The sequence below is a fragment of the Hippocampus zosterae genome, chromosome 10, assembly GCF_025434085.1.
Source record: "Hippocampus zosterae strain Florida chromosome 10, ASM2543408v3, whole genome shotgun sequence".
Lineage (NCBI taxonomy): Eukaryota > Metazoa > Chordata > Actinopteri > Syngnathiformes > Syngnathidae > Hippocampus > Hippocampus zosterae.
The window spans coordinates 17,857,283-17,999,451 of record NC_067460.1 but is presented as its reverse complement, the minus strand read 5'-3'; the positions used below and the strand labels follow the sequence as shown (position 1 = coordinate 17,999,451).

Below are 142,169 nucleotides of genomic sequence, written 5' to 3'. Positions count from 1 at the left end.
CATGCCGAAGTAATAGAGGATGAGGAAGACGATGGTGCAGCCCGTCGACTCCAGCCCTTCCTGGATGATGTACAGCTCGCCGTGCTCCCGGTCGCAGGCGATGTTCTCGGCGCCTGCCACCGAGCGGATGATGAAAGCCACCGAGTAGACGTTGTAGCACATGGAGAGGAAGATGATGGGCCTTTCCGGGTACTGGAAGCGGTGCGGCTCAAGGAGGAAGGTGAGCACGGTGAAAGCGGTGGACACGAAGCATAGGATGGACCACACCGTCATCCAAATGAAGGCAAAGTTTTTATCTCGCCTGGACCAAAACACGTCCATGGCGGGCGAGCAGCGAGGCGCGCACGACTGACTCTTCTCGACGAACTGGAACTTGTCAGGATTCTCGCAGGAGCCCGCGCCGCCCCCCGAGCGGCCGTTGCTGGGGGCTCCCTGCCGAGGGCGAGGGGGCACGGGGAGCATGCCCTCACCTTTCTTGCCCTCCGTTCTGGTCTCGTTCTCTGGGGCTTCCATGCACAGGGCGTTGGGGTCGTTTCTGGTGGGCAGCTTGGAGCAGTCGAGCGAGTCGGGCCAGGTGTAGCTGAACTTCTTCATGATGGGGGCGCACCTCTCCCTCGCCTGCTCGCACATGGGTCGGCAGGCAGGAATGGAGGTGGACACCTTGTCCGTGCACATGGGTGCGTAGAGTGAGCACAGGAAGAAGCGGAGGTGCACGTCACAGCCGTAAGCCACCAGAGGGGCAAACTCGTTCAGCTTGATGGCAGCTTCTTTTTGATCGTCGTGGTCCATGAAGTTCGGCATGCGCGTCAGGTTGTAGCCGATGCCCTCGCACATGGGGATGGTGATGGGCTCGCACTTGGCCGGTCTTCCTCGCTCGAGCTCGTACGAGCCGATCTCGAAGCTGGAGCCGGAAATCACCAGCAGGCACCACAGGAGAATCGCCACCTTCAGCGGACAACCATCCATGCTCATCGCGGAGGTCAAAAATCAAGCTCGTTTTTGAAGATACATTCAGATATGAACGTGGCTGGAAGAGTATTCGAGGCTCCCGCTCCGATCTCCACTATTCCCCCATGCCGAGAGCTGCTGTCAGTCCGTTCGAACGAGACTTAAAATCATAGAGTCTTTCAAACGTTGCCCCGAATATAAGTCCGTGATCTTACAAAAAAAGAAGCGAAATTAGTGTTTTTTTGTTTAAAAGAGGAGGCGGCGTGGAGGGGGTCCTTCACATGACCGACCGTCAGCTCGGCAGCGCGAGGGGGAGACGAAGGACGAGCGGTCCTTGCTTCGGTGGCTTGTGCTGCCGCTTCCAGTCTCCCGCACACTGAGACCCGGAGAGCAGCGGTGTGGGGCTTGTGCCTGTCGGGGAGGGGGGAGAAGGGCAAGAGAGTTGGGTAGAGGAGGGGGCGTGAGTCCCTGCGTGCGTCTCACGTTTCAGTCGAGGCACCCCACGCGGGGGAAGACTGCGCAGATGGCGGACGACGCTGAAATAGTTCTGGTGTGACAAAACTGTACACTCGCTCAATTAATCATCCAGGTGCCTATTTACTGTTTATCTATCTATCTATCTATCTATCTATCTATCTATCTATCTATCTATCTATCTATCTATCTATCTATCTATCTATCTATCTATCTATCTATCTATCTATCTATCTATCTATCTATCTATCTATCTATCTATCTATCTATCTATCTATCTATCTATCTATCTATCTATCTATCTATCTGTCTGTCTGTCTGTCTGTCTGTCTATCTATCTATCTATCTATCTATCTGTCTATCTGTCTGTCTGTCTGTCTGTCTGTCTGTCTGTCTGTCTGTCTGTCTGTCTGTCTGTCTGTCTGTCTGTCTGTCTGTCTGTCTGTCAATGGCGTGTGCAACTGTGTATAATTTTGTAACGGCGTGCAACTGTTTGTGTGTCGGGAAATTAAATGTGTTACTGCATGTTCGGTAGATATACTGTAGTTAAATATAGGTAGTTTGAAATTGTGGTTAATGTTCCTTATATTCGGGCCACAAAATCTACACACAGGGGTACGAGTACACCGTTTAAATGTTCTATCTTTCGTTTAATTTTAAGCCGGATGATAATGGTGTTTTAAAAAGTGACATGAATTGCACAAAGTACAAATGGTAGTCTCATAGTACAAGGTGAAACAAGCGGGGATGATGAAGAGTAGAGGACGATTGTTTCCATCTAGTGGTTGAATATGCAGAGCATGCATATGTCACAGCTGTTGCAAAGAGCATTTGATCTTTCCTCAAACAGAGCTGGAACTTTAGGATTTTGGCCGCCTGCCCTGAATTGACTGTTAAGTTCAGATTGTCTCTATTAGAGCTCTTGACTGTTTGAGACAGTTTGTGCAAGACCTGAGATACAAATAACTTGTTGAGTCTATACACTGTAATAAATAGCTTGTATTTTGGGGGGACAAAACAGTCATTTAAGTTAGAAATCACAGACATTTATGGATATCATATTCATTAGCACAATAAAGCAAACAAGTCGTTTGCCCCCAAACATTTGCTGAATTGTTTTTTACCTTCGGGGTTGGGTAGAGTTGAATTTGTGGGCAAATTTGTATTTTTAACATTGTTCTTTAAAGACACACATTGTCTCTCAGAGATCAATGAGTACTAAATGACTGTTAAAAAAAGTAAACATTCATTCTACATTCATTTTTATAAGTTTAACTTAAATGCGAGTTTGCCAGCCGTGCGGTTAAAAGGAAGTGGTGAACACAAAGACTACTACAGTGTAGAAAACTGCTTTTTGAAATCCCTTTCCAAGTGTCATTGATTGTATAATGGTATGAGACTATTTTGAAGAGGATCAGAGTGAATTAATCTTCTAATATGAAAACTGGTCTCGAGTGTTCAGATAACAATTTGAAGGTGTGATTTTCATCAGATATTGCATCAGTTTGAGGCCAAAAAAAAAAACACTTCGAGACAACTCTGATGTAGTCGAATCTGAAGTGTATCCGCAATTTTGAGATGATATCTTTTTGTAAGTGCTGGTGCCGAGCCACTTTGAAAATCAATTGAAACGGCTTTGGCTGAATTTCCACCACAGCTCTGCAACTTTTTAAGAGTGCCTGTCATAGATAAGAGGACATCTGAAAGGGTCAGGAGACACCTGAGAGCACGCTTAAAAGGGCTCACATTGTTATCGGGGCGGAATCACATGGCTGTTGATGGGACTAATTCGTTCCGAGTTGTGATTGTGAGCGCAAATGGTTGTCCGTCGACGTGTGCCCTGCGATTGGCTGGCAACCAGTTCGGTGTGTACACTGCCTACTGCCCCAAGACAGCTGGGTTAGGCTCCAGCATGCCCGCGATCCTTGACGGGATAAAGCGGCTCGGATAATGGATGGATTGATGGATGGATGCAAAGGTCTGCACTGTTGTGCATGTGCGGACTTATAAACGAACGGACTACCGATGGTTTGTCCTTTTTTGCTCATGAGTGCAAACAACTTCAAAGTCAGCTCCAATTCCACATTACCCTGCTCAGGAATATAGAAAAATGCGTCAAGAAATGGAGTGATGTATGGATATGCTGGAAAATTGTTGTGGGTACACCAAATTCCAACAGTCCTGTCATCAATATGCCGTCCAAATTCTACTTTCTGGTTCCCTTTGTTTTCAGGCTTGCATGTCTAGTGCCAAGCTAAGCTAACCGTTGTAAGGTCATTTGACCACAGAAATGAGAATGGCATTGATTTTGTGCGTTTGAGCATATTTCCCCAAACAAAAATAATCTTTGAATACGTAGTGATACCCCGAATGAACAACCGCGTTATTCTCTGTGTTCCAGAGGTAATAATCATAAAAAAAAAAAAATAAAAACACTAACTTTGTGCTGCTGATTAGTTAGAGAGACACAAGGTCTGACCGCACCACTTTCAGAACACGGAGGTCCAATGTGATTTTCCTCCATTTAATTGTGTTATTTCTCATGGACCTTAACAATAAATGGGCACAAGAAAAACAAATAGCAACTAAATATTTAGCATTCAGCCTTCTTTCTGGCTTGATTTTGTCTTTGCAAAGTCAAATCTATATTACTATCCAGCGGAGGTAATAGTATGGTTGAATTTATACATCTTGGTTTTCTCTCGCTTAGAATCCGGCCACATGTAAAGCCTTTGTATGCTTTGTAAATAACCGCCTTCCACAATGAAGAGGCATCTTTAATTTCACACATTCAACAGACGAGCTGATGGAGTGTCGGCCTTGTAATTACTACCTCTTACTTATTGCTTATCATGTATCAGGAACAAAGCTATAAACATCTCATGGAAAACAATGCATTAAAATACGATCTCAGAGACGACGGCTGTCTGAGATTGTTTTGGATGTAATGAGAGACACCTCACACTCAAAGCAGTTCATCACAACCAGCGTAGTGCCTGCAGTGAACTGGTGAGGCATGGATCACACATTTCGGTCTTTGCTCATGTTGTGTTGTGCTAATCTGTAAATTATGCGGTGCCACGGGAGCGTATAAATCAGCAGCTGTTTATTCTAATAATGACTGGGCCGATAGAGTTTGGTGAAGTCTTTCAACTCCATTCGAATCTGCAATCAGCAGCAAAGGAAGGACCTTGTTTCACTTTCACGCTTATCTCATTTTGTTGCACTATTTGGTGAATGGGAGCAATTCATTCCCTGTGTCCATCTGTGTTCTCCATCCAAAAAAATAACACAATGGAAAGCTTGTGTTGAGTCATTTAAACGTGACTAAGTTAGTGACATAATGACCACATTGGTACTTGTCTCAAATGGATACTGGTGCCAGAAATAGTAGAGCTTGTCGAACTGAGAAAAAATGTGAAATATGAGTTATTATGATTTCTTAAACATCTGGAAACTAAATAAATTCAAAACATCATTGGAAATCAAAGTGACATGTTGATTATTTGTCAGTAAATGTTAATTGCTTGTGCCGTGCCAGAGCTCACTTCGTGTGTGAATGTGTTTTTATAGAGTATTAACATATGGGGCAGTGGTGCCCAGGTCCGGTCCTCGAAAGCCCTGTCCAGCCTGTTTTAGAGGTTTCTCTCCTCCAATATATCTGATTTAAATGATCAGATAATTCATCAGGGGCATGATCAGGGAATTCATTTAGTTGTTTTCTCTTATGAGAGCAAGTGGAAGCAGGTAAATGTTAACCAGAAAGAGGCCGGAGGATTGAGCCTTGTGGTACTCCTCATGTAATTTTGGTCTTCTCAGATTTTAACCATTCAGGGACAGCGGTTACTACAGTGGACAGCTTATCGTGTTATCAGGTTACAGGGTGCATGAAAGGGTTAAAGTTACTTGTTATCAGTACGATGCAGTTCAGCGCTACGCCGGTACAAACTACAACGAAAATAATAGAGCGCAAGTGGGCATAGGGTGGGTTGTAACTGCACATGTTTCATACAGCTGAAATTGATGCTGTCACAAACTGTTTTAATTAGAGCGGGATAATCATGAGTACCAGAAACACATAAGGAGCAATACAAACACTTAATTGTTGGTTCTATCCAACTGTATCATTCTGATGGTTACAACTCGAGTGTTAGTTAATTCAGAGACAGAGCATGAAATGCCATCATCAAAGGTGCTATAAATTCAGACACTGGCCTCGGTTTAGTGAGAGAGCACTTTACCTTTTCACCAACCTGATGGTCAAAGGTATCAGGTAAACCAAATGTTTGGCTGAGTGGTTCTCTGTTTTCCCCCCTCCCAGTACTTCTAAATGACCTTATTTAATACAACTTTACCCTGAGCGGCGCCATCTTTTGACGGCAGGATGTTTATTCATACTTGGGCATCTGAAAACTCAAAGTCGACACTCACTCTAGTTCAGCTATTCACTGTAAATTAGTCCTGGATGTTGGGTGCCGATAAGAGAAATGCATTCCTCTGAGTTTGCCCCAAAATAAATGAGGTCTGCTGGTGCATGTCCTACATTTTTAAAAAAATAGGATGTAGTTGATCAAAGGTCATAAGGCTGATTCGATCATTGCGTGATGCAACATATCATCTAAAGGTATTCTTGTGTATATTTGAAGCAGTTCACATCTCTCCTTTGTTTTTGGATGTCTCTGAGTACCGTAAATGTACTCGTCTCTTACATGTCCTTTGGGAGCAGTGCCGTTGAAAGCAATATGGTTGCATGGTCATGTATCCATACTGGAGAGAGGGACGGGGGTTGTTTTGAATGGCTGAAGATTTGTGCTGAGGGGCATATAGGTCAGATAACATGGAGGGATTCAAAGAGTTTTATTGAAAGAGAGCCGAGACGATGAAAGTTGAAATTCTTGCATGACAGAAAATAAAGTTTCGTTTAACTGAGAGCTAAGAAAATGTTCTTTTTTCACTCTTTCAGAATGGAAATCCTCTACGGGTGTCGTGCAAATTTAAATTGTGGGAATGATTGTATTTCGCTGTATGATGACTGCGAATGATGACGATTGGAATAAGATGGGGAGGGGCGGGGGGGGGGGTGAATTCACCATTTGTTGGTTTTGTTGTTTGGACACTGTGCCCTGATATAAGAACGTACTACGTGTTTTGAAAAAAAACCCTAACATATTTGACTTTATTGCGTAGGGCTCAGTGCATGCAATTTTTAAACTTGCGAGGTTCGGTACATCCAACAAAATGTAGAATCACTGTACTTTGGCATGACAGCTTGCATGTTGGTCCTCCACAAGCCAAGCAACACAACTGTAGAGTCTTGAGTCCAACCCCGTGAATCTCACACTGGCTACTAAATCAATCGCATGTCATACCCATGAATAGCAGGCCAATAAGATCAATTAACCCTGAAATCGGGGCCCTTCTACAGCTCTACACCACATCCTGGGAATGGCCCCTAATCTGTGGGAGACATGAGACGACACAGTCACATAGAACCCCTATCAATCTATAGCTGCATAACTTCACCCTGCACTCACGTACACAAACAGCTTAGTGCCTATTTATACATCACATCCTGGCAACGCACATGAGAAAACAAGCCCCCCCTGCGGTATCAGCGTATCCACTGTTGTCTGGCCCTCACCGATCTGTCCCCGTCTGATGTCGGAGAGGGCAGGAACATAAGATAGCTGCTTCGGATAGCTGAAAGATGGCTGCTTTAGATAGCTGGAGATACCAAAACAACTTGATTATGCATTTGGTGGCAGGCAGCAGTTGTCCATATTGCAGATGTTATGTTCCCTGCTGCTATTCCTGTGTGTGTAGTTTTGCTTGCCTGTGAGTGTGGCGTTATTATCGAGATGAGATAGGGACAATGGAGTCTAATGACAGTATGTTTACAGTCTGCGTTGAGTGGTTGGTACTTCCAAAAAAAAAAATTACGATTTTTGTTTGGAATGGGATTATGCTGGTGCTAATTCAACACCCAGGGTGTAAATTTCAACACAAGCAAAGTGTCAATGCACAGTCACACTACCTGGTGTTAAAGTAACATTTACAAAAGTGTGAAATGTTCAACACCCAATAGGATTTGACAGTAAGAAAATGTAGTGTTGACAGTGCAGTAATAATGACACATCTGAGTGTTTAAATGAACACTATTGAGTGTTCTTGCCAACTCTGTACAATGTGGGGAAAAAATAACCCATACCTCATTTCCTTGAATAAAACACATTGCAAGATTTTTAAAAAAAAGCCAAAACAATTTTCTTTTATTAAATCCATGACAGACAGCTCATTTAAAACAGCAGTGGACCATAATGTATGGCGGGTTTTTTTCATCCTGAAGTGAAAACTGACAATAATGCCAACAAAAATATCAGGTCAGACACACCAAATTCAACACACCTGATTCAAATGATCAGCTCATCAGCAAGCTGTGTGGAGGCCTGCAACAATCATGAACAATTGAATCGGGTGTGTTGGAGTGGGGTGGGATTGAAAACAGGCAGGATATGGCTCTCGAGGAACAGGAATTCCCTACCCCTGATAATGGTAACACTAAACTTTACATCAGGGATGCCCAACCATTCGATCGCAATCGACCGGTAGCCTGCAGACTGGTCCCAAGTCGATCGCGAGGGGTGTAGAGGGAAAAGCATGCAAGTTGTGATCCAAGGTTTCACTGTATTACAAAGCCAAGCAAGTCCTTGGTTGAGTTGGTGCCTCGTGTTAATGTGTTAAAAAGTCAAATAAGAAAGAAAATAAATCTTCCCTGTAAATGAAACAGTGAAGGAGTCAAATAAAATCATTTGGTGAGAGAAAAGAATGACTCTGTTTTAAGGCATTGCCTCAGCAAGTTGGCACTGACAATTTTAGCCCCCTTGGTTCAAGGAGGGGGCCCCCCACCAACATGGGGTCATGTTACGACAAGACATCTGTGAAGTTCTGTCTCTCTCTCTCTCTCTCTCTCTCTCTCATGGTTCCCTGTCTTGTTAGCACAGTTACTTTTTGCTTTATAATTATTCGGGGCACTGTACAGCGTTATCATACCATTCTACAAACTCAAAATATTAGGAATAGCGCTCAGGAGTATAAAGGAGTACTGTTTTTCACCACAGCAAACGACATCCAATCAATATGATTCAATGAATACTTTTTGGGTTAGCATCAATTAAAACTGAACATTATTGTCTATGTTGAGGCAGAAGATTTGACACAGCTGTTGTATTGGATATCATTACATGAAGTAGTGGTCACTTTATATTTCCCAAATGTAGGAAAACATTCAGCATCAGAATTTAAAACCATCTATCTGCCAATCAAGACGTACCTGGAGCTGTCATGATTTGGTTTGGGATCAACAGGTGGCACTGTAGGGCTCCCCCTGCAGTTGCACACCTGTTGGTCATTGTGTAATTATTAGTTGTATAAAAGGACTCCTGCCCGAACACTCAGTGTCGGGTCATTGTTGCTGTTTGCTCCTGGCTACTGTCATGATTCAGTTTGGGACCAACAGGTGGCACTGTAGGGCTCCCCCTGCAGCTGCACACCTGTTGGTCATTAGGTAATTAGTGCTTTAAAAGGACTCCCAGCCCAACCACTCATGGTCGGGTCATTGTTGTGTTTTGCTACTGTCACGTATGTTTGTTGCTGCTTGTTCCGGTCAAGTTTGTTTCGGTTATGTTTCTGTTATTGAGTTTTTAGCTTCTGCCATGGTTTTGTTTGTTACTTTGGATTCGTTTTGTTCTTGGGACTTTGTTTTGGATTTAGTTTCCTGTTTTAATACAATTCATCAAGTACAACCTGCTCATCCCTCCTGCCTGCTTTTTGGGGTCCACCACCACCTTGCAAAAGTGACAGAAGCGCGGTAATGCAGCAGCAATATGACGTAAAGCGCATAAGCGATTCTGCCAAACAAAATGGCTACTATGGAACAAAATATGCCGTGTGGAGCAGACAGTCAGAGTCCTGCCCTCAACCCGATTGAGAAGCTGCGGCATGCTTCCAGGACTTGCTGAAATTCTACCTTACTGCAATACTTCTATGACAGTGTCAATTAAAACTGAGCGTCATCTTTGTAAAGGCAGGAATTGTATTGATCTCAAAAGATTGGAAAGGAAACCTGTGTTTCTGAGTCTAATCTGAGTTGTTTTTTTGTTTGTTTTTAACGGAAGGTATTTTAAGATGTTTATTTTAGGGGATATCAAGGAAGCTAAAGACACGAAAGCTTGGATGCGTTCACCATACTCTAAACTTGCTAAGGTTTCTTCAGATTCTAATCTGTAGAACACAAAGTGATGGTACCTGTCTCATGCTGTCCCAGTTGACACCATTGAGTATTGTTGATCAATTGCCTTCCTCCTTTTCTCCATTCCTGTGATATCGCTTGTATTATTAACACTACCGGCCTCCAGCACGGCACCAGGAAGCTATAGCCTGCAGGCGTGTTAAAATCAGCGAGAGAACAGCGATCTTGGGCATACCCCCCACCCCCAGCCCTCAACTCACACACACAATCACACTTAGACTCAAGCCAAAAATGCCAGTCTTCAACTCTTGTTGAGCTTCAAATCAATTTGTTGCTCCCCTCTCACTTTGCGCCAGCGTTTCATCTAATGATTCTACTTTAATCTGGCTAATCTGCACAACCAGTTTCTCAGGGACTCTGTTGGGAAATGGAATATGTGCTTGCCAAGCAGTCATTCTTCTTTTTTTTTTTTTTTTTAATATGTTGACTCATTTCGCAACACAGCCAAATGTGTAGATCTTTCCAGGAGGAGTATGAAGGTCTATCACCGTCAGCGTAATGATGGCGCAAATATCTCCAACCATTTGCCACATCCCTGAATACAAACTGGCAGCCCAACATCATCGGAACTACCCCCCACCTCCCACCCCGTCGCTTCCACTCCCTCCAATCCATTTGTCATGTTTTCAAGTGTTTTACGATTTCGATGATCTACTGTCAGCTGTAGAGAAGTGGAGATAGGGAGCGTGTGAGTGAATGGCACAGAGAGTGACACATGTTACGCAGGGTTGAGTGAAGGAGAACACATGCTGTCCTTCGAGAGATCTTACAAAGAAGTGCATGTGAAGCAAAAGCTGCCAAGGTCCATGCATACAATGAGAGGAGATATTTTCAGGGTGAGAGTAGTTAGACGACAAGTGGAGATATATCAACTATCTTTGACCCTCCGTTGCCCTCTAACAAACACTCCCCACCTCGATCTGCCCACCCTGTAAGCACCCACACTGTAAGTCTGATAAGTCCTATTTATAAGCTGTGGATGGATGAGCAAATCAGGTGGAGAGAGTCCCAATTGGAAGGGTGAACGCATGTGTTAATGTGTGTTTACGTCTATCTTTGTGGAGACCCTTTCGATTTGTCAGCCCCACAAAAAAACGTCATGCCATTGTGAAGTTGTCCCAAATATCCCGTCCAGTACAAACGGCCAGTGCGGGTAACAAAGCAACAGATGGCGCTATAATCCTCAATGCTAATTTTATCCACTCAATTTAAAGTGATCAAGCTAATGTAGATTTCCCGCGTTTCCCCGAACAATAGACAAAATTTAATCAGGTGTAACAAAAAAAATCAAGTACTTTGTTTTCATTATGCAGTTTTTCCAACCACATGCTCACCTTGCGAACGACACACTTCAACTTCCTATGCCATACAATACATTGGAGGGCTTGTGATGGATTAACTTGAAGGATGCGACTCCTAAAACTGGAATAGAAAATCTGAATTGTATGACTTTGTGTACAACTTTCTGGCTACGGATTTTGGATAACACACACAGTATTAGCTTCATTGCCAATAGGTTTGAATGTGAGTGTTGAAGGGACACTTGATTGGGCCGAACCTTGGCACTTATATAAGAGGTCGATATGTAAAAAAATATCTCAACAATCAAATTCATCACCTTGAAAACGTTGAGTGATTTAAAGTGGCTAATATATTGAAATAAGATAACAATTACAGTTTACGAAAATAATCTCGGCTGCTCATTTCCACATTTTTCTACAAATCAGCCATTGAGAGGCTTATCCTTGTGATATTTTCGGATGTCGAAGTGGGCATAAGTAGAGATGTTCACAAACATTTTGATGGCCATACTTGTAAATTATTAGTGATGTACAGTATGTACAATATTTTTGTTGACCAAATTCACAAGCACGCTAAATTAGACTTGCCCCTCCACAAAAATGGCGATGCGCCTGTTTTCACGCCGAGCGCAGTCTTCCTTTTGTGGCCAAATTGTCAGGTGCATCCGGGGTGCGGCAACTCTATGCGCTGTTACGCCCAATGATGTGAATCGTGGTCCCAAACACGGTAGACTAGACTTGCCCTGGCATGAAAATGAAGATGCGCCAATTTTTATGCTGAACACATGAGCATCTGCCAAAAGTAGAGCCTGAGGTGTAAAATGACAAAAAGCTAAATGCGCAAACACGTTCTGGTCCCCTGTGGCTCGTAGGAAACAGTAGTAAAGGTGTTACACTAAAGCTCAGCAAACACTAGACAGTTGATAGGTTCATCTATCATGAGACAAGATTCTCATTCATTCCAAGTACACTCTTTCATGCTTGTCTCTCTTTATTATTGTAAGTGAACAAGGGAGCCCTTGGAAATTTATCCAGTGTCTTGTTTCTGAATAAAAAAAAGACTACAAACTAAGCAAAAAGAGCATGAAGGTCATTGTGGTTTGAAACGTTAAAAAACCTCAGGCCTCACGAAGAGGCCTGAATGTGCAACCAAGGCCAACGGGTCATGATGAGGCCTGTTTCAGTCCTGGCTCCCTTTTGACACTGCAAAAACACAGATCCATCAGAGGGCCCATTTACAAAAGCCTGCATTCCTACACATTGTTCCTCTTTCAGTAATTTCCTGGCTTACACTTACAGAATACTTTTGCTGTCGTGATTTTGAAATGATACTCCAATACTTTTAGAATATCGTTTTTTTTAAATGCAATGTTAGAAAAATGTTCAGACTGGTGGGCTTGTAGGGGGCCTGATTTACTAAGCTCCCCAATAGGGTGCGCTAAGTTCACAAACATACTTCTATCTATCTATAGATAAATAGATAGCCATAAATAGCCATTTCTTGATTGTTAAAAAAAATACTCGGCACGGTATTTGTTTTTAATGTCACCTGCGTGACTCGTCTCCTTCCCAACTGTAAATCCGTCCCCGTTTTGGAAATGTTCACTGCACATCCACGTGTGTCAGCCTGTTCTTGTGCACAGAGGGGCCTGGACAAAACTTGCAGGGTACACGTTTTGTAAAAATTGTGGAATAACGTGCCAGTGTGCAGCTTGTTTGCAGCTTCTTGCAAATGTTTGCGATGCGTTATGGCATTCTTTTTCTTTGTGTTCTGCTCATTGTCCAATGTGTCCATTGTCCAGCAGTTAATTGCGTCTCATTGGCTTCATGTGTTGAAAATGTTGCCATTAAAGTGAAATATATCAATACAGAGGTGGATTTTTCAGCTCTTATGTGTCTTTCCAAGGTAAACGAATTTATGACTGCCAATCAATATACACACGTACAGTTGAATAAGCCATCCTTTAACTTTTGCTCACCTTGTGGTGCTCCTTTGATTAGATAAATCATCTTCTCTTTGCGCATCTTTGTTCATCTGCTTTGGGGTGCAGAATTTCTGTACACACAATCGTAACACAATCATGATAAATTAATTGAGAGTAAAACTATAATTACAGTATTATATTGGTGAAAACTTTATGAATCATTTTGAGTGAGAGAATTGGGGACTTCTGGTAACTTCAGGCAGTTCCCTGTGATTGCCTAAGTATGTCCCTGATTTAAGGTCACGCTTGAAGTCTGAAGTTGTGTGGGACTTTCGAATTTCCCCAAACTCCTAATCAAACTTTAAGACCTCAGCGGTTTCTAAATTGTGCCTTTCGAATATTATTGCTGTTTTTCTGGTTGTGTTTTGAATGAAACTTAGGACTTGCAGTCAACTTTATGTTAAAAGACTTCTTTGTCTTGGTCCTAAAGGCTGTAGCCAGAAGTCCGTGTGTTTCTCTCAAAAAAATTACAAAAATCATAAAAAGCCTAGGTTCATAAATGAGTGTCCCTCAAAGCCTCTTTCTTTTTCTCTCTCTTACTCTGCTTTCACCTCTCGTCCCGCCAGCCACACAGTCTCCAACCTTTTCCTGCCCGGGCCAGCAGCAATGGGGGCTTTCTCTTGTTTCCTGGTGCTGGTAGTGCTGGATAAACACACAAGCCGCCTCTCATATAAAGGCTCAATTCTTCTCCATCATGTTTAAATATGGATACAAAGAGAAACTTGTATGATAATTTCTGGCATGTGGTAGCAGGGGTTGCCTTTTCAGGGGGGAGGAGTGTGTGTATAAGGGGTTGGGGGCACTGGACAGACAGACACGGGCCTTGTTCTGATTCTTTTCTGAGATTTCAAGGTTTCCTTTTCTAAAACAGCGGGCCAATTTCATTTGACAAAGTGACTGCCCCGAAAATGTGAGATGTGAGAAATGATTGGCTGCCTTAAGTTGCATGCTGGCATTTCAAGCCATGGCAGCATAAAGCACCACTGTCACGGAACTCGGTGGCACGAAAAACACACGGAGCAGCCGGGGGATTGAACCAAAATACTTCCTTGAAGGAGATGGCTTCTCTGCAACGCATAGGGCATGCCGTTGGACTTTGATTTAAAGAGGCAGTCATGGAAAAGGAGACAGAATCTGGCTCCTGGCTTGGAACATGCCAGAGGTGTCACAGATAGCCTGGATGATACGGATGGCCCGCAGATATCCGGGAGATCACTTTACTGTCCTGTTGCCATCGGGCAATACAAGTGCACACAGGACATGATGTCACGTTCCTTGGAGGCTTCAAAGGCCTCAAAAGGCTCCAGTAACAAAGAGAGTTGCCGCTGTGTTTTAAATATATAATGTAGTTCCAGATATATTCAAATTCTGATGTTCTAGGGAGGAGCTGGATTAATAACAATGTATTAATTAGAACTAGATTATTTTAATTGACAGTTGACCTTGAGGAGCAGCAAGCATAGTGGGTAGTGATTAGCATCTGCCTCACTGTCAAGAAGTTCAGTCCAGTGAGTGTAAAGCGACCTTGGCAAGTTGCAACATGACCAACAGATAGATTTAACCAAGGAGAACCCACGGTGTCAAATATGGCACCTATAAATTCTGCTACTCAAATGCCACCCTTAAATCCCAAAGGGTCAGATTTGGCCCGAATCCTAAATTAGGATTCATTCATTCATTCATTCATTCATTCATCTTCCGAACCACTTGATCCTCACTAGGGTCGCGGGGGGTGCTGGAGCCTATCCCAGCTGTCCGCCGGGCAGTAGGCGGGGGACACCCTGAATCGGTTGCCAGCCAATCGCAGGGCACACAGAGACGAACAACCAACCACGCTCACACTCACACCTAGGGACAATTTAGAGCGTTCAATCAGCCTGCCATGCATGTTTTTGGAATGTGGGAGGAAACCGGAGCACCCGGAGAAAACCCACGCAGACCCGGGGAGAACATGCAAACTCCACACAGGGAGGCCGGAGCTGGAATCGAACCCGGCACCTCCGCACTGTGAAGCCGACGTGCTAACCACTAGCCTACCGGGCCGCCTTAAATTAGGATTAAAGCATTGAATATTTTTTGGGGCGCGTGGGGGGGAACATATTATGGTGTTCAGTGAACATGTAGCAGTCATACAATACAATACAATACAATACATGCTGATTTATATAGCGCTTTCACGACAGCGGCAGCTGTAACAAAGCGCTTAACAAAACAGTTAACAAAGTATAATAGTATAATTCATCATTTTCCAAAGAAGAAAATGATTTTGGGGTTCTCCAGGGTTAATACATCCATCCATCCAGTGCACCGTAATTTCACATTTGTCAAACGTACTGTACGTCAATAAAAGTTCCGGAAACGATTATCAGCGAGAGGAGACCCTGCTTTGATTGCTGCTTCATTCACGTTTACGTTTCGATCAGACTAATGTAGGTGATGTTAGTTTCTGTTCCCAGGTGAGGTGAAAAAGATGCACGGATGTCAACTTTACGTGCTCGTGCAAACTTTCTGCGCATTGTAGTCAAACCAAGGCTTCACTCCTGGTTCTATCAGGCCAACAATAAATTTCAATTCACAAGGGGCAATATAAAACTTAATCCATCAGGCTGCTCCTTTTTGCCTAAGGGAGAGCTGTGATGACTGGCGGCTCACAGCAAAAGCAATAAAGCAGCTCATTCTTCGGTCTGACAGCGCATGGAGCGCACATTCACCGAGCGCCAGCAGACACAGCCTGCTTCACTTTTCTCGGGTGAAGACGTATAAAAATGATGTTTCTTTTGTACTTTACTCAGCTTGCCTTGCCTTCAAGGATGTGGAAAAACACCACGTTACATTAAAAGCCGGACTCTGTTTTCTACTCTGCCTCGCTGCAGTGGAAATGCATTCATTGTAGTAGGAATGCGGCGTTCATCCCTCAAAAGAGTCTTGTAGGAGAGCAGAAGCACAACCCGACATAGACATTGATTGCTGATTTGAAGCACCTGCGCACCCAGGTGAGCGGAGTGGCTAAAAAGGTGGGCGTGGCTGACAGAGCGCCACAGCCAAGAAGTGAATAGAAAAACAATGAGGCGCGTACAGGTAAAGGCATCTTTGTACTCCTTTGTGACATCACGCAATTGACGCATTGTGTTTGGCAGTACAGTACCTCTGCGTTCCCTCTCAAACACGTCGCGGCATCCGTGCGGGCAGTGACCACGCGAGTATAAAGAAGCCTGAAAACAATGCTGCTGAATTGTCACCACGTTAAGATCATTGAAGTCGGTGTCGGGTCATTGTTGCTTTTTGCTGCTGTCGTGTTTGTTTGTGGCTGTTGGTATGCTACTGTTATGTTTGTTTTGGTCATGTTTTTGTTATGGAGAGTTTTTTTAGTTTCTGCCATGGTTTTCGTTTGTGACTTTGGATTTGTTTTGGATTTAGTTTTCTGTGTTTTATCAATACACTTCTTCAAGTACACCGTGCTCCTCCCTCCTGCCTGCTTTTTGGGGTCCACCACCACCTTGCTACGTGACAGTATTATTGACTGGCCTCAAGAGTGGACACGGAATTGCCGTCAGCAGAGAGCAGACCTTCACTAAGGTCTGAAAACCTGCGTGATGTATCTGGTCATGTGTGAATCCGGATTTTGACAACAGTAGATGAAGTGAAAAATTGAATGGTTTCTTTTTACTTGCCAGACTTTAGGTGTGAATGGGATTGACTGGTGACCAGTCCTGGGTGTAGTCTGGCATTTGCCTGAAGTCAGCTCGAAAAGATAACTGCTATCTGTGGCCCTTAACAGGATAAGTGGGTTGAGAAAAAAAAGACGTCTGGTAATGATTAGAATGTGATTGTAATGAAGATTCCCAAACTAAGTTTTGTATTATAAGATGACAGAAGGGAATACTGTGATTGAAGAACAGGAAATGAACAATTACTTTTAATCTGTACGCTGCATTTGGTGGAGGATCAGATAAGAAAACTGGTGAATGGCATAGACGGACGGGCGCTGCCATTTTTGATTGGCAGTGAGTGAATGTGACTTGCATGTCTGTGGTGACCTTGCATCACTCTTTTCGTGATTGTGAAACAAATACACTCTTGTCAACACCCGCAGAGCCTTGCAAAACAAACTAACAAACTGAACATGCGCTGACATGGTGTCGCTACACTAAATATCGAGCTGGGGGTAAAGTTCAACAACACAGTCATGCCTTTTGCCCTTCGGTGTGTGTGTGTGCGTGTGTGCACGCGTCTTCATCTTGCATCTAAGGTGAGATTAGAAGCTTGTAGGGTTTGTTGAAGTGAGATAGAGAGCCCCTATGCCAAACTGCACCAGAAAACTGACATGAGACATAATAAAGATGTAAAACTCTGATGCGGAAGTTTCCGGCCTGTAATTGTGACGGCTAACAATCCCCTCAGTACTGTAGGCATGACAGAACAACCTTGAAGGAATTCGACATGTGGTCAGTTTATATCTATATTTTTTGTGCTGTGATGCCGTGTCAACATTGTTTGAAAAAGTTCAAGTCTACAATTGCCCAACAACACATTTTTCGAAAAAAAAAAAAAAAAAAGACACTAAGCCAGCATTTATACTTTGTTACTTCTCACGATTGCATTTGTGACATGCTACGTTGATTCCTGTTTGAAAAGCTACTGAGTTTCAATCCGAAGTAAAGAAACAATGTTATGAGTGTACAGAAGATTAATTCAGTTCGTAGAAGGACATTTAACTTGAAGTTTGGCCCAGTTTCACTCCCAAAGACATTTTTAAACGTCTTTTCAGACTTGGTCCAGAATTAGCTGGTACACAATTTACGACTTGAAGTAATTTTTTTTTCAATGCATTATTTGTTAGTAATACTATTTCTTTTTGGCCAGTTTTGTCATCTTTCGTCCTTTGTTCCATGAAATACACGTTAATGCTCAGTAGTGCACATGGCACTTTGATGTATTTGCCTGGTAGGCTGTCAAATGTGATAATTTTTTATGGGCTTATGTGCAGGCCGAAACAAGTAGACTTCAATGTATCATTTTAATATAACATTTATATAACATTTATATTTATAAACCAAATTTAGACTATCAGGGCACATATAAAGTACTTTTAAAGTCCAATATCAATATTTCCACCTAAATAATGATCGTCAATACCTTTGAAGCCTCCGGCATGCATACACGTTTGTGGAGGCCATACAGGTTAATGGTCCACGTTTCAAGTTGTCTTGAGGAAAGCCGTTCAAATGAGGTCCGTGATTTACGCAAATATATCAATTTAGCACCCGTTAATAGCAAACAGATGTATTTGTTGTTTCTCAGCTTCTTTAATTTCTTCAGTCCTACAAGCCAGTGTGTATTCAGGTGAGGATCCAGTTGAACAGATAGAACCCCTGGTGTCCCAACACTCGGAATGTTGGAAGAATGTCATGTTCCACAGCCTCAAAGTCGTAAGTCACGCTTCATTAATAGGAACAGGAACACTTGACACTTGAGTTTCACGTAGTCAGTCATACTGAGGTCAGATCCCAAACCGCTGCGGCGCTTTCTGCAGCCAGGTGTCTCATCCCCAAATGTGCTGTGACATTAGTGGACAGTGGGGTCACTTCGGCTGTCTGTACAGCCAGCTGAAAAATACATTTTCGTCAGCTCCAATGTCGTCCGTAGGGCACGTGGACTGGATGTTGTCAGTCCATACGTTGTTCCTATGAAGGGGAGCACTTGTGCTCCAGCTCCTCTCTGGCGCCAATTCAAACCAAGTCACTGCGCTGCAGCCTCGCAGGTGCCAAAGGAAACAAGAAGACAGTTAGCGGAGGGAGAATTTCAATTGATAAAAGCTGGATCTCGAAATCTGATACTTTTTTTTTCATCCGCATATTTTCAAATTCTTTGGCAAAGTAATTGTGTTTCATGTCAGAACTTACTTGACCCCACTAAATATGAGCTTCTGTAGGAACAAGTACCGGTACACGTAATTATCACACTTCCACTGCAGTAACTGGAGAATAGCCAAACATTTGAACTCGGAACTTCAGAACTGTGAGGCAGTCATGCTAACCAATAGTTCACCGAGCTGCTTCTCACAACTCACGGCAGTGATCCTAATCTTCACTTTGCAGTTTGTATCGCTGAGTACTGCTGATAAACGATGCGGGACACAGAAAGAATAAATAACTTGCATTCATTCCGTTTTATTCATTTCGCAATCTGAAAGATGTTTTATTTTGAAAAATTACCGGATTCTCTGTTATATCAGTCTACAGTATGCTACTCTTGACGCAAATGTTCATAATTTGCTGATGTAATAAATAATTGAGATATTGTGAACCGTTATTGTTGATTTCTACATACGGTTTCAGAGTCATCAGCCTTCCAAGGCAAACGGCAACTACAATGTGGCCCGTGACAAAAATGAGTTTGACACTCCTGCTTTCAGGTCTCCATTTTTTCTTGCTCATACTTGGCAAAATCCAAGTAAGTCAAACAAGTCTGACTTGATTCATGAGGCAACAGAATTAAGCTGAATTGAGTCATAGTTGCTCATGACGTCACTGGTTCCCCAAGAAATGGAACGCTGCCCGTTTCTCCGCTGCAGCACTTCTGGCATGTGCTGTGAGGGCAACATTAAAAAAAAAAAAAAGGATACTTGTGCCAAACAAGATGACTGCTCTAAATCTTGATGCAGAGTAAATCTTATGAGCTCAACCTTCTTTGATGAGACCCCTGCAGCACATGTTGTCAAGTGGCGCCACAAAACACATTCATAAAGGGATTATCTGGATGATCTGTGATAATATGCTTAACTGTTTTCCACATCTTGCTGTCATGGCCACAAGGGTACCAGAGGGAGCAGCAAAGGCAAAAAAGCAAGAGCAAGCGAGTGATCCAAAATGGACACGGATAGAGACACAAAGGAAGAGAAGTACAAAAAGCAGTGGCAGAAGTGACACACTGAAAGATGGTGGAGAGCTGGGATGAGGCAAGGAGGGAAACAAAGAACATATTGTCAGTACCGGGTGCTAATCGTCTCCTCTTAGACTGCCAGAGACAACAGGTGAGAGCAGTTTGGTTCTCTGCAGGCTCCATGAAGTACTCCGTGTGTGTATTGTGCGCCCATGTGCCAGCGTGGCCAGGGAACCATATGAGGAGTCTGCTAATGCCAACTCAAACGGCAAATGAGGAATGAGGCACGCTCCATCACAGAGTTCATGTCAGAGATGCCAAAGTCCGGTCTTGAGTGTTGCGCGCGTGTGCTTGTGTAGGAGATAATATATACAGATCTTCAGAGAAATGTTCCATCTCCTCACACCAAGCAGCGGTAATGGTGAAAGCACTGAAAGCAAGAATGCACGGGTCAATGCACCGAATGGAAATACACTTTGATGTTAACAAGAGTGTGTGTGCTTATTATGTGTTAACAATCTGATAAAGCATGTGACCCGCGGCAGCTGCGTGCGGAACTCTCACCTATTGGAGTGACCGCAGGGGCCGGAGAGAGATAACGGTCGAAACGTGCCAAGAGCAAGTTAAAAAAAAAAAAAAGGTACCGTGGGTTTCAATCTATTCAGCGAGTTGATTTCCAAAGAAATATTTCCCATCGGTAATAATAAAGTGAATTCATTTGTTCCGAGCTCAAACTGTTGCGCTCAGTGGGGAGTATGAACTGCATGGCAACGTCTTAAGCAACAGTTTCACATTGCTCCATGTTGCACACGCACATCCCTAACCCAAATCCTCATAAAAGATGAAAAAGAAGTGAATAATATCAAATATCGCAAATGTAAGTAAAACTACTCCCACTTTGAAGGTGCCTGCAGGAAAGATAATATTGTCACTATGGAGCATTTGTCGGTATTGCAGCAATTCGTGATTATTTTACTCTGCTTCTTGTTTACTTTCAAATTTAGCTTGTAGCCAACGCGGGGGGTACGGGACGTCATGCATGTTTTGAGCATGAGGTCTCCGATCCACGGGTCAAAAGAGACTTTGACTCTCTCCTCTTTCATCTATCACTTCTTCAAACAACAAGGCACACGAGAGCGCCTATGCAGTATTTTCATGTAACAATTTTTTTAACAGGAAGAATTAAACAATGCATGTTAATATTGTTGTGCTGTAGGTACTTAGGTGCTATATTTGTTTTATTTAGAGGAAAACAATGTGTTTTGAAATTATTTACAACTTGACATGGTATATGTTTACTAATGTTGTGCTGTTTAAAAAAAATGATTTTGTTCATTAAGGGGTTGGGGGGGGGGGTTGAAACATATCCAGCCCACATTTCGAAATATTATATTTTAGAGCATGGCAGTACCGCAAACCGTAACATTTTTTTACTCCAGGTTATCATATCATCAAAATGGGATACTGGCCAATGTCTAATCAAGACCACAAAGGCATGAACGCCGACTGCGTACCACAAATGCTAATGCTGAAAATGACAAAGCTATGCGCTGTGTATCACTGTTGACACCGAGCAGAATGATTTTTTTTCTTCTTTCATCCAGATGAACTAACGGCACAGCTTGAATTGGAACAGTTGACACTGACGCATGCATCCAACGTGTTTTCCATTAAGTCGATAGTGACGGCTTGAAATGCTTCACTAAATTAGAATCAATGCCTTTGTCACAATCATTTGTGCACATTCAGAAATATTTCCATCGGGCAAGAAAAAAAAAAAGTTTTTGCTGTGCCAGTTTTTCAAAGGGGACTGAGAAATGTTTTGTGGTGTTGGAGTGCGGAAATTGAAAAGTGTGATTCGATGCATATTTTTGTGCCGCGGTATCCCCCAGCCATCGGTCATGATCATGTTTGTAAGTGCTCGCTGAGTGCAGCTACTTTTCTAAACATAGGGCAGGTGACCCAACAGATGATCATCAGTCGGAAGATCACAGGAGCAGACAAATTTAGCAAGATTAACTTCCTCTTTTTTCGACGTGGGACTGTAACCGAACACCCCCAGCACGGCCATAAATAACCTCCAGAGCAAGTGTGTTACAACTACAGTGAATTGCATACTTGCAAACAGATACTTTATGAGCATCCAAGAACATTTCTATTCCGCGTTTGTGCTTCTATGATGCTTCTCCGTAAATTAGAAGTGGAAAATGTGACAGTGTTAAAGGTTAAAAAAAACCACACACACACACAAAAAAAGTCAACACCCATAGCAGAACAAATGATGATGCAGTCACACAAGGCAATGCTGAGGAACATCTGGGCACTGTGCGTGTGTGTCAGTGTGTATTTATCCTGGCTTCAAGTGAGCGGGAACTCATGTGCCTCATCCTCATGATGGTCACAAGATAGAGCTCAGCGCTTTAATCCTCCGTATTTATTTTTAGATATCTATTTATTTCGTCACACCAGACCAAAACAAAGCGTAAAGGTTACAGAGTTTTTAGATTTGCAATGTGCTCCTCCTGAAAACATTCTCCCGGTATGTGCGGCGGACCTAAAACTTGAGCTATTTCTGAGCTATTTGAAATGCTGAGAGAGACTTGAGGCTGTTTGGACGACCTGAATTAGCTTGTTTGTCAAAATATGAAGAAGTACGTACCCCTGAAGACGATCCATCAAGCAAACACGCCGGTATGCCAATATCAGCACTCACTTATTTTGTCCCTCGCTCATAAACACGCGATATATCGGCTTTATGGGTTAAAATAGATTTTGTTGGGACCTGATACAGCTACACAACAAAGCTATGAAAACCGATATTGTTAGCGTAAACTTTATGTCTCTATTGGGCGGCGGAAAATGATCTGTCAGGATTTGGACTTCGGAATGGGACGGTTCCAAGTCTCGCTTCACATCATAAAAATTACAACTAGTTGGACAGATGCTAGCTTGCTTCTTGACAACTGTCAATGTGCCCTTGAGTAAGCCACCAATCCCACCCATCCCCCAACTCACGAGGTACGGCACTCTTTCCGTGGCTCTTCACTCTGACATCAATCCTTTCATGCTTTTCCCCTGGAGGGATGACAAGAAGTATCGTAAATAAATAAGATATAGTAAAATACATCTCTGGTACTCCACTGTGGTAGACCTTAACGGCTTGATCCAGTAGGACAGCGTATCTCGAGTAAAACATTGCACTTACAATGACAAAAGTGTTGATTTTTATTGAGAACTGTCAGTAATCTAGTCAATAGAAAATATTTCCACTGTGGATGTGATTGACTTTGTATCATATTGGAAGTGCTCTCACATGTGTCAAACTCAAGGCCCCGGGGCCAAATCTGGCCCACCACATCATTTTATGTGGCCCGCGAAAGCAAATCAAAGATGGCAACTTTTATGATTCTTGCTAAAATCGCAATCAAAATTTCAAATTCTCATTAGGAAATAAATAAGAATGATACTGTAAGTATTTTCTTGTTACCAAACCCCTTGTGAACAAACATTTTTTTCAGGAGTCTCTGGGTCACCCACGAACCGACTGAGAACTAGTGCGATGGAGAAAACGGATGGACATACTGTAAGTGAATAAAATGTCCTCTTGACAGATTGGAAGCGGCCGGGAGAGCAGAGTACTTCGAGTAACCCCAAGCTGTCAGTCACAATGCGTCACCAACGAAGAATGCGATAAGTACCAGCTAATTAAATCAAAGTTGATACAGTCCAAGGAACCAATACCAGCCTGCAGCTTATATTTCTGTTTTTGCCTTACTGTCATCCAGTGAATCAAACGCTTTTAGAGCCCTTCTCACACACACACACACACACACACACACACATACACACACACACACACTTCTACTGTAATCAAAGTACATGAACATATGCGGCATATTTTTTTTTCTCGAAAGGAAGAGATGTTGTAAAGTGCTTCCCGGCTGCATTAGCCCGTATCCCGACACCCTTCTCCCCGTGTTTGAAGTCCTGATCTCCAATCAGCCTCCAGTGAAGGGGGGTGGGGGGTGGGGGGGGGGGGGGTGGTGAACATCAGGCAGCTTGCAACGACTCAAGCTGACTCAGGTTTCTGGATATTGCGACTTCTTCAACTTCTAGCCGTTTCCTTGGGGTTTTTCTATTTGAAGGGGAGAATTTTATTTCGGGTGACAGGAGAGCAGAAAGCAGAGTCGAGATGTGAGGGAGAGGGTAACATTTGAAAGACTTCAAATGGAATGATTTGGGAGTAATATTTACTTTGTATTTTTATTTTATATACCGTACATATTTTTTTATCATATCAATTCCATTCAGAGGGGAAAAAAATGATATTTTCCTAAGTCAACAGTGAAAAGAATTTGCACATTCCTAGTTCTAAAAGCACATTGTCTCCACAGTTACTTTGTGAGTAACAAGAGGTGTTACTTTACACCACAAGCAGAATTCTCCTTGAATAATCTCGCTGTAAATGACATAGACAGATTTCAGCAGTAAAGCAGTTGAGCTTGGTGGAGAGATGAGCTATGGCTGTTGGACTGTTTACAAGCCGTGTCCTCGTTTGGCCAAAAGCTGATGTTACTCTGAGTAAGTGTTACGGCAAGTCTCCCGGAAATGACAGTAAGTCTGAGAAATAGGCCCGAAGTGATAGAAGTGCACGTGTGTGTGTGTGTGTGTGTGTGTGTGTGTGTGTGTGTGTGTGTGTGTGTGTGTGTGTGTGTGTGTGTGTGTGTGTGTGTGTGTGTGTGTGTGTGTGTGTGTGTGTGTGTGTGTGTGTGTGTGTGTGTGTGTGTGTGTGTGTGTGTGTGTGTGTGTGTGTGTGTGAGAGAGGGAGAGAGAGAGAGAGAGAAAACTGTGACTGTGTCCACTATCAAGCAGTGCAAGTCTGGGTCTGAGTCTACCATGGAAGGAATCACACACACACACACACACACACACACACACACACACACACACACATACATCCTGTTGGATTGCACAGCAGGAATTCACTTATTTGTGGAAACGTGAGGAATTCAAGCAATGAAGCAAAGCAAATTGAACGTTAACCAAAAAATAAACACTTCCTGAGCAGAAGTGGGAGTGACCCTGCTACCACAACAATGGTCATATGATTTCCTTCCAAGTCTTAATTTGAGTCTTCATTCTTGTAAGTTGACCTTGACCTCTGCTGGCTCGCTGCCCTACTGTCTCCAGTGTTATTAAAATAGCAACATTCCCCTCATCGGCCCTGAACTCAACGTCCCTCCTGCGTGACTGGCTCTCACTTTTCCCTGCCCAGTCCTCTCTGTCTTGACCGATAGATGTTTTCGCACCTCCTCTGGCCTCACCTGCTTTCAGACGCATATGGAAGGCCGCCTTTCATGTTCACCTTTATAAGCTTGCATAAGCTACACTGCTAGTCGTTATTGTACCAGTTTGATGATAGGAGAACATGAATGTGACTCACTGCCGCAGCACATCAGTGTGACATGAATCATTATATCATCAGGTGTAGCATGGGATGGAATAATGAACAGAAATATATATATAGTTGGAAGACAATAAGGACATATTGAAACATTCGTTATGCCCCCTTATACAGCAGAAAAATCACGTGTGGAATGCATTTACGGTTATCTGGCGCCATCTGGTGGTTAAATTTATTTGTTGTTTTCCTACACGCCACATCTGAACGCTGTTCACTGCGACCTACAGTAACGACAACGTCACGATGAGATTGACGTAGGGCGGTCTTCTTGTGTGGAGTTTGCATGTTTTCCCCGTGCCGGCGTGGGTTTTCTCCGGGTTATTCCGGTTTCCTTCCGCATTGCAAAAACATGCATGGTAGGTTCAGTGAAGACTCTTGTCCTTAGATGTGACTGAGTGTAAATGGTTGTCTGTCTATGAGTACCCTGGCTGGCAACCGGTTCAGGGTGTCCCCGCCTTACTGCCCGAAGGCAGCTGGGATAGGCTCCAGACCTTCGTGAGGATAAGCGGTTCAGAAAATGGGAGGATAGATGGATAGACTGGCATAAAAAGCCAGCACGTAACTTGTTAAGTAACATAGTAAAGCAATTGGGGGGGGGGGGGGGGGGGGGGAACATGTTGCTTGTTAAGGATCCTCGGTTTATGGCGGTACTGACATAACAGTATTTCGAGCTTGCGAACGGTGTGTGCAATGAATTAACCTTGTCATGCTGCTACACAAGAAGGCACACTCCGTTCCCTTCTTACTGTTTTTTTTTCCATTTCATTGTTTCATATTTAAGGCCTAGAAGTGGTTTTCATTCAAATATTGTTCCCAATTTTAACTGAACTCAATAGTAGAAGTTGTTAATAGACTACAGCATGTTTCGACGTGAACTCCGGCCAAAGTGCAGTTACCCAAGCAGTGCTGCAGAAGCGTACGCAAAGCATGTTTACAACAAGATTTTCATCTGAAAAACAAAACAGGACAGCTTCTAAGATGCTGGTAAAACTGCATTTACCAGACGTGATAATAATTACATTCGTTTTTAATCTACTGGCCCAATATTGATTGAAAGTGCTATCAAACTGTAAATCAAATGAGAATACATCGCAATCTTATTATTCGAGGTCGTCAGATTTATTGTGTCATGATTCTATTTAAAACCAGCACCATTATTTCAAGTATTCCAGGGTTGCATCGCTTATCTCACCCCCCCCCCCCCATGGGTGTCGATCTTGAGAGAGAAATGAGAAGACTTTCCGAGGGCCCCAGGAACACCCCCCGCCCCTCCCCAACCCGCACCCACCCAATCCTAGTCGAAACAATAGTAATAAAATTTCAAGAAGCTCAATATCAGTCACCACCATCCCCGTCGACAAAGTTGGCAATTAGTAATGTAACATCGTAATGTTATCGAATAGATTTTTTCGTTGAGGATAATATGTGTCACCAACAACATATCGCTCAGCACTCCCCGCCATTAACTCATTCACTGCCAAAGACGTTTTTAAACGTCTTTTCAGACTTGGTCTAGAATTGGCTGGTACTGAATGAGTTAAAGGGGAGCACTTTCTTACGATTAATTATGCAAGCCAAGATTTTGGTGTGAAGCCACCTTCTTATCCCGACTGTAGATGAGAAGCGATGCTTACAAAATGTCGCACGTCTTTGATTTCCAGGCCATTACTCGCTCATGGTCGTTCCTTTCTGCTCTGTTGAGCTCATCAAACAACCCGCTATCAATCATCTCCTTCTGCCAAGAGACCGCGACTGCGCCTGTGCTGAATTCCTTGAAAAAGTTTTCATCCTTGGCATCCAGTTCAATATCTACGACTTCCGAGGTGTCGTTGAAGCAATTTGTGTCTTTGGCGTAGACCACATTGGGCTTGGGCATCCATGGGGGCTCCAAACGCCGCGACTCCAGGAGATGGAAATTAATGCTCTTGAAAAATGGGTGTTTTCGTGGGTCTTCACATCTGGTATGAAAAATAAGAGGAGTTTTTAGCATTTTGGAGGAGTTTTTAACATTTTGGCAACCTTGAGGTCATCATTTGCTGTACTTTTGCTTCTTGCGTTGGCGTTTGATTCATGGCAAAACCACGATTACGTTCCTAAAGACCAGTGCTTTGTACTTACTGGCACCCGAGGCGATGTGCTACTTTTTTCTTAAGGAGGCAACAGATGACGTCTTTGGTCGTGGAGTCGAATCCCTTGTGATGAAACTTGCACAGGTCTTCGAGCGTGCGGCGGGTCACCTCGCTCTTCAGCACCTTTTCGCGGAAGTCTCGAAAAGGCAAGCGAGCAGCCACCATCTCGTAAATGCAGCAGCCCAGTGCCCACCAGTCCACCGATGTGCTGTAGTACTGCTGCGTCAGCATCTCGGGGGCCATGTAACCAGTTGTGCCTGCCTGAACAAACAAACAGTCAGCCAGACACACACACACACATACACAGAGGAGATATTACGAGGTGGAGCACTGCCGTATTGTACACATCATGAGCAAAGCTAAAATTTACCACTTCATGGTAACAGACTCTCATTATTTGAAAACATTTCCAGCCAGTGCTGACACCGACAGTGACTCAAAAGTCAGCCATCTTTTAATAGGATTCATTTGCGTCATGAAGAGTGTTCTATGGTGACTAAAAAGCATTCATATACAGTACTTTATCTATTTCTAGTAAACCCTTTGCACTCTGGGATGAACACACAGGATGAAAACTGGTATTAGCACACTCTCAGAAAGAAATTACTTAATTAAGGTGTTCCCCTAAAAGGCTTTTTTTTTTTGCATCCTTCCACTCGATTTTTACAGCTCCAGAGTGTCATTTCAAACCCAATAATTATAGCCCGGCAACCATTGTACCCCTTTGTTGTGGGACCTCAACTAACTCGCAGTAGGGTGACGCAGGAGGCGTGTCATGTTTGCTGTTTGCATTTTGCTGATATGTTAAACGCAAGAGCTGAAGGCGACTCTGTCATCGTGGTGTTGTGGTTAATTGTCGTTGTTTTGGCTGTGAATCACCTCATGCATTCCGACACGGAACGGGAATATTAATTTGAATAGCACCCTTTTTCACTGGAGCAACCCCCTCAACCCTCACATTTTACTGAATTTTGACTGATTTGCAAGGCCCACAGAATGTTCTGTTCTACGGCTATATAAACATGCGACCTGTCAGAAGAAAAAAGTTTGTTTCTATCCTTCTCCGTTCATTGGCAATCAGCATTAGAAAATTGCTACGTTTTATGGAAAAGGCCAATTTTCTTCAGAAATAATTTTTGTAAAAGCATGCATTTCAAACGACTGGTGGACTTTTGCACCACTGCCACCTGCTGGTCATTTTTTTTACTATTTAACATTGTAGTCAAGCCTGCTACTTCAGTGAGAAGTTGCATCAGCCTCCTTGTACCCTTCCCCATGAATAAACCTGATTGACGTCACGGGGAGGCGGGGACTATGCATTAATTGACGCTTTTAGACGTCAAAGGGTTTGAATGAGTTCAGATGCATGTCGTGTTTTCAGTGTTCGCAGAGACACGACGTCCGTGTGTCTCTGCGAATGTTCCAATCTTCGCATTTGCAGAGTCCAAAATGCAGAATGGGGACTCGTTATAAATATATTTTTCCTGGCCCTTGACACTTAATTGTTTCGGACAAACACAAGGATACAAAACCAAAACTCTCAGCTTCACTAAAACACATCGACTGTACTCTTATTAGGCTTTGCTGAGTGCAGTGCAAAGAGTTTCAAAATGCAGGTCAAGCAAGGAAGAGGCCGCCAGCTGACCTTTTGGCAGATCGTTTTCCCATTTGGCAGCTCGACAGCCAGTCCGAGGTCTGATAGTCTGCAATGGCCGCAGGCGTCCAGCAGCACGTTCTCTGGCTTCAAGTCACGATAGACGATGTTCAAGGAGTGCAGGTGAAGGAGGCCCATGGTCATCTGGGCTGCGTAGTAAACCACGCGGTTCATACAGAGACCGCGCTCTCCGAGTTCGTAGATGTGGAACCTGAGGTCTCCTCCATTCATCAGGTCCATGACCAGGCACAAGTGGGTGTTGTTTTCATAGGCGTAGGCCAGGTTCACAATGAAAAGATTGTTCACCTTTGCCAAGATCCGCTTCTCCTGAAGGGCCAACCTCTCGCCACCTTTCTTCTTCAATCGTCTCTTATCCAACTTCTTGCAGGCGTACATTTGTCCTGTCGTCCTCACCTGGACTGCACACACCTGCAATACACAACCGTTTTAGACCACAATCTGTTGTTTTTATCACTAGTGTCTACCAGGTGTTGCTTTTGACGCCTACCTCACCAAAACCGCCTTTCCCTAACGTCCGAAACTCACGAAAGTATTTATCACTAATCTTCTGTCTCTCATACTCCTTCCACTGCAGAAACCTGAAAAAGAACGGGCTCCTTAGGAACTCCGAGAAAGGCTTTCCTCGCAGGAAGTCTCTTGTGGCTTCTCTCATCTGGTTCACCGAGGACTCATCCAAAATGTTTGAGAAGCGCTTGCCTGTTTCCACTGAGTCTCCTTTGAGAAAAGACAGAAAACTCCTGGACGCAGGGTGACAGAACTTATCGACGAGGTTCTGCCTGGCCTTTTCTTGGTCGTCATCTACGGCAGAGCTCCATCCTCTCAGCTCGTCCAGGAACTCGATGGCGGCCGCATACTGCGGGTTACAACTGAGTAGAAACTGCCGGAATAACTCTCTGCCAATGGGCTGCTGCTCGCAAAGTGACTCGTACTGCTTCCCTTCTGCTTCCTGCAGAGTTGCGGAGTTCTTTGGCACTGGCAGAGTCAGGGAGAGTCTCTCCTTTCGTAGCTCATTGCGGTCCTGCCGCTGAGCCCTGAGGTAGGCTGTGTTGGCCACCAGTTCCTTCACCAGCAGGTCACTCATACCGGTGGCCCCCGACTGTAATCTGTGGGGCCCTACTTCTATCCTCTACATGGTCCGACTAGCCGAAAAGCAGCCGTGAACACCTGCAAGCAGTCCTGACACACCTCTTAAGGCATTAAAAGTGCCACTATCTTCAGGGATTTGTTAGCCCCCAGGGAAAGCACCTTAGGTGCTTTGAACGTAAGAGGCTTTAGTCGGGCATATTTTTAGGAGTTGCAACGTGCCTGTGTCCAGTAAGTGCGATGCCACCTTACGTCATACGTAACAAGTCTCAACTGCAAATTAGAATTATGAAATATGTCAATAAATTTCAAGGAGTGTATTCCGCCCCACCCACATAATGACCACTTACACAATCATCCACGTATCTCTTTAACCGTGCCGATCAAAACGTGCATTAATGCGTTTTAATGAACAATTTAATGTTCAACTGCGAAACATGTTGAATTGATTTTAATCATGTTTCGTGAACACAAGGGGGCCCCCGATTTTTCTTGGTGTCCATCCACGCTCTAGGTTGCACACGACTTCAAAGGCACATCTAGAGGAAGGAATGGTGGTCTGACGAGCCACTAAGTCGACATTCTAAGTATTCAAGTCAATGCAGTAACTGTAAATTTGGGGCAAAAAAATGCTATTATATTCATAAGAAAGCATACTAACGTTGCAGTGTGCTTCTTTTTTTTTTTTAGATTGTACTACATATTTTGTCATTCTTCCAGTTGTGTTGTTAACTTATTTTATGGTATATTAACAATACTTATACAGATTTAAAATGGGCAATAATACAATATTGATACAATTGAAACAGTGGCGTTCCGTCAGGGCCAACAAGGCCTTCTCTGCTGGCCTAAACATTCTCAAAAAAGTAAATTTAATCAATTTAATTTTCTGAGAATAACATAAATGTATTTTATTTTCATAAATATGTAAACAAAATTATTCTCTGTATTCTTTACATATTATTTCCACTTAGTCAAGTGGCTTTCAATGTTCTTTTAAAGAACATTGAAAGCCACTTGATAAATAACTTCTTTATTATGGTAGAGTTTTTAACCAATCATATTTCAGATAGCTTGTGTTGCCAGGTAAACTAAACTTGCTCGGAGCCTTCAGACTAAACAGAGCAGGCCTCTATGCGCTGTAAATGAACGGGCAGCTTGCAATAGCCAATCAGATCACGAGTCTGCGTACCAGGGCCAGCTCGAAGGGTTTACGTCGACACTGGACGTGCGCGGTCGGTGATTGATTAGCCCCTGCTAGAGGGAGCTGTTGCTGCATTTTGACCCAAAATGGCCGAAGGAGAAGACGTTGATCTGGTTGCAGGACTACTTTCCACACAATTTTCAAGACGGACCTTCCAGTGGATTTACCAATTTCAGTTGTTTTACCAAGGCAGCAAGGAAACATCAGAGCACGGCTGGGCACTTACAAGCTAGGGTGCGTTTCAAAACGTTTTGGGGACACTCTCTTAGATCTGCAGCTTAGTGAACAGGCACTACATTGGTGAGTAAATGAATTTTATTCAACATTTCCTCTTATTTTATTTCGTTAGTATTAATGGTAACGAAATAAAATGACAAAGATACAAAAATGTATCAAATAAATTGGCTCACCTGCAATTTATAATGGCGCATTGTAGTCAGCTTCGTGCACTAAAATTCGTTCAATCTCAGCTGCTCAACATTTTCAGTTATTTGCTGTTGTATAGCCTATTCTCAAAATGCAAATGATCTGTTAATTTATTCTCAAAGAATAGTTTGTTTTGTTATCGTGTGGTTGGTGTCTTATATGAAACCGCGACATTGTGCAATTTATTGGACAGACTTGTTTATGATCACACAGCGTAATTTGGGTGGCATTTTATTTAGTATTTTTTAAATCATTTTTATTTTTGACAATATATGTAAATTTAGTTTCCTGCTCTTAATTGTGAATGCATACTTGATGGTTTTAAATGCACCTGAAATTAAGTGCTGCCTGACGAGCCTATATTGCGTTCATGTATGTGACGTCACCGAAGGCCTAAGGTTGAAATGCACGGCCCGCCACTGAATTGAAATCATCCCAAAACTGCACTAAAAAGAAGCAAAATACATCCATTTACATACAGTATATCATTTTTTATTCCTAAAAATTAAAGTCACATATTTGACCCCCCCGCCCAAAAAAACAAAAAAACTCAAAAGCTAACAAGTGACCGCGCGCTGTAAAGTGTCATCCTCTTTCTTCATCCTTGCACATCAATCATGAGCCACGAGTCAGTCAGATTGTGGTTGGCATCCACTTGTTAGTTCATTGCCCGCCTCTGACACTGGGAGGACTGGAACATGCAATCAAATTGCCGAGGCAAGATGTAGACAGCGGCTCTGCATGGGGCGTCGTAATGATCATGGCCAGATCTGTGTCCACCCTCGGATGCGTGCAGCTGAAGTCTGTGAATCACGTCGCGAAGGTGCTGGCCTTACTTGCCGATTCTCTGAACCACCCAGTCTTGCTGGCAGAGGGGGCACCGATTGTTCTGCTTCACCCAAAGGGACATGCAGCAGTTATGGAAGGAATGGTTACATTCTCCCCAAACAACTGCAAAACAGTGGAAAAGGTTGTCTATTAAGCTAAACAGTAAGGCAAGAGACAAAGTATTTGAAAAGAAAATGTAAGAGACGACAGTAGTATCTTGTTATGATGAGTGACCTGACTTGCAAGTATTTTGAGATATTATCCGTCGCTCTCATTATTTATTTGCTGTGATGTGATCACGGTGAAGGTGTGGGTGAAAAGGACACCAAGGTTACAACAGTGAGAAGAGGGGAACAGAGTGGAGATGTCGATAGTGAGGTCAAAGTTGGAGGCTGTTGGGTGAGGGAACTAGGACCGATTATTAGCAGTTGAGATTTAGTGCAGTTAAGAATGAGGACGTTTGTTTGCGTAGGGTGGAGTGGGTTGTTGGGGTGAACAATTTGGTGGAGATGTACAATTGGGGACAAGGTTTTATGACGCGTGCTGTTCGTAAAGTCGAACTGTCGTATGTCGGGAGCGTAAATCCCTGTAGCTAATATGCTCTTTCACTGTTATATCTTCCATTGGACTTCCTCGCGATAGCTGCGAAACGACTAAACATTAGCATGTGTGTTTTCGCAACTGACAGTAGCTTACCAACACAGTCCTCTTGCTTGTTTTCCGCCTGGCATCGGAGACATGCATCTGTAAACGGAGAAACTGCGTTTACATTTGCCGTAAACGACCGGCGTTTCGATACAGAGCAGCTAGTTTAACAAAACTAGCGTCGACACGCTCACCCATCACTTGCACCCGGCAAATGGCGCAAGTATCACATTCGACATCCCAACTCCACATCGCAACGGCGTTCCACTTTTTTAATGAAAACATCTTGTCACCACCCGACTTGGAACCAGAGGATGTGTTGTGGGAGAGAACTATTCCGAGCTCGTCGCCGTCATCCATGTCTGCAGCTCCACATAGCAGTTAGCTTAGCAGACTTAGCTTGGACTCCCAAAATGGACGAAAAGGCGAAGGTACAACTGCCTTCGACAACATTAGGGGGCGCTACGGGTTAACACGATTGTGTCAGAGCGTCCGCCAATTGAATACAGTATACGAACGAGTGTATGTACCTATGTGTGAATATGTGGTATGTATTATTTTTTATGTTGTAAGTTTGAAAAGCTTTAAAGAATTTCAAGCTTAGTTCAAATGCTTTATAAATTTGGAAGTGGCCCGCGTCTCATAATATACGGAAACTTAATAAAATTGTATTGGTATGAATATTTTGTGGTCGCTATTTTCCGAAGTATCAGTACTTCTAAAGGATGCCTAAGAAAAAAAAATTTAACATGAAAGCGCGATCACTTGATCAATTTACCAACCAGTGTTTACCAACAATTAACCACATTGTACAAAGCAACCTGGTAGTCAAGCAGTGTCAAAGAAGCAATGTGTTCGACTTCTGAGGTTTCAATAGTTGAAGATGCTCAAGTGAACGCTGGTGTGCATTTCACACATTTTGAAGCGTGTGAAAGAAACAGTATCAGGGAGTACGTTTGACCAAAACAAAAACATAGCTAATAAATTGATGATTGATTAATATTGGTATGGGGCGGCCCGGTAGTCCAGTGGTTAGCACGTCGGCTTCACAGTGCAGAGGTACCGGGTTCGATTCCAGCTCCGGCCTCCCTGTGTGGAGTTTGCATGTTCTCCCCAGGCCTGCGTGGGTTTTCTCCGGGTGCTCCGGTTTCCTCCCACATTCCAAAAATATGCATGGCAGGCTGATTGAACACTCTAAATTGTCCCTAGGTGTGAGTGTGAGCGTGGATGGTTGTTCGTCCGATTCAGGGTGTCCCCCGCCTACTGCCCGGAGACAGCTGGGATAGGCTCCAGCACCCCCCGCGACCCTAGTGAGGATCAAGCGGTTAGGAAGATGAATGAATAATATTGGTATGATTAATTCCTCAATTGTCTCTTCAGGATGGATCCATTACTATGACACAATAGGGTAACCCGACAACTATTAATTTGTTCCAAAGTTTTTTTTTCCCAATTCACATGGAATCAAAACCTCCCACGTAGCCCTCTTAATGATTATATTATATTATATTATATTATACTGTAGAAGCACTTCACAAACCATGACAATATTGTAGATGCACATCCGGGAAAGTTCCACAAGCAAGAGAGGCTTTGGCAGAATGTTTATTTTACATTTATTTAAACTGACACAAAAATACCAAGTATAGAAAATAAAACATTTGTGTGTAAAAAGGACATTTATGGAGACATTCAGAAGCAACGCCCTGTACCTTGAGAAGTGACCTACATCCCAACAAACGCCAAATGGCACAGAAAAAAATGTACGTATTTAATAGCAGTAATCTTTCAATTCACAGCAACGTGCTTTAAAATTATTATTATTTTTGGTTCTGTCACAAATGCAAGAGGACTTTGTTTTGTCTCTCTGGAACACAAAACATACAACAGATATGGACGTTAGTGCCATCTGGATTTATTTTGGCAGTTTATAGGTTTTTTTCCCTTTTAATATTCTTATGCACATGGCAAAAATGACAGCTGCCATGTTTTCATCCACAGACTGACCTTAAGAGGAAAGTGACAGGCATGTTATTTTAATCAAATCATACTGTACCTAATATGGACTGACAGGAACACAACAGAAATGCACAATTTCACGTTTCACTATCGCACACAAGGAGACCAGCCACTAGATAACGGTTCCCTTCTTAAAACTACAGAAGCATCAATGTGCATTAATACAGTGTGGCTGAGATTGAAATGTTATGGTCTCAATAGTCAGGTTTTCTCTTTAAATCTGGAAAACACAGCCTGCAAAAAGAGTTGAAAAGGCGTTGTACTAGCAGAACATCAATAGCATAAAAAAGGAGGAGTGGGTGACATAAAATATCTTTTTTTTTTGCATTAAACGTCAAAGACATATTAGAAAGAAATGACGGACCACCACCAAGAAAGGTGATTTTCAATCAAACTAGGCCATAAGAGAATATGATGGAATGGCTCACTGATGCTGCTCACACAAATTGTATTAGAAGAATGCTGTATAAAAAGATATCAAGAAGTTGAGCCTTTTGGTTTAGAAAAATTATGTGCTTTTAAATATCACGATTTGGTTGCTTTTGTGGATTTTAGTCTGTTGTGGCAGTCAATTTGTAGCAGTGCCATGAACAGATTCTTCCAGTGGTGCCCAAAAGAAATGCGTTGATTACTGAGATCTTTTGCGGTCATGTTCATAAATAGTTTGATTTCCTTCATCATGTGTAGTCACCTGTTAAGATGTACTTGTGCTCTCGTACCAATATGAGCCACAAACAGGTAAAAAAAAAAAAAAAAATTATATCCATGCAATCTGCCTGCCACAGGTAATGAAAAAGTAAAGCATATGTTATTAAAACATACATATTAAACAAATATATAGATCTTACATTTCGTTCCACTTTCAAAATAGTTGTATTCAAAATACATTAATTTTGTTTTTCAAGTCAAAGCTATGAAATTGTCTTTGGTCAAGAATAAAATATATATAAAATCAACCAGCTAGAAATGTTACTATACAGAGTTGAAAACAAAATCGGGATCATGTAACTGATCAAAATGGGGAACTCTGATACACGAAGTATCTAGAAATTGGTTTCTCATTTGGAGAAATATTTAAAGTGCTTTTGCATTATTTACTCCCTCAGCATGTCATGCGAAAGAACATCCAAAGAAAGGCAGATTGGCTTTTTCCATCATAGTGTTTAGGATGGTCCATCCTCACAGCCATTCTTCTAAAACTGAGTGAATACAAATTAAAATAGCAGCCTACTCACACAGCTGTGGACATGAACTATGAAGGCAGCTCTTTATAAAAGAACTACAAGGCGAGGGTAGGGGCGGGGGGTATGACATATGGCATGAAGACGGTAAAATAAAAAAGGGGGTCCATCTAGTTCTGCTCGGAGGAATGAACAAGTTAACTTCCTGGGTTTAGGATGTCAAAGATGTGAAAGCTTCTTCTTCTTCGGGACAAGTGTTGGCTTCCTTCATTGGGACTCCCGAAGAACATTCACTTGTGTCACTGGCGTCTTCTCGCTGGTGTAAACGCCTCGCCCGTCTAGGAGGTTTTTCCCACTATTGGGTTGTCCCTGCAAAACAAACAGTATTGTATAAGAAGAGTTGTTGTTTTTTTTTTTTTTTTTGAAGAGGGAACAGTCAGGTGGCGAATACTCACAAACTGCCGTACTGCGCCGTGGTGTCATTTCGCATCTCATGTTGCCGCTGAAGCTCCACCATGATGTTTCGGAGCTGTTTGAGCGTCTGAAAGGTCTCTTTGGGTTCCTGAATGGTAAACTTGGAGTACTCCTCCTGCTCTCGCTGAGGGCCCTGGTATACTGCCAAACTGGCACATGCATCTAAGCAGATTACACACAATGTTACAGATTGTACTTTTCAAAGGTGAGCATTTAAATTGGCTTTGGCAACTCAGAACAGGCCATTATATAGTAGTAGTAGTAGTAGTAGTCTGCTCTCCTAAAACGTGAGCGTGCGCCAAGCTTGGTTTGTTTGAAAATGGTGAAACACAATCCACCCATTTGATGCCATTTGTCATGTTCAGAGTCACGCCATCGTGATCAAGAGGAAGGATGCACCATGGCTTGCCAGTCAAATGTAGGACACATACATATAGACTAAACCCAAGTTTGGAATTTACTCAATTTTATTTTGTCAAGTGGTTGCATGAAATTGAATCAGCTATAGATCTACTTAAAAAAATGTGCCTGGATCCAGATGATTTTATTGTGTCCAACCACCCGAGGAAATACATTTGAGTCAATTCAACACACCAATTTGTAGTGTACAACTACTCATACCTATGGAGAATTTAGACTCAGTAGTGGTGTTAAATTCATTTTTATCACGGGTCACATTGTAGTGAGACATGCATAACGGTTGCAGAGGTTCTCATAAATGTGTGGCACTTGTTGCTTTGCTTTGGCTCATTGGTATGCTGTAGTTCATTCCAAACCAGCTCAGACTGTGCTGGCCATAACATGTATTCAAGCTCAAAATCTTGTTCTTATTACATAAAGAGCAAAATAGTCTTGGAACATCACGCTCCCTTCTCCATGTGTGACAGCTGCTGTTACGCATGGAGCTACCATCCTCCATCCTCTCAACTACCTGAAGGCAAACAAAAATCCTGTGTGATGAACCAAAGATTTCCAGTTTTGATTCATCAGTCCGTCACACATTCTACCAGCATTCCACTGGTAGCCCATGCAAGCATCTTTTTTTTTTGGCTTTATTTCCAATTTCTCTGAAGGAGAGACTCACGTTTTTGAAAGTCATGATGATCCATCCGTCACTATGAACTATGACATCAACCTCTAATGCTGCAGAAGGGCTTTGAATGATCCACCCCCCGTGTCTTGTTCATTGTAAAAAGGCCTTTTAACATCGTTCTAAAATGTACATTAGTTTATGCAGTTTGGGGCAAATTTAGCTGTTTATTTTTAACCTCTGGCATGTCACCACTATCTTTGTAACATTTAGAGGTATTCATTGGACGTGAACAGCTTGAGTTTTTGCTTTTAAAATCTAAAGTCAAGCAATTCAATTCGCACATGCATCAACTCTCCTAGAGTGCTTTAATGTTTTTCATTGTGCTTTTTATACTTATACCACCCCTGAGAACATCAAGTTTTTCTTTTTCTCCTTATAACCGCTGATCCCAACCAACGTTCCTGCATTTTTACAGAGAATATAGTCGCTGATGGCGTGTCAGTACTCCAGGAAGAGTGAATTGATTTTTTTTTTTTGGAAGATTAGATACTAACCCTCCATGTTCTGCAAGTTGGTGTCATTAGCAGAGAGGAGAGAGAAAATCCTTTCTGTTTCCCGATCACAGTCGATGTCCAGCTGCAGGTTGGCCTGCATGTTGCTGAAAGAGTAGAGGACAAGTTGAGAGAGATGTGATGATGGGAGCGCCAAGCTGAGAAACAACGACTCTACCGAAATTTGTTGAGATCATTGGCCATCATTGGAACAAAAGCTGTGGCCATTTTTCTCTTCGACGTCTCAAAACAAAGATCTAATGAACCCATTCTAACACCGTATACTGCTTTCTCGCCCAAAATAATTCAAAGAAATTCACACAGTCATAAACATTTTTCCTGAGTGTTTGTTTTGATCTTACTGGTGTAAACAACAAAACATAGCTAGGCAAGAGTGGGTCGATCGGTTGACTTTTTGGTGATGTGGAGAAAGACTCACATGGTGCAGGGTTTACAGCCTGGCGAGCTGCTACTTTGGCTTTTACAGCACTGCCAGGAGCCGCCGGTGTAGGTGGATGGATGAAAATTGGCCAAACGGCCCTCATTACAGCGACTGACCTGGCCCAGGACATCCAGCCACTCACAGGCTTCCACACAATTTCTTGCCTGCACGTACAGCTGCTTCTCCGCATGAACTACCTGAAACATCTGACACACCAGATACAGTTCCATTCTGAAGTCACATTGGTAAAAGAAAATAAAATAAACAAATAATTTGCCTTTATGAGCAACTGTCGCTTGTTTAAGCAAATAAGAAGCCACAACAATCCTTTGAAGTCGGAGGGGAACCCTGCTTACATTTTTCCGGTTGAAGGCACTTTCGTCAAGTTTCTCCACTGCCTGGATATTTTTCACATTGATGATACAGACGGCCTCTTTCCCTAAAATGCAGAATTCATTGTCAGGGCAAAATATGGCAGCAATGGATTTCAAAACTCACATTTGTTTTTATCTCTTTTCACAATTGAAGTCAATTTGTTTTTTTTTAAAACCAAAATGTTGACAAATTATTGTTTTTAGCCATTTTCTTTCCTTTTTTTAAATTTACAACAATCACATTTTCATATAACCTTCATCCTGTGTGCATGGAAACAAAATAAACATAGCTGACCAAAACAGTATACTAGACCGTAATAATAAACATTTAATCCACCTTTCTGTCTCAGATACTGCAAGCCCAATTTGATGCCATCTGCTGGTAATACTAGGAACGACAATCTTGACGAAGCGCTAATCGATGGGTTGAGTTGACGATGAAGAAACTCCTCCCCGCCCCCCACGGCCTCATTGCACTTTTAGTTTGCCTCAGAGGGCCATTAGAAGATTACAAAACTATATAAATGTATACTTGACTTATCATACTATGACATGCATCCGACAAATCGATGGATGAAAAGTTTGCGGAACAATTTATTTGAAGAGAGGGTTTGATCATGTCAAAAAGTTATTACAAGTGAAGACATTTGGCAATTTTGGTCACACGAAAGTTGATTTGTCCTAAACGGCAACATAAAATGATGTCGGACTAGACCGAGATTAAACCTTTCAGGTAAGGATGAATAATATTGCTCGCTCACCTTTATGTTTGTGATAGGAAAGCTCTCTGTTTGTCACTCGAAGCCATCGCTTTTTGAAGTTTTTCTTGCCAAGGCGTTTTCTCCCCTGCGCCCGTTTCTGTACTTCCCTAAAGAGTCACCAGCATGCCCTTTCACTTCCAATTCACCCACATATGCCGCTTCTTTCAACTTGGACTACAATTGCACATCCAGATTCACAGATGTCAACTTTTTTCCAAAGTCAAGAGGCTACATTAGAATACATTTCGAAAGGTCAATTTACAATTGAAATACAATTATTTAAATTAACGATCAAGCCAAAACCAGCTCCGGAATCTCTGTCAGGCCGCCTGGCTCCTCAGTTTTAGAAAGAACACTTACCCCTCCTTCAGAACTACGGCATCTTCCAAGCCACTCGACTCTTTGCCGACATTCGAAGATATTTCATCAAGAAACTACACACAGGAGGAGGACAAAATGTAGTTTTGAGACTATTAAAAATAATCTTGACAATGACTAAAAAGATGAATATAATACCTTTTTTACTTTTTCAATGCACTTATCTTCTTGGAATGATTTGAAGAAGTCATACATGTATGATTCTTTGAAACTAGACTGAAGGGGGGGGGGGGTAAAAATATCACGTGATTGGGTGATAAAAAAAATGTTATTGTGTATTAAATGTAATATTGTCATTTCCATTTTTTCCAGTTTAATTTCAACAGTATTCGATCTTTCTTACATCTATGCTCAGGCCACTGGAACAACAACAACAACCCTAATTCGAGTTCTCCTTTTACTTTGAAGACCCTCAATGTTGCCTCTAAACTTTACGACTGAGTTTTATTTTAATGAGTGTCTAATCACAATACAACAATGCAGCTTACCAATTTTTTGGACAAACTGCCCCAGCTGCCCAGAGTCTGGATGGTTTTTGAGATGAGAGTGAGCGTACGAGAGATGTCGGGATCCTAGAATAAAACATAACAAAAAAAAAATTGAATAAAAAGTATCTTTGTATTTTTAGTCCACCCATTAGATGGGCATGAACAATACTGGTGCCGTGAACTTACAGGATGATGTGAACGGAGCTGGTAAGAGTGTGGCGATAAAACGGCAACAGCAAAGAAGCGCAAGAACACAAAGCTGCTCACAGCAGAGTACTGGACATGAGGGTCAGCTGGTGAGAGACAACACCAGTTTCCAAAACAACTTAACTGATCATCGTAATTGCATTAGTATTTTTTTTTCTTGGGCTAAACACAATGTAAACATTAGGTGTCCAAGTGTTGTCAAAAGTCACCTTTAGTTTATTTATTTATGACTACAAACAATTGTCACGATTAGAAGTTCATACAGCTTGTTGGTAATTGTGTCAACAACTCATTCAGTACCAGCCAATTCTAAACCAAGTCTGAAAAGACGTCTAACAACGTCTTTTGGAGTGAATGAGTTAAACAACCATGTTGAGCGATTTGAGACACCATATGAAACTGAAAATGTAATTCGTGGTACTTTTTGTAATTAGATTCTGATTTGACATAGTTACGATATGCCTTGCTTTCACTGGAATAGTTTTGTAGCAGTTTAGAAGGGTGTCAAGACAGACAGACCTGGAAAACGCTTGCAGGCCAAGTGTCTCAATGACCTGAAGACGGCACACATTGATGGAGGGCAGTTGGCATTTGACTGAGTGATTGAGGAGAAGACTTTCTGGACATAAACCTGGAGGTTCTCCTATAGAGACAAGGACACATATGTGTGATTTTGTTGACAAATGATAGTGAGTGGTAGACTAGCAATGAGCACTCATGCAAAGAAAACCGTTATTATCCTTTGAGAATAGTCTCCGGACACCAGGTGCTCGTCTTCGAGGGCACTGACTCGCGTCCGGGAAAAGGAAAACATTTGATACTAGATGAAAACATTGTAAGGGTTGTTTGAGCCGTGCTTTGCCTGGTCCCTCACCCTGCCAGGCGCATAAAGCCCCAGACAACTTAGCTTCGAGGGTCAGTGGGACAACACAAACCCATCCACCACAATAAGATGACGGTTCACAGAGGGGAACCATATTTCCTTATTATCTTACTGTTTGTCTCGCTTGCCGTTTGGCACTCATCGTCATTTGCGACAAACGGATACCTTTGTATGTTACCTTGAACATCACAAAGTCTATTAGACTGACTCTGATCGACTGGTGAAAAGACACTTTGATTCTCTCCTCTTTCATCGAGAACTGCTTCAAACGACAAAGCGTATGCAGGAAAATTGGCTCAGATTGCATGAGTGGAGTGTCCATGTTTTATGTTATGTGTTGTGTTGTATTATTTCGTTATTTTATGTCAACTGTTTATGTTAAGAAACCTGCCATGGGACTATGGGAGAAAAGTAGCAATTTATGCTAAGTCCAGCGCATTTACCCTGTTTATTCATTTGTCGATCAATGTGCACGGTCCCAATGAAATCAATAAATAAACAAATGAATAAAATAAGACAAGTAAATATTTACATACCTTGTTGACTTCCACATTGTCCCCTTCTTTTAGTTTATTGGGGTCAATCTCACATGTTTTATTGGACTCACAGATCTATGAAAGGAACAAGAACTATTTGAGAGAGTAGAACAAAAATGGTCAAATAAATTGTTCTAAACATTACAACTGTTTTCAACCGAAGTACAAAAAAATGACTACTCAGTGACAGCTTCACCTCCTACTTTGTATTTTCTTGTACCTCATCTATGACGGGCTTCAGCGTAACGGCGAGGTAATTCTTTCCCACAATCTTCATCATGTCATCAATGCAACGTGTTGCCAGTGAGTTGCCACGGAAGATAGTGTTTGCCTCCCTGTATAGACAAGAATGATTGCAATTTTCACATTGTTTTCCAGAGTTGTGTTGGGCTAATGAATGCATCTCGATGAGTGAAACATTCAAAAACTGAACCCCGGAATTTCCCTTGTAGTTTTGAGGTCCCTGGAACAGTACTAAAAGATACTGAATCACCATGCTGTAAATGTGCAAAGTTCTCACTGAGTGTTGTCCAACTCCAATGCTGCCACAGCAGAGACAAAAGGCACAAAGCGATTATGATGCAGCAGCAGTCGAACCATGGGCAGAACGCCTTCGTATCGCTCTCGGCAAATGTCCCCCAGGATATGTGCTGATGATGCAGAGATGGGCTGAAAGGATGGAAGAGGATGTGAAGAAGGTGGGAGGGGAATAAAGGCAATACAATGATTTAGTGTATGGCGCAGTCTTCGGTAGAGAGAATTGGTGATGTAAAGCGTTTGTGTCATGTGGTGTAAAGGTTTGGGTTGTTTAAGTATCGAGCGTATGCCGGAAAAGTGGTTAAGATGACGGTGTTATGTGTTGTTATATTATCTTAACTGTTGTGCAAAAAGCTTCGTTACAGCTGTGTGAAAGCGTTATGTAAATACATATGTATTGTATTCTACATTCTTACATTATTGTAATTCACATATTCATGGCAACCACTATTTCAAATGCAATATAGACCTCATTAGACTCTAGCTTTTTGTGCCCCTCCCTCCACTACATGAGGAATTACAATCAACTGAGAGCTATAACTTAAGAGTAAGAAGTCACTTCTTATTCTACAGACTGTAATGGAACTTATACATGTAAATCCTGAGTAATATGACATTTATTCAATATTGAAAGTAACTTGTCCCAAACAAGGCTTTACATGATCCTACCTTCACATCCGGAGATTTGAGCAGCAAATTGCAGAGTTGTATGTAGCAGGCAGATGGCAGCACTGTGTCCTCTACGTAGGCCAGTTTTAACAGCAACGATCCCAAATCATCAGATTTTGACTTGCTTCCGTTCCCTTTAGGTTGAAGAAGGTACCTAATAAAACCAGAGATACTTTGTTTGTTATTATATGACTACTAACCACTCCACTGTATTATCAGTCTTCAAATCACAAAGCTTTATGTGGTGGGCTTAGAGGTCAGGAGCCTCAACATGTTGACACAGAACATCGCAGAGATTTCGCAAAATAGAAAAACAGGTAAGAAAGAGACTGGATGATTAACGGGATTCGTCACACTTGAACACATATATAATGTATTAGCATTCATGGCTTATGAGTCATTGTGCAATATGATTAACATCTAACACATCCAAAGGATCAGCTCTGTCCAAGAAATAACATTTTCTGATACGGGAACAATGTGACTGACTGCCGATCTGTAAGAAGTACCCTGCCCCGCGGACAGCTTTCATATGCTTAAGCTGTCCAAGACATTAAAATGAAAGTAAAATCTCATTTGCAGGGGACTAACTAACCTATGCTCCATGTATTTGATATCAGCTGCTCATAAAAATTGCTATGAAAAAACGATTAATGTCCTGTCGGTGTGCTATAGATGACTCATTTGTTAAAAACAGGCAGCCAATGTGATGTAATTTTAACCATTTGAAGCACTTAGTGAGTGCACTGTGAGAAAGGCTATATGAATAAAATGGATTTACTCTTGTGCCGGTCAATGAAAAATTTAGCTTGCTTTTTTCCTTTTCACGGACAGAGTGAGTGACATACTTGTGAACATTGTTAAAAAAAAATCCCAGTCTTGAGCAATAACAAATTTGTGCATGCGTGTGTCATTCACATTGTTATAGACTATGAGAGCCACTTTCAATTTCCTATTGCCATGGGTGGTGGCATGACAGGTCTGTAAAATATGTACGTATTTGTAAAGAACCACAGCCGAACGAGGACGGTAGGGAGACTGGCACATCCACACATTGCACAGATTGACAAAGGAGGAAGGAAATCTTACACATTTGAACCCTTGTCAGACAGATAAGAAAACACGGGAGTCACAAAAAGCTCATGCCATCTTAAAATGAAGAGAGCTTCTCTTTCTCTCTCTCTCTCTCTCTCTCTTTGTTTTTTAAAGTTCTGCTGCAGGCCCTTCCCCTGCCATGTCAACAGCACTTGACGACAATGACATTATTATTATTATTAATACGCATTTCATGAGCCCACTTTTCATGTGTTTTTCAAAGTTGTGACGAGCACACTATTTGGCTGCAGCATGCACACAGCTTATATTTAAAATGATACTCACAACCCAAAGACTTATGATTCATTGGTTTTATGTGGTGTTGGTGCTGCTTGGTTAATCCTGCTTTATCACCAAGGCAACTGTGGCAGATGTCAGACATTTTTTTGTTTTTTTAACTTCCTATCTGTATGTAATTAATACAACCTGTAGAGGTGTAAACAAATTAAACAGTAAACAGCATCTTTCCATTCAACTGTATTAAAGACGGCATGTATGTCAGCACCTTTGAGACAAAACCTTTCAGCCCACAGCTGTGTTTGAATTATGTAATTACTCAAAGGGGACACACAAGCTTGGGTCTCCTGAACAAACAACACCGGGACCTTAGAACCTGCTAGAAAAGCTACTGTTGAGACATGCTGGGTCTCAATGTGGGAAATGTTGACAGCAGAATGTAAACAATATCATCCTTTAACATGTAGAGTACTTCTGTTCTGCAATGTCCTTACCACGCTTTGTGGATGTGGTCATTTCGCAGGATCTTGACAGGCACCCGTGTTTCCCCCAGAAACACATCTTGAGCCAGATTCTCATTATTCCATAAATCAACTCTGCAAAGGTACAGGATTCATGTACGGACATATGCCAAATACGGTAGAGGCAAATTATAGTACGCAAGATCCTGCTCGTGTTCATCACAAAGACGCAACCCACAAGTCAATAGATAAAAATTCAAAGCCCCAAAAGTAACCCCGACTGTAATGACATGTTTGCGCCATATGATTAATTTGGTTGTTCGTAATATAACCGTAAGACAATATTTTCAAGATAATTTCCAGTTTGAAATACACTTTGAAGAAACTTTATTTGCATGTACACGCCATTTTTGGTTATGTCGCAATGCATTCCGAGTAGTGACGTACAATGGTTGCTGACCATAGTGCTGCTCTCTGCCGGGCGAGGCTCAACAACTGTGAACGACCTCTATCATCGTGAATAGGAGTCTGAATGCCTCGCTATGTGGCTTTTGACTTCTTTATACCAAGATGAGGCCGATGCGAATGGTCGCCGAGGTGGTGTGCCCTCTAGCATTGTCTTTGTCATTTTCGTGCATCTTTCTGAGATAATAGCCAATAGAGCCGCAAGACTTTACGGTGCAGAGGCGGACTCTTCCAACTGCATCCTCTCACTGTTTTCTTAACTTCCTTTCCTGAGGAAAGCTTTGGAAGCTTATCTTACTTTGTGCATTCCCGTTTGACGGAAAATTATATCATAAAGCTTCGCAGTAGGGCGTTGCGATTCCTTTTCACCGATGCTAGAAGTAATTCGCAATAGTTTAGCTTTGCTTGCCAAAGAGTGATGTAAAAAACAATGGCAGGCGGGGTACATGTAAATTAAATTTCTACCTAATGTATTACATTGGAAATTATTTTCAAAAATGTTAACTTGTAGTTATGTTGCTAACAATCAAATAAATCATATGGCGCAAACGTGTCATTTCAGTCGAAGTTCCTTTTAAAAAATATGAAATGGCGGTTTCAACAAGTGCTTTTTGTCTTGGTTGATAAAAGCCAATCGAATAACCATGCAACAGTTCACTTCAAATCCAAACCTCAAAAACGTGCAAGGTTTACCTTTGAATTAGTCTAGTCTTACCCCATGTGCTATGAGTCCATTGGGATTGAAGCCCCACATATCCTTAACCAGAAACCAAGGCCCTCTATCAGCACAGTTCATGCTTGATGCAAACACTCTCTTTTTGTACTTCAATACGTTTTGTAATGTACTGTACTTGGTAGGAAATCCTTTTATTTTGGGAGGAAATACAAATGTTAAAAATGAACTAACTTGAGCTCGAGCTTTTCGATGTCTTCTTCCTCCACTTGGAAATGAGATTTTTTGGAGTAACTGCTAGACCGTGTGACCTGAAAATGAAAGTGTATTTTTATTAAACTTCAACTTACTTATTCAAAAAAAAAAAAAAAAAAATCATAACTGGAACATTGCATTGCTGTGATGGGAATGGGTTCTAAAACTTTCCAAATTTACCTCAAAGAAGAAAGTCTCTTCGAAAAGAGGGTTGCTGGTTTTCTTCTTGACCTTTGTTTTCTTTTGGTCAGACCTGAAGAGAAAAGTTAAATAAAATAAAAAATGTCATTAATAACACGTACTTTCTCCAAAAAAGTACTGATGACATTTTTTAACATTTTCTACCATGCATTTTTTTGTTACATTTTAGACTCTATAGCGACACTTTAAGAAGAGATGAAAAGAGTGAAGCGGCCATGAACTGGCAAGTTCTACATTTCAAAAATTTCATGCAAAGAAAGCCAAAGGCCTAGCTAGTACACACCAGTTTTTCTTTTCTTAAGATATGTTTTTAATCTGTGACAGAACCCACAAAAAAATTGAAAATCAATCATTTAACACATTCATTGATCACAATGTGGGTGGTCTGGTCGGATAATCTCAACGAGGCTCTAAAAAGGGTGCTGTAATTCTGGGGCCTTGGGGTATTTTGGTGCAAGCATGACATGTTTGAAAATAGCGAAAATAAATATGAGTCTTTTCACAAATATTCTGATAAAAGTTACCTGGCAGGTCCAACTAGTGACACAGTGGCATAAGGGTCACAGATTTGTCCACTGATTAGCGGCAGTCCCTGGCACTCTATTATTCTGCAGATAGCACAAAGAAAATGCAGTTAAGACATGCCCAAAAATGTATTATATTGGCTATTGACTACTACTTTGTCAACACATTATTCAGGGTTGAACTCACTCCATGAAACAGCAAGCAAGAGTAACCTTCTTTTTAGTGATCCCACATCGAGCTCTATGGCTTTGCCCACTTGTGTTGTTTCAAATAAACGACAGTTTAAGTAAGATTTCTGTAGAATAAAGTTCCCTTTTACAGTTAGGAATGGGAGATGATTAAGGTGACAGTGGCAATGGAGATTTCACAAACTAGATCATTTTCAAGAAAGTCATGTGGAATTTCCTTTTTTTTCCTCCTTTAAAATTAATACTATATTTATGAAATCCTTACGAGGGCACCGTTATTGTATAGGTGTACCCAGATTATGAATCATATAAAAAGGGCATTCATTGATAAAGTGCATGTTCGACAATTAAGGAGATCGCTTTGCCCTTATGCATGACCCGTGTTGCTCAGGGACCATGATTTCTTTCACAGGTGTTTCAGGTGAAAACAAACAGACACTGTAGGAACCCTAAACAGGATGTGGCTGCTAAGCAGGGGTCACTGGGGAGTAAGAATGAATTCAGCCCCTCACTAAGTGAGGCCAGAGGGGAGAAGGCCGCGTTGTTTTTGCTCACCGTTCCTTGGTACCATGACACTATTCCCCGAAGTTTCCTTTGTCTATTTCTTAATTGACAAAACCACCGCAGTACTGTCCGCTATGATATTCAGCGATTCGTGTCACTGACAGCATGACTTGCAGATGCGTGCAATTTATGAGCTCACTCATATTTATTTTACAGCTGCAGTCATCAATGTAAGCGCATTGGTGACAGAGAGCAGGTGACATTTTAACCAAACAAACTGAGTGATAGAATGACGGCTACAGAAAATCACAGCGCTTGCGGGCTTCTCGCCAGGCACCATCACTTCCTCCTCATTACCCTGCAGTCGCATTCTAAAAGGGGGTGTGCAAACAATATGTAAGAACTGAATGAGGGCTGACCATGACTCACTTGCATCCAAGTTTTACTCATGCGTTTAGTGAGTGCTTGCCTCTCAACAAATCAACCTCCCGTGTCACTAAATACTTGATTCAAGATGCGTTACAGTTATCATGAGGGTACGAGGTTCATAGTATGTTGCGCAGAAACATCAGCAAAAGGAGAAATTCAGGATGTTGGTGTTTTTCCTGAATAAGTCAAAATATAACCCCTTAAAATGCATTTTAATCAAAAGGAGTTAAACGCCACACAATGTAAAGCACAATTACTGAATTGAAAAAAACAAAACAAATCAAACTGGCAAAGGTTTTCTGTGACTTTAAATCACACCAACCAGTGACCGCTTCCACAAGATACATGATCAGAATCGAATACTCTGCGTCTGCATATAGTGTTAAGATTTGATTGACACCGTCAGAGAAGCATTGTTTTAACAGTGCTTTTATTGCAGTAGTTAGTTTGCAGGTTTATGATGTAGTACACTTGTAGTTGTACACCACTGCAAACTACAAACGCAACACAATACACATATTGTGAAGTTAATACCTCACTGGCAATGTCAATAAAAAACGAATATCACAATTTCAAAGGGGGGTGGGGTATATTCAATACTTTATACAGATATCAATATTATGTGAAGTGGTCAAAATGTTGGAAGACAAACACCATTTTATTCATAGTTGAGCGTATTGAGTGCATATACTCACTGCACAAGTAAATGCTGACCCACTGAGCCGTTGTCTGTGATCACTTCATTCAGTCTCATCTCTAGATGAACCTTACCCTGTTAAAAACGAGGAAAGGAGTGGCTGGTGAAAAGTAACAATGACAACCTATGATTCAGTGTTGGATCACTGGACTTTATTCACTTTTCTTTTATTCGAGTTCATGAAACAGAATGAACACAATTATTCAAATGTCACCTGCATCCACCGACCGGACCAAACAGACAGTAGATTGTTTAAGGAGTCTAATTTTCCGCTCTTCAAGCCTTCTTCATTTTATTTTAGTAACAATTGTTGTTATTCCTTCATTAAGTGTCTTCACACTACCTCCTGTTTCATGTCACAGCATTTAAGGTGACAGAAAGTACAGTGTGTGTGATAAGATCCACCACAGCTGTCGATTTTGTCATCACTCACAGAACTCGGATGTGGTGAAGGCTTTCGGAAGTGCCACGGTGCAAGAGAACAAGTTTTAAAAAAAAGAGTGAGAGAGTAGGATAAGAGTGAGAGATCGAGATAAACAAGACACCCACACACATGCACCGTCTCTGCAGCTCAGCACTTAACGTTTCTGAAGTTATTTTATTGCATCAGCAAACTTAGGAAGTATAATAATGTTAAGCACATTCCAAGTATTTGAACAAGTAGTCTAAATGAAAAGCAAATTTAGTGACTCAACTGATAAATGCTTTTAGTGAATGTGACAGTGACTTTGTCTCAAACTGCTCCTCACATTATTTTCATTATCAGAGGATAAATGGTTTGGAAAATGGATGCACTTATTTGAATCTGAGCGAACACGGCAACCAGGGTTCAGGCCCAAAGTTCCAAACCAAGGGGAAACATTAAAATAACACCTCGATCACTTTCCAACGGACCTTGAGATTTGAGTGTGTCTGAGCGAATCAGTGAAGCAGGAGACACCCAGAATAGTCTGCTGTGGGTAAATGGCAGTTTGAGTCAATATGTTAACAACAAGCAGTACAGTCGTGGTGGTGTACAGACCACAATAACCACTTGCTTTGAGAATCAGAAATACAACAGAGCGTAAAACAGAGCAACTCGCCTGCATGGCCTATAAACCATAAAATCTAGAACAATGGTCTTTTCAAAAACAAACAAACGAACAAAATGACAAGACTATGAAACCGTAATGGAAATGTTTACAAATGTTGCAAATGAGTGACTTCCTCCTTGTGTAGTTGCGGTGCAGGGGGCTGTGATGTGTCCCGAGGAGGAAACTTTTTATCACTAATGTGGCATTGTATGGTATGCTTTTACTATCGATGCGCAAGATGTGTGATCGAAATGTAATCCTCAAGGGCCCACAGTTTCAAAAAGATGACATAAAACAACATTAAGAATTATGACCAGGGGCTTTAGAGTGAGGTGTTCAAATTAAAAGCAAACATTTTGCAATTAAAACAAGCCACATTACAAATGTGATGTGATGAAATGCTTCATACAACAGTACATCCTGAAAGGCATTTACCTGAACCTCCGAGTTTGGGTCTACCGGCTGAAGGCTAAACCACTGCTCCTTCCCTTTGTATTTACACAAGTCATCCTTTCGAATTGACACCTTACCTGAAAAGGCGAAACAAAAATGCATTTAACCCTTAGCTCCACAATAACTAAACTAGGATTACTGTACAGAATATAGTGACTTACCAACTGGTAAATCCCTTTGGAAAACACTCTTGGCATAAACATAAAATGATAAACCCTGGAATGGCCGTGGAATCTCAAAGTAGAAGTCTTCACCGTAGAAAGGGCTGTAAGCAAAGGCATAAAATCCGTTCACAAAAATGAGTCCAGCTTTGGTGTAAAAACAGCATAAATGTGTAGAAATGTGTGCAATACGTCAAGCAATGTGTTCGAAGTCACGGGCCAGTTAGCTTCAACTTGAAGAGCATGACAAATAGGGATTGTAATGCATATTTTAAAGTGTTTAAGAAAGTTCTTCATCTAACTGGCCAAATGCCTTTGAGTAAAAACATGAAAATGAGGCAAATTGGAAGCAAGTGCTTGGCTGTTACCAACAGTGGCACTGTTCATAATCATTTCAGTCTCAACTAGTTTGTGGTAAAGAAGAACGTAACTTTGACGAAAGTTTGCAACGTGGCAAGAGTTCCCCAAAATGCCGAGTCTGGTTACAATGGCCATTTCAACATGAAGATTCGGATGGTGGGTGATGGACAAATTATTATATATTTCGCAAAATAATGATTGCACACTTGATGTCGGACCGTGCAGGTGCTGCATGTTGTGCTAATGGGCTGTGCCATATCTTACGACATAATCCCAGTGTTTAAATTTTTATTGAAACAATACAATACAATACATGCTGATTTATATAGCACTTTCACAACAGCGGCAGCTGTAACAAAGCGCTCAACAAAACAGACACGATTCAAAATCCTTGTAAGAGCTGGCAAAGAGAGAGCCAAAACATCTGTGTGCCATTTCATCGCGCCAACACAACTACTGTACCTCACAAGCAAGACCACAAGCGAGACGGCTTGATGTGACACAGCCAATTGTAGGTTAAACATTACGCGGACTGCAGATGGACCACCTGTGCCAAACAGATTCAGTTGTTTGCGGGATTAAGTATTGATACAGTATGTCCAGGCAATATCGCAAACCATCTTGAAGTCCTTTAAACCTGTGAAGAAGCCCTGTAGCCTGGTGCACAAAAAGCCAAGTGAGAATTTAAATTCCTGTATAAACACTGAAACAGTTTCTCTTCATTGTTGTAACTTCATTTATTCATTCATTCATTCATTTTCCAAACCCCTTATCCTCAGTCGAGTCAATTTATACTTTAAATATTAATTACTCGTACTGAGTAAACTTTACTCTGTCCATTGATGATTCAGCATTCTTTTTTATTTATTTATACAGTGTTACCTGTACTTACGTCTCTTCATACGAAATTTAAAAGTTATGAAATGTCTCAACAGGAAAATATTGCCGCTCGTTATGAAAGAAATTTCAAGATACAAAAGGTAAAACTACAGAATGGCCTGCTACTCACAGCTCCGAAGTTCCTGAACGCAACATACTTATAGCTGCCCTGCCATTGGCTATTACCAAGCATCATCGTGGCATCCCATTGGCTAAGAGGCACTTCGACCAAACACGCGTCTATGTGTGTAGATAGCTACATAGAATTAGGGAATGGAACGAATTAGGGCATTCACAAGGAAAACTTGTCTCTACTTACACCATTTTGTAGGAAAGATCTTCCTTCCAGAACCAATTAATTTCGTAAGTAGAGGTACCACTGTACTGAGTTTGGCCAACACATTGTGTGTGCATGTCTCAGTCTTTACCAAACACAGACGTGTCTATGTTGCCATCCTCGTTATGAACACACATTATACATAGTGCTGATGCAACATTCCTTATGTTGTTATACAGTCTTCTAAGTAATTAGGATATAGTATGACTATTCAAAAGCTTCTTGCAAACTCTAGAAAATCAGAAATAGTAGGCAAATACAAGAGCGGGAGCTAGGGAGGAACAAGTAGAGTACACAGAAGGTGAGTGAATATTAACTGCTTTAACAGAGGCAGAGGTAGCGAAGAGAGAATCACAGGGGTGAGCGTGGGAGGACACACTTCCTCAGAGAGTGTAAAATTCTTTTAACCAGCATGGGAATCAAAAGAGAAAAAAACCCAGCTGATATGAACAAGCAAAAGAAGACCCATGTTATATTAGGCGTGCAATAGCACTCCAGCACTTTTCTGTAAATCCCTGCTGGATAAACTGTGTGAATTGTAACAATAAAGCTTTTCAGGATAATTTTTCAAATCACTACGAGACACCATTTCTTCAAAATCTCAAAATGTATTCAAAACCAAGTTCCATTTATACATCCTTGCACTTATTATTATAATGAATTCACTCATTCTTCCTTAAATACAAATACACCGGACAAGGATGTTAGATAATCGTGCATAAAAAAGTTTTGTTTCTGAAATGAATTTGTCAATCATTTACAGTATGTTTTGCAGTGGGACACAAGAACAAATTCAAAGTTTTCTCGGTGTGAGGGGTGCATGTGAAAGTCATACAGCTACTATATTTTCGAGACACTCGTAATATTACAGGTTGGAAACCACAATTACGGTCAATATCATGGTTCAGCTGAACTACAAATGCATAGTGGTCGATGAGTACAATGATGACAACTGACATCTTTCTAATTCGATTTTCACATTCAATTAAAGTAAAATTACAGTGCAGTAACCCTCCTTTAAAATGTGGAATCTGCCAACAGAAGTGAAGACAGCGCCAACTGTCAATGTTTTTAAATACAGGTCACAAACTGCTTTTCCCCGCGACACACACTCATGATCAAGGTCGTTTATAGCATTTGCAAAAATCGATTTTTCTCAAATGCTTGTACAGTTCATTCTTTTAGTAATTTTAGAAAGCTACTTTTTTATTTCCTTACTTTGCTTTTAAATGTCTGATATTATTTTGTTTTCAAATACTTTTCAACGTGGTATTTTGAAATATGTGAAGCATATCGCCTCTGAAATGCGCGACATCAAGCTAACTTGCATTTGCTGCCTGGTATTTCAGTTTTGCCCTACGACACATTGGAAACTTCCAAGACGTATGAAAATGTCACAAAAATATGCAGTACGTTTTAATACTAAATAGACAAACTAAAAAAAGAGTAGTGTACACAGATAATACCGTATTTTATGGACCATAAATCACAGGTTTTCTATTAGTTTGGCTCGTCCTCACACCTAAGATTCCTGTTCCCCATGTGGACTGCAGCGAACAAGTTCCGTTTGGATTTCATATTTCCGTTTCTAACTACAAATAGGTTTTTCTTTTTAGTTCAAAATTGCTTATTAAATAGGGGTACATCCGGAAATTCACTCTGACACCCTTACACCATTATGAGACTGGCGATTTCGAAGAGACAGAGCGCACTCTGCTCCCATTACTTTCTGAACGTAACCTCTGTTATCACGCTTGGCCAAAGATAGAATACTGGTTGGTTGTTTCACGTTTTGGTTCTGTTAATAGTAAATCATTGTTGTGACGAATGCTGCATGGAAAAATGGCGATATGTCACACATTAACTTGCCATGGCAACTACTAGTACTTACATTTCTTCTATGTTCTTCTGGTGACCGGCAAATACTTGTGATGCATTTCGGCTCCCTTCTTTCGCATGAGGCATCCTGCACAACAATGATTTACTGACTACAACAGTAAAATGTGTGATAACCGTCTGGGATTCTACCTTTGGCCATAATGCCATGCAGGATTCTAAGACATTTTAATTTAAAAAAAAAGAATAAAAAAAAAAAGAATGAACTTTTTTGTTGTTGGAAGTTTAGAATCCAACAGGAATTCGTTCGCTGCCATGAACCCGATTAGGGAACAGATTTTGGATGCAAGTCTGAGATTTAATGTTCTAAGTATCAGTTATTAAAAAAAAAAGAAAAAAGAAAATATGACTGATACTCCGATGCAGCTTTTATGTTTTTTATTTCTTCATGATGTATCTTCTGACTGGTGCCACTTGTACTCCGGAGTGACTTGTAGTCCGAAAAATAGGGTACTGGTAATCACAAACGCCCCTATTCCACTGAGTGGCTCATATTTACAAGGACATGTTCAAAATTCCCTTGCGACAAGAAAAACACTAATATTGTTGGCAAACATCTAGCAAACGGTTAGCAAACTTTTTGCGAACATTTGTGATCTGCAACAAACCCTGATGTGAACGCACATTGTGCTACCTTCATCAATAGGTACAAATGTTCGCCGCCCAGTGGAATAGGGGCTTAAACACTCCAATTACAGAGTTGACAACAAAGTAGGGTAAAAATAACAATAATGTAAAACACAATCCTCATGGACATCATGACCCAAGAGAATGTTTGAAATTCCAGCAGACAGAATTTAACCTACTTACCTGCCACTTTTATCAAACACCTTGGTTCGGAACACCTCTTCCTGATCCAGGCTGACGGTGCAAAAGGTACAAAGATCTCTTTGTCGGTTTGGTACTGGACCCAGGTTTTTAGCTGCACCTGCATCACATTAAGAAGCACATGCTTATCACCGCTAATCACAAATGAACTTCTATTATTTGTTATTGAATTACTTTCTGTAATTGGAAAAAAAATGTCGGTGGTGAGTATTAAACGTGGATATGTATGAGAGGAGGAAATTGAGTATTTATTGAACTCTCAGGAAATGAAATGTGTGGAATTTGGTACACATAAAAACAATGAGAAGAAGCTGTTCATGTGGCGGGAGATTCTGGTCCAAATAGACTGTAGCCTTCTGCAAATGAAGAGAGGGCCAAACAGGCTCGGTCCAGGGTGAGTAGGATCAGCTGTAATCTGGCCTGCATGGCTCCGGGTCACGGAGACATGCAGGTCGGGGACCTTACAGCCAGCCACCTTCTCAGCACCATGCAAAGTACATTGCAGGCTGCGCCTGTCACTGGCCCCAGCATACCTCCCAGTGATGGTGGAGGTGATGATGAAAAGGTGAAAACCAAAAGGTAGAATGCTGTCAATATCTTCGCAACAGGTCAGATTTGGACTAAAGGGATTAGAAAGACAGAAACAGATAGCCTTAATTGGTCCTTTTGCGCTAATCTTAAACACCGGTGGGGACGTAATTAAGAAAAGCTTCCAGTTAGTCAGTTGACAAGCTAAGTCAAGTCAAGTCAAGCTTTATTGTCAAATATGCTCTATGTGCAACATACAGCACAGATGAAATTACTTCCCTCTCTCAACCACAGTGCAAACATCCAGTGCATTGAAAGACACACAGCTAAAAATAAGGGCAGTAGACTGAACTGCATAAAAACACATCAAGACATAAATATATCTACTATGTTAAGGTTAACTAATAAGTTTATAGTTCACAGTTTGTTTAGGAACGATTGGAAACAGGTCACTTCATTCCAATTTGGATTGTCATGCGCCTTTGTCAACATTCGAACACGTTACCCTGTAAAAACCATCACCTAAGATATTCCTCAAGTCATTCATTATTTTGCAGAGCATCTGGTTTCACAACGTCCCCCACAAAGAGTAAAGTGGCTCCTCTGAAATATACACAGAAAATGAACCACTCAAGAATTGTGTATGAAAGAGGAAAACGAACAATGGGTCAATGTGTAAGAGTGCCATTTCATAAGAGGGCAAAGTGAGTTACATGAGGTGATAGTTTCTCTATTTTGTTCTCCTTAGCGGATTAATTCATAGTAGTGAAACTGACACTTGCTTTCATTTTTTACTCCTATGCTTATGTGACTTAGCCTTTCTTTTAACGATTTAAGGTCAATGTAGTCTATATAAACATTATAGGTATGTGATAGGACAGACATCAAAGATGTTGAAAGTCAGTTGAAAGATAGTGAACAATTCTTTAAAAAAAAAGTGGCTTCATGTTGTTTAACGCAATGACCGTCAGAAGTTTACCGAAAAAAAACAGACATCATAGAAAATTACACCTCAAGTATTTAAAACAAGCACATACTAAAAACAAAACAAAAAGAATTCCACCTGTGTATTTAAAAACCACATATTGGGAAACACCTCAGACAAATGATGATTATCGGCGTTTTAACGCTTAAGCTTTAAGCGTTACAATGATTATCATAACGTACTGTTTAATGTTTTACATTCTATTCAACCAAGTTTGTATAAAGTACAATTTTATAGAGTGCTATTTTCCTTGTTTTTTTGTTTATTGGTCATGAAAAATAAATTTTAACTGTTGGGGGCGGCCCGGTAGTCCAGTGGTTAGCACGTCGGCTTCACAGTGCAGAGGTTCCGGGTTCGATTCCAGCTCCGGCCTCCCTGTGTGGAGTTTGCATGTTCTCCCCGGGCCTACGTGGGTTTTCTCCGGGTGCTCCGGTTTCCTCCCACATTCCAAAAAACATGCGTGGCAGGCTGATTGAACACTCTAAATTGTCCCTAGGTGTGAGTGTGAGTGCGAATGGTTGTTCGTTTCTGTGTGCCCTGCGATTGGCTGGCAACCGATTCAGGGTGTCCCCCGCCTACTGCCCGGAGACAGCTGGGATAGGCTCCAGCACCCCCCGCGACCCTAGTGAGGATCAAGCGGTTAGGAAGATGAATGAATGAATGAATGTTTTAATTGGAATGGGATTGTGTGCAAATGGTCGTCATATATTCTCCAGTGCTTTTATGAAGAAAGGGGCAAAAGGTTCATGTGTATCCGGAAATTCTCAGATCGAGTACTGTACTATGATCACGTTTCATTGACAGTTGCCGGTTTGCACTTCCTGTACATACCCTTTTCATTGGGCCTGTTTTTTTTAAATTAGATATAAACTTTATTTTATTAAGATATACAAGTGAAAAAAAAATTCACTGCAATGATGGTACGACACACACACACGTCTACGCAACTTCAATCATTTTGCTTAGACGGTACTTCTCAGCCACCGTACATTGACATTTTCTGTTCAGTCTTTCCACTATCGACATACAGTGTTGTAAAGACGTTGAAGGACGTTTATAAGAAGCGTATCATACTGTGAAATAAAATACCAAGGGTGTCGAAAATTTTATTAGATTATTACTAGAGGAGTGTATGTGAACTACACTGTCATAGGCAACATTGAGTGGGTGTACTTAGAAATAATCGGTTGAGTGACTCTCCGCTCGCCATCCGTCAGTCGTTTGCTTTCAACATGATTGCTCAAATTATTGTCAATAACGAGTGCTAACGCTCGCTCCAGACATGGTAACTTAAAAGGTGGTTAACCAGGGCTGCCTCGAAATGCGATTTGCCCAACGGAGCACCTGAAGTAAAGACCAGAGGCCAAATAAAAGCAATCAGAGTTCCGTTTTCAAATGCGCTATTATTTGAACAGCTGCCGTGGCCCCGACATATCGATGGGAACGGGTTTCATGAATGAAATCACCCGCACCTACATTGACGCGATAAACAGAAGCCGGCAGAAGTAGCCGATGAACAGGCTCTCCTGCCCCCCGACTGGAGATAGATAGCACGCCGCGCCCCTCCGGCTTTGCCTCTCGCTACTGCTAGCTCGTTCCCCGTGGTCACTCACTCGGTTTCACGGAGAGAAAATATATCGGCTCTGGCCGCCAAACTTACATATTTTACCACGCAGGCTCTGTAGAATCCGAATCCTCGCGTCGTCCTCTTCCGCCATGGTGAGAGCTGACCGTTGTGTATTCAGCACGGCTTTATCATATCCGTTTATGAATGCAGGCAGGCAGAGTGGGAGAGAACCAGCCCCACTGCCGCGTTACGTCAGGCTCACTAACACAGCATGCACACTAGCAACTGCCTTTTGGAAGAGAAGTAGCCCACAAGCGGAGCCAGTACAATGTTGATGGATTTCTTTTAATGTCTTCGCATGGCAGACCGCCGTGATTGACTGTCATTATTTGAAGACAAAATACGACCGAAAGTCACAACAACGTGGTCGCCAACACTATTCGCACTTGACGCGTCCAGCTGCAGTATGTAAACTCTGCCCTCGTTGATATTCAAACATTAAGCTTGCTAACAAACGCACTCTTGCCTGGCCACGCGAGATATTTGCCCCACTTGTTGCTGGCCATAATTGAGACATTGCCATAATTATAATGCCTCATATAAATCCTTTAAAAAAACGGTGTCTTGTCCCTCGAGCAAGCAGGAACGGGAAGTTAGACAACAAACTAAGAAAATTACACTAAAAACAGAACTTTAATCATACATGAAAACAATCAGATTTTCAATTGAATCACTTAACTATATTAAATATAAAACGCATATCGGAATGACGGGAAAATAGTGGCATCTGCTGGATGAGTTACATACAAGTACAGTACTCTAGACCGCAAGATAGCCTCCGTGTACATTTTCAAATTTAAAGGTGCGACATTATTACTTATAACATGTTTAAGACTCAACATGCAGACTAATATTCACGGCATACCTTTCTGAAAAGGTGCCTTTTATATCTTTCAAAATACCAATAGCTCATCTTTCCTGGATGTCTGATTTTTAAAAAAAGTTCCTCTTTCGAAAATAATGTGAATGCAAGCAATCTGTACCGTCATAAATGCATAGTCTGTTCACCGGTACTATAGCAAAATCTTCAGGCAAACAACATAAAAATGTAAAATCACCTTTTGAATCTGAATATCCGGGCATAGTGGCGAACCTGTGGAGCGAAAACTTTTCCTTCGGTCAGACTTCAATACACCAACACGTACACATCTTGCACTATGTTATTCTAGTCTTGTATTGTGGAGGATGTAGCCGGATTGTACTGAGTAACCAGGACAGAGATGTATAGAAGCGCATTTCACCTTTTACTGCTGCTTCATCGCAGCAAGTTCCATTTCCTGTTCAATGGTAATTAATAACCATACAGTATTGTACAATTGTAGTCTTCCTCCCCTTTTCAAAAACAGTAACATTGACCCAGAAACACATACTCTCACTAAATTATTCCTTATGTCGTTAAATCTGTGATGGGAAGTCTAGGATTAAGTGACTTCTAAAGATGCTCCACAGTATTTCTTTGCTGTAAATCAGGGGATGGCAACCTTGGTTCCTCGAGAGCCAAATCCTGCCTGTTTTTATATATTACTATATATTCATAAACTCAAGAAACAAGAAACGTAACAATTTTACATTACATCAACTGCCAACCCCCTCCAAAAATCCCAAAGAAAGTAGGTATCAAAATACATTATACAAACCTACTTGAGCATCAAAAGAACAAGATCAACTGTAATGAATAATACAGGAAGCCACAACTGCATTTTAATTTGGTCTACTTAACAGAGAACAGCCAGGTGTATGACATAAGGTGCAACAACCCTGCAGGGAGATTTTATTACGAAAAATTGACACATGTGGTGCCCCAAGATGGTATGGTGGAAAAAAAAACACCCACTGTAACTTACTGCAATTAAGCATCAGTGTCTTGTTCTTGTAAGATGCTAAGCTGAAGTGGGGGAAATGTCAGCGTGATCCAGACACTACAAATAACTATTTGTCCTTTTTACAAGACATTCAGTGGGATCATTTTTGGCTTGTGCCTCAACCACACAACCAAAATACTATTATTCCATATTAAATTAAGAAATATGTCGACCAGTAATCGCGAATTGAGATGTTCATGTGGAGTGAAAGTCATGACGTGGAGACTTTTGTCTCAAGGTAGAAGGGACCTTTCAGATGTTGCTCTTCGAACGATGAGAAAGCTGGTTATCACCTTTATATTTGGGAAGGTATTTACTGTACTTTTGTAAAGATTTCTTCTCTTTCAGTTAATATATGTGACATTAGGCAATGCTTTATGAAACACAGTGAAATCATTTCTCAGCAAACAAACGACAGGATGTAACTGTTTAGTACATGACTCATAATTTATTTACATTTTATATGGTTTATATATGGCGATTGGCTGGCAACCGGTTCAAGGTGTCTCCCGCCTACTGCCTGAAGACAGCTGGAATAGGCTCCGGCACACCCCGCGTCCCTAGTGAGGATAAAGCGGTTCGGAAAATGGATGGATGTTTTGTATACTGAATACTGTATATCAAACACAACAATGTTAGGACTTACCGCTGCTGTGTGTTCAAAACAAAAAGGATTACCCAACCATTAAATTGAAATTTAATTATTATTAGGGAAGTATGAGAGTATAAAGTGCAACCCACTATGTCCAACTATATTGGCATGGGAGTCCAAGAAATCCACACAAGCTTGCCCCCCCCCCCCCCAGAAAGTTCAAACATTGCCCTAAATTTTGTATTCAACGGAATTCATCTTCAGAACAAGTAAACATTTCAAAAAACACAATTTCAACCTACTTTCGGGAAACAGCTCTCTTTTTGGACCCCCCATCCAGCTCACATGAACTGCTTTGTGTAAACAATCAAACAAAAAGTTTGGGTCAGAAGGTCTTCACAACCTATAAAAGTCTGTGAGGGGTCTTCATAACCTTTTATGAATTACATGATGAACTCACCCCTGCTGACAAACGGGTACAAGCAGATGTCAGACCTTGATATTCAGTGTGTTCTTCCCAAACATTTTATCAGGCTGCTGCAAAGACAACTTTAGTACATCTATTACTCGCAGAAGTGACTCGAAATTAATTCTTTATCTCGCCTCCTGTAGGTGTCCGTGGTTAAAGGGCTTTAGAAAAACGTTTCGTCTTTACACATCCTTTTCTCTGGCTTGTGAAGAGAGACGGGATCGTCTCTCATGTCCGATGCATTCTTCGTTGATGGTTTGCAGGATATCTGGCCATCAATTACGCTGTTTACTTCCAAACTGTCCTTGTGTCCACTGGCATCTCTCTTTTGAGCTTGAGGTTTGAAAGCTTGATCAAAAGAATCTGGTGGATTGATTATTTTTTTCACTTTATGTTTCATTTTTGAGGGCGACGCCAAAGTGAACAGCGTCTCAGTCTGGTGCGATAAGGAACTTTTAATGTGCGTGTATGTAATGTCCTGGTGTGGACTCAAAGTCATTAACTCATCCTCAGTTTTAGGCGTCTTCATGGGAAAATGTCCTCCTTCCTCACATTGCATGTCAGAAATTTCTTGATTGTCATCTTCCTCTGTTTTGATGCAGTCTTTTTTGTTGTCCATACTCAAGTTATCAAAGTATTCCAAACATGGTTGGCTGGTGTAGCTCTCTCCAGCTGTCTCCTGGTGTTTTTTCTCATGGCTCCTCTTGGTGGCAAGGTAGAGAAACCGCTGGGGACAGAAGGAACAGCGGAACTTCTTCTCTGGGTTGCTGCTCGAGGTTGAATTATCAAAGCAGGAGCCATTTTCCATACAACTGTTGCAAACGTAATCGTTGCCACTGGGTGTCTCCCCTGGGGGACCCTGTTTTCCACACGTGTGACAGAAATATGGGTGAGAACCAATAATGTGAGCTCTTAAACCCGTTTCAGTGATAAAAGAGCTGTCGCAAATGTCACAATTGTAGCTTGTCCTTGGGCTGCAACTTCTGTGAAGACTACGTTTCACATCTTCCCCACCTGAGATACTGTCTCCTGTCTGCCAACTGTCCAATCGAGCCTCAGTGGCACCGGTGTCAGTTCTAGCTGTCTCATTGTAATCATGAAACAAAGCTTGCCTGTGCTTGAATCTCCGCTTCTTTTTCTTCTTCTTAGCTTTGTAAGAATAGTAGGGACGCCAAAGCTCATCAGCCACGTCACAATCATTGGGATCCTCATGGGTCTCGGATATTAAACATGAAATGTCTGGTCTGAAGCGGAGTCTGGGGCTCTCCAACTTGCCGTCCGGGTGGAGTTGACTTTGGCTCTCCATCTCCCCAAGTTTTCTTGTTTCTCTCTTTTTCCTTCTTGGGAAGAGCTTGGACCCTTTGATTCTGCGGCGGATGATGGCTTCGTCACCTATTTTTACCGTTATCTGGCATAATGGTATCGCTTGACCATCTGCAGACGGGCCCGGGCACACAGGTTTGGCGATGTAGGTTTGCGTCTTTGAGCCCGCTGTTTTACTGAGACTCGCTTTCTCTGTATTTGACCGAAGCATGTCCTTAGTCATTTTCTCAACTCGTTTTGCAGAAGCGGACAACTCACTGAGCTTTTCGACTGTGTTCAGTGAGTTTAAGAATGTTACGTTTTGACTGATGTGATGTGAGGTGATTAGATCAAGAGGGCGACCCTTATTACTCTCGGAGCAATTCGCTGGGTCAGATTTTGGGACCGTACAGTCAAAGTTAATGAAGGGTGAACTATGCTCAGCGTCTTTTCCTGTTGCGCTCTGGTGATAATTGTGGCGCAAACTTTGGTCAATATCTGTTTTGCAGGGCTTGTCAAAGCTGATGCGGGGCATGACAGGAGCCACCATCTTTGTTGTTGCCATGAAAGTCAAAGGCAATGAAACACTGTCGAGACAGCTGCTCACACTATTTCCCTCAAACTGAGGGCAGAGAGGATTGTTGTCAAGTTGTCCTTGATAGTCTGGCTCATCACCTTCTGAATATGTCTGACTGTATGTCTTATATCGTCTTTTCCGAAATTTCATAGGCAGAAGCCTGTACAGCTTAATTGGATAAACACTGGCTTTCAGACCACCATTGGCGGATTTTCGCTTAATGGCTAGTGTGGGATCAATCCCGTGGAAAGACTTCTGATGGTTTTTTAAGATATAATATGTCATGAATGTTTCCAGGCAGAAAATACACTGATAGCGGCGTTCGCCTGTATGCCAGACTTCATGCTTGGTCCGGTACTCCGCCAATGCAAACACTTTATTGCAGTAATGACAGGGATAAGCCCTCTGCCAGGAATGTACATTCTCATGGCGCTTCAAACTGGACAGTGTGATATACACTCGTTTACATACACTGCAGTTATATCTTCTCTGACCGACTCCTGACCTTTTTTTATTTTCAGCTTTTGGGAGCTGTAATTGATCAACAAGAAGGGGGCCAGTCTCCGAGTGGTCAACAGGAGGAAATTGAGTTCTGGTGGTCTCCTCGCTCAAAATGCTAACGGAATCGAGGTCCCCCTTTTTGACAGCCATGCCAACGGAATCTTGTTGAGGCTTTCCCCACACAGACTTTGGACAATTTTGCTCATGGTTGTGCAGCCATTTCGGATGGATGAATTTTTTGTCACAAAACTTGCAAAACAAATGACTATCAGAACACTTTTGATGTACCTTGGAGTGAATTGCAAGGAGATATTCACTTTTGAATACCTGTGGACAGCGTTTACACTCATAGATTGAGATGCTGTCCTCGGTTTGAGGAGAAAGATTCGAAGGACTTGATGCTGTCTGGACATAGCTGTTGGAAAAAGGAATAACTGCAGCGCTGGGCTTATCTTGTTCACTTTGTGGAAAGGGTGGATGTGCCGAAGTCGCTCCCTCAACTAATGTTGGGGTTAACGTCTTATTTTTTTCCGCGTGTGTTGGAAATTCATTTCGAAACAAAGCACCTCTAAGCCTGTGGCGCTTTTTAAGTGGGCCTGAATTTCGGTAAATATTTTGCTTTGCCTGGAATGCTGCAAATTTAGACACCTTCTTGCTGTCCCACTGACTCGTCGGACCTTTTTCTTCAGGTAATTTGATCATAGCATACGAGTGGTCTAAGAAAGTGGGGGTTTCACTGAATTCATCAAGGCAAGAAGATTTTAGGCAACCCGCTGGGAGCTGCCCCTCATCTGGTGACTGCCTACCGTCTCCTAGTGGGGTGAATGGATTGTTCCCAGGACACACCTCAGTGATGGAGAAGGCATTGGTGATTCGTGGGCCTCTTGAACCATCAATCTCCTCAGGTCTGGTGACTTCCTCCTTTGTTTTTTTACTGATCCAGTCTGTGGATTTAACGCAGTCCAGTTGGTATTGATTCTTGTCCTTTTTCTCTTGCCCTGCGAGCTTCTCTAAAAAGGGAATACCAAGTCTTTTCCCTGCTGCTATTAGCTCCTTCTTGTCCTCAACACAAGGCGATGTCACCTTTGCGGAGTAGATAAAATTGAGGACGCAGGCAAAAACGTCAGACTTCAGGTCCATCAGTTCCAGCACACGGCTAGAACTCCATGTCTCATTTGACAGAGCATTCTTGAAGTAGCCACTGCAAGCTGCCAGGATGTTCTTGTGGGCACGAAACTTCACATCCTCCACTACAATAGTCACATCACAGAAAAGGCCGAGTGAGCGCTGCTCATTAAGCTTGCTGAGCACGGTGTGAGGGTGAAAACTATCCATCAGGTTCTAACTGAAGCAACAAATCGCAGCCATCTAAAAAAAACAAACAAAAAAAGAACAATTTACATTAGTTATACACATTAATTTTGGAAATATACATCCACAACAACATAAAGACCCTTCACCAAATTTTGCTAATATCACAACACTAGATGGCAGTAATGTCCAGACAGCAAAGTATCCATGCCAGCAGATCAATAGTCCTATGTAAATCACTGACTCTTTGTAATGGTACTAACCCGTGTATCATAAGTAAGATATTTGTTTTTATATGTAAATAATCCAAATGTCAGACAAAAACTCCTGTCAACGCATCAAAACATGACTGTGATCTCGTTAAAGAAAAAAAGAAAAACTTTGCTCATGTTGGTTGCGCTCTATAGTTTTCACTTTAAAAATATGTGGAATTGATTGCAAAGCAGGATTTATATGAAGACATAATGGAAGATCCAGTTTATTCACTGTCTCTCTGAAAAAATATTCATCACAGCAAGAGTGATCAAGCCATGCCAGTGACCCTGGTCTAAGTGCTACTAAATCAGGTAGCATGTCTCACTTGGATTGTATCTTTTGGGCAAAAATCACCATCATCAATGTCATCATTACCTTGACACGTATTCAATTTTGTTTCAACTTCAGCTTTTAAGTAAGATACGGGACATTACATCAACTTCAGCTTTTAAGTAAGATACGGGACATTACATTGTTGTAAAAGTTCTAATTGTGCAACAAATATAATACGGCCACCATTTTTTTTAAACACTCATACTGCTGAAACTACAAGCAGCCTCCTTGTCCAGATTCTTCAACAGGCTTCTGTTGTTATGGCAACCTACTATTTTTGCGCAGTATGTGTTGAGATGAAGTGGAATTGCAAGAAACACTACTATCTATTGTTGTTAAATTTTTCCACAAACATTTTATTTTTCAAGAAACCTTCACTCACGGTTGCCTAGTAAGCGATGTGATCTTTGTCTCCGCTTGAAGCTTCTTTGTGTTCTTTTACTTTCTCTGCAGCGAAAATTCTACCAAACCGAATCCCATATCACAGCATGTTATGTGCCAAGCTTGTCTGCTCTCAAGGTTCACCTTGACATTTTAAGGTTGCCAAACCTCGCTTAATTAAAAAATATACCGGTACATATATATAGAAAATTTTACATCGTGCTCAGAGCTCATAATTTCACAACACCTAACTATATAGGACCGCTGAAGGGAATCTTTTTTATGTCATCATATGATATGAAATCCCCTCAAACTTAAACATATTTTTATACTACCTTCTCAAAAACACAGACACTACCGACAAAAACATCAACTAAGCAAATGCTACACAACTCGAACGCGTGCTTCAACACCAAATGTAAATTGAGATCAATCATGCAAAACATACCTTAGCAAGTCAGAGAAACTGATGAAAAGCCACGTAGTGTCAATTTTCTATACATCTCAAACCTAATTTACAAGAAAATAAATGATTTCGTGGGAATAAGACTTAAGTCTTATTTTCATAGTCGGCAAACGGTGAAGCTGTCAAAAGCAGTCTTTTCAAACATCATTGCTTCTCTCCCTTTCTGTGTGATGATGACTCCAGCTTCCTTGTCCATTGCCTCCAGCCGTGAAACCCAAGTCCAAAAGTGTATCTGCCCTGCTTTTCTCTTCTCAGGCTGTCCTTCCTCTGTCGTGTAGCTATACTTGGAAGATGGGCTCGCCTTTGTGCTAGCTGGGCAACCGGCACATATTTTGCAGGAAACTGCAACTTTTTTTCAAGCATGGCAGCGGGTTATTGAAAACTGAGCGATGCTGGGCGCTACATCACACAAGCTCTGTGCCCGATAAAAGAGCCAAGGCAAATGCATCATTGGTAGCAGGAATCCTCTGCTTCTTCAGAAATGCCTCATTAATCCCCCACAGCACCACACAAGCTATTTATATCATCTGCAATCCACTGCTGAGGAAAAATAATAATGCACAGGGTTATTTCATGCACGGTCTCACCCAGTATGTTACACACAAGCTCTTCTTCGCCTGTTCTCATACAGAGGCAGTGGTTGGTAATGCAGAACCGGAGAGAAGATGGCGGCAACAGTAGTCCTAATTTCTATCACTGCAAGCCAGCAAGAGACTGCTCTAAATGTTTTCATTCGCAGTTTCAATGAGCATGGCAACTGAATGCTTGGGGTAAAACAGTTCTGATACTGGCGCAATATATGCAGACATAGAGGGTGTCGATTGATGCACAAGCAGTGGATGCGTCAGCACTGCAGACGATGTGGGGGAGGGGCTGAAGCTGAACCCACCATGACACTCTGAGCCTCTGAGGATGAAAACGGGGCTTTTATTTCCACCACTCAGTGTGGGAGGGGGTGTCACATGACACTCTTCCGTCTCCTCAACATGGCTGAGAACAACTCTGACCACTGTTCGTAAAAAGGAACCAGCACGTGTCAATCAAATATACGGATCAAGCACGTGTCAATCAAATATACGGATCGCCCAAACTCACTGTAAATAGCACGATAAAGAAATTACTGACGTATCACAAATACAGCTAACCAAACACAGGATGCACAATACGTTAGCCAGAAGAGCAGCCAGTGCATGTGTTTGTGCTTTTTCACCCTATGGTAGCGAGTACTCACTTCACAGCAGCTCTACTTGCTAGCGGTGCTTTTACATCGGTGCTACTAAGCATTACTCCTAATCTACCCGAGGTTCCAAATGTGCCAAGAGCAGATGGTGTTAACCACTGCTGCTTGCTCATTGGTCAAACAGATTTGTCATTGCCAGGTCATTTTAACATTCGGGAATCTAACTTCACCTTAAACTACACTACAGTATTATTGCATTCTCCAGTCTCTTTCCACATTGATATTATGGACTGAATAGTTGTTCAAAATCCTGTTTGCCCCCATTGGCCTTTTCCCCCCGCTTTATTAGTTCCGTCAGACTATTAGAAGCAATGAGAAATAGAAGTCAGTTTCAATCAATTGAGGTGACATACTAATTTGATTCAGTCCACGTACTGTATGTTGTTGCAAGCATCTCTGCTTCCCCTTCGAGCCAAAAAGGTGATTAGCGACTCGCCACATGCTGTAAACATCGCCGTGGAATAGTAAAGTCAACAAAGCAACAAATAGTAGATGGCTACTCTGTACAACCTCTGCTCGTTAGAATTCAAATGTAATTTCAAACTGTAACAATGTGCGCTCACCAGATACTGAGCTAACATTTACAATCGCATGCGCTGTCCGGTATTGTGTAGCGGCACGGTGGACGACTGGTTAGTACATCCAACTCACAGTGTAGAGGCCCAGGGTTCAATTACAGGCTCAGGCCTTCTTTTGCAGAATTGACATGTTCTCCACGTGCCTGCGTGGAGTTTCCCGGGTACTCTGGTTTCCTCCCACATTCCAAAAACATGTGTGGGATGAACTTTCAAAATTGTCCCGAGCTGTGATTGTGAGCATGAATGGTTGTTCGTCTATGTGTGCAATGCGATTGTCTGGCAACCAGTTCAGGGTGTACCCCGCCTACTGCCCGAAGGCAGCTGAGATAGGCTCGAGCACGCCCGCAACCCTCGTCAGGATAAGAGGCTCGGATAAATGGTGGCTGTATTGTTTTTACTATATAAGCTAAGCTAAATATGTTTTTCTGTTACCAGTAGATGAATATGTCAAATTAAATGAAAATATTTGCCACTTTTCCTTTTGTTTTTGTATTTTAACAAACATTAACTGCAAGTTGTGTGAGACAGTAATGTGCCTCTACTTATTTTCTTAAGTTAGATGTGAGTATTTTTTTTTCTTAGAGAAACATATGTCACTCTCTTACCAGAATTATATACATAGGGTGATCGATCAGCCTTTAGAGGCTTTGATTGGATTCATCGATCAGGCACTTTCTCATGAATATCAACCGATAATTATGGGCCACCAATCGATCGAAGTATCCCGAGTGAAACAGTACTTCTCTTTCAAAGATGTATGTCTTGTTATTGATAGTTGATTTCATTTGTGGCATTGAATATGTTGCTCGCTTATTCATAAACAAGTCAAGAGTGCTCGTACAAGCAGCAAAGTTGAATAACAGTTCAATATACCGTCATCTTAATTCTCGTTCTTACTATATTAGTACATATCTTTAAAAAATTCAAGATGTAAGGTATAATAGTTATTAAAACAGCAGATGCTTGCTGGTGTGATATCCCAGGATTTATATATGATCAGATTAGTCAACTAATGGTGACTACTATTGCGATTAGTCGACAAGTAAAATAATCGTTTGGGCAGCCCTCGTTGCATTAAATGATAAACCTTCAATCAACACATACAGATCTGTCCAGGGTGTCGTGTACTTTTGTATGATATATTAATTAAAATTGTGTACTATTGTATGATGATATTAATGAGGACACAATTGCACATCTGGATTTAATGTAAAGCTCTTTTACAAACTATCCAAACAATAAAGAGAAGGGAAAAAATGAAACGAGTGTGTTATTCATTATATTTTCAAGACTCAAACTTAATTGTGTGCAGGCATAGTAAAGATTCTAGACAAAGTCACATTCGATTTCCCAGGTCATAGTACTGGTATTTGACAGTTGAGAGAGGTGTGGTTTCAGCGCATTCAGCCGACACGGCTACAGCACTCAAGAGCAGAAAAGAAAGCTTGAGTTTTCAAGATTTTGAATCTTCATGTTATGTCCTCTGTGATTCGTTGTTGTTTTTTATTCATTCAAATTTGAGGGGCTAGGGGTGATAATAGTACTCTTCTCATTGGTGTGTCAAATTTAGAAGAAATTTTTTTGGACTTAACTGGGACTAGACATATTTGAAATGCCTTTGGTTTCACACATGAAATGTTTCCAACGCCCATCATTTATGGTCTGTATTTAACTGATACTAAAGGTCTATAAATGCCGCACTACATGTTTAAAAAAGTAGGCTTGGCCCAATCTTCACTGACGAACCCTTCACACTTTTGACACGCATCCGTGAGATCTTCCGATGTCACCACAATAAGCACACTTTGAGTTGCTTACCTGAAGGTGCAGAGGTTCTTGAATGTGCAGCCTTGGAAATTCTTGTTGGGGTCTTGTTCTGCCTTTGCTCTGGATTAACTGTTTACCATTATGTTTCTTCAGTGTTGTCGAGTAGCTTTCTGTGGAACACGCCGTTGGCCCTGGATCCATGATTCCTTCATTACCATGTATAGCTAGCAGCCTTCTGAGAGCTGCAGCCACTGCTGCGTCACCCTCGTTGCATCACTGACCCACAAAGACAAGCTTGAGGCTGGGGATGAGGGGAAAACAACAAGCGGCACTTCATGATGCCATTCCAGCAAACACATATATGAGGCCACCATTCTGCTTCAGGTTCGGGCCGAATTCTGTAGTATTCAGGAAGGGTATGTCAGACAGATCCTTTATTGTTATGTAATAAATATTTTTTTGTCATCTGCGGGGCAGCTGAAAAGGCAGTATTCAGTGTTTAGAGTCTAATCATAAACCAATCCCTTCCAGTCAAATTATGTGTGGTCATGTTAGAGCAGATCATTCAACATAGCAAGCTAGCTAGCTGAACTTGACACTTAACGTGCTTGCCCTGTACAGTATTTAGACATACCCGCCACCTTCAAATGACGTCATCTTGATCATTACGTGGAACACTACACAATGGAAGTTATAAAATAAGCACATGCCCTACCTGATCATCTAGGTGTTTAGATTTCCAGGCGTTTTTTGTACCATCTGTTTAACAACTAATATGTCCACAGTAGAAACAAAGAAACAATAGGAAATACGCCTACCTCTGTCTTACGGAAATGTTGCTTGTCTGTGCCACTTTCGGGTGATGTAGGACTTTTTCTTATGTGTCTGAAATGTGTTGTAGTCTGTACTCTGTAGGCCTGAAATGGGAAACAAAATGACAGCACTTGCTTTGCACACGTTCCCGACTTGATCCCCCCCCGCCTACCAGCGCCATCTGACCGGCCGACACTTTTCTTTGCCGTGTTGCGTCCTCTGCTGGCTGCCGGGGAGAGCATGCAGAGACTGCCGTGCCGATTGCTTCCAGTAGATATCGCAAAAGCTTCTTCACTGGAACATAAACAGGAAGCAAGGGTGACAAGTGACCGCTGACCTTGTCATGAAGTCACACTCCTAATTTAAAGGTTTTATTTATTCTCTCTAGTCCCCCATACACCGCACGTCAGCATTTGTAACTAATGAAAGACTGAAGGGTGATCATTTGATTTTATCGAACATTAAATGTATTCATTTTCAAATATATATAACTAACAGAATTGCCGCTGTATTACTGCATAATTACAACATTTGAGAGTGGGTGTCCTTGAAAGGCAATTATGCTCTTAGCAAAACATGCCATGAATAGGGTACTGTGTGAAAGGGGGTCCCCCCCCCCCCCAAAAAAAAAGAAAAACCCATGTCTTTACGTGCGGGAATGGGTGAAATTAAGGTATGTGGTGTGCACTCTACCGACATCATCACATAGGTGCCAAGTCATTTTTCTCAAAGTTAGAAAAGGAAAGTGTCCAATTGAGCAACAGCGTTCGTATGCGGCTAAAACCGGAAGCGAACATCAGAAGAATCTAGTCCCTGCGCGGATGAATCTGGCGGATCACTGTTGTCGGTCTCTCAGCTGATGTCAAATTAGAGGTAAGAGGGTCGGAGAGAGAAAATAGAGGAGCTGGTGCACTGTCTGTTACAACTACAACACTGGAAGAAATAGGTAACCCCGTTCAAACAAATGTATCGATTTTCAGTGACACTTGGCTTGACAGCCTTAAGACGTGTCGAAAATTCCACAATCGAAATTGATAAAATGAAATAATGCACCAGGCTTTGTTTAAGGTCTCGAATCCTGTCTGTGCTTTTCTGTTTTTGTGTCTAAAGGGTATCCGAGGCCATTTCGTTTTGCTAGCTGACGTGAAACCCAGAAAAGAAGACTATACACTTAGTTCAATGCGACTCAGTTGCAGCCTCACGTACATCGTTTGACTGGTGCAGTGAATCCGCAGTTCAGAGAATCACATCTCGTCTTGCTGGCGAAAACGCAAGCTAGCGACAAGAAGGCATGCTAATAAAAAGTAGCTCCAGTGCCAGTGCTAACTGGTAGCTGTATCCCTCTTGTTTGGTTTGGCAACGTTCAGAGTCAACGACTGTCTCCTATTGTACCTAATTCCATGTTAAGGTCAGTATTTTATTTTGAACTGAGCAGCTACCATAGCTCTTGGCAAACGATAACGAAGCTCCGGTTAGCCATTATGTCAGCTCACTGTTTGCAAGTAAACAAATTGGAAGCGTTGCTATCGTATCTGGCTAAGCTAGTTTTACCCCCCAAATAATGCGTGAACAACCTGGTCGTCAGTGCTAAGGTGTTTAAATATTGTGTTGGCACAGAACATTATATTTCATGGGTTTAAATGTCAGATGTCGCGTGTTAGCTCAACTTGTGTCTGCCTCTGAAACATTAAAGACAAACGCGAGTTGGCGTCACTGAGAGTAGGACATTGGCCTTCTATCACATCGGAAAACATTGGTGATCCTTAGCTTGCTATCCTTAGTTAGCCGTACTTGCGAGTTCTGCGTTCACATCGACACTCGCGGAAGAGATGCTGGATATGCCTGGTAACTGTTTTTTTTTTACGAATTCGACTATTTTGTGTTGCTGGCTTAATCATCGCGTACAACATCACGTCATGTAAGCTAAACTTTCCCAAGAGTCCTGTGAGTGGTGTAGTTAGCCAGTATGGTCTACAGACCAGAATTGTCACGATAGTTCGTATATAACAAGTTAGCTGGATTGATTGTAGCCTGCTGGCTTGCCGTGTGTCATTAATCGCCATCGATGCAATCGTTTTCGATATGTGACGCTAACCGGATTGTTTGGCGATCGGATGTGTATCCTGTCAAAAGGGCCCCGTCTCGACAGGACTTAAAAATAACATTGAACTGCAGGAACCGGGTAGATTCTATGGAAATCAAGCAAAGAAACAGATAAGTGAGTTTGGGTAAGAGCTTCAGGTTGAAAGGTGGACACACCGGTACGCCAACTACGCATTTAATCAACTCAATGCTCCATTAGCTGCTATACTTTTAGCCGACTGGATGTCGTGTATGCATTTACTAACAACGTGTCCTAATAATAGCCACTAACTGATCGTTAACCAGTTTTGGTTTGGGTTCTTAACACGTATACAGTGTACAAAAGGGACAAATCCTGTGGTAACATTTAAGGTACTAGCTTAACATGCTAGTCGGTGACTGTCGAGAGCGACGTCAAAAATCCAGTCCTCTATTATCAAGGATTGAACAAATAGACTCCGTTGTGTTTTATGGCTGGCGCATCAGAGTTAACTCCGGTTTGTTTAGTGTTGCCGACAACGTTGGAACTTAACGGAAAGGGTACGCGTCGTCCACCCGGACAGAAGAATAAACAAAGACCAGGATTCACTGTCAGTGAGGGCCTAAAACGGCCTTAGTATGTCGTATATTTATGGTCACTTATTTCATTTTTTTCCTTTAAAAATCGATGTTTTTCCTTTGTCTGAAATAGCCGTGAAAATCATTTTGTGATGTACGTCGGTAATTGTTGATAATCTCATGTGTGTGGGAAACGTGAATCGAGTGAAAACATTTGATTCATTCACTTGCAGTACTAACCACATCAATTGGAATTCATTCAAGAGATAGAATGTGCCTGATTTCTTTTGATGGTTTTACATTTAATCTAATCAAGTTTACTAATGGTTTATTCTTTGTAATTGACATGCATCAACAAGCATTTTATTCATTCATGAATGGAAGCCATCTACGTGAAATTCTTCACCACATGAACCCTACATGATAGTCGGTACTGTAATTGAATGTTAAATAAAAAAAACTGATGATGCAGAGAATCATCTGTTCTTCTGAAATGTAACCTATTCGGTTAAATAATCCTGGAATGATTGCCCTGTTTGTTCGTTGATTAGATTTAAATGACATTCTAATTATAGTCAAATGTTATATTGATTTTCCAAATACTTGCCAAATGTCGATACATCTATAGTAGTAGTATCACACTAACATAAGGATTTTCTTTTTCTTTTTTCCAAATTCTCTTTGATTACAGTGAATGGTAGTGTCTAGAAAGGGTATGTCCCTTCAGGAGAGAGGTGCCAATGTCCAACCGGCCTAATTCCAATCCAGGGGGGTCACTGCGCCGTTCACAGAGGAACACTGCTGCGGCCCAGCCACAAGACCACACAGTCTCTGGAAGGTATGTTTCTTTGTGAATAAATTATTATACTGTTTGTTAACTAGCTTATCATTCAAATGGTATATAACTTGACTTGGTGGGTTTTCTTAAATATCTTATTTAAATGAGTATATAACTTGACTTGATGGTTTTTCTTAGAACCTGAAATGGAACCTTTAAAGTTGAATGTCCCTAAGGTCAAGATATTTAGTTCAACCACAAGTTTCTGGAAAAATGAGCCACTCAAGTCACCTTCAAACATGGCGTTTTCACAGCATCTCGTGAGCTCAGTGCGTATATAAAGCAATGATTCTTCACCTTGTCGCGGTAATAAACATTGCAATTTCATACATGCTTTCACCACACCCTTCATAATTGGAAAAATAACATTTTCAAACTAAAACACAAGCATATATTTTATTAATGCACAAAGTTAAGCATGCATCAGTTCCACACAAAACAACTGTGGTCATAGAATAACAACAAAACAAAAACAGGCCAGTGAGTGTTCACTGCCAATCACTGTGCCTTGTGATGTTGCCTTAGGTTCGCCGCATACTGGAATCAACTAATGTCCGACCATCACACAATATGGCAGTTGCGCCTGTAACATGTCAGAAAATAGGGAAAGTACTTTTCACCCGCTTCTTCCGCATACAGTATTGTGAACTGCATAGAGTAGTGTTTGCCAAGTTTAATTGAGCCAAGGCACATAACTTGTAAAAAAAAAAGTCTTGCAGCATGCCATTTAAGAAAACTATTCGCAAAAACCATATAGTGGAAGGGCAGTTGATTGTGCTGCCTGTCACTGTGTGTGGTTGGCATAGATAAATTAACAAAAACATTTTTCTTGATAGACAATAATTTTTGGCAAAATAATTGACATTGGTTGATTTTCTGCGGCACACCACATAATCTCACAGCAGACTGGTAGTCAATAACGGACACAGGCCATGATAGTTTGTGCCGCTAAGCCAGTAGGTACACACAGTCTCTCGCTTGCATAAAACTTGGAAATAGTTTTTTTGACTGTGGAAAAGCTTCTCCAACATGGCGGCTGTTGGCACCAGGTAGCCCCCAAGGAACACTTGAGGAGTCTGTCGGCCTGTTCTAAAAATAGCTCAACAGTGTTGCGATATGTTATCGGAGTAATCATTTGAAAATGTGACATTTTTAGAAATGGCACATTTATCTGGTTTCTTATGAATAATAACGCGATCAAAGATAGTTTGAGCACATTTACAATTTAAAAAGTGGGTGTCAAACTGGTAGCCCTTTGCCCTTAATCAATATCTAGGAAGTAGCTCTGTTTCTCAGTGTTAAAAAGTTACTGCAGTTTTTATAAAGGCATGATTATGGTGACAATTAGATTCCACAACTGACTTTTGTTTCCTTGGTTTTAAAATATGAGAATATGGAACAAAAACAAAACAGAAGTTGACCATCTTGCCACAGCATTTTGTGTTCCACTCTACACGTATCATATCCAGAATGTGACTGGTATACTGGTAGTTTGAAGTTTGCCATACTTGCAAGAGCTAATGTTCAAAGGCAGTTGTCAAAAATTATTCGCATGGATTACATCTGTTATTCTCTGTGGTTTAAGTACAAACACCCACACTGTTCCTTGCACTTGACCTTTCAACCTTACAGGTTGCAGTCAGAGCAGGTCAAACAAAAAGCAAATTCCCCACCTGAAAGTAGAAGGCCTATATCTAAGGCTTCCAAAGCCGCAAGCAGCTCAGTCACTGGCCAGACCAGAGGGCACAGCTCAAAAAGGTACCCGTCCTCTCTACTTGGTAGTTCATTGCTTGAAATTGTTTAACATACGGTGTGCATTTTGTTATAAGAGTGTCACATGACATTTGTGAGCTCCTAGTATCTTAGATCACATTTTCTTGTTTTCCTTCCAACTTGACAGAAGCGGACTTGCTCTGTCTGCGGCATCTTTTGTACTGCAAGACGACCCAGAAGCTGCAGGGACATCTGAACAAGAGCAACAAAGCCACCAGTCCAAGAGCGAAGGCACCCGAGGACTGAAGCGAAGTGAAGCTCCAGACCAAATTAGCACTTTAGGACCGATACCAACAAAAAAGCCCAAATCCCTGTCCTTACCCAGAGATAATACCTCAGAGACCAGGAAAGGCCCAGCAAAGAAAAGGTCACTTGCTGCAGAACCACCTGTATCATCAGGCAGAGGACAAAGTAAGAAAAGTGGGGCCTCTGGGGCCTCACCGGTTCAGAAACGAAAGAAAGCGGATTCTCACCCCGATCTAAGTAGCGCCACCGTGTCCCTCTCCAATCGTACCGAGGGCAGAACTGTTAAACCCACCAAGCTGGCGTCAAAATCAGCCGCCTCAGCCAAAGCTGGGTGCAGCAACGTGACAGACTCCTCCTCTTCTGCCTCAACTTCCTCCTCCTCTTCCACAACAGGCACAAACAGTGCTACGACGCCAGGTGCCCGAGTTAAACAGGGCAAAGACCAGACTAAGGCACGCCGTTCTCGCTCCGCCTCAAGCCCCTCTCCTCGCCGTAGTACCCGTGACAAGGAGCAGGCCAAATCCAGCTCTTCAAAGTTTGAGTGGGCGACACGCTTTAACCCAAAAGTCAACCTGTCAAAACCCAAACTGTCTCTCACTGCGTCATCCAAAACTGAGACATCCAAACCAGGACCATCTGGATTACAAGCTAAACTAGCACGTGAGTTATCATTATTGACATGCAATACAGAATTGAATTGGCTTGACAACCCTCCTTGCATGGGCATGTGTAGTTTTATGGTCGGTGTATGATACCAATGCAACAATTCTAAGTAAATATGATGCATCAGGTTTATGTTGGTCTTCCACATGACATCTCTGTAGGAATTTTGTAAAAAGTTTAACAATTCTAAAACATGATTTTCAATACCTTCGGTTGGCGTTGCGAAGTTGTTCAAGTATTTTGAGAGCTCTGCTTGTCCATACTGCATTTGGATGTAAAATTTGTTTTTTTAGAAGAGAGGATAGTTTATCGTGCGGTGTGATCTGAGCCCTTAAGTCTTGTGTGGATGTTCACATTGCAAAAATGTTGAGACAGACACCATTTTCCTGTGGGGTTTTACCTCACAGTTATGATTGGCACATTGAAATATTTAGTATTTTAATTTAACTTTGCATCCACATAATAATGCCTCAAGTGGAAATTCAACTTGCACACAACTTTGTGTTGTACACCACTACCAAATAGCACACATGCAGGCATACAAGGAAAGATGTCAGAGTAAAAGGGGCACACAGAGTGCTGCACTTCTTGAGCTGCGGGAGTGGAAACTGCCTTGCTCAAAAACACCTCGACAGTAGCCAGGAAGCAAACTAGTGTCTCTCCAACATCTAGTTGCCGTTGTTACTTATATTTGTTGGCAGCAGAACAGTGGCCTGCGGACTCAAAAATTCTGAGGTACTGAGTTCTCTGCTGTTGTCAGGAACGCATACGGGGAGGCTGTGGGCACGTTGTGGGTTATAGATTAATACAATGACAATGCTACAATCGTCTGGATCGTCCAGTTTTTGATCTTGAGCTCCGAGGGAACTTTCATCTGGACATTTAAAATGAAAATAGGTTTGACTTTTGAACATTTTTCTCCATTCTTTGAATATCATTTAAATATTCTGATCTTCAATAAATGTCATGGTTAGAACAGTGGTCCTCAACCACCGGGCCATGGGCTGCAGGCTGCTGCGCTCCACACAGATGAAAGATTAAGAAACGTGGAGTACCTCTAATTTATTTATTAATCCAAGGCTGAAAAATATTTTACGTTGAAAAGTGACCGGATACTTTGCGTTACATCCATCAATGAAGGACTCTTGACACCTGTCACGATGCTAATCGTCTAGGTCAGGGGTGCCCATTAGGTAGATCCTGATTTACCGGTAGATCTAAGACAGGTCCCAAGTAGATCCGAGGAGTGTCGAGAAGAAAAAAAACAAACAACCATTTGTGTGTCTTTGTACATGTTAGTAATATATTTTTTTGTGTTAATATACACTGCACACTAATCATCTTATCAGTCTAATTTTCACTAAAAAAATATTTAAAAAATAAAATAAAGCAGGTAAATCTTAAATTTGTGTGCGTGCGCATGCCGGTAAGGGTAGATCCTGTGAGGTTAGTTGATCGAAAAGTAGATCTTCGATCCAAAAAGTTTGAGCACCCCTGGTCTAGGTCATGTAACGCTAATATTGAACCCGCAAGCAACATGAGTAAAAAAACGGAAGTGGATGGAAAGTTTCTTTACAACGGGCAAAAGACCAAGTAATGACATAACCACATGAATCTTTGACCAAGAAGAAATGGAAAGGTGTATTTCACAGTAAATCGTAGGCGACCTACTACTAGAATTCCGGATTTAACACGGCAGGTGATGCCCGTGCTCCAAGCCCGCTATGCACAATAAGCAGTGAGTGGCTCGTAGATTTAGCGTGGTGATAGTTATATTTGTTCTGTGGTGCTTTTGTTTGTCTGTGCATTTCTGGTGGGCGCTGCTAATATAGTTACATAAAAATGTGGCATATCTATTATCTGCAAAATGCTCGAGTTGTAGTGTTGCTCATATCATTCATGCAATTTGTGGTCCCTAGAGCACATTTAAACATTACCATAGTTACCATATTAAAACTGTTGCTCCCCTTGGATCAGTGGTCGAGTTTGGGGGTCCAATTCCCGGTCATTGCGACTTTATCGAAGTGTCCTTGAGCAAAATACTGTCCCCCCCCCCCCCCCCCCCCCCCCTCCCACACACACATTGTTCCTGATGCGGTGTCATGAGTTGGTAAATTAGTAGGACTGTGTAAAGCGCTTTGGGTACCAAAGGTTGAAAAGCGCTATATGTGTGACAGCCCATTAACCATTTAATTTCGGTGAATGGTTGCTGTTCCGCGAACGATATTGATTGTATGAACTGGTCTGCGGCAGAAAAAAGGTTGGGGTCCACTTTGTTCGAACATTTAGAACAAATGGAAAGCCCAAGGACCTATAGACCATAGGTATGGACTTGATGACTGCATGCACACGCCTGAATCAGGAGTATTAAAAAAAAAAATCTTTTGGACCAAATTGTACTTCTGTTGACTGATTGCATTATAAAGGATGCGCCAAGTATCCATAATATACAATAATAAATATTCATCCTTTCATTAATAACCACCCATCCCCCTCCCCGGCAAGCTAATTAAGTCTTGACTGAAGGAAGTTGAAGGGGAATACATAAAACAATAATGTGATTAACTCAAACACTGCTGTGAAGACTTTTACTGTATAACACCAGTCAGTTATCTACTTTTTAAGCCCCGCCATCTTGAAATGTGCAGGTTCAAAATGAAAACTTTGGCATTAAAGTGAATCGTACCTGTGGAAATGATTGTTGGGTCACACTGTTCTTAGTGAGGGACCTCAGTGTCTTGGGCTCTGAGCCCAAAAAGGCAGACTCCTTTTAAGGTGGCTTGGTTATCAGCCTATCTATCACTTGACTCGGTTATGTTTGTGGGCAGGCAAAGTCTCACAGCACTCTGGTTTGAACTGCACCTCTCCCAGTTTGTTAATCTCTCATCATCCGATACCTTAACACTGTATTCACAGCGTTAATGGTAAGTACAGCAGTACCAGTCCTCGTTCTGGGAGGCATTTTGCCTATAGTGTTGTTTTCATGCACTATTTGAATTTTGTCATTTGGTATTATAATCTGCCGTTTCATTTTATTGAAGAAATGAAATATGACTCTTGTGTCTACCATGTAACAGTGAAGGGTGCCCTGTCAAAGTGCAATACCGCTAGCCTGTCTAGAGGTACATGCTTTGAAAGAGACTTTTAACCACTGAAATTACATTTGCAATTGTGGTACTTTTTGAACAAAGGTTTTGACACAAGTCCCCTGCATACTTACATAGTTTCTCACCAGTTTTTCAATGTCACCATTGTTCACCTAAGGTTTGAGAGAATCTACTAAAAAGCGCAGCGAGTCTCCTCCAGCAGAGCTCCCCAGCTTTCGGCGGAGCACACGCCAAAAGACCACGGGCTCCTGTGCCAGCACCAGGTATATGTATATATGTGCCTCCATTTTGAGTTAGACTGGAGCAAATTAGTTTGAATAAATGTGCTCTGTACAAAAGACCCTTCTCTTGGTCCTATTACATCCAGGAGACATGAATTTGAAGCATTGATGTCCGAACTATCATTCACCAATAATTAATTATGTGACCCTTTTTAGTGTGTACATGTGTATTGCCACATTATTTTCCTTCATGGGACACCTAAAATTACTTGACGGGCCGGATCTAGCCCCATGGCCTTGAGTTTAACACCAGTCCGCTTTCTATTTCGACAATAAGACATGTTGAATTATTTTTTTGGTGCTCATATCGATTCTGCTTTTTACGTGCAGTCGGCGGGGCTCAGGCCTGGGCAAGCGTGGGGCAGCTGACGCTCGCCGACAAGAGAAAATGGCCGACTCTGACAACAACCAAGATGGGGCAAACTCGTCGGCTGCTCGCACTGATGAGGCATCACAGGGTGCCTCAGGTACCTCCTTACTTATTTACAGTCATTGCATTGAGAAACCAAACTTCTACATTGAGAAAAGGGACTAACTCAAATAAGTTTAGTCATAACTTCAGTGCTTTCCTCACAAATTAAATAAATCTACTCTACCATTGCAGCTTCAAGTTCAGTTACTGGAGCTGTAGGTATGACCACCTCTGGAGAGAGCGAATCCGATGACTCAGAAATGGGAAGGCTTCAAGGTACCTCAGCTCTACATGTCCTCAACATTTGTTTACCGCATGTTTCATATAGTCATTATGCCTACGCAAATGTTTTTTGTCTTAACCTGCCACCGTGTGTGTGCGTTAATAGCTTTACTGGAGGCCAGGGGTCTCCCCCCACATCTATTTGGCCCCCTGGGACCCCGGATGTCACAGCTATTTCACAGGACCATTGGCAGTGGTGCCAGTAAGTAGTATATTCTTATCTTTGCATCTGTCACTTTCGTAAGATGTGAAGAATTAGTTTAAAAATTGATATTATTCTTTGTCCAGGCTCCAAGGCTCAGCAGTTATTGCAAGGACTGCAGGCCACTGGTGACGAGTCTCAGCAGCTCCAAGCTGCCATCGAGATGTGCCAGCTGTTAGTAATGGGCAATGAAGAAACACTTGGTGGATTCCCTGTCAAGAGCGTTGTGCCTGCTTTGGTGAGTTTTATTCCATTAGTCTCTTGAAACATCTGTATGGACGAAGTGATTGGCTTTTCACGTAAAATTATGGCACTTTACCAATTTAACCAAATACATGTATTTGTTCAACTTCATTTCACAGATTACACTGTTGCAAATGGAGCATAATTTTGACATTGTAAGTATGCTGAAACGTGCTGACTATCCCCCCAGTGTTTTTCCTGTTTTAACATAATAATCTATGCCTCCAGATGAATCATGCCTCCCGTGCACTCACTTACATGATGGAGGCCCTCCCCCGGTCCTCAGCTGTGGTGGTTGATGCTATTCCTGTCTTCCTGGAAAAGGTAAGGACCCCCCCCCCCCCCCCCAACTGTTCATAACTATCTTGTGATAGCTAAGGATGACCTTTTTATACACACACTCACATGGAATGTCATGCAGCTTCAGGTTATCCAGTTTATTGACGTAGCTGAGCAGGCGCTGACTGCCTTGGAAATGCTGTCGAGGCGCCACAGCAAAGCAATTTTGCAGGCTGTAAGTGTGTAACGTTAGGCATATTATCATTGTTCATTGCTACTGCTAAAGTACTTTAGATGATCATGTCCCTCCTCACAGGGTGGGCTTGCTGACTGCCTGCTCTACCTAGAATTCTTCAGCATCAATGCACAGAGAAATGCCTTGGCCATAGCAGCCAACTGCTGCCAGAGCATTACACCTGATGAGTTCCACTTTGTTGCTGATTCTCTACCTCTGTTGACTCAGAGACTTGCACATCAGGTACTTGATGCCATCAAACCTGTCTGTCGACAGGTTTCCCATTGACGATGTTCACATGCAGTCAATAACCCTTTCATAACCTGGATATTGGCTATATTCTTGTTGTAAACACGGGCTACAAACAGAATAAGATCCCCAAGTTACACTTTTCTAATCCGAAAAATATGTTTCCGGAAATTCGACAGACTCACCAAGTCATTGAAAACAAATCGAAAGCTACTTTAATTGCACATGGTTTTTATTCCTTTGGATTTGTCTTTTGAAAATGACAGGAATGCTAATTGTTTTTGTACACATTGCTCTAGAATGTTTCAGATTTTCTAATTTTCCCATTTTTATTCACCATGCAGGACAAAAAGTCTGTCGAGAGCACTTGCCTCTGTTTTGCTAGACTGGTGGACAATTTTCAACATGAGGAGGTCTGTTCAATAATTTTGGTGGATCATTTATTAAGATCAATTTTTTGATTGCCATGTTTCACTAACCAATTTTTTTAAAAGCCAATTTTTATGTTTGAATCAACAGAACTTCTTGCAAGAGGTGGCATCACGAGACCTTTTGACCAACATTCAACAGCTGTTGGTAGTGACACCACCTATACTTAGCTCTGGGATGTTCATCATGGTTGTGCGCATGTTTTCCCTCATGTGTTCCAACTGCCCCTGCTTGGCAGTTCAGCTTATGAAACAAAGTGAGTAACCCTCGAACCCCAATGGTTCACACTTTAACATCATCTCTGATCCAACCTTTGACCTGTTAATCGATGGCAGGTTTGCTCAGCAGTGTATCTGTTCACACTGCTCAACAAATCAAGTTTTCCTGTATCATGCATTTTGCAAACAATTTATCCTCAGCACAGTTTCCTGTATTCTGTATGTGCACACAGCCATAACATCTCTGCCTTATTTTCCTTCCATCAAATTTTTCAGGGAGGGACGATCAGATTTTGCTCATCTTACTGATGAGGCATTTGTTTTAGGGCATCATTTTGCCCAGCGCTTTATCCCAGTGTTTTAAAGAGATTGTTTGTTATGGTGGTTTACAGTATAATTAACTGCAATTGGACAAGGAGAGCCAGTTGGCCAACACTTTTCAGCCATTTATTAAATGCCGGGAGACCAGTAAAACACAAACTAATCAGCACACTGCAATACTTGTCAAGAACTGGCATCATTTCATAAAGAAGCATTGCAATGCTAGGAGTTGCCTGCTAACCACAGACGTCTGTTTTCTTTTGTTTTTTTATTTTTAAATACCTTTTCAACAGACATAGCAGAGACACTGCGCTTCCTCTTGTGTGGGGCATCAAATGGCAGCTGCCAGGAACAGATTGAACTTGTACCACGGAGTCCTCAAGAGCTCTACGAGTTGACCTCCCTCATATGGTAGCACAGACCTTTCTCCATACATAACATTTTCTCTTCTTTTTCAATATGAACACATTGACTGGTACCATTGTACCTCTGTTTCTGAACAATGTTGATTGGACGAATGTGTGAAGCACCAATTTACATTAGAAAAATCTCTCAGCATGCCCCCATATCACAAAGCAAAACAAATAAGCGAATGAATACTAAAATAATGAAGATTCCTGCTCAATTAGCTCACAATTGTGATTGGTGAGAAATCTGGGAATGTGCAAAGATGACATATATATATACACACACACACACACACACTCACAGGAAGCCATGACTTAATCTGTTGTATGATTGACAGCAGGGGAATACACACATTTATTGAAACATCTGCTATCTAATTTAAATGAACTTATTTGTTCTGCTTATTAATGTCACTGTCACAGAAAGATGAACAACTATATTTTTTAATACTGTAATTAAAAATGTTTTTTTTTTAATAAATTCCTGATGAGCTTGGCTGGTACACACAAAGGCCATTGATTTTTATCCTGATTTTGCCACTTTTTACAGTATATCAAACACCCGACAATCTTTATTTTACAAGCAATCTTGTTTTACAAGATTGTCCTATAAGATTATCCTGATGTCTGCAGTGTGCTGGGAGGGGATTTGTTCCGATAATAGGGTCTAAAACGACTTGGGCCGACGATCTTAAATAATGAATGTGTTCAATATTTTTCCCCCAAAATTTTCGTGTGGGGAAAGCCTACTTGAGCTGTTTGATTCAGTGGGCTGTGACGTGAATAGAATGTGTCCAATCAGATAGGAACCCTGACAGACGAACGGGGAAGTGGAAGCAAAGAAAACAAAATGTCCTATCCAACATAGTTTTTTTTTTTTTTAAGTTTAAGAGCAGGTTCTGCAGATGCCACTGTTTTCCAATATCCTCTCTTGCCAACATCACCATTTTAGAATGCGCCACCTGCGGTCGTTTTGCAAAACACTTGGTTAACATGGAAGAAAATGTTTGTGTGCGCCGTTCTATGTTGAGATTATTGGAGCACACTAGACACAATAGGACCGCATCTTTTAAATGCACATTTTTTTTGTAATCTTACTGTGTGGGGTCTGCCAAAGAAAAATGCAAATGTTGTATCCTTACATTTTTAAACCCAACCTTCGACAAACAAAACGGAGATAAACAAACATGTACCTATATATCTTTAATATTCTGAGTAAAACCTCAGAAAAACTTAAAATAGTTGCACAACATTCTGAACTTCTTCTCCATCTAGTGAGCTGATGCCCTGCCTTCCTCGAGAGGGCATCTTTGCAGTTGATGTAATGCTGAAGAAGGGCAGCGCTCAAACGACGGAAGGAGTCATATGGCAATGGAGGGATGACAGAGGGCTGTGGCACCCTTACAATCGCATCGACAGCCGCATTATTGAGGTATTGATCTACTATCGACACATTGTGACATGTTGAATGTTTTATTATATTGTCATTGTGGACCCCTGGTCCATTTACGGTCCAAATATTGATGCCGTAGTGAATCATGATCAAATCGCTCATTCATATGAATACATTTGTAATTATGGCTGTGTTTGGTGATTGTCATGTCCTGCAGACAGCCCACCAGAATGGGGAAGATGAGATCAGCTTGTCAACTCTGGGTCGCGTGTATACAATTGACTTTAACTCTATGCAGCAGATCAATGAAGACACCGGAACTGCACGTGGTATTCAGAGAAAGCCAAATCCACTTGCAAATCCCAACTCCGGTAATCGTCTCGACTAAGTTTCTAAACCAGGGGTTTCCAATTCATTTTTCTCACGGGCCACATTCGGGCTGTTATGACTGTGAATTTTGTGAAACCATATGAATGTTTAATCACCTTCATTCATAATTACACAACAGATTGAAGGATAACTAGTTTGGAAATTAGACGTCAAGAATAATGGCTTGTCGAAACATTGTTCACGTTAATGTAATAAAGGGTTTGCTTTATGTAACTTTATGGATCACATTAAATGATTTGGTGGGCCAGATCTGGCCCTTGGGCTGTGAGTTTGATACCAAAGTTCTAAACCAAATCGCACCTTGTACTCTATTTTATCTAAATTAAACACTTGGTACATTTCTTTCAGTTATCTTAATTTCCGGACTATAAACTGCTACTTTTGTCACACGCTTTCAATCCTGCGGCTTATTTAATGATGCAGCCTGTCGAAAGATTTTTTCCAACGGCCGCCAGGGAGCACTCGAGCAGAAACGGTAACAGTGAGACTCTATCATGTCACAGTGTAAACAACCGGCTATGAGAGGGCGCATTTTACCCGTGTTTTGAGCTGCACTGCAATCCGAAAGCTGTGTGGCTGGGTCTATAACAGACTTAACTGAACACAAAATCATGTTACAATATGGGCAGCTGCGGCTTAGACCGGTGCAGCTTGTGCTTTTACAAAATAGTTTTGCCTTAAAACATGTATTGGGTGCGGCTTATAATCGGGTGCGCGCTATAGTCCGGAAATTATGATGGTAGTCCTTTTGAGCATCAAACTAAAGTGTCTGTTGTCGTCATTTGGTGTGTGGTTTTCAAGCCTATTGTAAAACGGTTTTTCCCTTTACTCCAGGGAGCCACCAGGAAGTTAGGCGAGAAGATGCACGCGCCCAGCTGATGAAGGAAGACCCTGAGCTGGCTAAATGTTTTATCAAAACTCTATTTGGGGTCTTGTATGAAGTGTACAGCTCCTCTGCTGGACCTGCAGTTAGACACAAGTGCCTTAGAGCCATCCTCAGGATCATTTACTTTGCTGATGCAGAGCTGCTGAAGGATGTGTTGAGGAACCATGCAGTGTCGAGGTAACCCAGTCAACTCAATTTTGAAGGTGCCAAAAAAAAAGCACATTTATTAATGTGACCAGGGCTCTATTTATTTGTTTATTTCTTTCTTCTTGGGGTAAGACAATTGACTTTTTTTCCTCCCCACAACCAGTCACATTGCCTCCATGCTATCCAGCCAGGACCTAAAGATTGTAGTGGGTTCTCTGCAGATGGCTGAGATCCTCATGCAGAAGCTGCCTGATGTTTTCAGTGTCTATTTCAGGAGAGAAGGTAGGTCTTAGATTTCGCTTTATGTTATTGTGCACGATGCTTTATTGCGGCTAATCTCGTTTTGTCTGTTTTGGAAATGCAACTTCTTCAAAATTAAAATCACTACTTGTGTAGTAATTACAAATTCCCTAAGAGACCATGAAGGAAAGAAAAAGATTTGTGTTCCCTCAGAATCATTATTCACCAATTTTTCTTTTGAGTGCTCGGCTCCAGACTTACCCCTAAATGGTCACATTTTGCCCCTAAAATTCGAGACGGTGCGAGTAAATGTTTCATCTGCTTGTGCGAACAGTGAATTTTTTTTAACAGTATTATGGAATATCATTTGTCGCTGAGGAGCCGATTTGCCACTGTTAAGACTGATGACATGGTCGCAAAGTTGATTATTTGAAAAAGCGCCATATGAACGCAACATATGTTCCAAACCAATCAGTAGCCTGTGCTTGAACTATTTCTACCTGTGGTACTTGAAGCACTGGCACACCTTGTCCCCAGTCGGAGTGCCTAGTGTGTGCTATGGAACTCCATTTCTGGTGCACTCTGAATTTGAGCACCGCACTGAACTTCACAGTAAACCAGTCTGTGCTCGGAGCATATTTCCATAGTGTGGATGTGGGGCCCAGGAATTGACATAAAATTCAATTTCAATCGCTAAATATAAGCCAATACGAAAGTAACATGATATACCAAATTGTTTTTTTGGAGACATTTTCTCAAAACCATGAACTCAGTGACTCATTTTATACATTGTATGCCGTGGTCATTTGTATGGGTAGGTGGATAGTCAAGGCCTGTTTTTGTCCTGTACCTCTCTACAGGTGTAATGCACCAGGTTAAAAACTTGGCAGAGTCTGAGAGCTTTCTAGTTACTAGTCCCCCGAAAGCCTGCCCCAGTAGTAGTACCAGTCTGTGTACGACCACAATCAGCACTACATCCACCACAACCACCAATAATGCGACTCCTGACTTGGGCTCTCCTAGCTTCCAGCACAGCATGGATGATTCACTGGACCTCAGTCCGCAAGGGTGAGTAGAGTTTGATTTTCTTTGCAATGTTTTTTTTTAATGACCAGTGGATTGACCTATTGTAATAAAAGGCTACCTGAGGATTTTTTAAAGAACTCTAAATCATTATGCATCATTACACGATTAGACTTACTTAAGATTAGACTTGTAAATTTCCCCCGTGTGGGACAAATAACGGATATCTTAATCTTATCAGTCGTAGCAACATGGTTTGACAATAAGTAGACATTTTAATTTTTAGTCAAAAGAGCCAACAGATCTTGAAGGGCAAGTCATGTTTTCTTTTACAGCCGCCACATTTGGTTATAACCGTATTTAACATGCTCCTGTTGTTTATACTTAGGAGGTTAAGTGATGTCCTGAAGAGAAAACGATTACCGAAAAGGGGGCCCAGAAGGCCCAAATATTCACCACCAAGGGATGATGACAAAGTAGACAATCAGGGTAAGTTTCTCTGAGTAAAATTTGGCTAATATTTACTACTCTGCCACCCTACTGTCAGTATGTCTTTCCAAACATCTCGTTGGTATTGTCGTGCACACACCACAGACACTGGAGCTTTTTCAAAAATTATAGAATGTTGATGATTCACTCAAAATTTTGTGCATGTTCTTAAGTTGAATTATATTTTTTCTCAACAGCCAAAAGCCCCACAAGTACTCAGTCACCCAAATCATCCTTCTTGGCCAGTCTCAATCCTAAAACCTGGGGTAAACTGGGTGCCCAAACCAATAATGCCAACTCCGAGCCCTCACGTACAGCGGGAGTGAGTGGCCTGGCAAGGGTGCCTCCCAAGGACTCAATTTCAAATAACAGGTGTGATCCAATAGAAAATAAAAAAAATCAATGTGATGTGAAATCATGAGTTTGAATACATCTGTGCTAATGTTTTTGATTTTTTAACGTATTTTGGCAGGGATAAAATCAAGGCCTGGATCAAAGAACAGGCCAACAAGTTTGTAGAGCGGTACTTCAACTCTGAAAAAGTGGATGGCAGCAACCCTGCACTGAATGTACTTCAGAGGCTTTGCACAGCCACCGAGCAGCTCAACCTGCAGGTATAGCAGGCACTTTCTCTGATACGTTATCTAGCCACAGGTAATGTCTTGCTATTTTATGTTCTGCTTCATAGGTCGATGGTGGTTTGGAGTGTCTTTCGGAGATCTCCAGTATTGTGTCAGAATCTGATGTGTCGTCTTTTGAGATTCAACACAGTGGGCTGGTGAAGCAACTCCTGCTTTACCTAACGTCTCATACAGATAGGGACTTGCTTAGTCGAGACTTGCGACTCAAACGGTTCCTCCATGTCTTTATCGGCTGCCCGGTGAGAAAATGTGTCTTGTATTATGAAAGATCACTTTTTTTTTTTAACCTTTGCCTAATTCATTCAGAAGCTCGATGTAAAAAGGAGCCCCTTTTTTTTAACCCCATTTCATTCTTGCACGTGATTAACAGGTTCCAGGAGCAGAGCCTGTAAGTTGTCTCGACCCAACAGAAAATGGGCCTTTCCTGGCACTGGTTCACAAAATGAACAGCTGTCTGAGTCAAATGGAGCAGTTCCCCGTCAAAGTGCATGATTTCCCCAGCGGGAATGGCAATGGGAGCAGGTCAGTTGGTTGGTTTGATCACCATTTTATTTCACCCTAAATTCATCTGTCTACATGAGTTTAATCAAGTGAATATGCTTCTGTAGAGGCTCACAGGCACTTAAGTTCTTCAACACACATCAGCTCAAGTGTCAGCTGCAAAGGCATCCAGACTGCACTAATGTTAAACAGTGGAAAGGAGGCCCTGTGAAGATAGACCCTCTGGCCCTGGTGCAAGCCATTGAGAGATACCTTGTTGTTAGAGGTGAGTGACAAGGGAGCAGCAGCTGATTTAAACATTCTCCCAAGTGTCCTCTATTGTGTAATTGAGCTTAACCATTTTTTTGCATTCGTGTATTATACAGGGTATGGCCGAATCAGAGAAGAGGATGAAGATAGTGATGATGATGGTTCAGATGATGAAATAGATGAGTCACTGGTATGCGAACAACTTGAAGCAATATGTGCATGCATTCCCCCCCCCCCCCCCCCCCCCCCCCCCGAAACTCATACAATTGTTTTGGTGTTGACCGTAATGTAATTCTATTGGTTATGTAGGCTGCACAGTTCCTGAATTCAGGCAGTGTACGTCATAGACTACAGTTCTACATCGGTGACCACTTGCTGCCGTACAACATGACAGTTTACCAGGCTGTGCGACAGTACAGCCTTCAGGCGGAAGAAGAAAGAGAGTCCACAGATGATGAAGCAAACCCACTCGGGCGAGCAGGCATCTGGACCAAAACGCACACAATATGGTACGTATTCCTTATGATCAGACTCTGAGTGTTTTTTTTTTTTTAAGTTTTTGGGACTGGTAGTACTGTAGCGACCAACTTTATCATTTGGTCGTACAACACAGAATTGGGCACATGCTTTGTTTTGGGCAGTACAGCATGACCATATTGGTGCCTGACAAAACAGGTCAGTTATTTTATAGAACTTTTAAAAGAAGACAAAAAAGGAAACAAAATGGTAAAAACTGAAAACATCAGTAAAAAGCAGTGAAATAATTGCTGACAGCTAAAGAACTTCTAATTTGCTTTAGTTGTATTAGTTCAACAAAAATAATTTGAATGCTTTCAATGCCGAAAGGACACCAAAATATTTTTTATTCAAGCCTTTTGGGTGAATGTAAAATCTCAGTTTGACAACCCAATCACTAGATTGAAGGATGGACCCACCCGGCTTGTTTAGATGTAATGACGTAAGTGACTAGATGGACCATTGATTGTAATTAAAATAGACAAGCGCGCAATCTCCATCGCCAAAATCTAGTGCGGGTCATAGGCGCCTCAGTCAATGTGAGTGGACTGAGGTGGAAGTCCTCATTTATATACACTTAAAACATGCACACACACTGTGCAACAGGACATTTGTACGAGCACACATTAAAAAAAAAAAGCATTGACAAGCATAATGGTCTCTCTTTCGAGCCATGTCATTTCTTAGCACAGCATTGTCCACACTGATTTGGTTTTAGCACATATACTTTTTTTAACGTGAAAATTGTCAGCTGCGGTACCAGCATCCTCGAGGTTCTCTGTATCTGGCCCAGGATGGAGTTTAAAATCAACACCCCGTGCTCAAGTTAATACATCTGATTTCAACCCACCCTCAGGTATAAGCCTGTTAGAGAGGATGAGGATGGCAGCAAAGAAACTGTTGGGGGGAAGAGGGGCAGAGCCCAGACTGCACCCACGAAAACATCCCCTCGCAATGCCAAGAAGCAGGATGAGCTGTGGCATGGTGAGGCTCTCAATCCTTCACAATGGAATGCACTTGCCTTTGTTAATGATTAGTTTGCAGTTGAGCAATGGTTAAGAAATCACTACAATGTTTATAGGGGCAAACATTACGCGAGTTAACATGTAAATGTAGCGGTGCCGTTATCCGTTTATTTCCAGATGGTGTGTGTCCTGTCGTCATCAATCCCTTGGAGACGTACCTCATTTCAGAGCCTCCGGAGAGCATAACCTTTGATGACCCCTCTTTAGATGTCAACCTGCTGCTGAGGGTCCTGCACTCAATCAGTAGATACTGGTTCTACTTGTATGACGTAAGTCACCACGAGTTACGAGGAGATGTCTTCTCAGCGAGTGCGTTTAGTTTAAAGATAATGGAAGCGTTTTGACTTGAGGCTGCTGCGACAGCATCTATATGTAATGCATGGACACGTCTCTGAACACCACGCAGTTGTTTTCGTCACGGTGACTCAGGAATTTCGGAAAGGCTGAAACGCACATTTTCAGAAGTAGGGAGTTTATGAAAGTAGACTTTACACCGACCTGATTGACTGGATCGAAATCGGTTAATAGTTTGCCTTTTATGGAAAATCGCACATCGACTGTAATGTCACAGTTTGCCTGATCTGTTAATGAAGTCGTTGATCGGATCAATGACTTCGATCAGCGAAATAAGACCAGAATAAACACAACCTCGTCCACTCCAGGGTCGTTCTGTGCTGCCATAGTTTATATGTGAGCCCCAAAGCTAATTGTTATTAGCTTTGTCGCATGTCTTGAGTGGAAAACCTTTGCGCCGGGAGGCAGAAGTTCCAACTCAGCGCCCCGCGACCATCCAAACAAAGTAATAGGGTTTCCTTTTTTTTTAACTAGTTAAAAAAAACTAAAAAACAAGCTACCACTACCGTATGTGTGTTATCCACTCACCATAAGCTACGTCTACTATGGGCCACACACACATGCAACCAACAAGCCGTTGTTTGAACAAACACAGAAATAGCTCTGTTGTTGACACGACGCACTAAACTATTTCTAAACAAGAATCCGAGATATGCCTCGGTAGAAAAGTACACAAACAAATGAAAGAAAAAATAATCAATCGCGGACTTGTACAACACAGTCGGCTTCCAACACAAGCCAAAAGGAGCAGTCATTGGCTACTCTTCGTAACTGGTATGTGTATGGACTTGTGTCCCGCTATTGAACCAAGATAGCAAACGCCCTGGCCACGTTTAATGACTACTGATGTTCATGCTTGTTTGTTTGTTTTTTTTCCATTTAATGTCAGGAGATATTGTAAGCATTACATGTTACCTTTAATGTTCATGTTTTTTTTTTAAGGATTTGGGGAGTTTCAATTCTTTTTTTTCCCCCAATTCGTTTTCACTACGGCGGGTGGTCAACTGTCGAGTAAATATGCAAGTTGTTTCAATAGATGTATTACTCCATCCTTTGCTAGAATTTGTGATTGGATATCGTTTTTGTATTCGCAGAATGCTGTGTGTAAGGAAATCATCCCCACCAGTGAGTTCATTAACAGTAAGCTGACTGCCAAAGCCAACCGTCAGCTCCAAGATCCTCTTGTTATTATGACAGGGAATATCCCAACTTGGCTCATAGAGCTCGGAAAGACGTGGTAACTGCTTCTCCCTTTCTCCTTGTCGTAGTAGTTGCAAATTGGTATCGACCCATTTTCTCATGTTGTCTTCTCTCCGCAGCCCTTTCTTCTTCCCCTTTGATACACGGCAAATGTTGTTCTACGTAACTGCTTTTGATCGCGACAGAGCCATGCAGCGCTTATTGGACACAAACCCTGAGATTAATCAATCCGATTCTCAGGACAGCAGAGTTGCACCACGTCTTGACAGGAAAAAGGTGCTCTTTAATCTTGTGACTGAACTGTTCAAACTAACACATTGTCACATTTGGCATGGAAAAAAACTTTGCATTGTTCGTGATCTTGTGCCGAGTTTGACTGTTTGCATTTTCAGCTCCATGTAAACTTTCCTTGTTCCTTCTTTAAAATGTAATTTTATGTCCAACTCTATCAGAGGACGATAAACCGAGATGAGCTGCTCAAGCAGGCGGAGTCTGTGATGCAGGACCTGGGTAGTTCGCGTGCAATGTTGGAGATTCAGTATGAGAATGAGGTAATTGAACTCAAATGCTGTAATGTCCTTTTAAAAGTCACTCAATGTTGATATACTTTTATTCATTCTGTGCTGTATGTCACACATAAAGCACGTTTGACAATAAAGTTGTATTCAATTCAATATACAGCAGGATGTCGTTTTACAAGGCGTTCTCCTTACAGTTATGGGTTTGATGTAACCTGAATTTATGCGTGTATATAAACTCTGTAGTCTGTCACCAGACTGTGCTCATGTAGTTGTAAGTGTTCATCCAGTAAATATTTCAAATATAGTAAAAGTACTTGTTGGGCCTAAATAGAAAATAACCCAATGAAAAACATTAATAATCGAAGTCATTCAGCATGTGTTCACGTACTGCGTCCTGAAATATTTTTACGTTGCATTAAAAATCAGACCGGAACAGGAGTTACTCTGACCCATACCCAAAAACTGCTTTTGTGGTGCATTATATTAAGAAGAGCATGAATAGTTGCTGTCCTTGTTCTCCAGGTGGGCACAGGTCTTGGTCCAACACTCGAGTTCTATGCTCTAGTTTCTCAAGAGCTACAGCGGGCTGACCTCGGTTTGTGGAGGGGTGAAGAGGTGACTCTGACAAATCCTAAAGGTACCCCCCTAAACTTCTTTTTCGATAATGCATTGTTTGAAGTAACTTCGATTACATGATCATCTGTGAATGAAACCGCTGCTAGTAATGCAATTATGCGGTTGCCTTTACCTCATGTCTGTTCCACGTTTCTATTGGATTAGGAAGCCAAGAAGGAACGAAGTACATGTTCAGTACCAGAGGGCTCTTTGCTGTTCCGTTTGGCAGGACAACCAAACCAGCACACATAGCCAAAATCAAAATGAAGTTCCGCTTCTTGGGAAAGCTAATGGCCAAAGCCATCATGGACTTCAGACTGGTAAGGAATTGGTTGTTCGGTGTTTTTGCTGACACGTTACCCCCTACATATTGTTGAGTTGAATTTACAGTGTATCCAAAAATCACAAACTGTGGCTAATTTTCATTTCATGTATCGACAACTATCATGAATAAAATGTTGGCCGATGTCAAAATGTACCAATGTAAACATGTTTGCAAGACGGACAGTGTGTCACTCTTAGAACCTAAATTGTGGAACGCAACCCGTTGCCCAACTCAATTAGTGCTTGTGTTGTTATTACCAGCTGGACCTGCCGCTGGGGCTGCCATTTTATAAGTGGATGTTGCGGCATGAGATGTCTATAAACTCTCATGACCTGGTCAATATTGATCCTGATGTTGCCAAATCCATCCTGCACTTGGAGGATATTATTCGCCAGAAGAAGAGGCTTGAACAGGATTGCTCGCAGGTAAACTGACTGGATTATTCTTCATAAAAGAAAAATAAGCAAAAGTGACGTTTGATGTGGTGAGTCGTCCATGGCAAAGCGTTGAGAGGCTTGACATTAGTTTCTGTAACCATTAATTTTGTTCATCTTCTAATATGGCCCCTTTGTTTTATATGAGTCGATAAACGTTTGATTAACCCTTGAATTGATCACAACAGCTACTTGCTTTACAAAGTATTTGATATTCACAAATGAATAACCTTCATGTTTTTGTGTGTAGACGAGAGAGACATTACAGCAGGCACTGGAAAGCCTGAATATGAACGGTTGCTCAGTTGAGGATCTGGGTCTGGATTTCACACTGCCAGGATTCCCCAACATCGAGCTGAAAAAGGGTGGAAAAGACGTGCCCGTCACGATCTACAACCTTGAGGAGTATCTCAGGGTATGGCATCACTATTTCTCCTTCTTGTCTCTTTCAGTGGATAAGCAAGAGGCTCGTTCAGGAACAGCGAGGATCACTTATTGAACAAAAAAATAAGATTTGTCAGTCATCCCATTTCCACATAATCACCAAACGGGTCTTATTTGCATTGGGGTCTGGGGACTACTATGAAAGGCTGTCGTTTTGGGGGTAGGGTGCTATTGCTGGAATGTGTTTTGGCTCCTTGATGACCAAAATGAACCTGCTTGTTTGTCTCTGCTAGTTGGTGGTGTACTGGACTCTTAATGAAGGCGTGTCAAGACAGTTTGAGTCTTTTAGGGAAGGCTTTGAGTCAGTCTTCCCACTACATCACCTGCAGTATTTTTATCCAGAAGAGGTAAGTCCCCACTTTGCCATGTCACTGAACTTGGAGCCCCTCCGTCACTTGGCGACCTTTCCCCGCCTCATCTTCAACTGTGCTTGTCTCTTCATGTAGCTTGACCAGCTGCTGTGCGGCAGTAAATCAGAGACGTGGGACGTCAAGACGCTGATGGAGTGCTGTCGGCCGGATCACGGCTACACACATGACAGGTGGGCTTGCATCTTATCCTATTGATTAATTTTGCCCTAATTTTAATACAATGCAGACAGCGTGCAATATGAGATGGTGAGTTTCCGACTTAATATTTGACCTCATCACCCTACAGCCGGGCAGTGCGGTTCCTGTTTGAAGTGTTGAGCAGCTTTGATGCCGAGCAACAGAGACTTTTTCTGCAGTTTGTCACGGGAAGTCCAAGACTGCCTGTTGGAGGTGAGTCGTGCACACACGTTCGTTCACTTACATGCACATCGTTAGGCCTCTAGATCCAAAAAAATGCAGAGCATGTCTGGACTATGTCAGCGCCACTCAGAAGACCGCACTTTGCCGCTCAGGTTTCCGCAGCCTAAACCCCCCCCTGACGATTGTGAGGAAGACATTTGAGTCGACGGAGAACCCAGATGAGTTTCTCCCTTCAGTTATGACCTGCGTCAACTACCTGAAGCTTCCTGACTACTCCAGCATTGAAATCATGCGAGAGAAACTGTTGACGGCAGCTCGCGAGGGCCAACAGTCGTTTCACCTTTCCTGATCTCTCCACATCTCACATTCAGATGCCTTCTTCAGCGACTGAAATCATGACTTCACTTCTCAGTTTTTTTCCCTTTTTTTTGTAATCCTACATTAAGGCTTTCTCGTACAGCCTTCTTGTTAGAGAAGCAGCTTGCAGAGAAACGTTAAATATATATTTGCTGCCCCGACTCTCAAAAAATATTTAAAAGAAAAAAAATAGAAAGGTGTTCCATGACGCAGATGTTCAAACAAAAAAACAGAGTTAAACCTATATCAGTAGTTGAGTAATGTTTAAAATTGATGAAAACATCTGGGTGGTATTTTAAATTGCATTGCTGTGTGATATTAAAAAAAAAAGCAAACAAAAAGGGATGTCTCCTCTCCAAAGTGGACAATGTGGGTGTGAGGGGAGGGTGGGGAGGGTCCATCAAGCAAGCTAGGTTTACTTTAGCTCCAAAGATCATTTGTACAGACAAATTTGCAGACTTTGCTCATTCTATACATTTAATAGAATAGCTCCTTGTTCGTCATTTTCCCACATTTGTCCGTCTGCATTCTCTTGTTTTGTTGCCGCACCACCACCCACTGTTTCCAACCCGTTTGTGTGCGTGTTCACTCTTCGTTAGCTTTCCCTCTCATTCGTCCTCGCTTAAATTCCAGTTGGTTGAATGTGGGTAGTGGTAAAACACATATTACCGTTTTCCTCTTCCTACCCAAGTTGGATTGTGTTCTGGCCTCCACGTTTATAGAGCTTCAGCTCAGATGAAAAGTTGTTACCGATGTATTGATCTGGTTCAGGTGTTTTGCTCTTATTTTGCTAGTGTTCGCGTCTTTCTGTTGAGCCCTATCAGATTTGTAGGGTTATCATGAGCAACCCTCAACACACAATGTAGCCGGGCACAAAACTTTGACTGGTCTCATTTTATTGTTTCATGGCCAGATAGCATTTCAAGTTCATTTATGGAGTTAAATTTATATGGAGCTTCACACCCTGTTTGAGGTGAGAGTGTCTGCTCTTTATTTTTTTTCTATATGGTCTTTTATTTCTTGCTGTAGTATTTTTTTCTTGCACTGCTGGCTTGGGGAAAAAAACTGGTGTGCACCTGCAGTCCGTGACCAGGGGAGGGCGCCACTTTGCTTTCCTGGCCCAATCGTTCATGTGCTGTTTCTAAGATCTGCAATAATTTACTGCATCAGGTTCATGTTTTTACCTGAACATAAATAAAGTAACTGTTTGACTCATGTTTGGTCATTGCTTTGCTGCTCATCACTCATTGTATTGTAGCCTCTCCAAGTCGAATGTCCCTTATTAAACCATATTCGAGAGATGGCATGGCGGTTTCATGCGCAAAGGTGGGTGCATACGTGCATATTCATCGAAATTAACTTACTGTTGCTGGCATCGTTTCTCTTTTTGATAACTGCTTTAGATTTTGCTTAATAGTTAACCAAAACACATGAATATTCAATTACTAATAACTACCAGTTTTATTGTGTGACGAAAGCGTGACTGTTCGCTAGGATGCTAAAGCTCAAGAAATGGCTTTTGAAACCCTTTCCAGACTAATGGATGTTGTTTACTTTATTTCTCGACTGTTCTGGAAATTTTGGGGACGGTATAATTTGGTTGCAGCTTTGATGGATCTGTTGTCCAAATTGATTTTGTCAGGACCTAATCTTTTGAAGTGATTTCGTGATCTGTCTTTGTTCATTTGGCTTTGATTAGAATTTAGTTTGATCTTGTTTTCCTTGTGTCCCATGATCTGTATCCCCTTTCTTCCAATGGGCTCTCTCAACCACTTGTCTTCGTTGTCTGGTCAGTTTGTATTTAGTTCGCGGATTCCGTTCTGTCTTTCTCGGTTCATGATCAGAGTCATCTCTTGTCTTTTTTGTCTCAGGCCTTTTCAAACCTAGACAAGTCATGTTGCTTTCTGTTTGCTTATTACTGATTCGTCTTACTGTTTATTGTATATGTTAAATCGCTCCATGTACAGCACTTTGTATGCAGCGATGGCTGTTTGAAAGTGCTCTATACTTGACTTGTTTTGTAACTTTAAATCGTGTGTGCCCGCGCATGTGTGTGTTTGTGTGCGTTCGCGTGTACAACAGCCTCGCCTCATCCTGGGGTCCTCATCCTTGCCAAATTGTGAAAAGGTTGGTTCATTCTGACGCAGTTTGGCCCAAAACGTGCCTACAATATTTGGGGTATGTATAATGCACATATAAATGTGTGGATAACAGTGCGTGTGACGGGGGTCACGTCCAGCTTCCCGCCTTAGTCAGGGCAACCAGGGAAGCTGGTGCCACACTGTGCGCTGTTGCGTCACTTCCGTCATAATTTGACAAGCTTAACGTATCACTCCGTTACATAATATACAGTAAGTTCCTGTATGTGTGTGTTAACCAAAATTAATGGTTGGTAACGATCCATTGCTGAAATCGACTGCGAGCTAATTAACTTAAGGCGCGGAAAATTTGGAAATTCACTCTGTCCTCTGAGTGTGTTCGGCGAAGTCGAGTGTGCTCCCCTTTCATTAATTTCTGAACACACCCAGCACTTCTGCACTGTGCAGCGTGTCCCCCAGTCGGAGCGCCGTGCCTTGCAAAGTCTTTGGTTCACTTTGAATCGCTATTCACATTCCTAGATATTGAACTTTTGAGCTAAATAAACAAATATATTTTGTATTGATTTAAAAAAAAGAAACAAATTACATAATGCTGAAGTTGGTCACACTGGTAGTTGCATAAAGTTTAAAGGGAACGTTAAAGCATTTTTTCCTTCATATTCATAGCTCTATGAAGCCCAACCAGTCTAAAGATGATCGTCTGATCAACATTGCCATTGCGGAATATGAATTAAGCATCAAAATCCATCTATTTTTATCCATTTCAGGGGGCAGGCATTTTGCCTTGTTTATGCCACTTACTGGCGACTGGAAATGCCGAAACCGTGTCCAAGAGCTCCGCATGCAAACATCACCTGACCAAATTCAGAAAACGGTAAGCTGTAATTGGTCATCAACCTCAAAGTGAGACTATTCTCTCATTTTCTCACCTCAGCCTCAGTGAAAGGCCGGCTTCAATCAGAGGCTACACCTATTGAAAGGGGAAAGCATCACTGTGAGTCTCTGCCAAGAGAGTGACAGTGTAGGAGGGCGGGAGCGGGATCTAAGTGTGGGTGCGCGTGTCGTCATCACACACAGTGCAGAGCAGAGCGCCCACCCTCTCTCGCTCCTTCTGTTCTTATACTGCATCCCAACCGTCCCCTCAGCCAGCTTCCATTGTTGCCCGCCTGTATCCAGCAGAGGTTCCACATTCGGGTAGTGAGCTTCCTCACACACTCTCTGCAGAGCCAACATAGACAAGTACGAGCTTCAGGATGAGTTTGAGCTTCACGCCTGCCTTGTCTCTCCTTCTTCTTCTCAACTGCGGCGTAAGCGCCGTCCCCTCCCCATTCCAGCTGGCTCCGGACACCCCGGCACCGGCCGAACCCACGCCGACCTGGACTGCGGCTCAGTTGGACCCCTGCGAAGGTCAACCCTGTCTCAACGGTGGGCTCTGCCTGGCCCTTCTGTCTCCAGGCAGGCCAGAGGACACCTGGGATTACACCTGCACGTGCGGTCAGGGCTTTGCCGGACGCAACTGTGAGGTCAGTGGCTAACTTGTCTTCATTTTTGGGAAAGCAATGGTAAAGAACGCTGATGTTTAATGTGCACTCAGACAAGAAAAGAATCATCCCTGCGTTCCTCATTTGGGGATCTTGTCTTGTTCCCCAGAGGTTAAAAGTAATCAGCAGCGGACAGACATCCAAAGGAAACGATAACTACGATGTGGCCCAGTGGCAAAAATGGAATTTGCCACCCCTGACGTATTCAAAGTTGGTCCTCCATTACATTGTAATGTTACAACAAATTCAGTTTGAGATTTAGAATTCGTCGAAAATTGTGATCTGCAAATATTTACGTATCCAACAGTTCAGTTCATGTTCAGAAAGGATTTGGTGGGGGAAAAAATATGTAAAATTGATAGAAAAATGGTGAGGAAAGAATCTAATTTTGTTTCAGAATTTCTGCCCAAATGAAAAGACAATTCACCAAGAATTTGGAAGTCGGCCTGATCAGATCGCCGTGCCTTGAATTTGTCACCTGTGAAGTAAAATCTTCTGAAACATGTCTACTGTAGTTAGTGTACAATAGTCACAGTACTACTTACAACATTACAAATGCACTATTTCTTTATGGTTTGTTCCTAGCATAAGTGTACGACTGTTTTGAACAAAACACTCTCATGTACCTGGGAAGGTCAATTCCTTGTGAGTTTTACGTACCTGGCCAATGAATCTGATTGTGATTCTTGTTCTGTGGCAATTAATTAATTTGCCATGAACAAAAGCAAAATTATTTGCATGCGTACTGTGGCAGCACGAGCTTTTTATAAAGGGGCCACGTGCCATTATGGAGACATGGAGGCAAGGGGCTGCGTTGCTGTGGCAACAAGAGCGAAGAGCGCCAGCACAAATGCTCACTTGAGTTTTTTGTGTGTGTGTGTGTGTGTGTGTGTCATAAACAGATAGCATTGCATCACAGTATATATTGTTGAATGTTTTAAATAAACGGTAAGCCACAAATGGTCGTCGAAACACTCCGAGTAGCCTGATTAGATTCTGCCAACATGGAGGACTATTATGTTAAAGTGAAAGGGACGCTCTCCACCAGAGATGGGCAACTGGTGGCCCGTGGGTCACATACTCTATGAGTGGCCCCTTGTCACCCCCCCCACAACCCCAAAATAAGCATGTTTCCTCTACTATGTATTATTTTAAGTTGGATTATCACCAAATTGAGTTCTTCAACTTAATGTTGGTTTGCTGTTCAGCAGTCTTGTGCCATCCTTGAATGTTTTTTTTTCTCCCTTTTTTTTGCGTATGTGAGAGCCCTCGACACTGGAATAAAAATAGTCACATTATTGTGGTTATTTTTGATTGTTCATATCTTTTGTCGTTTATGCAAAGCTGGATCTTTTATTTATGCGTTGAGTATGTGATGTACGTCGGTTTATTATAAAAACAGACACATACACATATTTTATCCATATTTAAAATGGCATTGTTGTCAGACATCGGTTTAGGAGGAAGCATGTGCCCCCCCCCCTCAGTCGCACTGATGAAATATTGTGCCCCCCCTGCTGTTGACACAAATTTCTTCTTTTCTTCCCCCTAATTTAGTTATTCACCTATTTTCTTCATTCTTACTTGTCAATTTATTGCATTGAAAGAAAATCTGGAGATATGACATTGGACGGCATTGTGTTCCCCATGCCCCCCCGCCCAAAAAAAACCCCAAAACATTCCGGCTTCATTCAGAGCAATTTTCTCTCCATCCCTGTTCAAGGTCCCAAAGAATTTAAATCTATTGTAGATGATTTAGGGCGAGCAAGGGACTACTCCTGAAAATGTCACCCCATAAGGTGATTGTGAGTGGGGGCATTGGGCAACATTGGGCCCCGGCCATTGGAGTGTCCTCACCACTGAATGATCTGACACAATTGTCCAAATGTGTTGTCATTGAGCCGTTGCCCAAATATTTTGGCTCTTCTACTGGATTGCTGCTGTCCACTTGAGCTCAAAATGAGCGGACCACGGCTGCTGCTAGCTGAATAGAATAATCCGCCGCGTCTATGAGTCATGCCAAGGCCAAAGAGAGCAACCACGAGCACCGCAGAGGATAAATGAGTCTGCTGCAGTGTGACGGAGGAAAGCTGCAAGGTGAATGGGTGAACTTTAACCGACTCACCAACAGGTGGCAGCCGTGAGACCATTTGGATTCCTTTGAACGAACATGAGTAGCATTTCTTTTTTTTAATGACAAGGTATCCACGATGCTTGTCTCTATCACTGACACCTGCAAAATGAGGCATTGAACAAGCAAGCCAAAGACAAGCGTCTCTCCCCTGTCGTCCCGGTTTCATTTCTCAGAACAGAGGAAGCAGCTGCAGTTAGGTTTGGTACCTCTGCGGCTACCAGTTGTCATCTGCTCTAGCATGGTGCAACAATATGCATCCCCCTTTTATTAGCTCATGAGCTCATGGCCAACACAGACCTCAAGTTGAGCTCAACTAGACTCATTGATTTTTGACCCCCCCACCCCAACCCTCCTTTTCCTCTTTCCATCCCTTCACCATGGAAACTGGAACAGCCCTCAATTGAGATTTGCTGAATGACTTGATTGGAAGAGTTCAGTGCTGCTTTTCATCTTCTCTTCCTCTGCTTGATGGACGTTCCGCAGAGGGAAAATGGCTAGACAACCTAAAAAGGGGAAAAGAAACTAAATTAAAAGATAACTGAACAAACTACCGATTGCTGTCAGGCTGCTGAATAAAAATAATAACAATAATAATATTAATAATAATTAAATTATGTGATGTGTGTGATGTGAAAAACAATTGTAAATAGCACTGCGATTTATTTTGAATTTATATTGCACTTAATTGAACGGTGTTTTTCGTTTTTTTTTCTTTCTTCTTTCTACCCGCATTCTTGCTGCTGGAGGCTGTAAATTTCCCCAGTGTGGGACAAATAAAGGATATCTTATCTGATCTTATCTTATCTTATCACATCTGGCAATACACTGAACAAGATGGATAACCCAAAAGTTGTATAATTTGGATTTAAACAGGAATACTTTGAAAAATATGTCTCCAAAGTTGCATAAACTTCAGAATTTGAAGCGCTGTCGCGAGCATCAGATAATTTTGTGAATCCATTGAATGCTTTATTGAGTGTTTGAAGATTCACTTCCAATGAGTTTTGCTTTTCCTTAATTCAATGGGCAATGACGGGAGCATTTTCTAGCAAGCAGCCGTGACCGTGTTTATCTTGAACTTTCTTTACGGTTGATGTCAAAACTGTTCTTGTGTCAATATCAATTTCCACGTTTTGTTATCGGGTGTTAATGACGTTTTGTCGTTGCGTGTTCACGAACGCCAAAGTATCCCCGGTCTCGGTCCATTCCTCAGTCTCCATGATATTAATTATGAAAATGACACGATAATAACAACAATCAATCAAAAGTCTATTATAGGGAGCTCATCTCACCCGATCATTCTTCAATATGAGAGCTGTACTACTCTTACAAGTCACGTTTCATCTCGAATGTTAATATTTCATTAACTCGTTAAATATTTTGTACTGGGATTCCGATTTTGGGTGTAAAATGCCTCTCTTGCTGAGAGTTAGCGCAAGAAAGAGTTTGACTTAAATAGTTGGTTTTACATAACAAAGCACCGTACTGTTTGGCCACATCATCATAATAGGTTGCACTTTTTTTCTCGAGTTGCATTATTAATTGACAACTTTTGAAGTGCTGCTATTTGAAGAAATGGTACACTTGCAACCCGCGCTTGTGTGTGTGTGTGTGTGTGTGTGTGTGTGAGTGTGTGTGTGGTAGTAAATCGTGCTGCGTCCAATTAAGTGAAGCTCATAGTCCTGTCGTCTCTGAAACTCTTTGCTTGTTAGTGAGTGGAGTAAGACCGGAATAAGAAAAAAAAACCCATAATACTTGCTTACTTCTTATAACAAGAGGATGTCTCTTTGGTGTTTGCTTCACTCTAACGCCTATTTATATGTTCTATAAACAAACAATGTGAAAAATAGCTCCCACCGTTATTACCGTTGCACCGCACGCGTTTGCTTTATAGATGAGCGGACTAGGGAATCATGATTTCCATTTCACACATCAGCTGGACTTTTGATCTGTTAGAAGTTCAAAAGGAGAAGGAGTTGATTTGATGCTTGTAATGTGTGTGCCTATCGACTGTATACTGGAGATAACAGGCTGAATTGTTGCCATGGTGATTACAGACCAGCTACTTGAGTATATATTGGTGGAACAGTTAGGACAGCCCTCAAATTGTGTTCGTGCTTGCATTGCTCTTCTACAACTGGGTTTCATGGAACAACAACAAAATGCATGTTTATTGCCGTTTAAAGTTAAAAGGATCTTTTATTCTCTCTCTTTTTTGTACAACCTCATAGTACTTGGTTTAGACATTAAACAGTGTTGCACATGATTACATTCTCTCCTCTCTATTTTGCCTGTGTCCCTCAAAATGAAGGAGTAACATCTTTCCTAATATTGAACTGAAAAATGGTACATCTAATATTTCAGGGATAATGCAAAAATGAGGATTTTTATTTTTTATTTTTGGTCCTGTTCGCATTCCCAGAAAAGTATGTGCAATTAGGTGCTGCAGCCCAGCATTATTAAAATTTCAACACAGAGCAGGCCAAAGGCGTAAGCAAAGGAAGCACCTCCTTGGGGCTCTGCTTCAATACCGTACTAGCAAACAAACACGGCTGAGAAGTCATTATTTATCATACTATCCACAGTCATGTTTAATCACTGGTAAAGAAACGCAGACAAATTCAGAACCGTGCCCGACACATTCATAATGTACTGTAAATAAAAGCTCAGCAAAATATTGCTTTTTACACATTTGCTTCTAGTTTTATGACCAAATTCCTCAACTTTTTATATATATATGTATATATATATATATTTTGGTGGGGGGCGGGGGTCAACAGGTTTCCGATTTGTTTGTTCCGTTACATAATTATTGCTAGTTATATAAGTACATACTGTACTGTTGAAGTTTCCAAAAATAAATAAATCTGATTACATTCTTACAGTTAATACACGATATACACATTTCTTTGTGTTACTTTTAGTAGACCGAGATTCATTATCCCAACTCAGAAGTTGATGCATAACTGTCTCCGGTGGCCCAGTTCTCAGATTCACAGCTTGTCTGTGAAGTCGATCTTGCAAAGCATGACTCTAATGAAGGCAACTGTAAAACAAGCCGGCGCATGGAATGTTGGTATATTGTTACGTGTCCTTAATATCTCTTTGCTGCAAACAATAAACGCCAGCTAAAGCCATCAAATCCCTTTCGGACCAACAGAGCGGCTCCAGCAGAGTCAAGCGCCGAGTTGTCTTCCGCCTCCGGCACTGCTGCAGACACGATGATTAGCTCGTATTAACATCTGCACCTACGCGGGAAGACGTCTGTTGGGGGTTGGAAATATACTGATGAAAAAGTGGAGAGATCCAGTACAGTATCTGACACTTGGTCGGTCCGCAGGCGGGTCTGTTGTTTTTCCACAAATTACCGAGTAATTCCACAAACATGGATGTTTTGGAGATGTGAGGATTCCATCTATAGCGCCAGTGTTATTGTACAAAATAGCTAAGTTTAACAACCCAAGTCAGTTGCGACTTTGTAGCTAAGCGCTTTGAGAAAATTAATGGATACTTTTGTCATTCTCATTTCATTTGTTGTAATATTGCACCAAACACACAAACGATCATCCTGGTCAGGGGTTACGTCAACCAGGTTAACAGTGTATGGGAGTCAAAAACACAATTGAACTCTGCGTTTGACCTTTAAATCATCATTTTGTACCTCTTCAGCCAGAAAGCTGCTGGATGAGAGTCACGGTTCATGTCCAAGTGCACTCTCACAATATGAGGCCCAATTTGGAACACCGTGTCTCTGTACCACTTCGAAAATCTCCATGGCAACAGACTGATGACGAGCTCGGAGCTAAAGGATCAACAGCTGGGAAGTACGGAACACCAAGCAGAAAATATTAGAGCATGCCGTGGTCCTCTTGTGCTGGAGACAAACAAGGGATACGTCCATATTTAACTTACTGGCCGGTCAGCAAGTCAGCTTCTTTGTCTGATCCAGTTTTCCTTCAAATGTTGCCGCATGCGGCGATTTGCCTCTCTCTGGTTGCCCTGACCACTTAATGAGAAGCTACATAAAGAGGAGATACATCTTATCGTGTTTTGTCTGACAAAGGTTGAACAGGATGTTCTATTCCCCCCCCCGGTGTGCGCATCTGAGACAAACTCAACGTGGCAGCAGGAGCAGCTTAAGAGCCAGTTTTTGCCCCGTGAAGGATTGCTTCTGATCTGAAAGCATGCCATAAAGCATATGTGGAAAAAGATAAGAAAACACTTTCATTTTTGCACCAAATCACTTTTTCTCTTGAGCCAGCACAGTAGCCGTCAGTCGCTGGCGTCACCTTTTCTCTCCGCGGGGATTTTCTTTTGTGAGTGACTTTTAAGTCATTGTGTAATTTGCTCATAATTCTTTATGGGGGGCAATCCTGAAATGTTCGCAGTTTACTAGAGTTCGCTCTTACCTCCACTCGAAAGGTTAGCTTTACAGATGCCGTGTTTGTGCTGAAGGCATCGACCATGACTGATCGTCGTAAAAGTGAAAGTAGCAATACCATGACAAAAAAAATCATTTAAATAAAATAGAGAACACGGTACTCATTACAAATGCTGATTATTAAATGTACATAATGTGTACAAAGTGCTACGGATGTTACAAATTTTGGTCCAACCAAAGGATAGAATAACATTTAGGATGTCGCTTTCGCATTGTGAGGACCAGGGTTATAATAATTTTGGATGCAGTTAGTTTTTATTTGTTATGGACCTCTGTTTTTTAAATTTAGTTAGTTTTCATATCACATAGTTTCGTTTCACATCATAGTTTTGAATGCAAATAATATGACATATAAACATAATCGGCGGCCCGCTAGTCCAGTGGTTAGCACGTCGGCTTCACAGTGCAGAGGTACCGGGTTCGATTCCAGCTCCGGCCTCCCTGTGTGGAGTTTGCATGTTCTCCCCGGGCCTGCGTGGGTTTTCTCCGGGTGCTCCGGTTTCCTCCCACATTCCAAAAACATGCATGGCAGGCTGATTGGACGCTCTAAATTGTCCCTAGGTGTGAGTGTGAGTGCGGATGGTTCGTTTCTGTGTGCCCTGCGATTGGCTGGCAACCGATTCAGGGTGTCCCCTGCCTACTGCCCGAAGACGGCTGGGATAGGCTCCAGCACCCCCCGCGCCCCTCGTGAGGATCAAGCGGCTCGGAAGATGAATGAATGAATATAAACATAATCAAACGACATGTCAACAATAAATTGATCAATAACTAGTTTTGAGAGCAGCGGCTAGTAAGACCGTGTGTTCCAATATTGTGAAATTTATTGTAAAAGAGAGATTGGTAACAAAAGATGCTTACAATGATATCTCAATGTTTTTAAAAGACGATGATCAATTTTTGTATTTTAGCAAGAAACATGAAGTCGATGCACATAATTTGCTTTCGTGGGTCACGTAAAAATGATGTGCCGGGCCAGATCTGAATCGGGCTGGAAAAAAAATAAATCAGTAATAAAAATCTTAGCAACCACGTGTACACAAAGTAGCGTAGCCAACATGAATGGTACAGAATGAAGAGAAAAGCAATTCCATTTTATTGAATTAGAAATGAGGTTGTCAATGTAGGTCAGTGCTTCTGATCGAGTTGAGGCCGGCAAAGAAGGCCTTGCTGCTGACTAATCCAGGACATAACGTGCCTCTCGCCCATAGTCATCTGAGATGGACTGCAGTTCTATAGAAAATGCATGCTTGCACGTTAATGCAGTATGAAGGGAGTAATATTTCACGTGACTGTTTTTATAGCACTTGGCAGAGGCGTCAAGCTTGTTATGTCCATTGCAGCAGGGGCGACATCCGAAAAAGAAACGGCACAGCCGCTGAGTGTTCTCACTGTACAGAATCGAAGCATCATGTGGACAGATGAGTTGTCACAATAATGTGGCCTCTCTGCGTATGGGAGTTGGAGCACCGTCGTATTTCCCTGCACCCGCGTCAAGAGCGCGTTCCAACAGAACCGCCTCACTTGCCGTGTGTTATCCCAATATGACTGACAGGTTTGTCCAAATCCCTTTGGGTGCAACGGTGGTAACGCCTTATACGTGTACTTGGGTTAGAAATAGAAGCTCGTAACACCCCTTCTCTGAAATCGCTCCCCAATCGCTTAGCATTCCCTCCTCCCCTTCTCATTATCACCCATCAACGGGCGCCGTGTCAGGGTGAGCGTTTGGCATGATGTTGATTGTCTTGTGAGCGATGGTGTCTGGCAATCATAGCCGTTCATCGCCTGTTTGTTCGACGACAGCACAGGGACCTTGCTTTAAAGTTTCAAAGCCTCCTCCGGCTGTGTGCTAAATTATTAATGACGCATCCAAAGACATGAAAACATTAAGTAAAGTTGAGAAGACTAGAAACGACTTCTCAAGCGTGTTCGTTCCTCTGAACGCTCCAGTGCGGCCTCATTATCATTTATTCACACTTTGGGGCAAAATTGAAACCTATTAAGGTAATCTGCATTGCTTATGTGGGCTCACTGGAAGCGCATTTTGAAAAACCGAGTACCTCCTTGAAGCCACTGCGCAAAAAGGCAAAGGAGTTTGCGGTGAATGGATGCTGGATGCTTTGATGTGCAAAAACAGACATTAAAGGCTTGAAGACAAAAACACGTCTGTCCGTCTCGGTGCCTTCTCTTCTCCCGTTCGGCTCGAGAGACGTTCAAAAACCGCCTCCGAAAAAAAAAAATTAACGATTACTTCAAAGACACTATGAAAATCGAAAATAATGCACCAAAACAGAAAATCAAGTTAGGAAATCACAAATTAAATGAGGAGTTGGGGGGGGGGGGGGTTGTGAACACAACGCAAAGCAATAAATAACAGTCCAGTCTCTTACATATGAACGACAGTAAGGTAAAAATATCAATTCCACATACAACTATAGTTTACGTACTGTTGTAGAAGAGCTGGACCACCTCACTCAAGGATGAGCAGAGCAACGTGTACTTGATTATAATATGCTCATAACAAGAACCCAAATCACCAACATTGATGTAGTACCAAACACTTCTAATCAAAGTGCAAGCCGATGTCAGTCGCCAACTCACGACTGAGACACAAGTGGGAAAACTGAGTGATGAACTACAAGAGTGCGTGTCGGTAAAAGGGATGGCACTGCATCACGAGGCATTTATTGCTGGGTGGCTCTCGAACTGACAGAGGCAATAAATCATTTTAATAGGAATGTGGGCCTGATATAATGTCAGGATATTGCCTGAATGGTCAGACTTCAAAACAATACACGAACCTACCGCAGAACACCGATGCAAAATGAAGCAAAATCAATTTTCTTTGTCGAACTTCACGTCACCATTCCCTCATTGAGAAAGATGAAATCCACATTCGGCTTGACTGAGAGACGATCTTTAGGAAGAGCGATCGATCGCACGTGCACATTTCTCCTCTTCCGTCAAGCAGCATCTTTGTGAGTGCGAGAAGTTGAATATTTTAAGCAACTCGTGACCTTTATACGTTGCACCTTTCCTCGACCTTTGTGATATTCACCATCGGATCGGGGGCGATATAGGAAAAGACGGTGCAATGTTCGGAACGTATCACATCTAAGCCGAAACAGCACATATCGATATACTTGACTGTTTCAAATATATTCCTGTCAATTTTTCCTAAAGACTGTTTCAAATATATTCCTGTCAATTTTTCCTAAATGACGTCATTACTCCGTTTGAAAAGACTCGCCTTGTTACTTTGGTGAATCCTTACATAGAATACAATTCAAATTCTATGTATTTTTCTTCAAATCCAACGGTCAACTTTTAAAATGTTCTTCCGTGTTAAAAGTGACCGAGATGCAACAGGTTATACTTCCTAAAACTCATCAGGGATGTAGGAATAATTTTCCAAACATGAACAACATGAATCAATATGTTTTGTTATCCATTCACACCCCCATGCATACATTGACACTTCTAAAAATGCCTTCAACAAAAAGTGTTGACCGTTACGGGATACAGATTTTCCGTTGCCGTTTATTACTATATTATATACGTTTATTAATATAAATATTACCGATTTGTCTTACTGTTTATTGTGCATGTTAAATGGCTCCATGTACAGCACTTTGTATGCAGCGATGGCTGTTTGAAAGTGCTCTATAAATACTGTTGACTTGACTTATTATTATCAGGCGTCCTGGTTGTTGCCTGTTGACACCTTGAGAGAGGGTGGTAGAGTTGGAATCCCAGATGACGTAAAGAAAGGGTTGTGTCACATGTTTCTTTTGACAGCATGATGGGACTCTGGCAAACATTGCCGCAAGCAGATTGGGCGAGGGCGGGATAACAACACGTTGCCTGTTGTGCTTTGGCCTAATTGTTCCCATTCGGTCCGTAACTATGGGAACTCGCTTGCAGTTATGGAGGTGTAGAACAAATTCAAGGCAACCCGCGGAAAGATTTCATGAGCCTCACTCAGCTTCAACATACGCAGGACTAGATTTAGGATGTGATTGTTGCCTCTACAGATTTTCAGTTCTTACAGTTCTTTGTACATAGACAAACGTACGAACTTACAGTTACTCTGAGTTCAAAAGCATTTGGACGAGGACATATGTTATGTCCTTCTATACCACCACAGCCTACTTGAAATAAAACAATTAACTTGCAATGAGGCTATAAGACTATAAATCAAGAAATGGACGATTGACATAATTCTCAATATAGTCAAGTAATTTTGAATGCGTGGAACCCATCGGACATCACCAGAGTTTCTTCCTTCGGGATGCTTTGCCTAGCCTTTTCATGCTCCTTTCTGGTATAATAATCGAGCTCGATACATATTTACAACTTATCTGAATTCATTGAATGAGCCTGTTGAATGAATAGCCACAAGAAACATTGACATAACATGATCGTGTTTGATGTGGTATGCTTTGGACTCAGAGCGCTTCTTTTCACTCCAAATGCTTTTCTGCTTTCATCATTCTGATACAATTTCTGCTCTTTGGTCTGGGAGGCATTTTCTTATTTTTGTCTTGACCCCCTGAGAAATGTGAGTTGAATTTCCCCTTGAAGGACAAAAATTAGTAACAGTAAAAAAAATAAAATAAAAATTGCCTGGACTCTATATAATATACAGTAAGTAAATTATGACGTAGTACTGTGTATGAAGTTATTCATATGTTGTCTGTGGAAAAATCAATGTTTTGTATGTCATTCAGTTTCATTAATATATTTTGAACGTGCTGCAAGTAGAATAATGAGGTTAGGTTCAGCTCTTTTTTTTATTATCTGATGCTAATAACACCACATGTGGTCAAAACCAAGTAGCTGTTTTGAACCCATATCACACACATACACCATTAAAAAAAATACATATTTAAAAATGATCTCCAGTACGGTTGCTAGGGGACTTGGTCCAAACATCATTACCATCATATCTGTTCAGCCTCTTCTCAGGAAGACACATCCCTCATGATGGGATAAAATCTGTTTTGTATTTAAATCACAGAGCTGAGAAGTTACTTCACTCAAATTATTTTGATCCTTTCAACCAAAGAAACACAGACACCATGCTGTCAGGCAGCTTTGTAAGCGCTCCTTTGTCCTAACCTTCAAGAACCATGCAACCACACATTTGCTTCAAATGTGCTTAAATATTGATGAAGGGAACCAGCATGACGGCTGTCAGGAGGCATCTATCTCATTGCACTGATTATGCCAATGTGTGTGTGTGTGTGTGTGTGTGTGTCCTTATTACAGTACTTGACTTTTGATCCAGCCAGTGTCAACCACTGTTATCATCAAAAAACAAGCACTGTAATCAACAGACGCAAACAACTGCAAATATCACTAATTGATAATGTTCATAAACGGTACTGATGGGTTTCAAGGCTTCAATTTATTTGTGGTCTATTTATCCATGATTCCATTTTTATGTACTGATGCTGTTCAGAGTCAGGTTTGATGAGATTGTTTCACAAACACTTTTATTCAAATGTGTATGACTCTTCAAGTACATTTTGCATGCCAGGGGAAGTATACCTGTCAGTGCGGTGATGTAATAGTAGTCAATAAAAATCAAATCTGAGAGTGTATAAGATAAATTTCAGTAGAACACAATAAGTAGCTTCCCCCCTGTTTTTTTTCTGCCCCCTCCAAAACAAAACCTTGTCCTGTCCGACTGCTTTTTAACTCATTCACTCCCAAAGACGTTTTTAAACGTCTTTTCAGACTTGGTCCAGAATTGGCTGGTACTCAATGAGTTAAATAAATAAAATAAAATAGTCCAGTGGTTAGCACGTCGGCTTCACAGTGTAGAGGTACCAGGTTCGATTCCAGCTCCGGCCTCCCTGTGTGGAATTTGCATGTTCTCCCCGGGCCTGTGTGGGTTTTCTCCGGGTGGTCCGGTTTCCTCCCACATTCCAAAAAACATGCGTGGCAGGCTGATTGAACACTCTAAATTGTCCCTAGGTGTGAGTGTGAGCGTGGATGGTTGTTCGTCTCTGTCTGCCCTGTGATTGGCTGGCAACCAATTCAGGGTGTCCCCCGCCTGCTGCCCGAAGACAGCTGGGATGGGCTCCAGCACCCCCGCGACCCTAGTGAGGATCAAGCGGCTCGGAAGATGAATGAATAAAAAGGCATACGGATCCACCATTTTGCATGCTCAAGCAGCTGAACAGGACAGACAAAAAAAAGAAAAAAAAATAGTCGTTTGATAACATCGTTGGAGATAATGATGTGTGACACCCTGGACCACAAGCGTTGTTTGCTATACTGAGCGACCCCTTTTGCAGTCAACCCACAGTAATGCTATTGAAACTTTTACTGGCAAAATTGACCAAGCTTAGTAGGCAAAGTGACAAAGCTGAAGATGATGTTTTTGTTCCGCCTCTCACCAACAGTTGTAACTTCTATTTATTCCCCATCATTTCAGTTTTTCACAGACCCGTGTTCCAGCAGTCCTTGTCTCCATGGAAACTGCAGCCTGCACATTGGAGAAGCGGAGGGGGAGCCGACTTACACCTGCGAATGCAGCGAAGGCTACGAGGGGCCAAAGTGCGATCAAATCGTACTGGCTGTGGCTGAATGGGAACCTGTCTCCCCCTCAGCTCCTGAACCGGCCACCCCTGTCACCTCCACAACACCAGCCGCCACCCAACCACCTCACCCAACCAGCGTGTCCACCAGCCCAACATCGGCAACTCCCACCCTGTCACCATGGCAACCCAAAACTGGGCAGCGGGTTCTGATGGTACTGTGGGAGGCGGACAGGGTGAGCTAAATTTCTCCTGCAATTGTTACTACAGTTAATTTTAGGGTCTGTGAATACGTAATCATGCGGTGTGTGTTTGTGATTTAGGTGACAGAGGGTCTGCACTGCTCGTGCCCGGAGCTGTGTGAGCTGACAGCATCGCTGACTTTATCTCTGGAAGTGCCAGAGGAAACGGCTGTGAAGTAAGAGTGCCAAGAAATGTTCTATCAAACTGAACAAAATATGAATTACTTGCTCTATAGGCTTAGAATGAAGCAATATATTTGAAACGCTCCATTGCTTTCAATAATGTTACTCACTCTTGTTTGTCAGGAATGCCAACAATAGTTGCATACGTAATATCCATAGTGAAGGAAATAAAAGCAAAACACCATCCTTTGTCTTGACAGATACAGAGATGAATAGATTCATAGGTCAGTAGATCAATACATTGATAAAGAGCTGCCTGCAATCCCTTTTAAACACAAGTAGATGATTCATTCTCGCACTCTGCGAACACCTAGCTGTCCTCAATTCATTACACTATTTCATTCCTACATCTTTAACGTGCGTAAGTCAGAACACACTGTCGCCGCCAATGAAAATCCAGTAATATTAGACACAATTATAGAAAGTCAATATTTACTTGAAAAACATTTCCAGGCTACGCAGACTGTGAAATAATAGAATGGAAATCAGGTAATAAAAAAACTGAAAGATATTCATTGGTATTTCTTAATTTGTGCCTGTTGTACCCATGAAAGGTCATAGGTCAAACATAGTGTGGGTAAACCAAAGAAGCCCACGAAGAAGAGTTTTAATTTTGAAATTTACGGTTTTACAATTTACCGTGGTTACATTTTCTGTGTGCACGTATGACCTATAAAGACATTGTCTATATCCCGAATAGATAGTTTATGACATTTTGAACCTGGAACGACAAACTAAATTCAAACATTGTATTCGACTTTGGATGTTCCACCGTATTACACATTCAAGAGCGTTCCCATCTTTTCAGCATGCGTGCTCATAAAAAAGTGTTACGTTCCCGTGAGTAAGGTCAATAAATTATGCAGAAGAGTCAATGAGATGAGGAGCGTCCTTGATGTTGTCCCTCATTACAGCTGCTGAGTGGTGAGTCAGTTCATGGTTTGAAACGGGGAGTTATGAAGTGAGAGCGAATCAGCTGAGACTGCTTTGTTTTTTGTACAATGTCGTTCGATGGAGGGGAGGTGCGGGGGGGGGGGGGCGGGGGGGGCAACTAGTCAGAGACCAAAAGCCATTTTTTCTACAGCGGTACTGCAAAGAACCACATCATACACATGAGCATACATAGTCCAAACTTGTACTATTTCCTTTTCTGAAATGTTCACTAATATTTTGCCGCTCCAACAGGTTGGTGGTAAATGCCGATGGGGCTCCAGTGCTGTGGCGTGTGAATGAAGAAGGCTTCCAGCGTTCTTCTTTTATAAATGGGTCCAAAATGTGGTTCCTGCAGGCCTCCAATGGGCTGGTGATCCCTGACCATGCGTTGCCTCTGGGCCAAAACTATTTCCTCAGTAAGAAGCTCTTTTCTCTTCCACTTAAAACACGGAAAACTTCATGGTTCCATCCATCCATCCATCCATCATCTACCGCTTATCCGGGGCCAGGTCGCGGGGGCAACAGCTTTAGCAGGGAAGCCCAGACTTCCCTCTCCCTAGCTACTTCTTCCAGCTCTCCCCGGGGAATCCTGAGTCGTTCCCAGGCAAGCTGGGTGACATAGTCTCTCCAGCGTGTCCTGGGTCTTCCTCGGGGTCTCCTCCTGTGGTTCATGACCGGAACACCTCACCGGGGAGGCGCTCAGGAGGCATCCAAATCAGATGCCCAAGCCACCTCATCTGGCTCCTCTCGATATGGAGGAGAAGCGGCTCGACTCTGAGCCCCTCCCGGATGACCGAGCTTCTCACCTTATCTCTAAGGGAGAGCCCGGACCCCCTGTGGAGACAACTTCATGGTTGTATTACTAAGTCATAAGATGATGAGGGCAAATATTTTAGGGAAAATTTTAGGGAAACGAGAGCACTACAATATGATGATGGGACCACTTCATCAACAATAGCCACTCTGATCAGAAGCAGAAAATGAGTGGCACACAATGTCCATCACCATCAATATCACCCAAAATGACATCTTACTTTAGTCAGCATTCATATGAATGCTACAAAGTAAATAAAAGCAGAGTTATAGTCCCTGCTTTAGTTTCATCTTGGTGCCAAGCAACAATGACTTCAATGAAAAGAATTAAGAGGGGAGGGGAAGTTTGAAGGTCAAGCTTGAGGACAAAAATGAGAAATATCAATTCAAATACGCATCCTCGAGATATGAATCACACATAGACATGTTGAGTGGGAAAATACGTGCCAGAAAAGAAGGAAGAAGGAAGCACAATGACGATGCATTTCTGGCGCACGTCATTTGATTTCAATTTGTCTGTTAGAGTAATTTGCTTTGACTCTACACTTTCAACACGGTCATCTGGGTTGGACATCATTCAATCAGAAGGGAACGCAACAAAGCATTGATCGGTTCGAGTTTGCATCGTATGCATTCCATCGGCGGTGTTCTCACAGCCGATTGGCCCTAAAAAGGCCATTGATGTGCACTAAGGGTCTATTTTTATCCCAGTGCCTGAGTAGCTGTCTCTTGTGATTGAAGAGGCTGTAAGATGTGTCTTCAACTTCAATGCTTTGAGAGAGACATAAGGCGCAAACTCTGTTTTGGTTCACACCGAGGCCACTCCTTGATCTACAGCATGACTGTCCAACCCCCCCTCCCCGAAGGCCACATTCAGAGAAACTGTATCGGTTTTTCCCCCCTTGGAAGGTGTGATCCAGGTCGATGCCCCCACAGCACCAGAGGTCACCCTGCGTCTCAACCTGACAGTGAAAGCTAGCAATTGTGTGGAGCCTGGCAGCAGCTTCAGTGACCCCCAGTGCTCGGGCAAAGGCAAATGTGTCACGCAGCCCTCTGAGGTAAGACGGAGAAAATAGAACAGTTCAATTTTTTTTTAAAAAATCCAATTTTACGAATATATTCCAGACCGGGGGAAAAAAAAAGACAACCTTCCCCATTGCTTATCTTGATTGCATCGGACTTAAAATAAGCCGATTGCACAGTGTCAAGAAATATGCCGCAGCACCGTCTCAATAGTTCTTAATCTTTGTGGTAAAAGCATGCCACTAAACACCTGGGAACTGTTTTAAATAATAATTACAAAACGAAACAGGTCTCGTTTCAATTTCTCTTGAAAATATTTGTTTGCAGAGCACCTTCTTTTGTGAGTGTGATGACAGTTACACAGGAATCTTCTGTGAGGAACTTGATGCCTGTCAGCACCGCCCTTGTCGCAATAATGCCACCTGCACCGATGTTCGGCAGGGTGGCAAAGGACACAACTTCACGTGCACTTGTCAACCAGGTGTGTGCGTGCGTGCAAAAGTGTGTGTATGTATATATGTGTGTGTGTGTCCATTTTTTTATCCAGCCTGTGTTGGATCAAAAATTGACTTAAAACAAGGCCTAAGGAAGCAACGCCCTGAAGCATGAGTTCACCATTACAGCAAATCGGTGCCATTTGCTTGTTCTATTTTATTTTATTTTATTTTATTTTATTTTATTTTATTTTTTGCCCGTGTGCAAAGGGCTCTCGTGCATGAAAATTATAATTCAAGGATGGCACAAACCTGCTGAAGAAGAAACCAACATTGGGTGCAAGAACTCATTTTGTACTCCCCCGCCCCAAAAAACCCCCAACTCATTCAACATCAGAACATTATATTCAGGTACTATAGTATGATTGTCTTGCTTGTCATTCAGTCGCCTGCAAAAATGATTACGGTAGGCCGACTCACGTCATAGTATGGGGGCAGTATACAAGTGCATCAAACCCATGCCTGCCATCTAGTGGTGAATAATAGCATTATTTAACCAAACCACCAGATCTCGATATTTTACCTTATTTTTGTGTGACTTAACTCAAACCTTTTTGATGTCGGGGAGACTGACTTAAAGTAACATCGCTGAGTACTTTATTACAATAATTTGCTATCATATATAAATGATCAAACTAATGAGCAAGTGTCATCAATGAATCTTTTTCAGGTGGTGTCAATTCACTGTGAGTAGTATGGACAAGTATCTTTTCAAGGCTTGCAGGAAATTATTGAGATGACTGTGTGTCCATTAGGTTACGAAGGGGAACGCTGCCAATTGCTGGTGAACCACTGCCTCTCTCAGCCCTGTGAGAATGGAGCCACCTGCTCCAGCAGCCTGGCCGGACCTACTTGCATCTGTCCTGAAGGTAAAGTGCTGCGCCGCGTGCACAAAAAGTGTGTTTTAGACATACGAGCCCAAAATTGGGGTTAAACGCAGTAAGTCATCTGATCAGACTTGGGATTTGCAACCACAGGGTCATAATTTGAGTATGGCTGCAGAAAAAACAAAACACAACTTTTTTAATGGGTCAAATACGTTGAAACAAAATGTTCACTCTGAATTGGCAGTTCTACACTTCCATAAGAATTAGTAATAGTGTTAATGTGGTGAATGACTTGAGAGACGCACTATACCGGAGGTCAGAAACCTGTGACTCAATATATGTGGCTCTTTAGCGCCGCCCTAGTAGCTCCCTAAAGCGTTACACAAAATGTTTGAAAATGGGGGGAAAAATGTTTCATGTGGTTTCTGGAAGAGGACAAACATAACACATCAGCAAGTGTTGCCTTCATTATAAGTCTTATGTAAGGCTTTTGATTTTTGTTGCGGCTCTAGAGAATTGTTGTTTTTTTTGGTCCAATATTACTCTTTCAACACTTTGGGTTGCCGACCCCTGCTCTATATATATTAAAAAAAAAACGATAGCAAGGGAGGCAAAATGCTCAAGTTTGTACTGAAAGGTGCAATGTGTATCTTGTTTAGGAAGCCAGCAATTACTGCATGTGTGATAGTGTCATACATGTGCATTTCAATTTACTCTTTAACAGCAAGTCTTTCTTTCGTAAAATTAAGAAATAGTGGAATCGACTACCAGTTGTTGTTGTTTTTTCTTGAAGATTCTCTGCCGTTTCCACCCTATATACGCCACATATCTGTGCCACTGAGACACTTAATTTAAACCTCCTTCCTCCATCCTAATTAGGTTTCATACCCTTAATGACCTGAATCGGACTCTCTGAGGAAATCTGTGACCGCAAAACCTTTGCCGAAACAGCGGTTCTCAAGAACACACTGTGATGTGATTAAGGCTTGACTCAAGAATGAGATGCAAGCGTTCCAATCGGTGAAATAACAGTGGACGTCGCCATTTAAAACTGTTTTATTATAACCCCAGGTCATTTGAATTTCTTACAAAGCGACTCTTTTTAATATGTGCGTCTTTTCAGAGTAAGTGCAATCCATTCTAACGTTCATTCCATTGTGTTCAAGTACAATCCAACTTTTCAACATAGCTTGCTTAAATGGACCGATTCCCTTGTTCAGAGGATGAAATCTGTGTCGCCATGATAATGATGATGATGATGATGATGATGATAATGATGATGATACCGCCAGTTAGAACCAGCAGGGCGGGGGAGCGAACGGGCCAGCTAAATTTAAACCGTTAACTTCCTTTAAAGTAGGCCGGCTCGACTGCCAGCAGCAGGATGACACAAAATGTTCTGTGCACGCTTTAGCTTTTTCAGATGATACGCAACCTACAAATTAAGTCAAACCTACAGTACGTACGATGAACTTGATCTGAAGGTTGTGAAAAAATAGCTCACTTGGAACAAAGAGGGCCAAAAAGAACAAAGCGAGGGCTGTGAGAAAAGGACAAATGTTTGTGGGAGTGACATGCAGAGAAAAAGCAGAAGGAGGACACTTAGGATGACTGACCGAAAACACGCGGCTTTGTTTGTCTGCTGCAAAATTTTTCTCGCCCTTGTTTTGGTCGACGATAAACATCCTCTCCATGCAGCAAATTAGAGATTTCACAGATGCATGAAAGAAGAATCGCTTCATCGGCACAATACAATGTGCATTTCAGAAACGCCAGTGTCGGGATTTTCTATGTTCTTCACCGTAAATCGCAGCACAAATCGTATCAGGTTGCTCGTTTGAGCAAGGAGCCACATCAGATTGGAAAATATTGATTGTGGATGTCCCGCTAACCATTCCTCACTCTAATAGTATGACATTCAATTGATGACTGAGATAGAATTTGATCTGATGTCTTTATATCATTTGCACAATATGAGTTCATGGACATTAAAGGGCAAGTCAAGTCTAAAATGTATAATATTATATTCTCTGTATCCTCACGAGACAAAACACAGTACTGTATTTTGATAAATATTGTGTTTGTCGAATATGAATTAAGCAGGAAAATGCACCTGTTTTTATCTATGCCAGGGGGCGGCCATTTTGTCTCGTACTACCACTTGCTGTGAGACTGACATCACGGCGCCTAAGGGCTCAAGTAATGACTGTGAAGGCTCACCTGTTTTGTAGGCGCTGTGATGTCATTTTCAGTCGACAACAAGTTGCTCTACGAGGCAAAATGGCTACTCCTTGAGACGGATAAGCGCAGGTGGATTTTTCCATAAATGCGATATGAATCAGGATACGGTATTGTCTTTAGTGTTGTGAAGAAAACTTGGCAGCCTCCTTAAAGTCTCTTATTTATTTTATTTTTTAAAGCAACCATAAATAATCATGTAAAGGCATTCACCCTGGTTTTCCCCCCCATGTATAAAACGTTCTTGTTTTTCTCAGGTAGGTATTTATGATATGTGGTTACACTTAGGGACTAGCTTGATACATCCGGTCTGTGTTAACATGGAAATTATTTTTAAAAATTATTGCAGAACTGGAAGCATCCAAAAAAGGCTGTAATGTGAGCTATTATTTGATATTGTTTGTGAATTTGTCCCCCCCCCCAAAAGGTCAATTGTGAGTAATAAGTAACCCACTGAGTGGTTGTTGAAAAAATATATCCAGCCATCCATTTTCCGAACCGCTTGATCCTCACTAGGGTCGCGGGGGGTGCTGGAGCCTATCCCAGGTGTCTTCGGGCAGTAGGCGGGGGACACCCTGAATCAGTTGCCAGCCAATCACAGGGCACACAGAGACGGACACGGTTAACAAATTTTGACATTCAATGGCTGCGAAATGTAGCTAAAATGATATAATGCAAACTATCTCATATGATAAATAGCTACTCTTTGTGCTGATGTCTTATTTTAATAAGAGGTGAGAATTTTTAGCATTTTCAAGAAAATTTGTGACATCAATTGAGGGGATATTGACAAGATAATTACTGATCACTTCCTGATTACTTATATTCAAAAGATTGTTTTTGATGCAAGCTCCTGCACTAACCGCTGCATTTTTGACCCTGTCCCTCTCTTTATCCCTGCCATCTCCTTAAAACCTTTCATGCAGGATATCAGGGACCCACATGTGAGCTGAAGGTGGATCCGTGTGCTTCTGGGCCTTGCCACAACAATGGAACCTGCTCCCCTGAGGGTCCCAGCCCTCTGGGCTTTGCCTGTAGCTGCACAAGCGGTTTCACCGGCCCCACCTGTGCCCAGTTGGTAGATTTCTGCGCTTTGAATCCCTGTGCCCACGGAGTGTGTCGCAGCGCGGGCAACAGTTACAGGTGTCTTTGCGTCCCAGGTGAGATGCATTCTGAGCTGTCACATGCAGTGGTTTGCCATTCGTAGTATCCACTTTTTGGCAACTCGAGTCAAGTCATGTGACTTGAGTTCTCCACCACTGACAATGGTGTGTGCAGAGTTGGTGAGGACTGGGAGTTTGTGGATGGATTTACAGCAGACGCGCATCCGTAACAGTTTTGAAAAACCTTTCGGGTGCCCCCCCCCCTTTCCAATTAATACATCTAACAAGCAAACATCCATTGTATATGCAGCAGTTTAAATTCTTCAATCTACTCTTTCTTATTCCAGCTTCTCTCTCTTTTGACCTTCATCCTTTTTTCCTTTTCAGCCATTTACCTCACCTCATTTCTCTGTCACCCTCAATTGTCTGGTTGCCAGGGTGAAGCGGTGTCACAAAAAAACGTGTGTGTGTGTGTGTGTGTGTGTGTGTGTGTGTGTGTGTGTGTGTGTGTGTGTGGAAGGGGGAGGTTATTTTTTGGACGGGACTATTTACCGGTTGAGCAGATTTGTGTTTTTTGCAATCAAATACTGCTCTAGCACGACTGGTAAAAACGGAGATCCAAGATTAGCATGCTAGACATCACGATGAACACACGAACATGGCAAAATGCACGTACGTATGCACAACACGCACGCATGTCTGAGGTGCACGGTGTGCGGATGGTGTTATTAGCGAAAGCTAATGGGGAGCTAATATATGGAAGGATCCATCCTCCAGCTTCCTCTCATCTATCATGTAATGACATGCAGCCAGCAGGCTTCCCCAGTGACAGTAGAAAGTCTTAAAAAGGCAAGTGACATTTCACTGGCATTTCACTGAAACGACTCGAGAGGCCCGAACTGCGCTCCTCCCTATATTCGCTCTCGCTACCCCCGGAAATATGTTTGTCATCATCCGGGGGAGGCTTTGCACAAACCTCCAAGGGCCGTGTACACTAACTGAAAACGGATGGAAGCATATTGTTCGAGATTTTCCACAACATTGGTACTGTGAGACCTACAAAGTTGACGCACCGCATTTGAAAATGAATGGACTCTCATTTTGGGGGGAACAGTTTATGCTATTTTAACCCTTTGAGGGACAGCGGTTACTTCAGTGGACAGTTTATCAAGTTATCAGGTGATATCTTATCATTATTTGTGCATGAAAGCAAATACAAGATGGTGTTTTTTTTTCTTTTGTGTCCTACTCAGGCTATCACGGCTTGTACTGTGAGGAGGAGTACAATGAGTGTCTGTCTGCGCCCTGCCAGAACTATGCCACCTGCCAGGACCTCATCAATGCCTACGAGTGTGTCTGCACACCACAGTTTGAAGGTATGCCATCACTACACATGATTGATTCATACCACGACTCGTTATTGATTTTATTCCATCAAAGGCATCGCGCTAAGTCTTTATTTGTGTGTTTGTGAAGGCAGACACTGTGAAATTTTCAAGGACCCGTGTTTGAAAATGCGCTGCTTCAATGGAGGGCACTGCGAGAGTTCAGGACAGAATGCTTCCTGTACCTGCCCACCCGGATACACGGGTGAGTGCTGCTACCGGTTGGTACTGTGAACAAATAACTGTTAAGCCTGACGTGCGGAACCCCAGATGTGATATAAGGTAAAAAATAAATAAATAATCAAACTTTAATGCTACCCGATAATAAGAGGAATGTACACGTTTGGCCACTCTGTGTTTACCCTGGTTATATGATTATCGAGAAACGACAATGACCGGTAATACAAAATGACTTTTCCTTGACAAAATAATCTGAACACAAAAACTTTCCTGCCAATCCATCCAGGGGAGCGATGTGAAGTCGACATCAATGAGTGTGAGAGTAACCCTTGTCATCACGGGGGCACTTGCATCGACCAATCACATGGCTACACTTGCCACTGTCACCCTGGCTGGGTGGGGCCTGTTTGTGAGATCCGTAAGTCAGCTTGTCAAAAATGGTCTTGTTCAAGAATTAGGGAAAGAAAAAAACGGACTCAACTTAAACTTATGTGTGTGTGTGTGTGTGTGTGTTGCAGACCTGCAATGGAAGCCGCCGCACTCGGAGGAAACTCTTCCCAACATGCCCCGCCACTCCCTTTACATCATCATCGGAGCGCTGTGTGTGGCCTTTGTCCTCATGCTCATCATCCTCATCGTGGGCATCTGTCGCATTAGCCGCATCGAGTACCAGGGTTCCTCGCGCCACGCCTACCAGGAGTTTTACAACTGCCGCAGCATCGACAGCGAGTTCAGCAACGCCATCGCCTCCATCCGCCACGCCAGGCCAGTCAATGCGCTTTTTAGCCAGCAAGAGATTGAATTGTGAAAGCGTGATAAATGAATAAAAATAAAAATTAGCGCCGGCCCGGTAGTCCAGTGGTTAGCACGTCGGCTTCACAGTGCAGAGGTACCGGGTTCGATTCCAGCTCCGCCCCCCCTGTGTGGAGTTTGCATGTTCTCCCCGGGGGCCTGCGTGGGTTTTCTCCGGGTGCTCCGGTTTCCTCCCACATTCCAAAAACATGCGTGGCAAGCTGATTGAACACTCTAAATTGTCCCTAGGTGTGAGTGTGAGTGCGAATGGTTGTTCGTTTCTGTGTGCCCTGCGATTGGCTGGCAACCGATTCAGTGTGTCCCCCGCCTACTGCCCAGAGACAGCTGGGATAGGCTCCAGCACCCCCCGCGACCCTAGTGAGGATCAAAAGGCTCGGAAGATGAATGAATGAATGAATAAAAATTAGCATCACACATACACATTCACAATAACACCAAACCTAGATCACTGTTCAGCGGTCAGTGAGGTTGCACACCCTTACGTGCCCATATCATATCAATCCCAGCACAAACTGTGGATGGTCTACACGGCAACACCATTTCCCATAATGCATGATTGATTTTTAAATTTTTTATTTTTATTTTTTTGCTTGCAGATTTGGCAAGAAGTCTCGGCCTGCCATGTATGACGCCACTCCTATCAACTATGAAGACTACAGTCCCGATGACAAACCTTTGGTTACCCTTATTAAAACGAAAGATTTGTAAAACATGCTTGCACCCACGTACACATACTCCACAGGCTAATAGATAGGAAAAGTCAGTCTGAATGTAAAATGTAAGAACAAAAAAAAAAGATCCCAAATTATGTCATCTTTAGATTAAAAGGAACAACTATGGAATTTGATAGATCTATTTTCCTGTTAATCTTCACGCTAAAGGCTTTACTGTAGCATAAGCGCAGCACTGAGACGGTGATGAGGAGCAACTCACCTCAATACAATACGTCCAGATTTCTAGAGCTCAAAATAACTACAAAATAATGATGTCTGCACACAACTCTCTTTCTTTTTGGCCACCTGTCAGGGTCTGCAACTTCGCAGTGTCACAAACCTGACGGCAGTCGGCTGGGTTGTTGCAGGAAATAGATATCACCGCGTACGCTGGATATTTTTATAACGCAAGTCAATTCTGCAGTAGGTTGCCTTACTTCACGCATGGTTAGATTTGTTGTTCATCTCTCCCCTCCGTAGATGTATTACTCTGTAAAGACTGTGCCAAATATTCTTTTGTGGTTGTTCAACACGTGTAAGAATATTACATATTTAAGGGTGATTTTTTTTTTTTTTTTTAGTAATACCTAATCGTCTTTGTTCTTTAACGTGCAAACTTCTCACAGTTGTATTAATTGTCCAGATTGTGTATTTGCTAGACTTCTGTGATCCTACCATCCTGCTGTGCGTACGTCAGTGAACCGTCGGGTAGACAGTTGGTATGATCGTCAGTGCAGTTTACGCAATGTGCTCTACCTGTTTTCTATTATACAACACTAACTCACAGTCTTGATCGTAGAGTATGGTTTCTTTTGCTGAAATGACCCCTAGATATGCATTCAACACTTATTACTTGTGTTCCCTACGTTAAATAATTAAAGTGAACCATGTCCGTCAAACGTCATGCCTTGAGTCATTTGACGCGCTCAAACAAAAAGCCAGATTTTACATTCACCGAAGCATTTTGCCAATGAAATTTGTAGTTTACTTTTGTATACGCAACTGGTCAATGTGAAGATGAAATTAGCCTGAGTGAATGTCTGTGTGCCACCTTACGAGGTCTTTGACACCAGACTCAACAGTCGGCTGTGGGTCCTTTTATGGAGTGTTTGTCACGTGAAATAGCCTCAGTGACCTCAGGCTTTATCCAGATGTTCCCTGTGTAAACAGCTCTCAACATAGACAGACTGCGACTTCAGACACGTCGCTCAAGACACCTACAAACTATTGTTTTCACACAACACTGCAGCATGTTATTGGCCGTTTTGACCTTTGCTTATTATCAGAGTTAGAGGCCCCGTTAATGGCATTTGACTTGGCCTTGGTGTGAATGTGTGTGAGTCGGGCAACATTTCAAGGTGATTCAAATTGTGTGTGGTCATGATTTTTGAGTTGCCATTTGCTGCATCCAGAACATGTAGAAATATTGAAAATGAAGGATCAAGGGTTATACTCAAACTGTATTATTTTCATTCATTTGGACAAAATAATCCAATTTGGAGTCAACAGAAGAATCTGCAAACAACGTCCCCCACTAGTCTTGGTGTGACCTCTGCTAAATAGTCCATTAGTCCAATATTTTCTGTCCTATTGACCAACAAGTTAGCAACTTGCATAATTAGATTCACCTTGTGACCACTAACGTTAGTCCTATGTAGCCAGATGATGTGAGTTTGTCAAACTGTCCTGAGGCCTTCTGAAATAGCAGCAATTAATGCAGGCGAAAATAAGTGCATAGATTCCTGGATTACTGATGTACAACAGAAATGTGTGTGAGAAGAAAAGTCACTGGTAAAAGCAGGAGTACAGATTCAAGTCATTTATTAAGTAAAAGTAAAGGAAAAAGAGCACAGAATCCAAAATGTAGTTAGCTAATTACAATTTTAAAAAATACATTACACTTGTGTTTTTTTAACACTTGAAGTTTATGATTTTTAGCATGGCACAAGATACAATCCATTTGCCACGTACATTGGACAATTCTCAGAAATGGTTGAGAGAGTTTGTTTGACAAAGTAAGCGGTAGAAAGTTGAGATACTTGTTTTCAAAGGTAGGAAGTACAAGAAAAATACAGGAAAATAAATATGACAGTAAAGTATAGATAGCAGATAGGTATTAAAAACAAATACGGGTATAGTGCAGTAGGAATCAGCCAGACACGAAAAGCAAATTGTCATTTTCCGAAATCAATGTACGCACGACAGACTAGCGGCGACCGCCACCTGCTGGTGAAGAAAGTAACTGCCACCAGGCGGAGCAACACCGCGTTGGTCGTCGACTGGAGGAGGTTGGAAGGTGGGCAGAAAGGCAAATCGCAACAGCGAACAGATGTGAACCGGACTACGACCAGAGTACAAGCTGTCGTCTGGACGAAAACCCTGTCATACTACTAATATGTGGCAACCAGCGTCGGAGAGACTGCAGGTAGGATACGACGGCCAGCGATTGCGTTGACTGGAGCCGGATAATCAAGATTGCGCTGTCTTTTTATGTCGTCTGATTCCCAGCGTGATGTGTGAGTATGTGGAGGCTGCTTTCTTCCTGCTGGAGAGACTTGCTGCACTTTGACTTGCCACAGATGTTTTGATTGACTCAAGACATGACCAAAATCGTCATTTTCCCCACTAACCTCGCCGACGGCTTTGTATCTGGTGATACGTTACGTACAGCTATTCACGGCACATCTTACTCACAATTCACAGTGAATGTTTTACACCCCCCCCCCCCCCCCTCATTTTATACCCCCTACCACCACCAAAAATACTAACGTTTCACTAATGCTTAAAATAGTGGCAAAGGCCCACGACGCCTTTTTTTTTTCTTCAAATGAACGTTAACCTCAAGAAGGCAAACATGGGCCTCCCAATCCACACTCAAAACGCCACGATGTTTGGTTAGTTTTTCGCTTCCGGTGTGATATGGCAGCAAGGTGCATGCTCGACAATGTAAAAAACGCTCGTTAATAACTTGCAGTTTGTTAAGCGGGGGGCTTTCTTCGAGTCTCCTACAGACATTAATGCTATCCAGATGTTCGCCTGCCTGTGGACTGACTGCATGGCTGCCAAGTGAACTTGCACAATCCTCTTTTCTGCCCAGACGTCAACAAAATAGAATGATCAATTATTAGTTCCGCAGGGTTTTTTTTGTATTCAGGGTGAGTTGCACTCTGTGGCCGCCGTAAAGTACATCATCAGCTCTCATCTTCAATTTATGACTATATGCACTTCAAGTAGTTACACAACCAGGGAGACATACGTCGCCTAGCAACCGTATTCTGTTACGATCATCCGTTGGACAAAGTTCTATAACTTCACTGTTATCCATATTGTTGTGGTACGCCACATTAGATGAAATCGTCTTTCTTTGAAATTATTTATTTATTTTTTAAAACGCTGTAGGAAGCTATTTTAAATGTAATTACTAATAATACTACAGCTTTGACAACAAAGAGACTGCATGCAAAATTTAAAGCTATATTTTGGAGTAAAATACAAATTTTTGATTTTTGTCTTACTCTATAAATATAACGGCAACATAAATCTGAATTTCCCATCACAACCATCGTCATTTAGAGCATCTCATGTGTAGATAATAATAATGATAATCACAATAACAAAGGTCAAAATATCAAAAAGGGTATCATGCTTTTTTAAAATACTTCCAGTGTTGCCTAAAGTTTCAACTGACCAGATTTAGAGGTTGTTGGCAATGCAGGCTTTTTTTCCCCTGCTTTTGCTTTGACTTGTGAGCAAAAAATTGACATAACAGCGCTGTCTGTATTAGACTACCCCTTGTGACCAATGCACCCGATGTGGGGGTAAAGTGGATTAATGGCATTTGCATTTCTATTGATTGGGAAAGATGACTTGATATAAAAGTGTTTTGAAGTACTTGCGTGGTCATGGAATGAAATACTTTTGCGTACGTGACTCTGAAAATTTGCAGGTGCGAAGGAGACCTACAATATAGCAGGCCTCCCATCTAACAACATTTATTGCACCAATTAACTGCCTCGCACATAAAATAAGGGCCACACCTCAACACCGCGCCACAGCTTGTCATGGTATTGCCCCGCTATGTTCTCTTTTACCCAGTCAGTTTGAGCAGGAAATTAGTTTGTAGAAAGAAAAAATGGGAGCACTGAATAAAATGATCGTGACTTGACTATAGTTGTTATGCAATCTGTTTTGATCGAGTGGTTTGGCAGACAACCTCAGTTTATTCCTTAGTAAAAAAATGAAAAACAAAAACAAATGCATCATTGGATTTAGTATGAAAAAAATCGGTAAGCATATCTTTATAATCGACAACATTGTGGCATATGTTATTTATGGAACATTCTCAGACTGAGCTAATGTTTGTTTTAGCAATATAAAATCAATGTTTTAAAAAGTTGCAATAATAATAAATAAATGTCATTCCCAGAATAATCCAAATGGATTCATAGTTGAGGCCCAGTGACGCTGCAGACTAATTCATTGTGACGGTCTGCCCGTACAACAGCCGCACTGATAAATACACATTTATTTTTCTATTTAACAGCATCAAAAGAGGTGAAGAACCGCATTACAACTTAAGTGCAGCAGCAGGCTCTTGCTAGCTGTGTAACCGTAACGACAGGCCTCCTTACATTGAGAGCCTTCACATCAGTTGAGTCACGGTAGATGGGGATCATATCGCTAGTTGGTCTCAATTTTATTCTATATTTTTTTGTCCTTTGTCTTTTTCCCGTTTTCATCCGCTATGGCAGACAGCCATATTCGCACTGGCTTTGCTCCTCTGTTGCCATGGCAACACCTGATGTCTTGCTGCATTAGAGTCTCATGTTTAGGAAAGGAGAAAAGATAGATGGCGGCAAAGGGGTGTCAAGAGTTTGTCAGAAAAGACAGAGATCTGTTGCAGCAAAAATAAAGTCGGTACGTTCATTAATTTGTAGCATTTCCCTCAGTTCTTTCTCATTGTCTTTTTCCCAAAAAAATCTTCATCATTCTCTTGCTAACCTGCACTAGTCTTGGCACAAGTGCGCTCTCAGACAAAAAATGAATAAAAACACACAATGTTCCTTTTCTTCTTTTTTTTTTTTTTTTTAAAAATCCCTGTGGCGAGCAAGTACGGTTTGTCTTTTCCTGTGTCAGCAGTTCTTTCTTGAGCCTTGGTTTTCCACGTTTTGACACTTAACTATGTGTGACACTTGACAAACAGGATGTTGCTGAAGAAAACGTGGACATGACTTGTCTGGTTCTTATTGCTACCTGTATTTGCATTTGTGTCTGCCTCTTAGTCTTTATTTACCCATCAATTGTGGATGTTGTAGTTTTCATGGAAGCGATTTGAAACATTACAAAAAAAAATGTCACAATTATTGACATGCAACTGCAGTTTCGCTATAAGTAGAAACATCTTTTCACATTGGACCACTGGCAAAGTATCTGTCATTGCCAGTAATCCATCCCTAATTTTCTCCACATGATGATGAATCAGAAAGAGGAAGCCTCAGTGAAAGATTTCGGTCAGAGCTTTCCTCCGCGCCTTCGAAATTGTTTAACAACTACAGACCATTTGCAAACTGAACAAATGCGGATGGATGAAATTTAATCAGTGCAAGTTGGTCCTCTTCTTATAATGTGTGGTATTTTAGTCTCATTGTAAACGGTTCTAAAATACTTTTGTATCCGCAGAACTTTTTGGCACCCTTTTGTTGTGCTACTCACTAGACACATAGCAAGCATGGCATACGATTCAGTCATCCATCCATCCATCCATCCATCCATCCATCCATCCATCCATCCATCCATCCATCCACCATCTATAGCCTACTACGGGTCGCAGGTGTGCTTGTGATTCTCAAGGGCTACCCGGTTGGGCACCTCATTGACGATCTTTGTTCCAGACTAACCCAGCGAGGATTTCGCATCAGTGTGTCCATCCGTCCACCCATCCATTTTCCGATCCGCTTTTCCTCACTAGGGTCGCGGTGGGTGCTGGAGCTTATCCCAGCTGTCTTCAGGCAGTAGGGGGGAGGACACCCTGAACCGGTTGCCAGCCAATCGCAAGGCACACAGAGACGAACAACCATCCGCGCTCACGCTCACACTTAGGGACAATTAGAGTGTTCAATCAGCCCGCCATGCATGTTTTTGGAATGTGGGAGGAAACCCGAGGACCCGGAGAAAATCTACGCAGGCCCGGGGAGAACATGCAAACTCCACACATGGCGGTCGGAGCTGGAATTCAATGAATGAATGAATACCTTTGCACTGTGAGGTCGACGCGCTAAACACTGGACAAACCAGCCGCCGCACCACTGTGCGTGATATTAATATGTACCTATTGTAAAGAGTCACACCATCAGGATGAATAAGCCAAAAAAATGAAACAGATTGTCTCCTAATCTTACGTTTGGACACATGGAAGCACTAATCTCAGTAAAACTGTTTGTCGCAGTGGTCACAGTATATTCATACATTTTTGAAAGAGGCGGGTTATGCCACTATGTTTCCCTACCATGAGATTGACCTGGGAAACTATTTCCTGTACTGTTCCTATAGGTGTGTGTGTGTGTGTGTCAGGGGGGGGGGGGGGGATAAAAGATAAATTTACCATCTGCTACCTGTTAAAGTCATCGTTGCAGAAGGCCGCACAGGACTCTCTCCAAAGACTGCATGCCTGTTCCTTCTTTGCAGCATGTCATCAACTTTCAGTGCTTGCATTTTAGGTGTAGACTTGCCTTTATTAGCCTATATTCCTACGTAGCATCTTTTGAACAATACGTTTATTGTTGACTCTTGGATTTCACTTGTCCGAAGGTTATGTGCCTGGACTCATAACTGAAATCCGTGATCACTGTTCATTGAGTGTTTAACCAACGAATCCTGAATCAATTGGAATGGATTGCTAATTGTACTTTTGCCGGAATAAAAAAGAAGCTATTTGCTTGCTAGCGCTTAGCTAACCGGGCTATTTTTGTGTCCCCGCTTTGCTCTGGCGGCATCCAAGAACTCCCGTAATCAAACTCCCTTTGTATGCTGCTGGAACTGTGTGACAGGCCAGCAGTGAAGTAACAAATTAAAAGGCATTGCCGTCAAACCATCTCATCTGAGTCCGCAAATTATGACTCGATTTTTAATTTGCCGTGCCCGCTTGTACCGATGACTCAATTACTAGCCAAACGAATAATCATCGAAATGGATGGTTTGACAGATGGATCTTTAAATTGTTCATCTTATTGTGTAAAAGTTAGGACAATTGAATTTCATTTCGGACTCACTTTCCCATTCAACTCGGCAAGTTGACTGAATGGGTCCTATAAATGTTGGGTACATTTCCAAAAGGCACGACAGCCAAGTTATCGACTCACGTATGGATCGAGGACCGGGTTTGGGCCACCGTTATACTCCACTACCAAAGTTGTGAAACATTTTTTTAAGCTCCTCCCTGTATATTTCTCAGGGATATGCAGTCTTGAGTAAGCTAATTTAGGCCTCCCATTTTTGTTTACCATCGACGCTTTGATCAGTACGGATTAGGCAAGTCCTTCAGACTGCACAACATAGTTGCTGAAATGTAAATCTCAAAACAGAGCTTTTGTGTTTTCTAATCTTAGCTGAGGTTCCTGAGGTTTCCTTGTGACGCCAGCCATTGTGTATTGTCGTGTGCGGACAAGACCTTTGTCTCAAAACCAGTCCAGCACTGATCTGACCATGGAGTCTGCCGCCGTCTGCAAGTCTAAATCCAAAATAGAATCAATAAATGTCATCACTTGATGAGAGGACCTCGGGGATATTAGAAATACAATTAGAAATATTGTGGCTGCAATTCCGAGCGGCCCACCACTCATGCCTTTTGCTCCAGGTAAGGGGTGGGGAACTTCTCCTGCCTTCACTCGGTGCCTGGCCTGACCGCAGGAATGTGAGCCGCTGTCAGGAAGCCGTAAAGTGCTGACGCGGAGGTCAGCAAGCGTTTACACACATGTGGCCTTCACAACTCTTGTCAAATTTTGTTCTTCTCCTTTTTCTCCATTTGCTCCTTGCGCTTCTTCTTGCCGTATATCCCTCTGTTATGATACGCAAACCTCCTTTTGGTTTTCTTTTCTCAAAAAGATTCCTTGGACAATGAATGTGACTATGGCCCCTGTAGTGGTTGCGAGAGGTCCGTCACTCCATCACTGACGGGCGCCGGTTTGCTGACGATGATCAAATGACAGCAAACTAAAAATAAAAAAGAGGGAAAAAAAAGACGGACTCAGGATTGAACGGAAGTGGGTTTTCGTCAGTTAGTATATGTTTCGATACTCCTCTCGGTCCGACACTCAGGGACGACCGTTTTGCTGACGGCTGACAGAAACGCGGCCCGCCAATTTCCATATTTCCGCCCAGTCTAGCGTGTTCACGGGGTGTTTCTTAGAGAGTACTTGTTCGCCGGGCTGGATTGAATATGAGCAGGGTTGCCTCCACGGTTTAATTTAATGCATCCAGATTCTGTCTCGCTCCTTTATTAGTTCCGTTGTCTTGCGGTTGTTTTCAATCAGATGATTTGGGCTCGGAATTCTTGTCCATGAAAATGTCAATTTCAAGTTTTTAAACCTCGGTAACCATGAACAGGCTCGACTGTGTAACGGAAATTACGCTTATTTGGCCTCAAGCTGGGGAGCAAACAGTTGTCTGGTCCAGACTGAAAGTTTGTTCATAAACTAACTGTTAGGGAGGGGCGGGGCCAGGCAGCCTCCTCAGCCAGGGTGCTCTGCACCTCACACCTGAGACTCGTCAGCTCATCACCCACCTGTTGCCTATCTGCTCATTTGGACTGGTACAAATTGACTCACAGACCACTCCCCAGTGCAAGTTCGTGCCGTCACCACACCAGTGGACTCTGTTGCCGGCTCCTGCGGCTTCTTGATACTTGTGCGGACATTTCCTTGTGGACTCCTCGTGCTTCTCCCTGAGTGATTTTATGAAGACTCTTAAATAAACTACGCCAAGTGTTGGCTTCCACGATACCTGCCTGTTGTTGTGTTATTGGCGTCACATCCAAAACCCTAACACTAACCTTTTTTTTCCTCTTTCTCCTCAGCACTTTCAGAGCATGCTGAAGACCAAGTTGAATGTGCTGACGCTGAGAAAGGAGCCGTTGCCCACGGTGATCTTCCATGAGCCCGAGGCCATTGAACTTTGCTCCACCACACCACTTACCAAGAACAAAACCCATGCCGGATATAAGGTAAAATCACATGAAACTTTATAATCCCTTAATCCATCCTTTCCCCCCCGGATTACTAATGCTATAATAGTATTACAACAGTAATAATGCAACTTTTCTTCTGGATACACAAGTTCTATTCATTTCTACAACGTGCTTGACCTAACCTGCTACTGTACCTGGCTATCACGGGCCGATTAAGATGTTTTAGTTTTGTAATGTCCGTTCTTGTAGTCTGGACAAAGTGCCGCGCACGTGACGCAGACTCAACAAGGCGTATGAACAAACAGTAATTTAGAGGCCAAAATCCTTTCATAACTTTGCTGCTGTGAATTGGGAATTTCTCCATTGCGAGATTAATAAAGGTTTTCTTAAATAGATGAGAGTTCAAACAAACCAATGTCAAAGTTCCTTAAATTCATATGTGGACGTGAAGTGAAAGTCAGTCGAAAAGCCCCTGATTGGCACACACACACACACACACACACAGGCATGGCTCACTCACTGACTGCCATTGTGATTATTAATCCACAATCTGTCAAAATATTCATTGAAATCAGAATGACTTTTTTTTAATTTTTAAATCCCAGGCGACAGCAGGTTTCGCTCATTTTTGGAGTGAGTAGGTTCTAACCTTGACAGTTAGCACCAGCGACTTGTTCGCTGTTAGCCATTTCGGTGCTTTTCACCTCGACACACACCTCATAAGTATGAAAGTGAAGGATTCATATTTTTGCACTTTTTAATGTTCAAACTCAGTGTTATTCAGTGACATCATGCGACAAATGGGACACAGTAAAAGAGCGTATTTTATTTTGTTTTTTCATTCGCTGTCGTTTTTATGGCTCAGCAATTCAAACTTGATGCACAGTCATGGTAGCGGGCACATTGTTCAACACCGTTGGCTCTCATTTCCATGAAAGAAGATAAATATTGATATGTCACCTAGGTGAAGGCTGAACAGAGCTGGACTCGATAGCCCTCTCTTCTTGGTGTGAATCCCAACATTCACTTGTAGCCTCTGAGCTCACTGCTCTTTCCAGCGTCGTAGAGGATGGCAAGCTGCGGGTCGCCATGGATACCACTACCACTATTATTTCGCAGAGCACCAGACACAATAAAAGTAATCTCTCCCATCTGTTAGCGAAACCTCCGAAAATGCAAAGCGGTCCTCCTCAATGCCTCCATCTGCTGGCAGGTGGAACATCCTGTCTGACTCACGACCCGTCACTTGCCAGAGTGTCTCCACTTTCAGACATTTTTCCTTCAATGCTGTAATGAGAGAAAACTGAAGAAACAATAGCGGCTTTGCGCCCTCCCGCCCCCGCCATCTGCCCTGCTGACTTTTCATGCAACCGCACAATATGACACCATTAATTTTTTCTCACAGTGTTTTATATTGTGCTTCCGCCATCCCCTCTTCCAGTTCGTTCCTTTCGAGCCCGCAGTCTCATTTTGCAAACAGAAAGGCTGGCTGAGGACTGCTGACATACTGCCAAAGTTAACAGCTAGCCTGGATGAAAGGCCACCTCTCATTTCCCTGCCTGGTTTGGTGCCGTTAAAGCAATCCGCTTCGCATCCGTTGAGACACTGTGCTACTTTTCACTTTGCAGCTAGTCCAGAGTTGCAGCCAGAGACTAAGATTAGTTTGGGCCAGTTTGAATTGCTCAACATCATTCTGTTTTGTTTTAACTCCCTTACTCAGTTTCCCTTGACTTTGGCTCTCATAGTTTTTCTCAGTTGCTCTTGTGCATTTTGTCAGATCAAAATTGAATTTCTGAAAACGACTTGTTCAGTTTTCACGTCATTGTGTCACTTGTGCACACAAAAAAAAAGCTTTGTCCTCATTTCTTTGAACAGGTGTAGCCATATCACTGTCAAGTAAAATTGTCAATGGCGGGTCCAGCTCTTCCATGAGAGCTTGGTTTAGTTGTCCATTCAGAACGTATCACCTCACCAACAAATTATACATACAAATTTGTGGTTTGAACTACAATATCTTTCGAAAGAAAATACCTATTATACGGTGTACTGGAATATTCTGTATAGTGATTCCTTGCGCTCTGCATTTAAGATACCAAAGCTTCTTTCATTTTGACTGACCTACTACTGATTTCACCTAAACCAAAACACTCCGACTAAGTGTTACTCTTTACGCATAAACCCCATGCAACGGGCACACACACACACATACACACGCGCACACACACCAGCGTGCACAGACACTCACACACTCACACACAGCTCATCCATCTTTGCATGCCTTGGCAAGTGGAGCCAGCTGTGCTGCGCTGATTCAATAAGTTTTGAGGAATGTTAACAACCTCTTCAGGAATGTTGCGTTCCCAAGCCGTGGATTCCCAGTCATGTAGGGGGTTCCAGACACGGGGGGCCTTCTGAGGGAAAATGTCAAGTGAGCCTCAGTCTCGGACAGTGCAACATTTGTCTTTTGACTCTTACTATACGGACACTAGTTTCTGTTTGGCTAGCCAGGCAGTAGCTTACATTAGGTTGTATAGTCATGTCAATTTGGTCTCGTCGACAAGTATGTGGTCACTGCAATTCTCGCGATGCTATGTGCCACCTTTATGTCCAGGATTTGCTTGGTGTTTGGTGACACCAACACTGCTCGCTGCTGTCATAAAAAAAAAAATCTATACATTCCTTTGGCAAAAAATCTATTTGTTGAATCCCCTTTCGTGCATTGGGAAGAAGACAAAATATTTCTTTGTGTCATCCATCCATCCATTTTCCAGGGTCGTAGGGGTGCTGGAGCCTATCCCAGCCGTCATCGGGCAGTAGGCGGGGACACCCTGAACCAGTTTACCAGCCAATCGCCTTTTGGAAAAAGGACATGCATGATGACACAGAGGCCGGCTGGGATAGGCTCCAGCACGCCCCGAGGCACTTGTGAGGATAAGCGGATCAGAAAAGGAATGGATGGATCATCGATGACACAGTAGTGATAAAATATTCAATACTCTTGACACTGAGTAGTTGCTTCTCTGGCCACTGTGCAGGAAATTGCCATTGCTGAAAGATCCTTAAATATCGTCTCACACTCCCAGACCTGTGCCTCTAAATTTGTATTTCCCAAAATCTCTCTCCTTTCTTTTCTCTTCCCAGTCCTTTTACCCATTTTCTACATTCTCGATCCTCTCTTCAGAGAGCACCTTTTTGTTTATTTTCCATTGATAACCGAAGCAGCTGCGCCTCAGTTCTGCCCCCTTCCATGGACTCGTATCAGCAGACACCAGCAATGTGTTTCAGTGAAAAGGCCAACATGTTCCTGTCTGTCCTCCTACCAGCCAGCTCCCAGGACTGCGGATGTTTGCTTTGTCTCCCTCTGTGTATCCGTTGCTTTCTTGTGTCATACTTTGCATTTATTTAATCATCTTCACTTCCCATCTTGAAAGAACAACCTTCACTCACTGCCCTCCCCTCCATGCATCCGACTTTTCCTATGTGGCCTTTGTTCATTATTGCTCAATCAACTTATATTTCTCCTCAGATTTCACACGGAAATGTGAGGGTTGAAAAAAAATCTGCACATCTCTCTGTCTGTATCTACCATATCTATCTGAAACTCTAACCCTAATTTGAAACCGTATTTTGAAACCCTAACCCCTTATGATGGCCGATTATTATTCCCCCCCCCCCATAATTGCACACATTTATTTGCACACAAGTGATTGGCCTCATTAATGGTTCTGCAGCGACTGATTAACGTGCAAATCACACAATCCATAAGTGCTGAATGAATAGTCATCAGGTGGTGGTAGTCAGACCTCACGCGAACCGTGCATGAATACACACGCGCCCACACACAAGGTGAAAACTCGCAATGGAAAAGTGACATTTGTTTTGTTTCCTTGACTCTCATGGTTTCCTCTGTTTTTCTGAACACGCTCCGTTTCTTGCAGGCACTTCCACTTTAGGCGCCCTTTCGGCCTTCTTCCCTCACTCTGTGCAGGATTTGTGCAGTCTTGAAAGCACAAGCGTAAGACTGACTCTTGCGAAATGTTAATCATGAGCTGAATGAGGGAGTGCAATGCAGCAGAGGGGATGTGAGGATTAATGAGATGAAGGAGGTGGGATGCGATGTGTACGCCGAAGAAACCAATAAAAGAGAGAGTGGGAGAAGTTTAAAGAAGAGGAGGCAACAGATGAGGAACAAATGTGGAGGACTTTGTAACGCTCTGAGATGATTTAAAGATGCATGCCTGGCTTTCAATCACTTGGAGTACTGCAGATGTGTGCTGGTTGCTGATGATTTATTTCGGGTATCAATTTTAGCCAGAACCTGTGACGAAAGCTGCAGTACAGCAACTATGCGGTTTGACTCGAAGTGAAACTCTGAATCGGGGTTAGAGGTTAGGGGTTGGGGCTCAGGGATAGGGTTGGGGCTGGTGTTAGGTTTAGAGTTTCATGTTAGGGTTTAGGGTTGGGGCTCGGGGCTATGCTTAGGTTTAGGGGTTAGGGTCGGCGTTCAGTTAGGGTTGGGGTTCAGGGTTAGGGTTGGGGCTAGGGTTAGGTTTAGAGTTTCATGTTAGGGTTTAGGGTTTGGGCTCAGGGTTAGGGTTGGGGTTAGTTAGGTTTAGAGTTTCATTTTAGGGTTGGGGCTAAGGGCTAGGGTTAGGGTTGGGGTTAGGGTCGGGGTTCAGTTAGGGTTAGGATTGGAGTTGGGGTTGGGGTTGGGGTTAGGGTTGGGGGTTAGGGTTTAGGGTTGGGGTTGGGGTTAGGGGTTAGGGTCGGGGTTCAGTTAGGGTTGGGGCTAGGGTTAGGTTTAGAGTTTCATGTTAGGGTTTGGGCTCTGGGCTATGGTTAGGGTTAGGGTTGGGGTTAGAGTTAGGTTTAGAGTTTCATGTTAGGGTTTAGAGTTTGGGCTCAGCGCTATGGTTAGGGTTGGGGTTAGAGTTAGGTTTAGAGTTTCATGTTAGGGTTTAGGGTTGGGGCTCAGGGCTAGGGTTGGGGTTAGGGTTAGGGGTTAGGGTCGGGGTTCAGTTAGGGTTGGGGTTCAGGGTTAGGGGTTGGGGCTAGGGTTAGGTTTAGAGTTTCATGTTAGGGTTTAGGGTTGGGGCTGAGGGCTATGGTTAGGGTTAGGGTTAGGGTTGGGGGTTAGGGTCGGGGTTCAGTTAGGGTTAGGGGTTCAGGGTTAGGGTCGGGGCTCGGGTTAGGTTACGGGTTTACGGTTAGGTTTGGGTTTACGGTTTAGGGTTAGGGTCGGGGTGTTGTGAAGCATATTACCATCACCATGAATTTTCAATATTGCTGAGATTTTGGTTTGGTGGTCACTTGTTCATTGGCTGGCAGAGCCACACACGCAGTCACTTGCGGATTGTTATCCACACTTCCCTGAAAGATCCCATTCATTTGAAGTCGTGGTGGAGAAAAGAGGGTTTGCCCTGGCAGCGGCAGACTAAACAGATCCTGTGAAAGCAGGAAAGTATGCTAGGAATAAAATCAGACAAGGGCGTCTGTATACGCTGTCCATTTGACTTACATCCGAACCGTTTCCTCAACATGGACGTACCGGCGACTAATTTAACTTTTTTTTTTAAAGCGGATAGCCTCTTGAGATGCGTCACCTTGTTGTCAAGGTGGTGCCAAACCCAAACATGTCATAACATTTTGTTGTATATGTACTGTATGTATATATATATATGTGTATACACACAGAGTATGTCCTCTTAATATGCTCACATCATCTGCAGCGATGTGTCAAATGTAATAGCATTTTGAGAAAGAATTATGCCCCCGGTTCGACTATAAACACAGACGGGAATGAAAACTATTTGAGCATTTGGCTCGTCAAAAGCTCCTCCTATGTGTATTTTTATAAAGCCATAAAGAGTAGTGTAGCGAAAGGGCACAAGTGAGCCATTATGGGCTGCTTCCAGACTGGCTGAGTTTCCATCAAGAACCGTGTGAAGAACTTCGCAATTTATCCATCTCAATCTCCTCAGTCTGCCGCAGTCCTGGTATGCTGTGTTGTTTTTCACGTTTCTTCTGCTCCAGCCATTGTGGCATAAAGTACCTTTTCCCTTTGCATTCGAGCGCAGACAGCCTTCAACGTGTCCGCGCTGTTCCCAAAGAAGACAGGGAGTTATTGAACCTCAAGTTAACTGACTCCTTATGTTCCGTAACCTACTTTTGCTTTCGACATTACAAACGGCTTATGGTGACTTGCAGCGGTTTTATTGTGTGAATCAAGCCTCCCAAGCTGTCTACGCGAGGTACATGTGGTTTAAAAAAAAAAGCCAAGTATTGGAATCGGTTGGTTTTATAATATAATTTATACCCAATGTGATTTTATTTGCTGTAGGTGACCTACCTGGGGAAGGTGGCCATTTCTGGAACCAACTTCTTGTCTGGCTGCACAGAGTCAGCGGTGGTGGGTCTGGTGGAACATCGCACTCTCGCTCAGCAGCAGGGCACGTGCCCCGCTGGCAGCTCTCTACTGGAGATACGGCCCTTCCAGGTGCGTCTCCACCACCTGGATGGGCACGGCGAGGCCTCAGTAACCATGGACACCTACCAGGTGGCGCGGATCGCATATTGCACAGCCGATCACAGCGTCCAGCCCAACGTATTTGCCTGGATCTACCGGGAGATCAACGACGACCTCACCTTCCAGATGGACTGCCACGCCGTGGAGTGTGAAAGCAAGCTGGAGGCCAAGAAGCTAGCGCACTCCATGATGGAGGCTTTCCGCAAGACTTTCAATAGCATGCGCTGCGATGGGCGCATCCACAAGAGTGGCTCTTCAGATGAGTTTGCTGAGGATTCTTCCACTCCAGAAGATTCGACCCCAGACGATGGTTGAAGTGACGCTGACACAAACACCCGATCCCCATTCTGACAAAACAAGGGGTGAAGGGAAGGATGGACAGATTACCTGCTCTCTCTCATGCTCCCCTTTTACTTTCACGCTGACCATTAGCAGACGAAAAGAATCAATTTGACTGATCTGATCATATTTCAAGTCCCATAAGAATTTTAGTCCAATTTAAAAAATTGGAAGTCACCCGTAAGAGATTGGCCAGATATTTGCATCCCCATGTTCCACAATGTTCATCCTGCACGCAGCGGAGGCACTTGTCTGTGGTCATTCAAGTTTTTCGAACAGCGGAACCACAAACAACAATACCTGATCTTTAAAAAAATGCAGGTACCCAGCAGTAAGAGGCCTCCGACTTTATTTTGGGCCCCAATCCTGAATTGATGAGACAGTCGGAACGCATTCATTTTTGTGCTTGCGCAATAGCCGTTGCATCTTTGGTAAAAGCAAACAATAGTACTCCGTAGTACCGCCTTATCATTTTCATGGTACTTCTTGATCTTCCTCCAACTACAGGTATTTACTCATATGGTACTTAGCTACGCCAGTACATGTAGGACATTGAAATACTCGACGTTTCAATGATAGCTGGAGCGTTTTTTTGTGACATCTTAATCATTCTTGGCTGATTTTTGTTTCAAACGTACCAAAATTCAGGCTTCAACCGTGCCTGTCGGATTATGTGCCTCAACTTCATCGACATTTGTTTTGTCGAGGACCTGATGAGGATGTCTGGCTGAATGCGTGCGGCCGCTTCTTTTTGTTTTATCGCTGTGGTTAGAGACGATTGTGTACAAGTGCTTGTAGCCTGCGTTAAGTAGAAACAGATAGATTCAGGAATGGCGGTAAAAGGATCCTGCGTGAACAGACCGAGGTGAGGACTCAAGCAAACAAGGCACTGTGATCAATTACGGTCCCGTATGAACGTAGCCATGCAACCAGCGAGCCTTCGGAGATCGAGGCTCAGATCTTTTGCGTCTGAAAGTTCAAAAAGTCCAAAAGACTGAATGCTTCTTCACATCACCTGTAGTCATCTCGGCCCCCGACGAAGTCTTCAAGCAACGGTAGTTCTACAGGAGTGCCAAGTCTGTTTACAGCTAACCGCTTGCAGCACTGAGAGTCCAGACCTGGCTCAAGTAAGGCTCTGACAAACAGTTGGGCGAATCAAGGCTAACATGCACACATTCAGCCATACATCGAATTCAAACATACTGTATGTACATGCACATTGCATTGCGCTCCCACTTAATAAGCCTATGTAAATAAAATGTATCACGTTACAAATATTACAGCATAAGTGTTGAGAAGTATTTTAAATAAATACATTTAAAAAAAAAGCTGAGAAATATTGTACGATAAAGCAACAGTGTTATAAAACCTACTGTGAATCGTCAGTGGAGAGCCCGATAAAAGTGATTTGTTGCGTGTGAGCGTGCGTTTGCGTGTGCGTTTGTTGTCCATGTTAGATGAGATTGGACGCAATGTGTGCATGTCCAAGGAGGGAGAAAACTTCTCATGTCTGTTTGAAAGCTCCGACTTGCTTTAAATGTTTGACAAATGTTAAAACAAGTGTTTTCTATACAGTGTCTGCAAAGATCAAGAACCAGTTGCATATAAAGCATTTTCAAAGACCAGTCATGTGATGTGTTCTGTTAGTCCCCCCCCTAAACCACACATCTGTCTGCCCTTCTTACTCATCGTTTTTGTGTTGTGTGAAGCAGGACAAAAAAACAAATGATTTTCCCCTTTATAGTAAGCCAATATTCTGCCAAGTTAGAAATACAACATCAAGTCACTGATGTTGCACAGACATGTTGCATTATCTCCAGATCTTGATTTCATTTACTTTTTATGTGTTCAAATAGTTTTTTTGTGTTACAATGAATGCTAGTGAGCCCACGAAGGGCCACACGTGCCCAAGCACCCTGTT

At 42.3% G+C, this 142,169-nt stretch overlaps 8 protein-coding genes and 2 long non-coding RNA genes across 21 annotated transcripts in view; 5 read left to right on the top strand and 5 right to left on the bottom strand.

The window, feature by feature from the left end:
* fzd9b (frizzled class receptor 9b) overlaps window positions 1-1,060 on the bottom strand; it is a 2,207-nt gene extending 1,147 nt beyond the window's left edge. The window contains exon 1 of the mRNA XM_052077901.1: window positions 1-1,060. This exon is cut by the window's left edge and continues 1,147 nt beyond it. Coding sequence (XP_051933861.1) covers window positions 1-972 — 972 coding nt within the window. The 5' untranslated portion in view covers window positions 973-1,060.
* Window positions 1,061-8,779: 7,719 nt separating this feature from the next.
* LOC127608694 (uncharacterized) lies at window positions 8,780-9,281 on the top strand. Its single transcript, XR_007964311.1, has 2 exons — window positions 8,780-8,811; window positions 8,965-9,281. It is a non-coding gene; the product is annotated as an uncharacterized LOC127608694 (long non-coding RNA).
* A 17,178-nt stretch (window positions 9,282-26,459) lies between these two features.
* grk7b (G protein-coupled receptor kinase 7b) lies at window positions 26,460-30,247 on the bottom strand. The gene is made up of 4 exons (XM_052077909.1): window positions 29,654-30,247; window positions 29,137-29,574; window positions 27,481-27,752; window positions 26,460-27,320 (listed from the first exon to the last, which is right to left on the bottom strand). Exons 1-4 carry the CDS (start codon window positions 30,245-30,247, stop codon window positions 26,993-26,995), a joined length of 1,632 nt encoding a protein of 543 aa, XP_051933869.1. The 3' UTR covers window positions 26,460-26,992.
* Window positions 30,248-31,778: 1,531 nt separating this feature from the next.
* Window positions 31,779-33,789, bottom strand: rnf7 (ring finger protein 7). Its single transcript, XM_052077928.1, has 3 exons — window positions 33,547-33,789; window positions 33,404-33,451; window positions 31,779-32,830 (listed from the first exon to the last, which is right to left on the bottom strand). The coding sequence occupies exons 1-3, from the start codon at window positions 33,710-33,712 to the stop codon at window positions 32,712-32,714; spliced, it is 333 nt and encodes a 110-aa protein (XP_051933888.1). The 5' UTR covers window positions 33,713-33,789; the 3' UTR covers window positions 31,779-32,711.
* Window positions 33,790-34,941: 1,152 nt separating this feature from the next.
* On the bottom strand, window positions 34,942-59,153 carry rasa2 (RAS p21 protein activator 2). Of its 3 annotated transcripts, XM_052077897.1 has the most exons (24): window positions 58,776-59,151; window positions 55,585-55,702; window positions 51,303-51,406; window positions 51,124-51,218; window positions 49,614-49,690; window positions 47,797-47,880; window positions 47,252-47,324; window positions 47,051-47,127; window positions 45,712-45,813; window positions 43,886-44,039; window positions 43,200-43,348; window positions 42,900-43,014; window positions 42,680-42,754; window positions 41,780-41,903; window positions 41,240-41,346; window positions 41,054-41,137; window positions 40,704-40,781; window positions 40,548-40,621; window positions 40,188-40,294; window positions 39,409-39,491; window positions 39,050-39,258; window positions 38,614-38,717; window positions 37,008-37,188; window positions 34,942-36,921 (listed from the first exon to the last, which is right to left on the bottom strand). In XM_052077897.1, exons 1-24 carry the CDS (start codon window positions 58,831-58,833, stop codon window positions 36,891-36,893), a joined length of 2,463 nt encoding a protein of 820 aa, XP_051933857.1. In that variant the 5' UTR covers window positions 58,834-59,151; the 3' UTR covers window positions 34,942-36,890. The 3 variants fall into 3 exon arrangements, with proteins under 3 accessions (XP_051933857.1, XP_051933858.1, XP_051933859.1); XM_052077898.1 differs by lacking the exon at window positions 40,704-40,781 and having other exon boundaries at window positions 58,776-59,153; XM_052077899.1 differs by lacking the exons at window positions 51,124-51,218; window positions 51,303-51,406; window positions 58,776-59,151.
* Window positions 59,154-61,828: 2,675 nt separating this feature from the next.
* zbtb38 (zinc finger and BTB domain containing 38) lies at window positions 61,829-67,369 on the bottom strand. The gene is made up of 3 exons (XM_052077654.1): window positions 66,774-67,369; window positions 64,852-65,413; window positions 61,829-63,180 (listed from the first exon to the last, which is right to left on the bottom strand). The coding sequence occupies exons 2-3, from the start codon at window positions 65,378-65,380 to the stop codon at window positions 61,829-61,831; spliced, it is 1,881 nt and encodes a 626-aa protein (XP_051933614.1). The 5' UTR covers window positions 65,381-65,413; window positions 66,774-67,369.
* A 4,559-nt stretch (window positions 67,370-71,928) lies between these two features.
* Window positions 71,929-97,710, top strand: trip12 (thyroid hormone receptor interactor 12). 8 transcript variants are annotated; one of them, XM_052077883.1, is made up of 42 exons: window positions 71,929-72,062; window positions 74,521-74,667; window positions 76,300-76,425; window positions 76,568-77,346; window positions 80,614-80,719; window positions 81,068-81,204; window positions 81,342-81,425; window positions 81,538-81,633; window positions 81,720-81,871; window positions 81,996-82,031; window positions 82,105-82,200; window positions 82,298-82,390; window positions 82,472-82,633; window positions 82,984-83,052; window positions 83,159-83,324; window positions 83,901-84,018; window positions 85,290-85,446; window positions 85,625-85,778; window positions 86,632-86,860; window positions 86,994-87,112; window positions 87,931-88,138; window positions 88,482-88,582; window positions 88,780-88,954; window positions 89,055-89,196; window positions 89,271-89,462; window positions 89,594-89,745; window positions 89,832-89,989; window positions 90,090-90,163; window positions 90,283-90,482; window positions 91,346-91,473; window positions 91,632-91,783; window positions 92,963-93,105; window positions 93,188-93,344; window positions 93,521-93,619; window positions 94,112-94,226; window positions 94,370-94,524; window positions 94,790-94,954; window positions 95,214-95,378; window positions 95,641-95,754; window positions 95,854-95,948; window positions 96,065-96,168; window positions 96,291-97,710. In XM_052077883.1, the coding sequence occupies exons 2-42, from the start codon at window positions 74,570-74,572 to the stop codon at window positions 96,485-96,487; spliced, it is 6,168 nt and encodes a 2,055-aa protein (XP_051933843.1). In that variant the 5' UTR covers window positions 71,929-72,062; window positions 74,521-74,569; the 3' UTR covers window positions 96,488-97,710. The 8 variants fall into 8 exon arrangements, with proteins under 8 accessions (XP_051933843.1, XP_051933840.1, XP_051933846.1 ...); XM_052077880.1 differs by lacking the exon at window positions 71,929-72,062 and adding an exon at window positions 72,065-72,135; XM_052077881.1 differs by lacking the exon at window positions 71,929-72,062 and adding an exon at window positions 72,198-72,597.
* On the top strand, window positions 77,353-80,607 carry LOC127608693 (uncharacterized). The gene is made up of 3 exons (XR_007964310.1): window positions 77,353-78,524; window positions 78,853-79,581; window positions 79,658-80,607. It is a non-coding gene; the product is annotated as an uncharacterized LOC127608693 (long non-coding RNA).
* A 1,860-nt stretch (window positions 97,711-99,570) lies between the features above and the next one.
* dner (delta/notch-like EGF repeat containing) lies at window positions 99,571-125,101 on the top strand. Its single transcript, XM_052077900.1, has 13 exons — window positions 99,571-100,117; window positions 113,153-113,491; window positions 113,579-113,673; window positions 114,866-115,029; window positions 116,336-116,484; window positions 116,777-116,930; window positions 117,699-117,812; window positions 120,935-121,168; window positions 122,365-122,487; window positions 122,588-122,701; window positions 122,963-123,094; window positions 123,195-123,441; window positions 124,086-125,101. Exons 1-13 carry the CDS (start codon window positions 99,848-99,850, stop codon window positions 124,195-124,197), a joined length of 2,247 nt encoding a protein of 748 aa, XP_051933860.1. The 5' UTR covers window positions 99,571-99,847; the 3' UTR covers window positions 124,198-125,101.
* A 1,356-nt stretch (window positions 125,102-126,457) lies between these two features.
* On the top strand, window positions 126,458-141,873 carry pid1 (phosphotyrosine interaction domain containing 1). Of its 3 annotated transcripts, XM_052077925.1 has the most exons (4): window positions 126,458-126,627; window positions 133,273-133,419; window positions 139,724-139,879; window positions 139,940-141,873. In XM_052077925.1, exons 1-4 carry the CDS (start codon window positions 126,598-126,600, stop codon window positions 140,222-140,224), a joined length of 618 nt encoding a protein of 205 aa, XP_051933885.1. In that variant the 5' UTR covers window positions 126,458-126,597; the 3' UTR covers window positions 140,225-141,873. The 3 variants fall into 3 exon arrangements, with proteins under 3 accessions (XP_051933885.1, XP_051933883.1, XP_051933884.1); XM_052077923.1 differs by having other exon boundaries at window positions 139,724-141,873; XM_052077924.1 differs by having other exon boundaries at window positions 126,501-126,718; window positions 139,724-141,873.
* Window positions 141,874-142,169: the final 296 nt, after the last annotated feature.

What these genes read in the sequence shown, in the direction of transcription:
- grk7b (XM_052077909.1), bottom strand. Translation starts at nt 30,247, where the DNA reads ATGAGTGACCTGCTGGTGAAGGAACTGGTGGCCAACACAGCCTACCTC. An exon ending in GGAAAGGCGGTTTTGGTGAG is followed by an intron (nt 29,575 to 29,653) that starts GTAGGCGTCAAA and finishes TGTGTATTGCAG; the next exon opens with GTGTGTGCAGTCCAGGTGAG. An exon ending in GGAAAACGATCTGCCAAAAG is followed by an intron (nt 27,753 to 29,136) that starts GTCAGCTGGCGG and finishes TTGTTTGTTCAG; the next exon opens with GCAGGCACAACTGGTTACAT.
- rnf7 (XM_052077928.1), bottom strand. Translation starts at nt 33,712, where the DNA reads ATGGATGACGGCGACGAGCTCGGAATAGTTCTCTCCCACAACACATCC. An exon ending in TTGCCGGGTGCAAGTGATGG is followed by an intron (nt 33,452 to 33,546) that starts GTGAGCGTGTCG and finishes CTCCGTTTACAG; the next exon opens with ATGCATGTCTCCGATGCCAG. An exon ending in CAAGCAAGAGGACTGTGTTG is followed by an intron (nt 32,831 to 33,403) that starts GTAAGCTACTGT and finishes ACTGTTTTGCAG; the next exon opens with TTGTTTGGGGAGAATGTAAC.
- rasa2 (XM_052077897.1), bottom strand. Translation starts at nt 58,833, where the DNA reads ATGGCGGAAGAGGACGACGCGAGGATTCGGATTCTACAGAGCCTGCGT. An exon ending in ACAATGTGGAAGTCAACAAG is followed by an intron (nt 41,904 to 42,679) that starts GTATGTAAATAT and finishes TTGTCTCTATAG; the next exon opens with GAGAACCTCCAGGTTTATGT. An exon ending in AGCTCCGTTCACATCATCCT is followed by an intron (nt 41,138 to 41,239) that starts GTAAGTTCACGG and finishes GTTTTATTCTAG; the next exon opens with GATCCCGACATCTCTCGTAC.
- zbtb38 (XM_052077654.1), bottom strand. Translation starts at nt 65,380, where the DNA reads ATGGATAGTTTTCACCCTCACACCGTGCTCAGCAAGCTTAATGAGCAG. An exon ending in ATTCACCCCACTAGGAGACG is followed by an intron (nt 63,181 to 64,851) that starts GTAGGCAGTCAC and finishes GGTCAAATACAG; the next exon opens with AGAAAGCGAGTCTCAGTAAA.
- trip12 (XM_052077883.1), top strand. Translation starts at nt 74,570, where the DNA reads ATGTCCAACCGGCCTAATTCCAATCCAGGGGGGTCACTGCGCCGTTCA. An exon ending in ACAATTTTCAACATGAGGAG is followed by an intron (nt 83,053 to 83,158) that starts GTCTGTTCAATA and finishes TTGAATCAACAG; the next exon opens with AACTTCTTGCAAGAGGTGGC. An exon ending in ACCAAAACGCACACAATATG is followed by an intron (nt 90,483 to 91,345) that starts GTACGTATTCCT and finishes ACCCACCCTCAG; the next exon opens with GTATAAGCCTGTTAGAGAGG.
- dner (XM_052077900.1), top strand. Translation starts at nt 99,848, where the DNA reads ATGAGTTTGAGCTTCACGCCTGCCTTGTCTCTCCTTCTTCTTCTCAAC. An exon ending in TACTTGCATCTGTCCTGAAG is followed by an intron (nt 117,813 to 120,934) that starts GTAAAGTGCTGC and finishes CCTTTCATGCAG; the next exon opens with GATATCAGGGACCCACATGT. An exon ending in CTGCCCACCCGGATACACGG is followed by an intron (nt 122,702 to 122,962) that starts GTGAGTGCTGCT and finishes CAATCCATCCAG; the next exon opens with GGGAGCGATGTGAAGTCGAC.
- pid1 (XM_052077923.1), top strand. Translation starts at nt 126,598, where the DNA reads ATGTGGCAACCAGCGTCGGAGAGACTGCAG. An exon ending in CAGCGTCGGAGAGACTGCAG is followed by an intron (nt 126,628 to 133,272) that starts GTAGGATACGAC and finishes CTTTCTCCTCAG; the next exon opens with CACTTTCAGAGCATGCTGAA. An exon ending in AAACCCATGCCGGATATAAG is followed by an intron (nt 133,420 to 139,723) that starts GTAAAATCACAT and finishes TATTTGCTGTAG; the next exon opens with GTGACCTACCTGGGGAAGGT.